Source organism: Lygodium microphyllum, chromosome 19 (genome assembly GCF_053477565.2).
Source record: "Lygodium microphyllum isolate KBCC chromosome 19, Lygodium_microphyllum_v1.1.10, whole genome shotgun sequence".
NCBI classification, from domain to species: Eukaryota; Viridiplantae; Streptophyta; class Polypodiopsida; order Schizaeales; family Lygodiaceae; genus Lygodium; species Lygodium microphyllum.
This window is the reverse complement of record NC_141153.1, coordinates 29,359,227-29,503,405: the sequence shown is the minus strand read 5'-3', so window position 1 is coordinate 29,503,405 and position 144,179 is coordinate 29,359,227. Positions and strand designations below refer to the sequence as shown.

General features: G+C 40.5%; 1 protein-coding gene across 2 annotated transcripts; it reads right to left on the bottom strand.

Moving 5' to 3' along the window:
* Positions 1-42,035: 42,035 nt before the first annotated feature.
* On the bottom strand, positions 42,036-123,007 carry LOC148019695 (Nucleotide-diphospho-sugar transferases superfamily protein). Of its 2 annotated transcripts, XM_087699832.1 has the most exons (11): positions 122,823-123,007; positions 122,649-122,719; positions 107,516-107,564; positions 107,306-107,412; positions 85,539-85,584; positions 67,603-67,737; positions 67,412-67,501; positions 67,188-67,328; positions 66,990-67,073; positions 66,813-66,877; positions 42,036-42,680 (listed from the first exon to the last, which is right to left on the bottom strand). In XM_087699832.1, exons 1-11 carry the CDS (start codon positions 122,871-122,873, stop codon positions 42,479-42,481), a joined length of 1,041 nt encoding a protein of 346 aa, XP_087555958.1. In that variant the 5' UTR covers positions 122,874-123,007; the 3' UTR covers positions 42,036-42,478. The 2 variants fall into 2 exon arrangements, with proteins under 2 accessions (XP_087555958.1, XP_087555959.1); XM_087699833.1 differs by lacking the exon at positions 66,813-66,877 and having other exon boundaries at positions 42,537-42,680.
* Positions 123,008-144,179: the final 21,172 nt, after the last annotated feature.

Sequence of the window (144,179 nt, the reverse complement as noted above, 5' to 3'; positions counted from 1 at the left end):
AAAGCCCAAGAGAAAAGGAATCTTTTGAAGCAAGTCAAACCTCCGAAATTTGACGAAAAAGGCGAGAATGTGAAAGGATGTAGAAATTTTGTTCGAATCCATGGAAGATTATTTTACTACTACTGGAACTATCCCAGCCAACCAAGCCATGATAGCTAAGCTAAAATTAATTGGCAAAGCTCACGACTCTAGTGGAAGCAGTGGTGCTGAGAAAGATGTAAGAGGAAGATATTTACCTCTAGCTTATCACACCCAGAAGATGAATGATTTCTCTAATTTGAAGAAAATGGGACTGAACCTGGAGGCATATTACTCCAAGTTTGTTTCACTTCTTAAATATGCACCCTCCATGGATACTGCTCAACAAGTGTCCACCAAGTTCTGCAATGGGCTAAATCTCCTTTGAACACTCGTTTGGAATCAATGTGCCCAATAGACCTCCAAGATGCTTTGATTCGAGTTGCTCCTATTGTGCATGAAGTGCAATCAAAGCCTAAAAATAATAAGTTCTGGATCTATAATAGCTAGAGCAAAGCAGGATTCAAAGGTCAAGCAAAAAGAGCCCAAGGCCAAATCTACCAAGGTCAGAAGAAAAAGGAAAAATCAAATGTAGTTGGAAATTTTGTTCCTACCCATGGAAACATGGATGGTATTAGGTACTTTCACTGTAATGAGCTAGGACATTTCAGGAGAGTGTGTCCAAAGGTTAGTGAAACCATTGCTAAGGCCAATTTCAAGGTCAAGGTAGAGCTGCCCATGGCCATGGTCAGGTAGCTATGGCAAGAGGAAGGACGCCAAAAATTACCCTAAAAGAGACTAATAGGGAGGAAGACCCTACTATGGAAGAAGATATTGAAGGACAACTGTTCATGCTGTATTCCACAGGAAAGGTCCAAATCGTCAATATTCAGTAATACAGATACTAGCTAGTCATCGAGGTAAATCATTTAAAGTTGTGATTGACTATGGAAATACACACTCATTTATTTCACCCAAGTGTGCTAAGACGTTAGAAATAGGTACAATAAATGCATCAAAATTCCTTGTGGAATTAGAAAATGGAAAGGAATTACTTTTCACATAGCAAACTGCCAAGGTAGAGTTTAACCTAGGAGAAAACCTTTCAAGTATGAGGTTCAAAGTAATGAATATAGGAGCTTATGAATGTTTATTGGGAATGGATTGGCTAATTCCCAATGATGCTCATATCCATTGTGGAAAAGGTCAAGTCACATTTCAAGATTTGAATGGTGAAATAGAAACTACACAAGGTGAAACATGGAAACCTAGAGTTCAATTAGCAAAAGCTTCTCGAATTGTGAAAGGCTTGAAGAAGGGATTACCTATTTATTTGATCAAGCTTAACAAGGTAAATCAAGATGGTTAGCCAGAAGAAGAACCATCTTGGTTAAAAGAATACGCTGACGTATTTCCTAAAGAGCTAATTGAGTTACCTCCGAAAAGAGAAGCCGAGATCAAACTTGTTCCAAGAGCCGCTCCAGCTGCAAATAGACCTTACAAAATGTCTATTCCTAAAGCTATCAAACTAAAAAAGTAACTCAAACAACTACTAGAATAAGGGTATATCCATCCAATTAGTTCACCATGGGGAGCCCCAGTATTATTCCAAAAGATGAAAGATGAAACTCTCCGTCTTTATATTGACTACCGAGGGCTAAACCAGGTAACAATCAAGAATAATATTAATCTACAAGGAGTAAGGATATTTTCTAAGATTGATCTTCGGTCAGGATATTATTAGATTAGATTCAAGAATGAAGATATTCCAAAGACCGCCTTCAACACAAGATACAGTCATTTCAAATTCATCGTGATGTCATTTGGGTTGACAAATGCCCTAGCTACCTTCAACATATTAATGTAGGACATTTTTAGAGCTCATCTCAATGATTTTGTTTTTATAGTCTTTGATGATGTCCTAACTTATTCTAAGGAGGAAGAAGATCATGAACCACATCTTAGGATGGTATAGGATATTCATCAGTTACTATGCCCAAATTGTAGCATCTCTTACATATCTACTCAAAAAGCAAGTTGCGATTAACTGGATGCCAATTGAACAGTCTAGCTTTGAGCAACTAAAAACATAGTTTGGTAACTGCTCCTACCTTAAGGCTACCTGTCTTAAGCAAGGCATTTGAAGTTGTCATAGATGTCACCTCTCTTGCATTGGGATGCGTACTAATGCAGGAAGGTCATCATGTAGCTTACTCCTCAAGAAAGTTGAAAGCCCATGAAAAGAGATATGCTACTCACAACTTGGAGTTGTTAGCTGTGATTCGACTCTCAAATTTGGAGTTGCCACTATAAAAAATGGAACATCGAGTGTGGCGAACACAAGTGCAAGCAAGCACGAAATTCTCAATGTCATCGTGCCAAACTAGGTTATCCATTACTAGGTTATTACTTCATCACATAAAATAATTACCTAAAATATTAGCTTCTATGTTTTACATTTACACAAATTGACAGTTTCATCTAGAAAGCATACTAGTACACACAAAAACAATTAATCACTATGATTTGTAGTTAGATTAATTGAGATTCTAAATCGTGAAATCATGATGGAAATAGTTGCAAGAGGTTATTGCACATATGACTTTATGCACACTTGAGATTAGTAAAATAGCTTGATATAACTATTGTCAAATGCGATAAGGTTAAGTGTTGACTAACACTTAAAAAGTGAAACTCTATTTAAAGGATCTATAAGTCATCTCATTAAGTTAATGGCACAATATATTTCTTTAATGAATTTTCCTTATGTTGGGTAAGATAGACCAAACAAGAAATTCATGCCTTGCTTAACATGTTGTAAAAGATGTATTCAACACTCCTTTATGGGGAGGAGAATCCTCATTAGAATGTAAGGTTACCTTGGCTATGGAAGATGTGAGCTGCACGATGATGTGATTGTCATTACATCATTTGATGTATGTTTGAAAGGACTGCTTGTGTTTGCTAGAATCTAGATCTCTGATTGAAAACATTGACAAACATGACAAAAGGAAAGATCACGCTAGGCTACCCCCAAACTAGCTACGATACCGTACTCCAAGGGGGTCATGATTATTGCTTCAAGAGGCTTAAACCGGCTCCATAGATAGCGAAAGATCTATCTCCGTAGGGATAGTCTTGGATAGTAGAAAATGTGGGTGTGCCAAGGGAGCTCTGGCCATAAATCCTGCATTGTTCTTGGAATCTGACAAGCCCTTTGTGACCCAAGATGGGATCCTGTAACCCTAAATACTAGTTACAAGGGTGGAATCTTTGTGGACAGAATACCCTCATGGAATTCTGTGTATTTTCTGTAGGGTCAAAAAGATGGAAATTGTAATAACTTTCAATATAATAAATAAGTTTTTTTTTCAAGGATTGTTTGAATTGTATGCGTGTCCACGAGATAAATTACGTGAAGGAACCTATGATTTAACAAACTAATTAAAGAAGCTGGTTGTATATGTTCCAAGAAATGTGCTATAGGGAATTAAAAAACTAAAGATGATTCCATCGCAAAGGAAAGCGGGTGGGTGTAACCCCTGACGGATCTGTCCAATGGTAGGGTGGTTTCAGTTAGCTAGGAGCTTTTCTAAATCGGCAATAGAAAACAGGAAGACGATAAACTAGTCATTAGGTAGAACCGACTTGCATAAGGAGTGGGGGCCACATCAATATTCTTCTTGTTCACTTCTTCTATAAGTAAAACACTCTCTATATATCACCGCATCTAAAACCATCTTCAAGAAGATTAACGCTCATGGTAGTACAAAATGTATCCTATGACTTTGGTAGTACGATAAGAAAGAAGGACTTTACGTTATCCTTAAACTAAATGCTCCACAAGATAAGTTGGGTGAAAATATAGTGAAACTTGTTCAAATTGGTAGGCATAGGAGTGCCCTCCTTAATACAAGGGTCTACGAGCTTCTTCAACCAATACAACTAAGATGCAAGACTTTGCTTGTCATAAAGATCCCACATATTTTTCCATAAATCATATGCACCATCATTAGTTGAAATAACATTAAAGTACACCTACTTAGACAATGATAGTATGATAATAGACTTGCATAACTCATCAAGCTCATCTCAATCATCTTTATCCCAATTTTTTGGCATTATGTCCTTGTCTTTCAATGGACTAACCTAATTTTTGTACCAATACATGCCATATTTGCATCTTTCAATACTAGAAATTGTTACGATCCAACTTCTTGATGTTGAAAATAACATGATCATTTGATGCATTGGAAGTATCTACCATTATATTTGCAAATGACTACAAAGTACAAGAGTATGGGATATTGTAATCACAGCAAAACAACCCCAAACTGAGCCAAAAGCAAGGGCAAGAAGTGGGGAACAAAATATTATATATTTATCTACAAACGATAAGCACTAGAGTGGTCAAACAAGACATCTGCTCTTAAAGAAATTGCTCATAAACTATTCAACATTACTATCCATAAAACTATAGGAAATGACCATACAACTATAGGAAAATGACCAAAGGAGTAAGCTCTCATTACTAAGAATATCCAGGTAGCAATCAAGTTATAAAAAATTGCAACTAGAAATGTAGCACCCAAATACTAAGAACTATCAAAACATATAGGTTGTTAGATACATAGATGCATACAACAATGCATATCAAGCATGTATCCACCATTGACAATCCATTGATAATGATAGGTACAAGGTATCCAAGCTCAAAAGTAAATCATCACATAAGAGTCATATCTACAAGAGCAGTGTATGGTAGATTAGCTAAGTATATACATAAGCAGGAGACTCTCACTATCTCTTATTATCCAAGCTTTGTAATGTAAATACAAATGGCTCCCACAAGAAGTGAATTTGGAATGTAAAATGAGCAAGCAAAGCTCAAGACATAAGTGTCACAGCATTTGAGAAGCCCAAGTACATCATAAATACATACGCCAACACCAAGTTTGCTCAAAGTTGATGCTCATTACATTCGTATAAATATTGACATTCAATTTTACCAATGTATTTTCTTTTGCTCTTTGAGTTGGTAGCGTCATCACTTGCCATTTTTTAGATAAACAAAAGAAAACTTAAGTGAATATAAATTTTAAAATATAATAAATAAATTTTATTTTATTCTATTTTTATTTCATAACTTTAGATTAAATTTGAAATTAATGTTTTAATTTTATGTGATCTAAAACATAAAGTTATAAGAAAAGTTATGTTTAAAACATTATCAACGCAAATTGTCTAAATGCATTAAAATGCATGTATTCTCTAACACATGCAAAAAAAAAAAGTTGAAATATTCATATACTAGCAATACTAAGTCCATGGAAATCTTTTGCTTGTATTGCGAGAATGAATGTAAGCCTCAAACATAATAGAAATACAAGTATCTTTTTTTTAAAATCCATTTTTAGAGTATGAGGCAAGGCTAGACATGGAATAACAAATGTTTTATTGCTTTTACTTACTATTGAAGTGTGAGTACGAGCCTCTAACACTGGCAATAGCAATCCAAGCAAATCTTTTGCTTCTCTTATGAGCATGAAATAAAAGCTCTAACACAATCGATTAATCATATTATCCTAGTTCTAGAATGTGAGGCAAGCCTCTAATACATAGAGAATGAGAGACTAAATTAGAAAATGTTTTTGTTTTGTGAGTCAAGTATGCATAAGTAGTTCGTACAAACATATTAGAAAATACTATAGGAAATACTCTTATCCTCAAATTCCACATTTGGAGTGAGGCAAGCTTCTCATACAGAATGGGAGACTAAATTAGAAAATATTTTTTCACTAGTATTCTAAATCTAGAGTATGAAGCAAGACTCTAACATACACAAATTGAAATATGAAATTTTTAAAAACATTATTTTCTACTAGTAGTTCAGATACGGAATATGAGGCAAGCCTCTAACATACACAAATCATATGACAAGAATCAAAAAATACTTTTATCTTAATATCTTGATCTTGAAGTATGAAGCAGGCCTCAAACACACATATAATGGAAGATGAAATTTAGAAATACTTTTATCTTAATATCCAAATCTCAGAGTGTAAGGCAAGCCTCGAACACACAAAATAGGTTATTAAATTAAAAAATACCAAATTGGAATAAGATATTTAATCATAACTAATCATATTTAAAAGAAAAAGAAAAATGGTGAGAATTACTACTACAAGGAAGGGCTGAGTATAAGGAGAGGCTTGGAAAGCAAGAGGAGAGCAAGAAAAACTTATTAAAAGACTTAGAAATGGATCAAAATGCTTTTAATTCTATTTATATTAAAAAATTAGATCATAAATACTTAAAAATGTATCAAAATCCTTTTTATTCTACCTATATTAAAAACTTTTCAATGAAAATATTTTTATAGAAAAAAATCATATCAAAAGCTATTCAATTGAAAGTCTTTCAATTGAAAAGCATCAAATATAAATATTTGATCATCATTAGAGAAAAGACCAAATAAAGCCATCAAGAATGTTTTAATTCCAATGGGTATGGTAAGTCACAAGTAACGAGAATTGCATTAAGTGAGATACAACTAAAGTGGGTTTATAGGGTCTTAACAACACATCACTGTGTTGTGTTGTTTATTAATCAACTATTGTTGCAGGCAATGTGGAGGCGATCAACATACTAGGTTTTGAGGAATGGACATTTAGATTCACATTTTTGTCATATCTCAACCACTTTAGTAGGATCATTAGATTTTAGTGATGACAAGGCCTAGTTGGTGAGACAAGTTGCATTGCTTTAGCACTCTTCTTCAAAGTTCTTTTCAAGATGTCTTCTTGAACAATCTCATTTTTATAAAAAAATGTACTGACTATCCTCCCACGTAATCTTGACAAGCTCACCCATGTGTTTGCTGGTAATTTCCAAATCAATCATCTCATAGGCTTAGGCAAGTGCTTTAAATATCATATCTGGTTGAGCCAAACAATCTATTGTTGGGATGTTAATCTTATTGGCCATTGCATCACCATTTGATAGATTGATCAGTGGGTGCTATTTGGCTTCGTCTAGCTAGTAGTTGTAGACTCATGATACTTGTTAAGGGCATGTTTACATTTAATGCAAGTTCAATTTTGTGTGTAGTCTCTATGTGATTTTCAAGCTATGTATCATGCATTGGGATTATGGTTTAACCACTCTCAACCATAGGCTTTGAAGTTGTTTCTTCATTGGATGTTGATGCATGAGGTACAACTTCCTCAAGTTTGGGTATATGTGAGACTTGCTCCTTCATGGACAAGCATGGAGTATTTTTGCATCTATATATCCAAATGGCTTGCTAAGGTTGATTTTAATTGATAGGGGACCTAGTTTGATGAGCCAAGGTGTTGCATTTGTGCATGGTTCTGTGTTGCATTCTATGGAGAATCAATTTGCCATTCTAGTTAGCTCTAGAGGCTCGTATGGGAATCCCTATGTGTTGATTGTCCTTGTAGTAACCTTGAGCTATCAATAAATCTCTTGGCACCCATGTGGATGTGGTATACTATCTTGGATTAGTTTGTCTATATTTTTTTTATGTGGCCAAGGAAGAGTTCTCATGATTTCTTTTTGTGTTTTGGCATGGTCTTGAGGATTGATGCAAGTTTTGTGTAAGCACTCACCTCTTGAATCACTCATAGGTAAGAGCTTCTTCTCTTGGGCCATTGCAACTTGTTGAGGGAGAGATTTTTTCTAATTTGTAGATGTGCATGGTTGGATGAATTAAGTCTTAGATGGTCATTTCTCAACTAACTCTTCCTTATTGAAGATAGAGATTAGCTCCAAGGAGGTTCAACTGAACATGTTGATCAATATAGTCAACTTGACACTTTGTTTTGAACTTGCTAGATTGTTCTAGTAGGATTTTATGTCCTTCATATTCTTGATTGGATAGAACATAAAACATCAATAATATTCTCTTAGTTTCTATGGTCACCATTAGTTTACACTTGCCCAATACTAAACAAGAGAGACCTCCATATGAATTTAGTCTAGCATCAAAGGGCATTAGTAAAGGTTGGCCACTTAATCTCAAAATTTGTATAGCAAGGTATTGAAATATAATCCTTCATTAACGAGAACATCTACTAGGATTTCCTTAGAGATAATAAGTTTGAGTCAAAGATAGGCTAGTGGTACAAACATTTTTTTGTCATTATCCAAGTTACTTATCATGACTACTCTTACCTAAAATTGTGTAGCAGGGTCATTTTGTGGTATTAATGCAAGGGATCCAATTGTATGAACTAGTCTTCAATTGCATAGGCTAGTTCTAAAGGCTATTCATGTTTAGAATGTGTGGAGAGATAATACTTTTTTATGTGGCTATTGCTAAAGTGGCCGATCCCTTCCCTATTGAGGGTTTCAAGCTCCACATTTCTAACCAACTAATATGTGAACATGATAGGTTCCTAGTCCTCTAAATTCTAACTTCTACATATTTCCCTTCACTTATATTAGATCTCCTCGGTCAAATGTTTGCTATTGTACATATTTGTCGAACCAAGCTTTCTTGTAGGCTTTGTGTATGAGTATCACATGGGTCTCAATCAACCATTCTAACTTAGTGAGTCAATCAATCTATGCCATTTTCCTTTCCAACATTCTTGTACTACAATGCTAGGCTCTGGATTTAAAAATATACTTGTATAGTACCATCAATACCATAGGTTATTTTGAAAGATATTGACTTGTGGCAATTTTATATGCAATCTGATACTTCCATATATGGAAGCTTCCAATAGTTTGTTATCATAGTCCGATCACAATCATGAGACTGTACTTGTCAACATACTAACTAGGGTCTTATTTGTTGGTTTTTCTTAGGCATTTACTTGCAAAATAATAGGGTTGTAACTTTTTGTGGATGATCGAGAATGTAGAGAGCAAGTGCTCTACCTTGTTATTTATAAAGTATATTCCTTAGTCATATATGATCTCTATTGGGTGCCCGAATCTAGATGTCAATTTCTCCAATAGGAACTCAATTGTTGTTCTATTATCTTCCTTCTATGTAGCTCATGCTTTAACTCATTTGGTCATGTACTTTGTAGTGTACTATGATGTATCATGTCTAGGAGTACAGTGATGCGAGGCTAATGGGTCCCATAAAGTCAATTTTCCATTATTTAGAAGATGGGCCAAAATTGGCACTAACTCCATTTTTTCCTTTGATGGACACTCTCATGCATTGTGCTACATCATTGAATAGCATCAACTACCAAATTTGAAATTGTTGAACCTTTTGTGCCATGGTGGTGGCATCAAAATGGCCTTTGGCTATTTTAACATGTGTCTCTTGCAATATGCCTTCGAATTGATGGCCGCATACGCACCTTCTCATTTTAATGAGTAGGCATGTAAGTCAAGATTTCTCTATTGGGTGTTTAGGCAATCTATTCTTCAATATGTCCACAATAGCATCAACCCATTAGGGTTTAGGTCAGCCTTGAAAAGTTAAGCCTCCTCATGTAGAATGAATAACTAGGAATCTAGAAGTTTGTCATTCATTCCCCTTGCTTTTTACCCACTTGTCACTCTCGACATGTGATTAGCATAGATCCGTCCATCTTGCGAGCAAAGAGTTTTGAGCGAATCACATACGAATAGGCCTTTCAAAAGAATCGACAAACATAGTTTCTCAAAGAAAACATCACGTGCTATTATCCACATAGTATAAAGAACTAATAGAATGACAATCAAGGACCATTGGAATGCCCAAGAATATTGGAGAGGACTCAATGTTGAAAGTTAATGACTACAAAATACGCGTGTGAGAATATTGGAGACCACTCAATATTGGAACTAAAGAATAGACACCCTTTCAATTTGTGCACCATTCACAAGCAATGATATAGGTTGCTACCACATCTTTCTCCACAATTCCAATAGTTCCAACATGATAGAGGTCACTATACATATTTGTCCACAATTTCAACATGACACACTACATGGTGCCATACACACAAGTAATGATATAGGTTGCTACTACATATTTCTCCACAATTCCAACATGACACACTACATGGCGCAAACTTTTTTCTAATATTGATATCAAAATAGGCTACCATTATATTAGAATCAAGGAAAAAGATATTCCAAGATAGCCTTCAATACACACTACGACTACCATCAATATTTGGTCATGCCATTGAGATCCACTAATGCACATGTAACTTTTCACTATAGCTAATGAATACATATTCTGAACTTACTTGAATGATGTCATGTTAGTATATTTGATGATGTTCTTGTATATTCAAGAATCATGTGCATGTAATGCACATGTAACTTTTTACTAGCTAATGCAATACATATTCCGAACTTACTTGAATGATGTAATGTTAGTATCTTTGATGATTTTCTTGTATATTCAAGAATCATGAAGTCAAGATAACCATAAGGTACAATGAAGAGCAAACATATCACAAAAATCTTTCTCCCCAATTCCAATAGTTCCAACATGATAGGAGAACAAGAACACACAACATTTCCTCATAACTCCATGGGCATATGCATGCAAAAAAGATAATGGAGTAAAAATTCCACCTCATTTCCACTATCATTACAAAAGAGAAAACAAAAAACTTATCACAAAAAGATACAATGCAACAAATATAATGCAACACTTTGCTTCCACTATCAATTGTGAAACATGAAATGAAATAGAAATAAAATATCATAACACTATGACCATGTTTATAAAAGATAGAAACTAAAGTGTCATCAAAATGTATAATTTTGCATGGGTAGTAATAATCATGAAGTCAACAAAACTCAATCCTCCACCATCGCACTATCATCAATGAAAATGCACATTTTCTTCTTCTTCCCTTTGGCCATGTCATATTCTGAAAAGCACTTGCCATGTGCCTGGCCATATCCTCTACATAACATGGAAATAGCTACAATGGGTATTTTTTTTGCTAAATAATAATATCAAGATACACCTCATAAAGTGGACTTGTTCACTTACTAGTCAAATAGGACATCACACACCAATGCTATAGTATCATCCTCATCCTCACTATCAATATCCATGGCTACAAGTGGATCTGGGTCATAGTATCCATTCACAAAAGGAAGTACTTATCACATATCTCATTGTCACTCTCAATTGCCATGTAGGCATGCCCATTATTCATAGTTGGCTTCATGCAAGGTGAAGTTCCACCTCCAAGTCAAGCGCATAGCCATTAGGAGGGTGAAATGCCTCCATGAACAACACCATATGTGAGGCACTTTTCTCTAATGGCCCATGCCAACCACCACTCTTGCTATCGCACCGTTCTTTCGGAGATGAGGGCAAGTAATGATGGATCACATCTTGCATTAGATCTTCCCACAATGCATTCTTGACCTGTGCCAGCATAAAATATGATTACCTTTTTTCGTAATCAAAGCTAGCATCAAAACTCATAAGCAAACAACATTATTGCTACACAATGATGTACTAATTACTATTCTCTACCTTTGAAGCAGCCTCTATGTTATATTTTGAACTCTTTTCGAGTCTATGGAAAGCCACTACATAAAGGACTCAACTCTATGCAAACATAAAAAATAGATAGATGCAATATCATTGTAAAAGTAAAGTTGATAAAAATCAAAAGAGAAATAGTCAAATCGCTTAGTCAATACCTTAAATGAGACCCTATATTTTGTTGTGGATGAATAAGGCTTTGAACACTCCATTGGCCATTGAAGGCATGTCTCCAATACTACACATGATGCCATTTTCTCTATGACTCCAAGACATGAGGATAGACAAATCAAGAGCACCCATCCCAACTCATCCATGACTGCACATGACATTGTCAATGTTGACTTGATGTTATCTCTTGAGAGACTATTCCATGAAGGAATGTCATCAAAACCTGCTATGTGGGAACTTGTGGGAAGATTGATGACATAGTATTCTATACTCCAAGAGTGGCTTTGATTCCTTAACTTTTTCCCACAATTCACCTCTAGATAGAACTTCCTCATCACCTCTAGCAATCAATTCTCTTCCCAACAAAATATAATCATATCACTAAATACTTGTGTGACCATGTGGGCTCTTATGTGCAAGCTCATGGAAATGATCAAGAGGCACATGATGCGATTCCATGTGACCCATCTTTTTGCAAGAAAGGATAGCACTAGTTAAATGCGTAGAGACTAGATAAGCAAAGTCATAATGATCTTAAAAATATAGTATGAAGACAAAGAAAATTAACAATATCCAAATTTAGAAGCATAACCTTCCCTTAGAGACTAGATAAGCAAAGTCATAATGATCTTAAATATATAGCATGAAGACAAAGAAAATTAACAATATCCAAATTTAGAAGCTTACCCTTCCCTTGATCCAATCTCTCGGGAGGACAACTGCCCTTGGTGCACTTCATCAATCTCTCTATCTCCTCTTTTTCTTTGATTTTTTTTAATTCCTCCTCCAATTTCTTACATTGTTGATCATCCAAATTGCCAAAGGAGCAAGGATTGGATTTGCATTCCCTCTTCAAGTGCCTAAGTTGCATATCCTTTTCTTCCCCCAAACACTCTTCATTTTTCATATCCAACCACCAAGGACAATGCTTATGCTCCCAATCAGATAATATGAAAGAACCATCTAGATTGTTATCCTCCCTAAAAATTGGAGAGTTATATATGCAATACGTGGGGGGGAGAGAATCGTCCACGCCTTACAAATATCAGAGTGGTCATAAACATTTCCTTTTGGATAGAAAGAAACATGATCCCTCTAGATCTGGCCACAATGTCAATGAAGTATTGATCCAATATTGGCTCTGATGGAAGCTCAATCCTCTCTTTAGCAACATTGGACTTGACCAATTGCTTTAGCAATCAAGAAGGCTCTTCTTGAAAGGTGAGAAGGATCGAAGCTTGCTTAGAAGAGCTATGGCGGGAGAGCAAGAGCAAGAAAGAGAGAGAGACCAAATGGGAACTCCAACCATCACAATGTGTGATCGGGCCTTCCTTTATTCAAACTGTCACTAAAAGACTAAAGAATAAAATGATGGTGACAGGAGCCCACCACCTGCAATGTGTAGTGGCGAGTACTGTCAATGTAGTAATACACTGGTGGGTAGGCAGAGGCGCCTTTACCCCCAACAACCTCCCTTTTAAAGGTGAATTTTCCCTAGTGAGGAGTGAAAAAGGATAAGAAAAGACAGTACAATGTACACATGTACAATAGGATGAGGAAAAACATCATCTCATCCAATGCCTATCAATCTCCTAAGGAAGGCAATATGCTCAATAGTGAGGCTTTTCGTGAGCAGATTGGCAAGATTTTTGTCAGTGGAGATCTTGACAAGGTCAAAAGGCTTGTCCTCCATGACCCCACGTATGAAGTGATACCTCACCTCAATGCGTTTCGCCTTTGCATGGAAGACCTAATTCTTGGCTAGCTGAATAGCACTCATAGAATCCGAATGCAGCATAGGTATAGAATCAATCCCAAGGTTATGAACCAAACGACCCAACCATATGGCCTCCTTGCAAGCCTCAGTGGTAGAGAGAGCCATGCACTTTCGAACCCTGGACATCCAAGAGATAGCACCTCGAGCAGCATAGGTGAATACATAGCTAGAAGTGGACTTCCTGCTATCTGCATGTCCCATATAATCGGAGTCTATGTATCCCATAACTCCTATATCCCAACTGCCATAGAAAATACACATATCTGATGTGCCCTTCAGGTATCTCATGATACCCTTCACAGCATCCCAATGTTTCTTGCCAGGTGTAGCCATATAGCGTGCCACAACACCAACTGCAAAGGCAATATCTAAACGAGGAGCTATCATGGCATACGTCAAACTGCCCATGACTGATGCATAAGGGATCTTGGCCATCTCGGCCCTCAACTCATCTATCTGCGGACAATCATCCTGTGAAACCTTCACATAAGAAGGTAATGGACAGCCAATAGGGTTAATGTCCTGCATGCAGAAATGCTCAAGGACTTTATGAATGTAATCCCTTGAGAGAGTTAGAGTAGTCCCTAATGCCTGTCATGCTTAATGTGCATAGCAAGAATGTGAGAGGTCTGTCCCAAATCCTTCATCTCAAAGCTCTTCTTTAACTGAGATTTAAGAGCATCTAGCTCATCATGAACTTTCCTTTCTATCCACATAAAGTACCAAAATAAGCAATGAGCCATCATAGGCTTTCTTCGTGTAAAGACATGAATCCATAGCCCTCCTCCTATAGCCCTGTGATTGCATAAAGGCATCAAACTTATGATACCACTCCCTAGGTGCCTACTTCAAGCCATAAAGACTTTTCTTCAACTTGCACACTAGGTGCTCCCTGCCAGGTTCTGCAAAGCCCTTAGGCTGCTCCATGTAAATCTCATCATGCAAATCCCCACGCAAGAATGTAGTCTTGACATCCATTTGATACATGTCCAAGTCAAGCTGCGCAACTAAGGCCAAAACCAAGTGTAGTGTGGTCATCTTGACCACAAGAGAAAAGACTTCATCAAAGTCAACTCCATGCTCCTATTTAAAGCCCTTAGCAATAAGTCTTGCCTTATAAGCTGGCTTGGGGTGTCCCCCCTTACTTTTCAGCTTACACACCCATTTGCATGGCAAAGTCTTCTTGCCATTAGGCAATGCAACCAAATCCCAAGTCATATTCTTATGTAGGGAGTCCATCTCGGACTGGATAGCCCTCTCCTATGAGTGACTATCACCCCTGCACATAGCCTCATCATAGGTGAGAGGCTCTCATGTATCTGTAACCAAGACATAATACATCGAGGGCTCAAATCGATTAGGTGGACATCAAGCTCAAGTAGACCATCTCACTACAGGCTCTGTTGCATGTCTAGCATCATGTCCAACACCCTGGCCATGTGTACCAACTGCTACTATAGGCTGTCCAACTGGTTGTGCAGGAGCACGTGGCTCCTCCTGGAATATAACCCTATGTATCTCTACCACCTTCTTAGGATGCCTATGCATCTTGTCTTCATGAAAGACTACATCATGGCTGCAGATGACTTTCCATGCCTGTGGATCCCAGAGGTGGTAACCCATCTTTCTTGCATCTCCATAGCCAAGGAAAATGCATTTGACACTCTTAATCACTTTATTCTTTGTTTTTTCAGTGACTATTGAATAAGGGAAGGCTAGTCACACATTATGACTGTTGGAGTTCTCAGAATATGGTGTCTTTGTCTCTTGCTCCATCCGCCATAGCTCTTGCTTTCCTTGTGTGCTTTCACTCAGATTTACCTTTCCACTAGTATTAGAGCCAACTATTTGAGGAGATTCTTCATCCTTTGCTTCAACTTAGATTCAAAGCTTTAGCTCAATGTTTCATTGCAGCCATTGTTTCTTCCTCTAGGCTTTCTCCCAATGTATGCATTGAGTCTTTCATTCTCCTGACTTGTTCAAGCTTGCTTTTGGCTTATTGAAGAGCTTTCCAAGGCTTATCCAAGCCTTTTTGAGTGCTTATTGATCTGAGAAGTAACCATTCTATCCATTTTGAGTGGATACAAAGTATACTTCAAAAGTCATGGACAATAATGGCAGCTTGACAACACTTTCATATTTTGGCCATAACTTTTGCATATGACATCGAATTCATGTGTTCTAAAGCTAGAAGCAAAGAGCATGATGAGAGCTATAGATTTGGGCACTCAAAAAGTTAATTTTATGTAGTTTTTAGTTCTTTCTTTCACATAGAACATGATAATTTTGGTTTGGATAACAAATAGTAAATTTCGAAATGCATATTTGATGCTTCGAGAATGCTATTTTGGTGTCCATATGGTATGGTTATACTTTGGGATTCTATTTGGAGCTTGATTAGCTTAATTTTGCAAAGGCTTATTGGTATCATGATAGTTTGGATAGTAAGCATACAATAATGAACCATAAATGAAGAGTATCCTATAATATCTACTCTTATTTTGAGAACAAAATATGTAGTTGGATTCATGGATCCCTAGTAAGATGTATAGCATTTACGAGATCTTGACAAGTTATGACAATATTCCTTTTTTGCAATGGAGGCACAGTTCACAATAAGCTTATGTTATTTCCATATACTGAATGTTCATATAGAAAACATGCAACTACACTATTATTTTGAGAAAAGTCACAAAGTGTAGTTTGAAATCCAAGTTTTGATCCCATACTTAAAATCTATACCAAATGTGTTGCATGTAGTGATAGATGCAATGTATGTTGCTCATACTTACCATAGATACATGGTGATTTACATTGTAGCAATTTGGTATTAGATTTTACATGAACACATAATGTTCATGTAGGTATAATTGACTAGGGTCAATCTATCCACCTTGGGGAAATGAAAGTATTATAAGCATTTTTGGAGAAAAACACAAATGAAATAGAATCAAAATGGTGTGCAAGGAAAGATAATGTAATCTCATCTATGAAACTTAAGACATGGCTTGCACCATAAATCTTAGATCCTTTGTGTAAGAATGTAATTACAAAAGCATCTGATGTTTATGCATTGGGATGGATGGTATTGCAAATATGCAAATTTTATACTTCCTTGTTTCATACAAATCCAGTGAATCATGAAGATCCAATATTGATGAAAAGGTTCAAGAAGCTAGTAGAAAATGAAATGTTTATTCTAGACATCAAACGAGAAAAAAAAGTGTGAAATTTGGGGAATCAAGCCACATCTTGTAATGTAACCAACATCTAAGATGGGTCCTTGTTCGCAAATTTTTTGATTTAGATACTTTATGTATATGAGATTTAAAAGTTGTAAATATGCTTGCGTACTTCATATACTTTCTATATAACAATTGTAAAAATTTTAATCATGATTCTTATTTTACTTATTTGTTGCAATGAAATTTAAATTTTAAAAATAATTTCAATAATGTAAGTTTATATATTTTAAAATTTTTATAGATATATAAAAATACTAAAATATATCATTGTATATACATACTTGTATTTTATACTATGATTAGTAAAAATGATAATTTATTTACTATTATTTTTTAAGAGTTATATATTTTTAAAAAATATGATTCTATATTAAATTTTTATTTAGTTAAAATATGAATGAATTCAAATACATATTGAATTTTCTTGGATAAATATGAAAATTATGAATGAATTCAAATGCATATTGAATTTTCTAGAATAAATATGAAAAATCAATCGTTCAAATATGTTAAAGTATTGATACAAGGATATTAAGATATACATGACATTTTAAGATTGTGATAAATGTTTGATTTTAATGTTTGAAATATAAAATATTGATGTAAAATATATTTTTAGGAACTTTTTTAATAAATAAAAATAGTCTAATGGGCCCTTTTAGTGGAAAATGTTTGCAAACCAAAAAACTACATGTTCTTGATTCTATTGATGAAAACAAATAGCAAGTGAGTCATACACCTAAACGTTTCATGAAAACAAAAAATATGTGTTTGAAATATCTTCAATAGAAATACAACCAACAATAAACGTTGATAGTGTTAACAAGTATACGACTTTTGATGATAATGAAATTACAATCACTGGCATTTCAAATAATAATATGTGAAACATGTGTGATAGAAGAGTCAAAATTCAAAATTGTTTCTTCTTGGGAAGAGTTCTAGCAAAATATGATGCATATGACATTTCAATCCTAGTTGATTATTCAAAACAACTTAAGTTTGATATTACAAATATACGTGGTGAGGGTTCAATCACATTTTAAAGTTTTTGAAGATACTATAAACTTAGATCATTATATAAAACTTATGATTTTGAAGTGTATCCTTTAAAAAATCAAAGAGATGGAATAACAAAATAATATAATTTATCTTTTAAACCATCAAAAAATAAAACATGTTGCAAAATTTAATAGTTTTCCATTGTTTTATCTTTCAAACAACATTAGAAACTACAAAAACATGGCATCATAATGTTTTCTTGACAATGAAAATAAAAAATGCCCTACAACCACACTTTTTGTCCTCATTTTATCTCTACAAAAAAAGTACTTATAGTTTGATTCGTGTCACCAATGGAGGTGAACTAAAAGATACTATAACAATAAATACATACACTAATATTTTTATTATGTTTGAATAATATTACATCTTAAATATATGTTTGAAATTTTGAAATATTTTTCATTTACAAGCCTATTTTTGGAAACCAAAAGAACATGATTGTCAAAAACTATGGGTGTGTTTCTCAAAGCTACATGAAGCATATTAGATATTTTGGAACATGGGGCCTTCAAATCTACATCATTAGACATTATAACTTTGAGTATCTGGGATGACACTAGTGTAACATTTGTTGTTAGTCCACAAACTTTGGCTCATTTAAAAAAAGTCAAGGCTGACATACGAAGCAATATCACCCCTGAAAAGGTTAACATTGTCTAGTTTGATTTCTTTTTAAAAAATTACTTCAATTTTTTGAATATATTTTTAATCATTGCTTTATACATTTTAAACTATGTAGATTATTTGACTTATGACATTCTTAAAGGTTGATTATATAATATACAAGAAAATTTGTTCTAATTATGAAAGTGATCAATACCTATAAGAATCACATTTTCCTATATGTTTACAATGTAATAAAAATATGTTATTAAGCTTACGAATGAAACTGAAGGAAATTATTGAAGATAAAAAAAAATAGCGCCAATGGTATAGTGATTAGAACATTAGTAGATGAACTATTTGGCCTAAAAGTTGTGGACTTAGTTAAAGCAAATCTTCTTCAAGCACAAGAAAAGCTATATGATTCTTAAACAACTGAATAGTGTATGCAATAATAAAATATGAATTTGTGCATATAGCAGCTTTTACGTTCGTATAAAGATACCATGTAAAAAAAAACCTTGAACATATACAAAAAAAAGTAATATAGTTTTGGGTTTCTTTTCTAGGAAACTACCAAAATACATGTAAAAAAGTGCATTAAATTTTTTGCTTATTAGTGTATATATATTATATTTTATTACTATAACATAATATTTAATTATATGTATTTGATTGCATATCATATGTATTAGAAAATCATATAGCTCAGTTTACTTTGAGAAAATCACTTGTTGTATATCTTTTAAATAGCTTGTTTCAAAATGATCAAATAAAAAATACATATCTTAAAGAAATAATATATTCATGTAAAGAAAGTGATAAGAAAAATTTATATTCTCAAATATTTATTTCCCATGGACTTCAATTATATTCCATAAAAATGTTTATTTTGTATTTAAAAATGTTTAGTTATACAAAAACCAAGGGGGTTTCCTTGACATAAATGAAATTTCATATCATGTTGTTTCATCCCTATGAACAGTAAAGCCGCCATACATCAATATAATGTAAATAGATTTTAATGTTAAATACTTATGAAATAATTTTGTATTATACTATTTATCAAAATTTTATACACTATATATAAAATTAACAAAACTTGAGGATTTTAAAAAAATATTCTAAATTATAAAAATTATTAAAATATAAAGTTATACTTAATATATTTTGTGCAAAATCATATAAAAATTTTAACAAATGACATCAAAGTTAAAATTTTAAAAGTAGTTTAAAAAAAATCTTAAAAATATTATTCATAAAATATTACAAGAACATCACATATGCACATATACAGATATATTGAATGTAATATTATTGCGTTAAATATGCATATATCTACATTAAATCAAGCAAGAGGACTATTAATAATTTCTTGAAAATTTAGAATTGTAATACTAAATAGAAAATATACAAGGCCTAATAAAATATCATCAAATCAACTTACAAGTATATATGAAGAACGATTTCTATATACAAATAATATGATAATTTATATTTAAAAAAAGTAATCAATATTCCTAATCTATGACGTATGAGTTGTGATTATATATAAAATTTCAAAAAATAAAGTAATTATAAGTATATATATTTAAGAAATTTTATAATATTACAATAAACAAATGAAAAATACACAAAATAATCCATATATAACATTGTGATTATGTAGTTGGGGAAAAAATACAAAAATTTCTAAGTTTACTAAAAATTAAATTAAATAGTATAGTGAACAAGTTCAAAACCTAAATCAAATTGATGAAAGGCCTATTATTCCATGAATAGAATTGATGAAAATTCATGAAGTTGGATATAATCAAGACTACTATATTCATCGCTCCGTAATGAATGTAATAGCAAATAAAAATAACATGTAATATATTTTACCAAGATTTTTAGATGAAGAATCAAGCTTATCAATAATAGTAAAAAGAAAAATGAAATATAAAAGTGTTAATATAATAGAAAAAGTTTTGCCTAAATAAAAATTATATTATTCTAAAAATATTTTTATGTAGTGCATCATATAAAAAATAAAATAAGCATCAATAATTATTGGATAAAATATTTTTCATATATTGAGAAAAATATAAATATAAATTAGAGAAATTTGAAATTGAATATTAGAAATAATAATGATATTAAAGAACATGAAAATATTAATAAATTAAAATCAACAATGTTTTACATGATATCTTAACATTTGAAAAAATCATGGATTAGGAAGTTAAATGTCGATTTGTAGTACCATGTGAAAACTATGACCTAGTAGATATAATAAAAGACTTAGATTATGATGGATTACTAATTTCAATATTATTTCTTGATGAATGAAGGTTTTAATATGAAATTTGATATTCGTATCATGAACTAGCTAAATTGAAAATTTTACATTATAAATAAGGATTTCCACAACATATACCAAATATTTTTCTCAAAGCATTAGAAATATTAACAAAACAAGTTATTCATTCAATATGGGTCATAATGCAGAAGAGTACATTAAATCCTAAACCATTAATTGCTAAATATGTTCATAATAACTTAAATATTAAAAGAATATTAAAATCAAACATTGGATTTAAAGAGTTTGAAATTTTTTAACATCATAATATTATAAAATATCATTTTAAAAAAAGTTTTCTCTATGATTAGGCAATCAGGACAACAAACATTTTCTCTTACTTTTTCATATGCAAAATGAATTTTGAAACAACAAAAATAATAACATCAACAAAGATGTAAATAATCTTATACAAACAAATCCATTAATATGTGCAAGATACCTTGATCATAAATTTATTTGCTTAAAATTCTTACTTCAAAAAGATAAATGTATAATTTGACTATTATAATTGCAGTGAGCAATAGCTATACACAACTTGAGATTGCCATATCGAGCTTCAAGTTTTAGATTGATTGAGGAACTCTCATTTAGTATGCCTTATTCTATTTTTTAGTGCAATAAGATTCTAAAGTCAAGTGGGTTTATCATTATTGAAATCATAATGCTACATGCATTCTGAATGAAAGATTGAGAGGAAACTTGATTACCGTTATGAAGATTTCTCTTTGTATGCATAGATCTCTTAAGCTCAACAAAGGAAAAGATTTAAGAGTCGAGATTGAAGAAGGAGCTCTACAAACGTGCTAAGTGTCAAACATCTTTTGCAAGCTTTAGCAACCACACTTCCAAGTTGCAACTCCATTGATTGAGGTAGGTACATATATGGCATCTATTTTTGAGATATTTTTCTATGTTTATGCATTTTATTTTTATTTTTTGTGAGAGAAAGAGAGAGAGAGAGAGAGAGAGAGAGAGAGAGAGAGAGAGAGAGAGAGAGAGAGAGAGAGAGAGAGAGAGAGTGTGTGTGTGTGTGTGTGTGTGTGTGTGTGTGTGTGTGTGTGTTCTAAGCCTTATACCATTATGTATTTTTATATATCGATTAACAATAGTATACAAGTTGTATGTCTTTCCACAGATTATGGGTCCCGGTCACCCAAAAAGAGATACTTTGCAATTGAGTATTTCTAGTGCATTCTCTCGAAAGAGAAATGTACAAAGGGACATGGTGGGATCATCATCAAATCCAAGTACTTCTCATGCGAGTCAAAATGATGTGATGGAATCATCATCAAGTCGTATGGGTTCTCATTCTATAGGTTCAATGGATGCTATGCATGGTGAATGGGACTACACTATAGATGCAGATGTGCACTTGGAAATGCCACACAATGCTATGTGTGAGGTTGTTCTAAATGCTACAGGAGGTAGTGATGTATGGAATGCAAACTCTTTACAAAATACTTGCAATGATGATATCATATGCAATGATGCATCTAATGCTAATATGTCAGAAAGCCTGGATCTAAATATGCCCTTGCAAAGTGTGGCTGATGATAGAGGTAATGTATTACCTCTAAGTCATGAGGCACTAGCTTCTTCCCCTCTTAAGGATGCATTAAAAAATCTTCATGAGATCCAAGCCCAATATGCTACCCACGGGCAAAAAGCATGAGAAACCCCCCAAAAAGCAAAAGGGTATTCGAACATATAAGGAGCATTGGAAGGTCCACTATGAATGGAGTTATTCATCTTATGATAGTGAAGGTCAACAGAGGGTACATTGTCTTTGGTGTACACACTTCAAAATGCAAAATCCTTTTGGCACAATTGGTAGCAAGAATGTACAAAGACCTGGTCTAGAGGGTCATCAACAATCCAAAGAGCATAAAAAGGCAAAGCAAAGGTGGTTTGAAAAGCAAAAAAGGACCACATTGCCCCTTGAAAAGCATGTGCAAGTTGGGCATGACAGCGAAGAGGAAAAAAAGGTGGGTTATATCAAATTACTTCTTCAAAAGATGCATGTGATTGCATTAAGAGAAAAGCCTATTTCTGAATTTGAGGTAGACATTGAGGAATTGGTTTTTTATAATGTGCCAAATGCACCTACATTGAATTCTTATGGTGCATACACATCTTCATATGCTACAAGGCTTTTTCTCACAGCTTGTCATAATGTGTATTACGCAAGATCAGTGTGGAAATTAAGGAAAGTCCATACTTTTCAATTATGGTTGATGAAAGCACAGATATATCATGTGATCATAGGATGATTGTATGCATCACCTATCTCACAAAAAAGGGAAATGGGCTAATTTGCAGTCGATTTATGAGACTACTAGAGACAATAGATGGTTCTGCAGATGCCTTGTATGCAAGTCTTACAGCATATCTCATGGAGCTTAAGTTGCCTAAGGTGAAACTGGTTGGATTTGCAAGTGATGGATGTACTGTAATGATTGGTTCTCAAAATGGCCTTGTGACTCAGTTTGCAAGGGAAGTTCCCCATTTGGTGGGTGTGCATTGCATTGCACATAGAGAGGCACTAGCTGCCAAGGATGCATTGGAGCAATTTCCTATTTTTAAAATTTTGAAAAAGATTATCAAAAAAGTATACAAGTAGGTTAGAAGCTCTTATAAATGCCATAAGGAGCTAAAAGAGCTTGCCAATGCCTTTGAGTTGTCTGTGCAAGAGGTTTTGAGAATGCATGATATTCATTGGCTCTCACAAGGTGATGTTGCACTAAGGTTTGTAAAACTTATGCCTGCCTTATTGCATCTTTTGAAGTTAGAAAGTCACTATTTGAATGACTTTCTTACATCTTTCAAGATACAATTCTTTCTACACATTGTTGCGAATGTATTTCATTATTTAAACATGCTTAATCTAAAATTCCAAAGCAAGAATGTTGATGTGACTTCCATTGGCACTGAGCTTGTAGTGTCAATGGAGACACCGGAGACAAGGTTTCTTGGGGATGTATTTGGCATTGGAGCACAACAATTCACATCCTTTGTTGAAAAAGCCAATGATGGACATCTCCGCTACATGTGATGCATATGGACAAGAAGTGCATGCTCTTCACACTCATTCATTGGGAGATAAGGATGCAAGTGGCAATCTAAACTCTTGGGAGAGTTGCATATCTATGGGTAGACAATTTGTTGGAAAATTTATATCATCATTGTGTCTACGATTCAAAGACATAAAACTCTTTGAAGCGACAAAAGTATTTAGTCCAAAAGACTATCCTATTGAGCACAAGGCAATGTTTGCAATGGGAAGGATTTGCATGCCTATTCTATTAGAAAAATTTGGAGACTTAGTTGATGTGAATGCATGTAACTTGCTGTATGAGGATTTCATGATCTAATTGAAAAGGATTTGTCCAGGCATGAGTATGCATGAGGCATGGGCAATATGTGGAATTGACGAGCATTGGGAGCAATTGTATGGAGAAATGAAGAAACTTTGGCAAGCTTGCCTAGTTATTGTTGCAAGTACATTGGATTGTGAGAGGGGGTTTTCTCAAATGAATAGAATTAAGTCTCTTGAGAGAAACCGCTTAACTTTGGAGAAATTAAATATGTTGATGTTTTTATCCTACAATGGTGAGAAAAATCCTCGTGCTGTGGATTGGGATGGCTTGAAAGAGCATCGAAATCCCAATGTGATGACAAAGTAGGAGAGTGGTTTTCTTCTTGTTGCTTTTGACAACATGTGTTGATCCATTAAGATTTTTTTCTCAATATAATAAAGAATTTCTAGGCTTGCATTTATGATAATTTTTGAAGCCTAACATTGTGGATTGTGCTTTTAATAGAGACTTGTAACTTTTAAATTTACGTAATAGATTATTTTACTTTATATGTTTAAAAACATATTTTAAGAATGGCATTTTTTTCATGGCTATGCTCTCGAAAGGCACTAGAAAAAAATTGCCCTTCCTAAAGAAAGGTAACCTCGAAGAATGCCCTTCTTGTGATAATAGGGTCCTCACTTGCAAAAATAAAGGCAGTGCACAAAATGAAGAGACAAGGGAGGAAAGGGGAGAGAGAGAGAGAGAGAGAGAGAGAGAGAGAGAGAGAGAGAGAGAGAGAGAGAGAGAGAGAGAGAGAGAGAGAGAGAGAGAGAGAGAGAGAGAGAGAGAGAGAGAGAATATAGAATGTTGAAGAGAGAATATATACATGCTAGGCGGGAAAGAGAGAGAGGGGGAAGGAGAGAGGGAGAGAAGAAGAATAGAGAAAAGAGAGAGAGGAGGGAGGGAAAGACAAGAAATCTGTGGAGAGAGAGAGAAAAAGAATAGAGAAAAAATAAAAGATAGGAGAGAGAAAACAAGAACAGAGAGAGAGAGAATAGAAAAGTGAGCAGAGAGAGAAAAGAGAAGAAATAAAATATAATGGGGAGGAGAGAGAGAGAGAGAGAGAGAGAGAAGGGAGGAGAGGGAGAGAAAACTAAAAAGATAGGAAAAAGGGGATACATATACATAGAGTTTAATTTTGAAGAGACAATAAATGTTTCGAGGAGAGAGAGAGAGAGAGAGAGGGAATAAACAAAAGAGAAAAGAATGAGAATGAGAGAGAACGTATTGCCTTTTACAAAAGAGAAAAGGGTGAGAATGAGAGAGAAGGTATTGCCTTTTACAAAAATCATTAGGGCTTATCATTTGGAGAGAGAGAGAGAGAGAGAGAGAGCTCTTATGCAAAAAATTAAGGTTATTAATGTGTAATGGAAAAGAGAGAAATTTCATTTGGGTGAGAGAGAGAGAGAGAGAGAGAGAGAGAGAGAGAGAGAGAGAAGAGAAAAGTAAGGCAAGAGAGAGAGAGAGAGAGAAAGAGAGAGATAAATGATTAATTGTTATGAAAATTATTAGGGTTTGATTTGGGGGGGAGAAAGAGAGAGAGAGAGAGAGAGAGAGAGAGAGAGATTAGTTGTTACAAAAAATTAGGCTCTTTCATTAAGAGAGAGAGAGAGAGGATATTACTTTTTATAAAATAATTAGAGGTTATCATTTGTGGAGAGAGAGAGAGGGGGGGGAGGGAGAGAGCATGCAAGAAGAAAAGAAAGAATACGGGAGAGAAATAAGAAACAGAGAGAGAGAGAGAGAGAGAGAGGAGAGAGAAGAAAAAAAGAGAAAAAAGGAATTGTGGAGAGAGAAAGAGTGAGAGAGGTGGGGGAAGGAAAAAGAAGAGAGAGAGGGGGAAGAGGAAAGAGAAGAAATGAGAGAGAAAATGAATAAACAAGAGAGAGAGAGAGAGAGAGAGAATAAAAAAGAAAAAAGAGGGGGAGAGAGGAAAAGGGGAGAGAGAAAATCAAAGAAAAAAGGGAGAGAAAAATAAAAAAGAGGGGGAAGAGAGAGGGAGAGAGAAAATTTTAATTGAAAAATAGATTTTTTTCATTTGTATAGAGATTTATTTGTTTATAAAATGTGTGTGTGTGTGTGTGTGAGGATTAATTGTTATGAAAATAATTAGGGTTTCATTGAGAGAGAGAGAGAGAGGATATTACTTTTTATGAAAATAATTAGGGCTTATTGTTTCACAGAGAGAGAGAGAGAGAGAGAGAGAGAGCGTGTGTGTATGTGTGTGTGTGTGTGATAGACAGATAGATTAATTTTCTAAAAAGTTTACGATTTCATTGGAGAGAGAGAGAGAGAGAGAGAGAGAGAGAGAGAGGAAGAGAGAGGAGAAAGAGAAAATTTAGAGGGGAGAGAGATAGCCAAAGAGAGCAAGAAAATAGAAGAGAAAAAAAGGAGGGGGGGAGAGTGTGTGGGTGGGTGGGTGGGTGAGACCAACTACACTATCTCACATATGCCTTTAAAAAGGTGGGAGAGAGTGTGTGCTGAGGGGAGAGAGACATACAAGGGAGAGTGTGAGAGAGATTAGGAGAGAAAGAGAGGGAGAGGGACATAGGTAGAGGCAAGGACACACACACACACACACACACGCACAAGGGAGGAGCTTGGAGAGAGAGAGAGAGAGTAGAAGAAGCAGAAAAGAAGAAGAAGAATAAGAGAAAAATGAAGGCGAGAGAGAGAGAGAGAGAGAGGATTAATTTTTATGAAAATAATTAGGGTTTCATTTGGGGGGAGAGAGAGGTTATTACCTTTTATGAAAATAATTAAGGGTTATCATTTGTGGGAGAGCGATTATTTTTATGAAAAGATTAGACTTTTTCATTAGAGAGAGAGAGAGAGGAGAAAGAAAAAAAGAGCCATGTAGAGAGAGAAAGATAGGGGAAGGAAAAAGAGGAGAGAGAGACACACACAGAGATAGGAGGAAGGAATAAAGAAGAGAGAAAGAAAACAAAAAAGAAAAAATTTGGGGAGAGAGGGGGAAAGAGGAGAGAGAAAATCAAAGAAAAACAAGGAGAGAGATTTTATTTTTAAAAGCCTAATGTTTTTATTTGGATGTGTGTGTGTGTGTGTGTGTGTGTGTGTGTGTGAATTGAGAGAGGAGGGAAGAGACAACGAGAGAGTTAAAAAATGGAAGAGAAAAAAACTAGGGGGAAAGAGTGTGTGTTGAGGGGAGAGAGGCGCCACCCGTGTATTCACTACATTGACAATACCCACACAACTATACACTATAGGTGGTGGGCACCCATCACTATCACTTCATTCTTTATTCTTTTAGTGACATTTGAATGAGGGGAAGGCCGGTCACACATTGTGACTGTTGGTGTTCCCACATCTTGAGTCTTTCTCTCTTGCTCTCTTACTCCATCTGCCATAGCTCACTTCTCCATTGCTTTTGCTTGCTCATGCTCTCACTCGGGCTTCTCCCTTTAGTCAATTCTTAGAAGCTTGTGCTTTGGAAGGGAGTTTAGTGTCCAAATGAGGATCAATTGCATGCCAATTATTTTTAGGATGAGTTGTTGGCTATGCTTAGGCTCCTCTACTAGGAAGGCACATAGGATAATCATCCTAAAAGCATATGGTTCATTTGGGATTAGTCACCAATTCAATATGGGACCTCCACAAGAGTCAGTCTTGGTGGAAGCAGGTTCTAATGGAAAGTTGAATTAATAAAAATCCATTTAAATGCAAGGTTTTTCTTTGGAGAATGTTGATTGTTGGGGGCTTGCCCCTCACTTTGAACCTTTCCAAGCATTGTGCTTCTAGTGGAACCCTTTTTCTAAATTACCATTATAGAGATTTCTTGGCACATATTTATTTCATGTCCATGGCAGAGAAGATTTGGTATCTTTTGCCCAATATTGGGTGCAAAGTAGTGGAACCTTCTCTTCATCCTATTGATTGTTTGGCTTCTACTCCAAGATAGACTCACATGAAGATTTTATTTCACTTTCTCAAATTCTAGGGATGATGGCATAATTGGGTTAGCCTAATCTAGTTCTAGTATTCAACGTCATGTGGCCAAATTGAAGGGTCTTCTTCAATTGCAGTTCAATCTTATTCATCATGCAAGCATTCTCCCCTGGTAAGTCCCTTGGCATCTAGTAGTTTTTCCTCAACACTTCTGCCATCTTCCTAGTTCTTTGTGACATTTGTACTCTTTTATTGCAATCAATATAAGTACTCTTCCCAAAAAAATAAGTTGCATTAACATCATTTTAATCAACTCAAAAGCGTATAGGAAAAATAAGTTGCATTAACATCATTTTAAAGTGGATTTCTAGTTACAATCCACTTTAAGGAGGCATTGGTATAAATAGGAACCCATGCCAAGGCACCATTGGCACCAAAAAGGAAACCAACTACTAAAACTATCAAGATTACTAATACATAATGACCCAAAAGTAACTTAGTGCTTGGACTTTTTAGACTCTTCTACAATGACTTAGCCACCTCAGTTATTATAGGAGCTCTCATATCAAATATACCCCTAGTTGGCATTTACATAGTTAGCTAAAAAGGGAGACACTCACCCCTAGTACACATGATTGAGTTTACATGGGAGGATAATGGATGCACTCCCACCATCTTGACTATAGCCTCAATTTTCTTGACCTTAGTCTCAACTGTCCAAAGGTAAACTAGTGATTAGGATGGATATTGTGCAATTAGCTATAGACGAACTTGGGTGAGCCTAACTAGTAGTTAGATACAAAGATTTCTCACACCTCTCACGGTGGACTTATCACATGCACCCAACATGCATCGACACACTCTCACACAATCTCAAAGTAGATACAAAGTTGGACTAAACGATATGACACAATGCATTGGGACACCACATCTTCCAACTCTGTGGAGCGAAGATAGAGCTAGAGGAGCATTGGGTGTCATTGTATTTGTATACTATGAGATTAGATGCCATTGCCCTTTTTTAGGGGGACTTGGGACCATTACACTGAGTCAAGGAGTATGAAGGCCAAATGTTTCTAGGGTTATTGTTGCTTGAGCTCAAACAACACGAAGAGACGCTCCTAACAAAGAGGATAGTAGCACCTCTAAACCCACTAAGATAGAGGATACTTGTAGACTTTCTCACCACATGCAACATTAGAGCTCCATTCCCTCCCTTGATGGTGGACTTAGGTAGATTATCCTTCTAATGAGTCACCTTGCAATGAACTATAGACCTATGCCATACAAGGCGCCCTTGACTCCCAACAAGACAACCCCACTACCCCCATTACGAATAGATTCAAGCCATTATGGCTCACCACAAGAGTTGTCCATCAAGACACTTCACCCTCCTTGTGTTGGAGAAGATGTTACAAGACCATATGAGAGAGAACTTGAAATCACCACACTCTACATCATGCCTATCTCAAACTCCACTTCTATAAAGAAACACTCGATCTCACCATAGGTTTTCAAGATTTGTTTTATCTTTTCATCCTTCCATCATAGTAAGTTTCTAGAATTTGTTTCACTTTTAGTCATACTATAATTACACTCTATGAAAGAAATGCCACTCAATTGTATTTTGTGATCAAGTCACATGATCCATCTTAGCCTTGTGTGTGTGTGTGTGTGTGTGTGTGTGTGTGTGTGTGTGTGTGTGTGTGTGTGTGTGTGTGTGTGTGTGTGTGTGTGTGTGTGTGTGTGTGTGTGTGTGTGTGTGTGTGTGTGTGTGTGTGTGTGTGTGTGTGTGTGTTATATACGAAAGCACAAAAGCACAAAACTCAAGAATGTGTCAATAGCCTTAGAAGTGCAAGAAATGGAAAATCAAGCTACACGAGTTCCAAGAAGTTAGGTTGTCCAAAAACCCACTCCTTTTGAGAGATTGATTTGCATACCACTCAAGACCCAATAGTGGATAGTAGAGACCAAAATTTCCTCACCACTAGACAAGGAAAAAACTAATGATGAGAAGCAAAAAATCACCATGCATTCAAGATACTACATCTTGAGAGTGTAGATGCAAGGGGTATAGCACCAACCAACATTTGCTCAAGAAAGACCTTGTATTTAAAGGGATGTGTGTGTGTGTGTGTGTGTGTGTGTGTGTGTGTGTGTGTTATATACGAAAGCACAAAACTCAAGAATGTGTCAATAGCCTCAGAAGTGCAAGAAATGGAAAATCAAGCTACACGAGTTCCAAGAAGTTAGGTTGTCCAAAAACCCACTCCTTTTGAGAGATTGATTTGCATACCACTCAAGACCCAATAGTGGACAGTAGAGACCAAAATTTCCTCACCACTAGACAAGGAAAAAACTAATGATGAGAAGCAAAAAATCACCATGCATTCAAGATACTACATCTTGAGAGTGTAGATGCAAGGGGTATAGCACCAACCAACATTTGCTCAAGAAAAACCTTGTATTTAAAGGGAGTTCTATTGAGCCAACCAACCATTAGCATAGATTTCCACCACATGTTGCTTTTATGAAGACCCCAAGCCTAGTTGCCCTTGTTAGCTAGTCAGTCCTTCTCTCATAAAATCAAGTGGTATACTTGATTTACCGATGCACTGCCCAAACATGGTAGACCATCAAGCATCCAATCTTCCTACAGGGAGATTGAAATTATTTCTCATAAATGACAATAGCTCTAAGAACATGATAAACTCATCGAACTGATCTAAAAGACATAACAACACCACTTGACAAAAGTGCATCAGCAACAATGATTAGTCCTAATTATGCCATTCTATTCAACATTTTGCCTATGTTGCTATCTAGTTTTCAATGAAAAAAGCTTCAAACCAGCTAGCAATTCAAATCCCAAAGAGTTTGCCTACTCATGATCTACAGGAGGATGCCAAGTAGATTTCGCAAGCACCAATCTCCAATAATGGATCAAATGATTCAAGAGCACGTAAGATCTAAGGCAAACTGGCTGTTCAACATTTACCACATGCTATCAACTACCATGAAGCAAGAATCCTAGTGTTCCCATGCATAATAGCATGGTCTTGAAGGAAAAATCTAACAATAAAATACAAGTCCGCTATGTCTAAAACATAGACTAATGAAGAGCAATCATAAGTGCTTGTAGGCCCAAAACAACTCCATTACCCATTTTTTAAAGAGTGAAAATTCTATCCCAGGAGATCCAAGAAATGCATAATCGTGTGGAATCCTTCTTCTAAAGCAAGAACTAGAGTGCCTAAGTGATTTCCCTCATATGAGACTTTGATTCAAGAAGCATTGGTAAATTATATGAAATCATGGGAAACATAATAGTCTAAGCTACTTTTAGGTATACATGAAAATCTTAGGCTTGCAATTTCCAATATATAAACTCATCGGTAATTCATCTGGAAATATAGTCAATAGCTAAAATGTTAATCCTCAAAGGATAGCCCAAATGTATATATAATAACCCCATTTGGACATTCAAGATATTACGAAAAATATTCCTTCCTTTGATAAATCCATATTATCTAGGATGCACAATGGCGGGAAGGTGATCATGCACTCTTTTAGCCAAAACTTTTGCAAAGATCTTGTACACACTACCCATCAAGGAAATTTGTCTCCAATGCTTTAGCAAAAGGAGATGACGCTTTGAGAATCAGTTGAATGACACCTTCCTTCCAAGTGGCCCTGGTCATCCAAACTTGCTAACAAAGGTCAATGAAAGGTGTAGCCAATTGAGTTGCATATGTCTCAAAGAGCTCATTGGTGAGACCATCCAACCAGGACTCTTATCTTTAGGCAAATGCGTATCCATCACCTCATATTTTGCAAAACTTGATCTTTAACCAAATCATAAAACAAGGAATGGGCCAACAGATGGTGCGTGAAACAAATGATTGTGACCCAAACAAGTTCACGAATAATCCCTATACATATGCACAATGGATTGAGAATCTATAACCATTTCACATGTAGAAATACGCAACCTAATCACATCTTCCCTTGCAAAGGAAGCATGTAAACCACAATAAAATATATGGGACTGGCAATTATTATCCTTCTGGCAAAGCAACAATCTTAGCTTGTTGGTAAGAATGCATATGAAAAGTATCAACGAGTTGTGCCAGTCTCATAGAGGAAGAAAGCAAGTGGCCTTGTGGTGAGTCCATCAAAAGAGAATGTACTAAGGCCAAGAGTTGCTCTGCAACTTGCAATCTTCGTCTACAAAGAGTAGCATGATACATACTATATTGCATAGCCACCATTTACACATTAGAGACCAATATATTGAGGAAGGTAGCTCCTTGAGATGGGAGATCCAATGTGAACCTTGCAAGAGTTGTTAAATATATCCATCAAATGTCACATTCTTGAGGAAAGAAGAATAAAAAAATGAACTGGCAACTTCTTTTTGAAGAAGTTGTAAAGGGAAACACATAGCATTGCAAAACCTAAATTTCCAAAACTTCTGGCAAAAAGAAATCATCATGCATGATATAGACATGATCCAACTGACTCCTAATTTTCAAGGATTGTGTGCTGAATGAAAGATATAACCATGGTCAAGTGGTGACAACCAAGACCATAAATGATGTTTGAACACCAATGGTGCAAATGCATTCCAATCTTAACATTCAGGCCCATCCACAAAGACATGTCTAGAGTAGCCTGAGGTGCATCCACACACATATATTAAAGTCCCCCATGATAAAACCAGACCTTCTAAGAGAAAGGTTTGCCATAATTCATGACCACTAGAGACATTATTGGAGGCATATACACCAACCAACCATAGCACTACTTGTGTGTGTGTTTCTCTCTTTCAATGTTATCATATTTCAAATGTACAATAACAATTACAAACAATCTATATGATTGACAAGGAGACCCAAGAAACCATTACAATCAATCTGTATGACTGATAAGGAGACCAAAGAAACTATTGTGTGCCAAGGAAGCAACTCATATCTAGGGAGAATATCGAATATCTAAATGATTTCAAGCTACCAGTGAAGAAGGCTTTTTAGATGGGTGTGCGCACACGCACACACGCACACACACACACACACACACACACAAGGACAATAATAAAAATTGAAGGCTTTTCGAGTCACCCATATGTGCCAACAACCCTAGTAACCTACAAAGTAGCAAACAACCTTCATGTATGGCTACGCAAAGGCTAGCAATTTGGGGTATCCAAAAGACCCAAGCCTTAGGAACATAGAGGATCCAACCACTTGAGACCAAATAATAGATTAAAAAGACCAAAATTTTCTCACCACTAGATAGGAAAGAAACAGATGACGAGAGGTTTCTATGCTTGCCACACAAAAGAAGCAACAATTTGAAATACAACATTCTGAGGGTGCAAAAGCAAGGGGAAGACATCAAACCATCATTCTCTAGATAAAGACTTACTTAAACTAAGTCTTATTGAGCCAACCCACCATAAAAATAGATTCCACCAAACCTTACCCTTATGGAGACCCCAAGCATGATTGCCCTTTAGAGCTAGCCAATTCTCGTCTCTTATAAGCAAGTGATATATTTGATTCATTGATGCATTGTCCAAACATAATCAACCATTGAGTATCCAATTCCTCCAAGGGTTATCTAGATTTAATAGTGGAAAAGGCTGCAAGACATGCAAAGAAGTTGAAATGGTTTCCCACAAGTGATGATAGCCCCTAGGAACGTGACAGAATCATTGAATGGACATAAAAGACATGACAATGGGTCACATGACCCTAATCAACCCTAGTTATGCTGTTTTGTTCAACATGGACCTCTATTGTTGTCTACCCTCCCATGAGATGAGTCTCAAATTGGCTAGCAATTCAACTCATAAAGTAGCATGTTTGTGATCTACAACAAGGGAAACCTAGAATACTTCACAAGCACCATTCTCTAGAAACGGACCAAATGAGTCAAGAGTACAAAAGATTTGAGGCAAGCATACTGCTCTACATTAATCGCATGCCACCATGAAGCTTGAATTCTAGTGTTTCTATGTAGGATGCTTTATTGTTCAAGGAAGAACCTAGCTATGGAAACCTAGGGCTACTATCCAACACATAAAGCCTAAAACAAAGACCACGGAAGGGTAATCATGTGTGTTTCCATGTCCCATTCTTTTCAGAGTATAAACATGATTCCAAGAGATCCTAGAGATTCCCAATCGGATGGAATCGTTCTTCCTGAGGATGAACCGAATAGGTTAAGTGATCTCCCGAATGCTAGACTTTGACCGAGGAAGTAATTGTAAGTAATATGAAGTCATTAGTACCATGATGGCTTGAGCAATTTTCAAGCACATATGGAAAGGCCATGCTTGTGATTTCCACAAATTGTGCCCTTAGTCACTACCTCCCCTTGCCAACCCAAGGCCTGAAGATTTGATTCTCTATAGCTGACAAGAGTAGACTTGGAGGCGCTATGACAATGTCATCAAAATAGGATGAGTGGCCAAAGGGAAGAATAAAGGGCTCAACGAGCAGCCTTATCTAATAGATCAAACGAAGAGCAAACGGCTCCATAACACCATTGTTAAGCAAAACCTAGAAGAAGAATCCAAGCTAATAGTATAAATCAAACAAGACACTCTAGGGCCAAATTGCATCTTTTGCATAAGTTATGGCAAAGATGAACATTCTAAATGGTCAAATGCCTTTTCCAAATCCAATTGAAACATCACCACTACCTGATTGGTGTACCATGCATAGTCTATCCTCATTTGGAAATTCAAGATGCTATGCAAAATATTTTTCTCAATGACATCATTGGAATTTTAGCACTGAAAAAACAAAATCACAGCTCTTCCATGAAAAGAGGAGAAAGATCATGACACCTTCTTTAACTGACTGGCAGCCTAGGCACATGACATTGATGGAGGCTATATAGTTGATGGTGTACTCGCCCCATTCATGGGAGCATCAACAACATGCTTTGTGCATTTCACTTGTGGCTCAGGATGTGCAGAGTCAGAACTTGGAGCCATGTCCTCTTCCAAATCAGGGCGCAAGGCCTCCACTGCCTGATCGATGAAATATATGTTCAGCTCTCTCTCTCTCTCTCTCTCTCTCTCTCTCTCTCTACTTGCGCGCAGTCTACAGAGCAGGACGTGCAGGGTCTATCCTGGACTGCGTCCCCCAACACCCAAGTTGTGATACTTTCTTCTAAGGTGGCTGTTACAGGTCAACCACCCTGCAAGTCTGCACATGTGCTCGTTCACGCTAGATGATCAGCTCGGCTCCCTGTGACCGTGTGGCATGCCTCCCCCACGGTCCAATGAGTTTTTTTTCCTCACACAAGGATAATAAAGTATATTAACACACCTCACAACAAAGTGTCCCAAGACAAAAAAACCCAAGTACAAAGCAGCCATGTAAGGAACTTCCATATCATGAATTATATAACAAGAGGAAGTCTATTACAAAGCTTGAGAGTGAATAGTGAGTTCCGAGGTTTATGCCGCCAAACCATGTGGGTCTAGAAGAAGAAAAGGGTGCCAAAATCCCATATCTTGAGAAAAGCATCTCTCCTCTTTCTCATGTAGTCTTTGAACTACCTTGTACTCTCTCCTATCTCACACAAAGAGTATGCAAAGTCTTTGCCCAAATCCTAGAGAGAGTCTCTGCAATAGGTATGTCCAAAAAATCAATAGCCTGGCTACATCTAGCTGTTATGTACCAAGCAATAATGCTAGCTATGAGCTCCCATCTAAGACACAAGCCTTGCGTCCATACTGTCTGTGAGAGCTCACACACATCCCTATACATCCCCAACTTATGTGAGCTGCCTAACACCCCTATACATCCTCATACCCATAAGTTGGGGGCCTTTGTTAGTGACCCATGCAACTGTCCCCCATGTAGCAATCATAGAATCTATAGTGCCATGAAACCCCATCCTAAGGGCTCCCCTCTAGACCTCCTGAGCCCCGTTGGCAATCCCACATGCAATGCCTCTAAGTCTCCTCATGCTCCCCACATCTAGCGCAAGGAATAAGGTCTCTACTGTAGCCAAGCTATATACCCAACGGTTAAACTCAACTAGTAACCAAAGAAAGAGTGAATTCTTTTTTTGTCTAAAGATATCCTCCAATCTCCTCCAGAAGTCAGTAAAAAAGTTATGATATACCCTAGATAATCCTATGCTCAACTACAACTAGCACCACTCTAATCTAGCTCATATGTATTCTCCTCCCAAACCTAGTGGTATAGCCAAAGAAGGACATATCCTAAGGCATCTTTGCAAATGGATCTCTCAATACCCACTTCCTAGGATCGCATTGAAGCCTTTGTAGCAAACTCCTTCTACATGTCCAACGTCTACATCCATCTTCCATACAAGTTTGAGGGTCTGGGTTTAAGTACCAAGTCCTATCACAATGAGCCACAACTCGAATTCTTTGTCAAGAGCATCTTGTGAACTCTTAACCGATCCAAATCCTCTCACTTAAGTATGCCATCCATCTATGTTGAAAAAATAAGCATTCTCTCTCCACTAGTGGCTACCACTACTAGAAGGATCTTTCCTCTAATAAAGAATCCTATCCTATCCATGACTCCCCAATGCTCTCCATTATGATTTCGCGCCCGCCCCCCCCCTCCCACCTCAAAATCTATGTCTTTGTATATGGGCCAGCAACTCCAAAAAAGCAAACTACTCCCCCACTATAGAAGTTACCTAACAAAGAACCTTCCCCAAGATAGGAAGTCCTCTCTCCAATGGTGTGGCTCTCCCTGTCTTAAGCAACTATTTAAAAAGAAGTGTGTGCCTCAACTTCTCTTCAACACTTGCTTGGTTAATCTAATAACGTCATGTAGATACTAATCTCCATGCCCATATAATAGATGCAGCAAATGTAACCTTAAAATTATTCCCAAGCCATGTAGCTTGGATATGTTGAAATAGCATGTGTCCTAAGTTGCCATGACCCTCCATGAGCAGGAGCAATGGTTTCTAATCTCCATAATAGTAGCTTCTTCCATGGCTCCTCACCCAGAAGAAGGCCCCTCACAATGAGCCTTACCATCAATGCTATAATTTGACTATTTGGGTTAATAACCCCTAAACCACCCTAGATCTAGGCTGGATGATAGCGTCCAAAGCTACCTTAGCCCTCGTAGGACTACTAACTCAATGCATGACCTAGAGAAGGCCCAACAAAAAGTTACATACCACATGGTGGCAAATAGAACCTGATTTGCAACTACCACCCTGCGCGCTAGTGATAGTCCTGTTTATGCTTCAATATAGTAGCTTTTCTCTTATGCTAAGTAATAAGGGTTTCCAATCTATCTGCATAGTATCACAAATTCAAAAATCATACGATTTGTGTCAGTTAATAAGAGCTCTTGAGGCTTTGAAGAAGACCTCCATTGCAACTACAAAGGCCCTAAAATCCTCCTCATCTCCATCTACATCCAGCAACTCCTCAAACTCTAGAATGGGAAGTTTGATGCCTCAAATACATGTATTCCTATCCCTCAAGAATGAGTTCATAGTCTTTGCAAAAACGAATAAGAAAAGAAGAGGTGCAAGAGGGCATTCGTGTTTCACTGACCTCTGAGTGCTAAATCTAGCAGCTTTGGTCCTGCCAATGAGAATCTAGCTAGGAGCTAATGAATATAGAGTTGAAACACCTCTAATCCATTGCTCTAGGAAACCCATCCTCAATGTGATTCCCTCTAGCAACTCCCAATCAACACTATCATAGGCCTTCTTGAAATAAAGAAGCGAAACAATGAGCTTTTTTCCCTTGGATCGTGCAAGAGTTATGGATTCCGAGAAGGTGAAAATATTGTTAAGGGTGTTGCACTCCCAAACGAAACTAGTCTGGGTAGGGTGAATGAGGTCTAGCATCAAGATTGATACTTTAAGGCTAATCATTTTGGCTAGGATTTAATACATTGTTCCAAGCAAAGTGATTGGTCTCCACTAGGTAATCTCCATCTATCTCTGCTGCCCTTTGAGATGAGGTGAATCAATCCCTCTGACATCCTTTCCAACATATCTCCAAATGCCATGATCTCTTGAAATGTTGCTAAAACACTTGTGTTGATCACGTCCCAATAGCTCAAGAAGACAACCCTATCCAATCCATCATCCCCTAGACACTTCCCTGATGGTAATGCTAGCAAGGCCTCAACAATCTCCTCCTCTGAGAATGGGCCATCAAATGTATCCTTGTGCTCTCTATGACCACTCTTCCGGTACTTTGCCACACAATCTCACTATCCCTTTCCAATCCTAGACGCCTCATCATCGTGCCCAACAAAGGAGTGCAATAATCCATTGCCACCTGACCAACATCTTATGGCCCTTGGGAAAGGAAACCATTAACTCTTCTAAGTCGCCTAACATCCTATCTAAAGTGTTTGGGATCTATGGTGCAAAAGAATTCTTTGTTCATCGTATCTCCTGCTTGTGTCCAGAAAGAGGCCCTCGCATGGTACTTATACTATGATCTAGCCTCCTTCATAACATCTATTTCCACTTTGGATGCATACATCCTCTCTGCCACCCACCTACATCTAGAGCGTCTTTCCCTCTCCCTTTGAAGTGCTACCAATGAGGCTTTAACAGCCCTCTCTTTCTCTAAGAGACCTTCCCTCTTCCTCCTAGCCTTCTTCTTAAGAAATAAGCTCGCCTCTTGCAAACTCTCATCCAAGTCTCAGTAGTAGCTGCCCTACATACTGAAGATGACTTGGCCCTCCAAATCCCAATAATATCCTCCCTCAATTCGTTGTCCTAATACAAATGTAAAGGAATTCTAATGCTAGTAATTGTTCCTATGGCTCCCTCTATAAGGACCAACTGTACCAATGCGTGATTTGATAAAATGGTTCCTAGAATAATACCAACTAAACCCCCCCTTGTCACAAGCCCAGTCGTCTATATAAAATCTGTCCAACTAGGAGAAGATATTGGCACCAATTGTCCTCTCTCTTCTAGAGAATTGCAAAGAACCACTAAATCTGCCAAACTCTGCCATGAACCAAGAGTCATGTTATCTAATGTGGAAGATAAAATCCTCCCAAGCTACCTAGTCTCCTCCTCTGGTAGTGTCTATGCATATGCGCCTTCTATCCTCTAAGGCCTCAACCACATTAAAATCCCGACCTACAATCTAGTGGTCAACATTAGGTAGAGACTGAGCAAGCATAGTCCAAAAAAGTCTTCTCTCCCTCTAGCTGTTAGGGGTGTATATGACCAGCAAGCCTATTAACGCCTCCTCCACTCTCACAGATACCAAGAGTGCTCTCTTGCTATAAGGATGCCCCAATCATGTACTACATGAAGCCAATACTCACCAACATAAAGGCACACTCCTGCCTATATATCTAAGGCTCCTACATCAAGTGCCAAGTACATGAAACTTTGTCTAGGCAACACTAGGAAATCCTCTCTTTCGAGAGGTGATGCTCCTGCAGCATATGAAAATCCAAACTAATCCTCCATTCAGTGCTTTATGGAGATCATGTCTCCTGAGGCTCCGTCCTTGGCAGAAAACTCTTCCACCAAAGCATTGAATGTTCCATGAGAGGGTTCTCATGGATCATCTAAGCCTCTCAAATCGATGTGGCTGCATGGACCGTGCCTATCTCTTCTATTGCCTAGTGTATATCATGTCTCATCACTCCAATTTTTGTAGCCTCACGAAGAGATGGGAACTCAATGGAGTCAAAATAATCATCTGAATATGTGCCAAAACTCGTCCTCCCTCCCTCCCTCTGATGAGTAATTGGATTGACCTTTGTCTCCATGATAATCTCTCCCTCCTACTGATGAGTATCAAGGACCTGAGAAACAAATTGCTCAATGGAGACCTCAACTACAAGATCCATTTCTAGTATTCTAAGTACATCCATCAATACCTTACAAGGCTGGGGGGGTATGAGCTAGTTGCTCCATCCCACATGGGGAAGTCACTACCACTCTAGATGTTGGTACTACTGTAGGGGGCTAAACCTCTCTCACTTGTGGCTTGGGAGAAGGAACCTCAGGTACAATCATCTCCATTGCCTCTGGTGGCACAATCAGATTCCTGTGTGTAGGAAGCACGTGATCCCTAACTACCCTTCGTCTCTTGGCTTTTTGCTCTTGCCCATGTCCCTCCTGTTTATGTCCCTGGCTCCTTTCTCTAGCGGCTCATCTCCTCTACTGCTCCCTTTCACTCTTGGGAGGCGAGGGCCCTTCCCCTTCATCCTAAAAGGAGTATGAACGAGGCATAGTACTTTGTCTCCTCTACTCCATCCTAGGGCAATTTGCTGCAAGGTGGCCTACCATCCTAGAAGTGAAGCACTGTCATGGGAGACCAACGTAATGTATCATCTGAATCATACACCCTTCGTACAACTGATGTAATCTTGATGACTCAAGAAAGAGAGCCCTATGCTGAAGTAGGGACCATGACTCTAATTGATGGGTGCTAAGATCATCCCATTGCGACCACATCTACTAAGGCCCTTTCTGAATGATATGCCCTAAAGCTCTGCCAATTTGGGCTATATGAGGCAAGAAATACTCATCGAGGCCAAGGAGGTATTCCATGATAGCAGTGCCATCTCTAAGTGTGGACTAATGCTTGTCCTCAATCAATCTATCAAAGAAGGCAACTACAGTTCGAACGTCTAATGGGCTATGGGCAAGCGCCGCTATAGATTACTCTGGTGTGCTAAAGCTGACCCTGCGGAACCCTTTCCTCAATGGGGTTAACTTTGTAACCCTCACTGGAGTGCGTGTGAGAGCTGCCGCATGTATCATGTTTTTCAATGTGTACATCAAGGGGTTACTAAAAGGCAATTTCAATTGACGCCTTTACTGACTGCACATTTCACGTAGCTATATGACTAGGCGAGCATTCTATTTTAGTTTCGAACCTGACAAGATCATCACATGACTTCAGTTCTCTCTATGAATGACACATGTCACCTTATTTTTTGTACATTCCAGATGACGCCTACATTTGCTTTATCCATGGGACGTTTTGAAATGCTGTATGAACCTCGACAGAAGCTACAGAGTAAAGATTACATAAAGCCCAAATACATGTCTACGGGTGCTAGGCCAAGCATCCTTGCAGGTGTTCATGGAACCATGCGTAAAGCGGAAATCAGTTTTATAGGATGTGCACACTGATGCTCCTTTTTGTTGCTCAAACGGTAGTCCAACAATCAATTGAAGAAAATTTACTCTACAGTGTGCGTACAGCTTGCTTCAACACATGAATATTCGTGTCTTTACGAGCAAACCCCATGATCCTTCCATTAAGCAAAGGCAAATTTGTGAGAGGGGTTTGCTCTCTCTACTGGGTAAATTTGTGTGAGATCATTTTGAAATCTGTTTTTGTCAAATTTTCTAGCATCCACTTAACTTGCTTCCCTCTCTCAATCTTCCTTCCAGCAACAATCATCCACATGCGGGAAAAGGTCCAGGTGCATATGGGGCTTGCACGTTCATCCAGCAGGCATTTTATGATAGGATGAATCTCTGTAATTTGGGGTCGGACTAGATGCCCATTGCGCTTTATCACATTGCAGAAGTACAAGTTACCTTTACAATAGTTTGGACAAGAACAAAAGAATACATTACAAGCCGCAGATGATCCAATGCTTGCATTTACAGGAATAAACTATTCTGGCCAAAGTGATTAGACAAACGAAAGAGCTCTTTATAATATGCTCTTTTTTGGTTTTTTAAGTGATTTAGTATTTTTCCTCAAAAGCCCTTCTGTGGGAAAAGAATCAATTTTCACACTAATTAAACAGACCCACCATTCCTAGTCAGGTCCATTTCCAAAACTTTCTGATCCTCTGGTCATGTGCACTAGTTTTATAAAAATGCTCTCCCAAAATGTTCAAAGAGGGTAGAACTTTTTTTGGAGGTTTAACCTGTTTTCAAATTTGTAACATAGCACCTTTCCTTACGTGCTGTTCCCTTCCAAAGATGAAATAATATATTCATGTTTAGCCTTCTAGGATCCTTCAACATTTAATCCCTCCTGGTCCAATCCTAAGTCAGTTATTCAGGTACTTACAGATTCAAAAAGAAAATATAAAAATGCTAACATTGACTGAAGATTTTGTTAACTCTGCCTGTTCCAGGCTTATAAATTGAGATATACAGAAAACCAAGGAGCACCCGACCACATGTTCTTTGCAGCACTGTGGAGTGCATTTGCTCAGCCCAGATGTAGCACTCATGAATCTCCCCCCTTATAAATCAACCAGTCTAACTGATGGCTTATGGCATCAATGCTCCAACTGTAGTACACTTCTAACACCATACTTCCCATCAGCAATATTGAACATTTGTTTTCTGCTCCTGTGTGAATATGAAACTGCATATGGGTCATTGCACTCGATGCAAAGAATGATCTGAACCTCTAACAGGGCAGACATGGTTTATACAGCCAGTGGCGTCTTGCAGCCGCCCATTTTCTGTGTAAAACGGTTGATTAAGATGGTCTGCTGGAGCCTCTCATCAATCAGTTATGAAGTCTCTCTGAATTTTCCAGATTCCCAGCCCATATCCAAGGCGGATCAAAATAAGCTCTAGAAGCATGTGAATAATACTTGTGAACTTCACCTTGGATCCAGGAATTTCTGCCCAAGTGACAGACACTTCCTTGATGGGAATATGAAGATGCTTGCAAAGATAAACCAGCTCAACATCAAAACACCACCTGTTTTTATCAAATGGAAAGCCGAGAAGAATAAGTTCTAGCAGAGATATGCACTTAAGCAAAACATATGTAGATGCTTGCCTATAAAAGTATAAAACACAATCAGTTAAGCAAGGGATCTTTAAAACAGGAGATTGAAAATGGTAAAACAGATCACCTTCTTGTCAAACAAGGACCTAATTCAAATCGCAAACCAAGGACTAAGATAGAACTCACTTCTTGGTATACAAACAAAAGCAAGCCAGTAAAAGGTGTGTAGCACAACATTGGTAATAGACTGTTAATTGTTACTCCGACTAGAATCACTATTACTTTCCTTCACTCTAGTTTCCATGTTATTGTCTTTAAAATTTCAGCTTAATAGACAATTATAACACAACATACAATAAATTCAGGTCACACTTAATCGATTGACTTCAGGAGACTTGTAACAGCAGTCTACTATAAGTGGCGACTTCTTGCCAAGTTGAAGTCTGCTAATATCTCTTTCCAGACAAAAAAGTAGTCAAATAAATAAACACAGAAAAGCTATCACAACAGTTCTCTCAGATTGGGTCACATATGACAAGTTTTCAGACATTTGCTAGCATTTGGTTAACCAATCATACGCTCCACATGTGCAAAGGTGCAAATAAGCATGAACAATCAGTGCACAATATCATGTAATTACACATCAATGTCTGTAGAAAACAAACTTGCAACAGGTTCACAATGTCCTGTTGAGATTATGTGCTCAGCTCCATGTCAGGGAAGGCCACTACATAAATTGATCATTATTCATTCATTCTCCATGGCAGATTTATGTTCCTCTCCACTCTCTGTGTTCCTCTCCACTTCTTTTTCGCACACACCTTTCCTTGTTTCAGAACTTTCTTTCATCACATCAGAGCACGAGCAGCAGAGCTGCTTGGAAAGGAGCATGAGGACAGCAGGGCACAGAGCACTATACAAGCATGCAGCAGCCCATAGGAGATCTCTGCTGGCAAAAAAGCCGGGTGAAGACAGTGACCAAGGTGAATTATGTGACTTATGAGACCCATGTGATTTTTGTGACTAATAAAGTTTTGAAGGCAATAAATTGGTTTCTTCGACATCCAGTTAGCCCAGTTTGCCATCTCCTCCCCCCCCCCCCCCCCCCCGGGGGGTTCTGGTGCCCCTACGCCACCAACCCAAAGTAAAAAATGTAAAATGTCCAGCTCATGCCAATGAGACTTCATTTGTAACAAGGTACCTACATAGGTTGCGAGAACTAGAAGTGCATCAACCAATTTATGGCCATTGTAGCCATATTTTTGTCCCAGTTTTCAAGGTTCTATAAATTGATCCCATTGTGTTTTTCTTGAAGCATGGATGTCTGCTTTCTTTCATAATCAGAGAAGTTCACACAAAACACACACTTCAGAGCAGTTGATATGTTAATGTATTCATGCGTTTGCAACTCTATGTTGAGTGCATTTGCTCAGGGCCCATCAATCACATGATATGTTTGTCTATTCATGTGTCTGCAACTCTATGACTTGAGAGCATTTACTCAAGCCCATCAATCACATGATTAGTGATGATGACATTATTTCTTTGGGGGCATCACATGCAAGTGGACACGAGTCCTTTTCAGGTTTTGTTCAAAACCCTACATGGTGGGCTTTGATCACCCATGACACTCTTCTATTTGGGGCTGGTGACCTTGAGTTTTCTTCATTTTCTGCAATTCCTTTTGTTAGTCAGATGATAGCAGCTGATTTTCATTACTCAAAAAATGTTATTGCGGTTTCTTAGCCATGCTGATGAGATTGCTTATCCAAGGGTTGATGATTGCTTGGAGTATTCATCTATTCGAAGTATTTTGTTTTCAACGGGGAGATTATATGTCCAGATGGCATTTCCTTTCCAGAAAGTTTTTTGAAGGATGTTGCAGGATTATCTCATTTATGGTCACTGCAGCCAAGATTGTGGTTGTTTTGGAGGATCTACAAATTGAGCCATGATAATCATGCCGGCTCTACACATTGAGCTCATAATGTTTTCCTTGAAGCAGACACACTCCTCCCTTTCACAGATGGAAGATTGCACTGCCTGCAAAACATGCAATATTAAGGAATTGATTTGTCTATCCATTCATATTTTTGCAACTCTATGACTTTGAGTCTGTTTATTCAAGACCTGGCCATCATATGATTATTGACAATGTTATTTCCTCTGGCAGCATCAACTGCAAGTGCACATGCAATTGAAAATGTGGATCCTACTATGGATTCCTTTTTAGCTTTTGTTAGGATTTATATATGGTCACTGAACATCCTAAGTTTGATTCTATTTCACATGTTCCACTGGTTTCTGTTGATCCTCCCTCCACATTTGGCAAAACCCTTCCATGGTGGACTTTAGTGTCCAATGGTGCTACTTTGTTTGAGACTGGCGATCTTGAGCGAGCTTCATTTGTTGCAGTTCCTCTTATTAGTCAAATGATAGCAGCTTATGTCTTAGAGGATGTTACTGCAAAGCTTCTAAGTCATTTTGACTAGGCTACTTATCCAGTGTTTGATGATTGTTTGGATGATTCATCCATTACAAGTATTTTGTTTTTAGAGGGGAAATTATACTCTCAAATGGTATTTCCTTTCCACAGGATTCTTCTTATGACATTGCAAGATTGTCTCATTTTGTTGAACAGAGGACACAACAGAGGGGATGCCTATTCCCAAGTCCATGATAGGGCCCACTAAGGGCTATTCCATTTCTAGAGATGACATATTTTGTCCCATTTTTTGAAGGTCACGGTGTTCTGAGGCAGCTGATTTTCCAGCCATTTTGAGGGCTCATAGTACTCCATCTTTCCAGAGGATTCACCAACTGTTCAAGGACCTTCCCATGATCAAGATTTATTACCTACTTGAGGTTTTGATAGGTCCAGAGTTCAAGAGCAAGTTACAGGATCAACAGCAAGTTTCTTCACTATCAGGTCAGCATCAGGACACACCAACCCATCTGTTGAGTGTGGTGTGCATACTCCTGCCTTCCATGCTCCAATTCTATTTTGTACCAAACAAGTTATTTTCTCATTGAGGGATCGATGTACTTATCCCTCTTTTTCCAGTTCAGCCCTCATCCACAATATCGAGACCATGTCAAGACTATTGGAATCCTCAATATGTCACTGAGAGGGGCAAGTCACCCATGTCTAGGGTGGAACACAATTTTCACAGTTTTAACTTTTTCCCAGATGGGCCATATTTTGCCCTACCAAGTTGCCTAGATCATTCACTTTATGCCTATTTATAGGTTTCCTCACTTGTACACGTTCACTTACTTAGTTGTACATATATTGATTTGTTAATCGTGCATGGTAGATTCATGTCTCTTTCCACTCTTTGTGTTCCTCTCTTTTGCTGCATGCACACTTTCAATTGTTCAAAGTCTGTTCCCAACTAGCTCCATGAGAGAGAGAGAGAGAGAGATAGTCTCTCAAGTTTAATCGGATGGCTCGGTTGGGGTTGAAGATAGCCCTTGACGGTGTAATTCCTGGGCAGCCCCATCTTTATTCTTTCAGGCGTATTCATCAGTACTTTAGGGTGCCTCATGGATGTAGTGACATTTCGTTGTCCATACATGACAATCTTCAAAGGTTCTCTCCTTTGCCTACATTACAGCCATTGTATCCATAGCGTGACTGGATGTTTGTGCTTCCTAATGATTTTGAGAAAAGGTCAGCTAATCGGGTATATCATAAGATGGTAGAAGCCAAGAGATGGGTCACTGGGAAAGTTAATAAATTATGGCATCTTCGGGATAGCAAAAAGAAGTGGTGGGAAAGATTTATCCAACTTTGGAAGTCTAAGGTTCCGTATCAAGGTAAAGTGTTCATGTGGAGGCTGCTCATTGGGGGTCTTCCAACAGGAGAGGTACTCTGTGCCCAAAAGATCTCTACAAGTCGTGTTTTCTGCACTACATGTGATGAGACACTGCTTCACCTCTTTGTCTCTTGCCCTGTTGCACGGCATATCTGGAGTTTCATTTCCCAAGTGTGGTCCTCAATGACTCAACACCGCATACCAGCTCATTTGTGGATTATGGGAAATATGTCCTCTATGTCTTCTTTGCATTCAGATTGTTCCTACCTTTTCCATTTCCTTAGATGGACAGCCCTGTGGCATATATGGTGTACTCAAAATGCCTTTATTTTTTATTCAACATCGGGCATCCATGGGCATGTGGCCCGTGTGTGTGGATTAGTGCTATGGCAAATCTCTTCTATGATGTCAGCTGACCTGGTTCTTCCGGATATTGCTGCTCCCTGGCTGGCTATTGTTCGCTCTACTCCAGTTGTTCTTTTTGTATGATTTATTAGTGCTACTCATGTAATAGGTTGTTCAAGTTGTTCTGATAGCCTATAGGCCTCATATAAATATCGAGAGAGAGAGAGAGAGAGAGAGAGAGTTTATGTCTGCTAGTTCTATGCTAACCTGATGGTCTGATGTAAATATTTACTACTTAATTCAATTATCTTCACGAAAAGAGAGAGAGACTCTATACAAAAGATCCCAAAACACACAATCTTACTTGAGTCAAATATTGACATGTGAAATTGACCAATTCTTGCTACACTTTATTTAAAACCCTAACCTCCCACATTCCTGGATTTTAAAAATCCCTACCTCCCAACTAAAAGCACTTTCAATTAACTACTTAAGATGTACATTTCTTGTACCACTTTTGTATGTTTTCACTCTCTTATTGAGTAAAATGCACTAAACCTAAAACCCCAAATTTTATTGGTATCAAAGCTTTCTTTCATGTTCAAAAAGCCCAATACTATGTCAACATATGTTCAACCATAGTTATATGCTCCAATTTAGAAGCCACATCCAAAATAAGTGAGAGATCCAATGCGGAAGAGGGCTAATGAAACCAGCCTTCCTTCTTTGAAAGGGTGGTAAATAACCCGATTTAATACTAATTGCAGTAAGTAAACAATTCACATAAACAGAAATGCACACTTTACCACTTAAATCTTGGACAATGAATAGCCTGTTGACCCCAAAATTGGTGCCCTTTGCAGTATTTCTTTAGCTTTTACTGCAAATAGATGGAGTATAACTAAGATTCTCTGATCTCCTCCACTAATCCAAGTATCTCTTATTGTCAAAAGTGACTAGCAAGACTTCAAACCAATTTGCCCCTTAGTTTACTTGGGGATTGGCCTTCACCCTACTCTTTGAAAGATAAATTAAGCCTTAACTCGGATTTGGACTAGGTAGCTTCTTGAATCTCCCTGAAATTCTTTATTTTCAGCTGTTAGAATTCAAGTCCTAGACCCTCAATTTTGAGAACACATCCCAAGGTAGTTATCAAACCCTAATTTCTACTCTCCACCTTTGATAACTCAAATGGTTGGATTTTGCTGAGAGAACTCGAGAGATGGATGTAGGATGAGAGAGAATGTTGTAGAGAGAAATTCGGAGTTTCATCATGAGAAATGCTAAAAAATTGGTGCTCCCTGCTCAAATAGCCATGGAAGTTGTCACCTACAGCTAAGGACCACTAGAAAGGCTATTGCCCCCCCATGTATACTGTCACCTACACCAAAAGGACCTTGGACTGTTGCCAACTAAACCTAGAGAGCTCCAAATAAATGTTGGCTACTGTAGGACTAGTCCCTGGTGGTTGCAAATCACATCAACACATCTTCGAGCTCTTTAACAATCTCATCTCTCACAATGTTTGGAATACACTTCCACTAGAACTCAAGAACGTTTTTCCCACTTACATAGGTAAGTTTTGCCAAGTGGCAGTTTTCTAATCCCATTTTCTAACATTATCCAGCTTATTAAATTAATTTTCAGAATTAATATTGTGAAAATTAATGTAATAATTATTTTAGTATCCAAAAATTTATAATTCCACCAACCAATTTGTCTTTCAAGTATCCTTGAGAAGTTATTAGCCGTTAGACTAGCATTAATTAATTAATTAATGCCTAGTCTCTAATGTTACCACCATTGACATTAGTGGCAAATAAATTGGACTAGGCCAAAATCTAACACTGAATACCACCTAGTATTTGTTAGGCATAACTTATTATAACTTTTGCCTCTCGCACTAATTGATATATCGGAACACTAGGTTCCACATCTAAAATAACTAACTTACACCTCACATGTGCAAGTCACATTTGAACATTTGATTTACAAATTTCACGTCCTCATGACAACTGATGTAGTTGAAACCTGCAAGATGAGGATGGATTAATGGTGGATAGCCTATCTATTTATAGATATAGTCCCAAATCAAGGTTTTGCTTCTAGGACACAAAAACTCTCTAGGACCACCCATCATTTAATGAAACTTTTGGTAATTTACATATTTTGATACTATATTAAAGAGCTAATGAGTTTGTAATGCAGTTTTAGCTAGACACCTCCTCTCACGCCCAAGATTAGAACCGAGAAGAGATTGGAAAAAAAAACTCAAGCAAGGCATCCCACTCCAAAGAGCCAGGGCATCAAACAAAGGGTACACATTGGCTACCCAGTGGCCTACCAAGACTACAGAGACAATAGTTATCTTACCAAGGAAGCATAAGTGATCACCCCAAAGAGGCCAAGATATCGGACAAAGGCTGTGAATGGGCTACCCAATGGCCTATTAGGACCTGCAAAGGTATATGAAACCACATTGAAACTTTTTTTTTTTTTGGAGAAGATATGCTTTGCGGCTTATCAAGTAACTATGCCTTGGGGGAAGAATGAAAAGGAATGGTTAGATCCACCACATCACAAAACAGACCAGCAATCCCAACCATCTGTGAATGTCAATAATGAAGAAAAAGGTGAAGAAGTATAAAAGGTGTGGTGGTAAGGTGGTAGAAAAACTACCAATGGAAACACCTCAAGATCCATTTAGGGATGCTCTGCACAATGAGATGCATAGAGTAATGCCACACAATAAAAATGTACATGCAACATGGTGCCACTTGGACAATGTTTCTCATGGGAAATTATTTACTTGCCCAGTGTCCTTTTACAAAGATGATGATCTTGCAATACAAAGGGAAGGTACAACACGGAAGGAGACCAATTTGAGGATAAATGTTGAAGCCTATGGAATGCCAAGAAAGAGTAGGAACCCCCTCTCAACTTTGGATGTCAATGCCAAAGGAGAAAGAGCAGCATGATGTTAGCCTTTGTGTGGTGCCAAGAACCATGATGGAGAAGCAAGACCTTACACTCCCCAACTAGAAGAGTGGAGACAAGTTTGCCACCAAGGCAGCCGAGATATGCCCATACTTGATTGCAAGAGATAGCTCTAGTACTGACCAAGTGTCATAGGCACGCTTGAAACTCAAGCTCAGGGGATGGCTCCTATATTAGTTAAGATGAGAAGACAACCAAAAAGTAAACTAGAAGTGTAAAAGATGATGATTAAATGACAAAAACACCTCAACTAGAAGGAAAGAAAGATGGATGCCAAGATAAGGAAAAAGGGTGCCTGACCTCTAGAGAGATGACAATATCTCCATCTTCATGCTGATGGAGTTAATACTTACCAAGGCACAAACCAAAAAACCTAAACTTCAATCCACGTATAGCAGGTAACATACCTGCAATGTTAATCCTAACTGAAATACAAAACCCAGTATGAAAGAATCAAAAAGGAAACTTGCATACTGGATGTTTCATATTGAAATGCTTTGGATATTTTGCTAGAGAAAGCTTAAGTGAGTGTAGAATGCAACGGAAGACTAGAAAAAATATGGCTAAGCCTGAAGAAAATGTAGCCTAACTAGCCTAAGGCGCCTAAGGTGTCTAAGTATAACCTAGGATTCCTAAGACACTAGCCTAGGGGAAGGTAAGTTTCAAACCAGTCACAAATACCACAAGGCACTAAGGGGGAGATCCAAGTTCCATTGCATCGGTAGCCAACCACTAATGAACGGGGATATCAAGGGGTGGAGAAATTGCACTACCTCTATGGGAAAGACCCTCTCTCAATCTCCTTGGAGTGGCACTACCACTGTCGAAAGGGGGTAAGGTTGGTTTAGGAATGGGTTTTGGAATTAGCTTTGGTGTGGGTAAAAGACTGTTAGTTGGGAATGGGATAATTTTGGGTGTGGATCTAAGAACCTTGGCCCTTGAGCCACAATTGTCAACTACATGACCCAATTTTTGGCAAAATGTACAAAACATTTTCTTTTTAGGCAAGAAGTGCTAAGAGAATCTTTGTAGGGTGTGAGTGTATCGCTCCCTTTGTCCTTCAAAGAAGAAAACTGACCATCAGCATTGGAATGTGGTTTGTGTATAGGGTCAATCGGCGAAGGTGAAATTGGGTCTAAAGGTGTAGATGATTCCTTTCCACTCCATGATTCCTTCAAAGAAGGTGACTCATCAACACTAGATGGGGATCCGTACATTTAAGCAACTGAGGACATATTGTGCAACCAAGGTTTGGTTCTGCTAGTGGGAGCTCACGCTCGTCACGTCGCGCTGCTGCCCCCCGCCCCGACTACTCACACCCGTCTGACTGCTCGCGCCCGTTCGACTGATCGCCTGCCCCAACTACTCGCGCCCGTCCGATTGATCGCCCCGGCCCCGATTGATTGCGCCTGCCGTCTGACTCTTCGCCCCCCCCCCCGGGCCCCGACTGCTCATGCCCAACCTATCTGCCCGTGGCTATCGTGCATCCCCCCCCCCCCCCCCCCCCCCCGCCTGTTGTCTAGGGACACACCACCCACACCCCCCCCCCCCCCCCCGCGGCTTGGCCGTTTCCCCCCCTGCTTGGCCATTTTCCCACGCCCTGACAGTTCGCAGCCCCCCGCCAAGCCTCCTTTCCACAGAAACCAGCAACAGTTTTCCCCCTCCCCCCCTTGCGATTGATCCCCCCACCCTCCAGTTGTTCCCTCTATCTGCAGCAACTCCCCCCCCCCCCCCACCAGGTAGCACCGCGACGTGATTGGTTGTTCTCGTAGAAAGGACGCGCAACGGAAACCTCTGGTCAGACGCCGACGCACTCAGCGAGTGCCCCCCAGTCAAACACCTTGCGCGTCGTCCTCTCTGAGAAGCAGCTCTTAGCCGTCCCGAGCTAAGGAACTGGAGCTAAAGGAAACAGTAATTTATAGTCAAGTAGTAGGACGTTTTCCAGCCAAGGCCCAGCTTCGGGACTGGCTTCACTCCACGCTGCGCATCGGCACAGCATAGATCGTGGAGGCAGTCCTACTAGGCCAAGGGATTTTCATGGTCCGGCTCAATTCAACAGACGCACCTCGCGAGTTACTTGCTAGTTCACCGTATGCGTCCATGAAGGGGGTCATATACATGGTCCCCTGGTACAGTGGCTTTACTGTGGAGGTGTTTGCGCTCCACAACAGGTTTCTCCGACACCCAGTCACCCTTCCTTTCCCCGGCCTGGCAATAGAGTATCGCCAATTGGTAGAAGACTTTGGTCGGCTCTTCGGCACTATCCTTCCCACGTCCTCTCGCGGATGCAGTGACAGCGACAGGAGTCCCAAAAGTACAGGTGGCAGTGAAAGAGGTCAAGAATATCCCACAGTTCCTAGAGCTTGAGGCAGGCGGGCACTCCTTTAGACAGCAGGTCATTGTGACAAGGCAGCCAGGGTAGCGTCTTCGCTGCCACGACGTTGGGCATCATGCAGCAGGTTGCACGCATTTCGGAGCCAAGGTGGCTCCGCTGACAGACCCGCAGGTGGACACTGATGGCTTTACACGGGTCCAGAGACGACAAAGAGGAAGACGGCAGGGAGGCGCAGCTAGCGTCTCAGACCCAGCCTCAGCAGGGAGTAGGAGGGCATGTGACGCCCCCTCAGCAGAGCACTCCATAGCCCCCCCTACCTGCCCCACCCGGCAGGACCATAGCCCCCCACATCCACCACCCGCGCCACAGACTACCTCTCGTAAGTCCCCACAGCCCCCACACCCACCGCCCTCCACATTCCGTGCCCCCCCCTCCCCAGCTAACCCTGGCCCACAGCCCCCCACTTCCAGGACCACCAACCCCCCCACACCCGCCATGTACTTCCGTCCATCCCACCATCCCTCGATCATCCTCTTCGCACCAGTAGTCCTCCCCCTTCTATACAGCCACCAGCTCATCCACCCCTGCCGCCCGTCACACTTTCCCGAGACAAGCACACCTGTTGCCACAAGAGTTCTTCTGCAATGGCCCATGGTCCTACTTGAGAGTTGCAAAGCACGGAGAGTTCCCACTACCTCTAGAGGTGGGGATCTTCGCGGTTCGTAAGTCAAGGAGGGGCAAGGTCCGTCTTCTAGCACCACCGGATGGACCAAACTACGCTTTTTCTTCAGCCCTCTCACTCAGGGGAGTGGACAACGACACAGATAGAGGAAGAGTTGAAGAGTTAGGTGGCGGACCACACCTCCCAGTGGATGGGAGAAGGACTAGCATTGTTTGCACAGCAGTGGCCTAGTTGCATGATGGACATTAACTGGTGGGCTGGTGCCGAGGTCCCTCACCTAAGCATTATCTTTCAAGCCTCTCCACAGTGGAGGGCTCCAAGGGATGTGATCGAGTGGCCCCTGGCACAAGCGGCCCGTTTCTACCAATGCACAGAGTCTCGATTCTCCGCATGGCTCATACATGCATTGATAGTACCACCTCGAACTTCTATCACCCCTATGGTCCGGCCGAGGGCCACCATGGGGGAATAGAGCTCGCCATCCAGACCGGCGGCAAAGCGCACCTGCATGCCTCATAGCTCCTCCTCGTCATCAGCAGCCTCCACACCGAACAAATGCATGTTCGAGCGGTCACAGGTTTCCCTATGAGCTTACACCTTGCATCCTGGAATATGAATAGCCTCCACTACAGTGGGGCACGTGGTTCCAAGAAATTGATTGTTCGATAGGAGCTGCAGCCTACCCTGGCCGAACGGATCGACATCTTACTGCTACAGGAGCACAAGCTCACCCTCACCCAAGCCCAGCGGGTAGGGAAGGTATTCCCAGGCAGCTCGCACACTTACCGAGAGCACGCCATAGGTGCCCACGGTAGGAGTGGAGGCGTATGCACCTCTATTGGTCCAAGTCTTACCGCTTGTGTTCGGGACCACGGGACAATAGTGGCAGGGAGGGTGCTATGGATCAGATTGGATATTGGGGACTCATGCCTTGGAATCCTTAATATCTATGCCCCTACGAAGGTTAGGACACGCAGCAGGTTCTGGGTGGAGATCGCGGAAGGACTCCCAGAGCTGGACTCCTGGATTGTTGGAGGAGAATTCAGCCTGGAGGCTTTGAAGGACCAGCAGGGAAGAGGGAGAAACTACCACGGCATGGCCGGGGAGGAGCAGGAGGCATGGGAGGTGTTTCTACTAGCAGTAGGAGCACGTGATGCTTGGAGAGACCCTGCCTTCCACAGGAGAGAGAGGTCGATGGACTTCTCTTGGGGATACAGACGGCTAGGTGGAGCCCTGCTGGAGCGGTTAGACAGGTTTTATGTGGAAGAGTAGGGAGGCTCTCGAGGAGGCCAGATTGGGCAATTGGCAGGCACCACATTGTTCGATCATTGCCCGGTTCTCCTGACACTAGATTCCCCAGCATCTGCCCTAGATTCACGATCTTGTCGGATCCCTGACTCGATCTACAGGAGGGAGGAGGTGACGAGACAAATAGATCAGATTTGGACGAGAGAGTGGGGCAGGAGGGGCCAGATCGCAGAGGAGGTTGCAGAGGCCTTAGCTGGGTCGAGCAGAATCTACCAAGAGGTAGCCATACAAGCCAAGCAGCAGAGCTGGGAGGAGAAGAGAGCACTCCGACGGGACCTTGCAACCACGCAAAGATTATTACATGTGGCACCAGGGGATCCCACTCTCCACGCACAGGAGGTGCGTGCACGAGCAGCCATTGCTAGCCTAGAGGACAGGCGCTCTGATGTTCTCTTTCCGCACCTCAGCAGCTTTCTGGGCGCGGAAGGGGGACACGATGTGTAGGGAGTTTTTTCAGGTGCACCAGCCTCGCACCTCAAGAGAGCAGATATGCAGCCTCCGAGATCAGTATGGGAGGATCCGTTCTTGCCCAGACGAGGTGATGGACATTGCCACCGACTACTATAGTCGCCTCTTCCAGCAGGAGACAGCCTCAGCTAGAGAACAGCGATGTAGACAGCAGGTCTGGGATAATATCCCATCCCTTGTCAGAGATGAGATGGGACGCTCCCTCCTAGGCCCCTTCACAGAGAAGGAACTAGAGGAGGCTTTCCATACACAGGACGGGCAGTGCCCGGGAGAGGATGGCCTCTCTAAGGCTTTCTTCACTACCTTTTGGAAAGTGGTGAAGGACCCCCTACTGTTGGCCTTCCAAGAGATTTTCACTTCAGGACAAATGCCAGGGAGTCTATCGGCAGGCCTTATCAATCTTCTCCCCAAAAGGGGAGACCGGTTGGAGCTTTCCCGGTGGAAACCGATCACCTTACTGTCAATGGCCTATAAGGCACTGGCAAAGATGATCGGTAGGCAACTACGCCCCTTGCTTCCAGACATCATCCATAACACACAAACAGGCTTTGTCCAGGATAGGAGCATCCTGGACAATGTATTCACCTTCTTTGAGGCGACAGAGTGGGCCTAGCACAGTGGGCAGAGACTAGCCGTACTACTCTTGGTTTTTGACAAAGCCTATGACAAGGTGGACTGGATTTCCTAGAGGGCACCATGGTGAGGTTGGGTTTCCCCCAGGCTTGGATTTCCAGGGTCTCCGCACTTTATAGATCGGCCACCAGCAGGGTTCTCATAGGAGGGAGGCAAGGTGAGGAGTTTCGGCTGGAGAGATCGGTCCGACAGGGCTGCCCCCTATCCCCATACCTGTTCCTTCTCTTTGTAGAGGCGATGTCTCACTTCCTCAGGTCACGTGTGAACGGTTTACATGGCCTCCGACTTCTAGTAGGAGAGGAGACCGAGTTGTTAGATTCAGAGTATGCAGATGATATAGCACTTTACATAGAGGACGACGAGTTGATGCTGGAAAGAGTAAGGTTGGCTCTTGAGGTGTTCTGTTCTGCAACGGGAGCGAAAATCAACTAGCAAAAGTCGGTTGGTTTCCTCACAAACCCGGACTCTAGCACGGAGTGGAGCGTCCACCTAGGATTTAGATGGGTGAGCAAAGGACAGACCGTCCGGTACCTAGGGTTCCAGGTGGGACTCCACATCACTCCCACCCACTTCCAGTCCTCGATTCTATTCGGAGAAAGCTGACCTACTGGAGCAGGGCTCGCCTCTCACTAGCGGGCCGAGCCCTAGTAGTTAGTTAGGTCCTAGCGACAGCCTGGTACATCGCCTCGTGATGGTGCTTCTCCTCCTCTTGCATAATGTAGCTTCACCGCCTAGTGCAGAATTTCCTTTTGTTCAGGTCAGACGACTCCAGGGATTCCAAAGCCAAGGTGGCGTGGGCGACCATTATACGACATCGGTCAGAGAGAGGGCTTGGGGTCATAGACCCAGAGTATCAGAGTATGGCCCTCCTGGGCAAGCTAATTGTCCGCCGCCTCACACTAGGAGGGCAAATCTGGAAGGTCCTGTTACAGGAGGGCCTTTAGGACTATAGACCGAGGCTTGGCGGTGAGTGAAGGCCGTCCCTGAGATGGATCTTCACGTCAGCCCAGATCACCCCCCCCCTCCCAGATCATCCTTCCTACACAGCTTGCTCTGTGTGTGGCAAAGCCTCCGTAAGGCCCTTATCCAGAGCCCCCCAGGCTGCCAGGAGGAGATTGACCATCAGCTGGTGATTTGGAACCCCCAGGTCACGGATCGGGAAGGGGCATAGATTGGCGAGCGTCCCCACATCCAGTGGGCTGGTTGGGAGGCTAGCCCGGATCTTACCATCACGACATGGCGGGAGGTGTACAGGATGCCGGATGAGGAGGCGCTAAAGGAAGCATCAAGCTGCCAGCGAGGAGTGGAGCTGAGGAGAAGGGAGATAGACGCAGCAATACCTCAGGAGTGGCTTGCTCCCCCGATTCAAGAGCCGATAGAGTCTCGGGAGGTATGAGCCACTAGGTTTTCACCAGCAGCCATCCCCCTACAGGTGGCAGGAAGAGTGGGTGGCGCTCCACCTGGGACCTTTTTCACAGTGCAGGAGGAGAGGCGTCTGGCTCTTGACAGAGGGCAGCAAGATGAGGGGTTAACTGTCCTTTCATGGAAGAGGATCCGGGTGGTTGGCCTTCAAGGGAAGACATGGCGGCTGGACCCGTTGGTCTTTTGGCACGAGCTCAGGGAGTGGCGCCTCTGGATCTGGGAAGGAAGGCCACTTGAGGAGCTGGAGTGGGATCTGAAAGAGTGGCTTTGGCCAGCCATTGCAGTCGCCAAGAAGCCACTGAGGTTCTTGGAGTACACCGTCAGGATTGGCAGACACGTATTGATGCAGGAGGACATGGATTGAATGCCTTCACGTAGCAGGCACTGGACAGAGCACAGCATCACGGAGCCATTCCGACGGACCTTCTGGCGCTGCCTATGGGACAGCTGGAGGCCGAGGAGGGTATCGTATTTTTTATGGCTGGCGGCACATGGGAGCTTAGCAGTGGGAAGCTGGCTTGCCTAGATGCAAAAGGAGGGAGTTTGTAAGTCCTGCACACAACAGTCGATGAAAACCCCAAAGCACTGCCTTTGGTCTTGTAAGGCGGCATAGCTCGTGTAGAGAGGAGTATGCCACATCTTGCGCCGCATAGCACCCAGCCTTAGATGTATCTCTTGGGGTGCTTTCCGTTGGCAGGCGATCAGCCAGGGCCGTCACCTTCTATATGAGGCCGGGATGCAGGACACGATATTCATGATCGAGGCAGGGTCATGCGCAGTGGTGGGTTTAGAGGCTCTACCCATCCGCCATGTACTGGAGCCCGCAGCAGACCGCTCTGAGGTATGGAAAATCATAGGGAGTCTTACAGGTTGGCATATCTGGAAGGCGCGGTGTCAAGTGGCTTTCAGCGGAGAGAGACTTTCAGTATAGGTGACCCTAGCGGAGCTCTGGACCTCCATCATCCACTCCCTTCGAGACCGATGGGATCGGGTGCAAGGCGACTCCAAGGCTCGTCAGGAGCTTCGAGGTCATTTCATGCGCACTTGGAGCGGCCAGGACCTGCTTTTTGTGATGCAGGCAGGCAGCCCCAGATGGCAATACACCCCCCCTCCATGGCTTCTTGACCCTATCCCCCCTCAAACCGCCTTGAGAGGCTTATATATATGATGTATCTATGACTTTCACCGGCTTCACCTTGGTCTGTTGAGCATGAGCACTTCTTTGTATTCCGGTTTTTTTCTGAAGTAATATAATTAGCCACACCTTATTTGCAAAAAAGAAAAAAGCAACTGAGGGTGCTACAGTGTGCAATAGAGGGATTCCCCACACAACAAAACCAAAGGATAGAGAGTAATGTACTAACAAGGGGGATTTGAAAGGCAAATTGTTGAAAGATGGCATCCCCGCAAACCATATACCAAGGTGCAAAGTGCATGGTTGCCTCTGTACGTCATACGGATGGATCCATACCATACAGATTGTGCCCTACATGCTCATATGGAATCGTATGAATCCGTATGTGATTTTAGGCACGTTTTGGCCACCCATCCTACAGATGAAAACAAGTTATCCGGAACAATTTTGGTGCATTTTTACAGGGCAGCATTTGGCAAAAAGGGATGAGTGTTGGACTTGGGGCTCATTTGCACTCTCTCTTAAGTCTCTCCCTCTCCTCAAGGCTCATCCCCCTCCCTCTTGTCTCCAAGCATCAACCTCCCATCCCCTCCCTCTTCAAGCATCATCTCCCCAACCCATCCCTCTTCAAGCCTCTAAAGCTCTCACTCTCTCCCATTCATCCCATCCCCTCCCTCTTCAAGCATCATCATGATCAGAGTGAGGAGTCTTAACTCTCTTCTCCCCATTGCACCTTGCCTTGACACCTCGATATCATGACATGCAAGAAGCATGAGGCCTTCAACTTGCATGCCATCCATATGGAGAAGGAACACAAAGAAGTCCAACTCCCACCTGTAATATTTCCGTTGAAAAATATTACTAGCCCGCGTGAGTCTCATGCAATGACAATTCCAGCATTGAATTACGAATGGTGCGATCTTTATGTTGTACACAACATGACCCTCCACTAGCCAAACGAGACCAAGGACTAAGATAACCGCATATCTACGTGTGAACCTCCTCTTGGGAGGAGGTCAAGAGGATAATGTTATATTTTTTGCAAAAAAAAAAAACAAAAAAAAAAACCTTCCCCCAGCCGAAGCGTGGTTGAGGGAAGGTGATGGACTGAAATGGAACTAGAGAGGTGGAGGGGAGGATAGGCATGCGGGGCACCACGTGGGAGGGAGCTCTTCCCGTCGCTTCAACTATATAAACCCCTCTAAGGGGTGAAGGAGAAGAAAGGAGCCGAGAGACTGACAGACATGAGAGAGGGAGGAGAGCTACGAGTTGCGCCGTGAGAGGGAGGTTGAAGTCTCGATGGCCCCTAAAAAGGCACAAGGCGCAATCACAGGAGGATCATCTCCTAACATTCATGTGGACATTTCACCGAACCCACAAGTCTAGGTTTTCTTCCTAATTTTGGTTTACGTCGAAATATTGCAATTGTGCATGGATAATTTATGGAATTAGGATGCACTTTGGCTATTTTAAAGGAAATAACTCTCAATTGAAGAATCGGTCATTTGTATTTTTCAAAGAAACGAACGAAAGAAGGACATAAGATGTCTATGCCTTCTTAGCAAGTTGTTTTTTATGCATTGCAAAGTAACGAATTTAGATCAACTAATGACCATCATTTCAAAATCGAATTTATTGTTGTACACTTCGATTATGCATTGAAAGATAAAATCGCATGTCGCATTGCTAGACATCTCTTTCTTCGCAATGATTCATTAAAGGAGATTGCTAACAACCGTAGGAATTTGCAAGGCATGGAAATGATTCTAGGGCTGCATGAAGTAGGTTAACTCTAGTCAATTGGCGTAAATTTCATTCAACTACGTTGTAACTAGGAAAGGTCGCATACGAATATTTCATTTAGAAATGAAGTTAGTAAAAGGCTACATGGTTCGTTTTAACATAAAACCCTAAAAGCTTAGTGGCATAAAGCGTAAATGCATGTCCTAGTAAGATCAATGGGAATTGTGTCATAACTTAACATGCACTTGGAGCTTAGCCAGAAAAGCTAGGGTTTGTAAATCTAATCATTCATAGCCAATGAATCAAATGCTTACGAGAATAGTATCGTAATGCAACTAGTTTTCCCCTCTTTGACCGAGACAATATCTTTAGGAATAGACAAGTACATTGTTTTACCCTAAACACCTAAACCACAAAGGACTCGCTTAGGAATGGTTAAATCGATGCAACATATCCCAAGTGCTAACTAGGATTTAGCACGTTGAGGACGTAACCTAGTCACACTTATTACCAAGTTGAAACTCTCATACCCTAAAGACTTTCCTACATTCACAGAATGCAGGGACAATGGGACATACTTGCAGGAAACAATCTAGGGTTTCTACCAAAAGGATCGCTCGTTAAAAGAACGAAACTCGGATTGAGTGGAATCCTAGGACCGACGATGTCGGCCTAGTGCAATCAGGAACGGATTGGATATGAAGACATCCTAACCCTGTTCTTATCTAATCATGATTCCGTGATTAGAAGACGTCGTTCGATGGGCAAAATAGTCCCACGGATTAGATGCGACACTTGTGCAACAAGTTGCAGAGTCGCATGATCTTGTGGTCTAATCACAAGATAATGGCCAATTCCTCGGAATGAGATTGGCAGATTCTTGCGCAAGTTTATCTTGCAAGAGGATGAGTAGTCGTCCTGATATAGTACCTTCTTGGGAAGAGTGACCAAGATAAGGGGATTAGATATTTGCTTGGAAGCAAAGGACCAACCAATAATTTGGAGCAACATATTTTATGTTAATAAAACTTAAGGTATTGATTAAGTTGGGTTAATAGGGTACGGCCCTAACCCAAGGACATACGGGTTATCAAACAATCCCTTGGGGATCTTGCCAAGTTGCAATTGATCCCGGATCGAATACTCGATGCATTCGGAGAGAAGGATTCACTCCTTAGCAGTTGGCCAAAATAACGACCACTGGAAATGATTGTGCTTGTAACAGTTTAAAGAGCACTGTTTGCTTTGTTTGCTCAAGGAATTAGAGGATGAAAAGATATCTAATGCTTCAGGTTAAAGGCCTAAAGGGAGAGGCAGCCTCAGTTACCCCCGACTGTCTACCTAACCCTAACCAAGGGGGTTGTTAACCGCGCCGGGAAGGTAGACCGAACCCGCCGCGAGAGGTCTCTCTGTTGAGCGCTACTTGAAGCAAGAGGACGCTTGGGTGCCAGGGGGGGCTCTGGCCGTAAATCCCTCGCCTTCCGGGCCCTGCACAAGAGGCCAACGTGACTCGGGATTGGATCTTGAGGCCTGTATACTAGTCTACGGGCGGAATCTTGGATTAGTAATCCCTGTGGATTGCTGGATAGCTTTCAGACGGATTATGGATAAGCCTGCGGGTTGGACTTTATAAATGTATTCCAAAGATAAATATGATGACCTGTTGAAAAAGAACTTGTTTGACACTGTTTTTCAATGTCAAGTGCTAAGATTACGCGAAGGAACCAGTGCCTAACGGGCTAATTAAGGAAGTTGTTTGATACATGTCCGACTAAAAAAGTGGTAGGTAATTAAACAACTAAAACAACTTGAGGAAAGTGCGGTGGATGTGGCCATGGGTCCGTCCTATGGATGGGTGGTCCCGGTTGGCCGAGAACTTTCCTCAATCATAATGGACAGCAAGAAGATCGTCTCAAAGGAAATGAATAGCAAAGGCGCTGACCTAGACTCTAGGATATAATAACCCCGGTTTACGCTGTTTTAGGGGAACGGAATGGGGCTATGCCTTATGGCAGAGAGGTCGAGCCTTGCATCCCTCTCGTTTCCCATTTTCCTTGAACCAAGTGCAGCATGAATCCGCTTCGGCCCTGGCATTTCTGCGTAAAGTAGTTCGCTTGGGGTTCGACGCTAGTTGCCGTTTAGGAAATGACCAGTAGGGGAAACCTTGATTCAGGTCGGTCCTAAGTGGGAACGGCCAGAATACTTCGACTACGTGGCAGACGAGGAAAGTCCTAGATTGCAAAACCCATGACATTCCATGGGAGTGCTGTGCTGGGCGGAGCTTTCTAGACCTCCTTTCCGATGGACTGCTAAGACGTGTCCTGAAGGGAATAGGTGGACACGTTACACCACCATTGGACATACAAGTATTGTGGAAAACGCTACACAAGTGGTGCAACCCGACTTCTTCAACATCTTTTCAAGACGGGCAAGTTGCCGCATACAAGGCGATCCCTCAACACATTGTGGACGAGATTCTTACCAAGATGAGAGGGGGATCCACTAGAGAAGAAGAAAGTGGCAAATCAATAACAACACCCGCATCTATGTCTACTCGTGATGAGAAAGCCTCAAATGTAGGAGTATCTTTAACTAATGCAGGTGAGGCCTCCACCATTGTGGTGCCGACTCCACATTTGCTTCCAGCTCCGGCATTGGCAAAAGGCAAAGATTAAAGGCTCAGGTGGCATTGGAGAAGCAATCCTCTCTCTCTCAAGCTTTCAGTCATATGCTTGGATCGGTTGCCAACGACAAGCGAGCATTGAGATTGCACGGTGATCAAATGCAATCTTGCATTCAATGTCCTAAAGCATGAGCAATGGAGAAAGATGGTGAGAACCATCGCCAATGTGGGCCTATGTAAAGGATGGAGCGGTGTTATATACAATGACATGAGGACAAAGAAGATTGATGAAGAGAGGATTGATAGAGCTCTTGATCCTATTTGGGCCGCATGGACAAATTATGGTTGCTCCATTCTCACCTACGAATGGAGAGACCATAGAAAAGAGGTCATCATCAACATACTCGTTGCATGTCCACTCGGCACATATTTTTTGCGGGCTATAAACACTGGTAAGAGGGGAAGCAAAGAAACCAGCACATTCATCTACCGCCACATTCGGCAAAGCTATCATTGAGGTATACATTGTCTTTTTAAAGTTGTTGCTTTCATTATTATAATTTTGAATTCATGTCCCCCTAAAGCTTTCCTTATCATAATTTTGAATTTGTGCCATGTATGATGTGGTTGTAGGTGGGTCCATCAAGTATGAGACAAAGAGGAGACGAAAGCCATGCAGCGCTAGTGCCTCAATGAGCAGTTCTGGCAGATAGTCTGTGGGATTGTTATTGCCATGACTCCCTTTTATAGGATGTTATGTATGAGTGATTGCAAGGGGTTCACCATGGGGCTTTTATAGGGTGCTACGTACACCGTCTGACATAGGTGTGGTCTATCCTACACCAAGTGGTGTCCACTCTATGGAATGAGTGGGATGAGCATGAGACAGAGGAGGTGAAAGCCATGTATTACTTGTGCCTCAATGAGCACTAGCACAGAGTCCATGGGATCGTGACTGCCGTGACTTCCTTTTATAGGGTGTTACATATGAGTGATCGCAAGGGGTCCACCATGGGCCTTCTCGTTCACTTCTTTAGAGCAGCATTGGTGGAGGCACGAGCTTGCACAATGATCACGAAGTCACAATATGCACACGTCACTGATATAGCAAAGAAGAGATGGACATGGATGCGTAAGCCCATCCATGGATTTACAACACTATTGCATCCGGCCTACAAGTTTCCAACAGTAATGGATAATAAAAAGCTACATTCTGACTAGCTTCCATATCTCACTTGTGTGGACCACAACACAATTCTGAAGGAGCTTGGATACTATGCAGATCAGAGAGGGCATGTGGCTTTTGCTTCTCCCACTTGTTGAAGAAGAGAGTCAATAATGACACCTCTCTTTCGGTGGCAGAATTTTGGATATGCACTACAAACTCTTCAACCCCTGGCCATGAGAGTCCTCTTCGAGTACATGTGAGAGAAATTGGAGTGCCTATTCTCTTATTCACAAAGATTCACAATCGTCTTAGTACATGACAGTTGGAGTGGCTAGTCTATTGCCGCGCTAACTTGTGCATAATGAAGACAATAATGACTATGGGTAGTCCAAAGCAAGCAAACACTTATCATTTTGGTTAAGTCAAGTTTAAATTTGTTGCTTTCAATTTTATACTTAACAATTCAGTATTTATAATCTTATGTGCATTGTGTAGATGAATGGTGATACATTCAAGTTGACACACGACACTCTTCGGAATGTACACCAACAAGTCGATAAGGAGGAAAAGCAGATCTTTGTGGAGCTCTATAGAGAGCTCATAGCAGAAAAGCAGATCTTTGTGGAGCTCTATAGAGAGCTCATAGCAGCAGACACTCACAGCCAACGCGTGCGTGGGTGAGGAGTTCGACCAATTCGAGGAGTTCGAGCTGCAGCAGTTGCTAGCAGGGGCATGGTCATTCAGCACCCTCTGAGATCGACAAGGGGTGGTTCGAGTGGTTTGCAAACATGTGAAGCAAGGCTCTAGTAGCTCTAATCCCATGCCTGATGATGGCATTTTCTCCTTGCACCACAGAGTTACATAGCATACCTAGGAAACCATCATTTGATGATGATAGTGACCTCATCAACGAGGATGAGTATGAGAGTGTCTCATCATCCAATGCCGAGGGGCCATCTTCATACTCTCTTAATGAGCTCTCAAATGATAATGATGATCTTGATGTACGATGTATGATGTATCATTGATAATTGTATCTAGATTGGTAGATTCCACTCCTGACTCTTGAGTCCGTAGTGAGTCGTAACTCATCCGACTCCTGACTCCTATGATAGTTGTATCATGTATGATCATTGATCCTATTTTGTAATGGCATTGCTATAGCCTATTTTCACTCTAAAAAACATGTATCTTATCACTTATAGTTTTTTTTAAATTAAGTTTTTTTCCCATACTAATATCATACTGTACCTTATAAAATCATAAGGTACCATTTAGTACCTCATGTTATCATACCGTACCGTATTGTACCTGACAACCACTGTAGAGTGGTATTTATTTGAGTGTCAAGTGATGACCTAACACCTTGATGCGTATCAAAGAAAATATACACTAAGACTAGATAACCTATTTTAGGTCTAAAGTAATAATCCAAGCTAAAAGAAACAGAATCTAAATGTGAAGTGAATGTAGAAGGAAAGGGCAAGAAATGTAAAGGTGAATGGGAAGCACTAAACTCATACTCAAATGAAATAGAGAATGAAAGATCACCTTGTGGAATATCTTTGAACATAAGAGTTTTCTTCAAAACCATAGCGATACCAATTTGGGTCTCCATGATGACTTACAATTACTTGTTGCATGATGAGCAATATAGACAAAATCAAACTTGCACAAAAATGGATTGTATGAGCCTACCACATAGCTGAATTGTGAAGAGTTTGAACTTTCGGTTGTGTCCTAAGTAGATAGTCTTTCCTCAACTAAGAAGTGATCAATCTCGTCAACAAAGTGCTCCGACTGAGATTCACCTTGTGAAGGAGTATTAAGATAAAAAAGAGTTGTGCCATTGTGAATAATCCCTAGAAGAAAAGTTAGTAGATAAAGCATTGTCCTCTAAATCAAGACCATAATGTCTCCTCAAGGCCTCCATTGGAGTAGTTGGAGAAAGCATCAAAAGATCCAAAGATGGAGCCATTTGAGCCGTCATGAATCAATGACATGTCGTTCATGTATCTCGCACAAAACCAAGCTCTCCACAATAACCACAGGATACTCATTAAAAGAGCATCGCCTCTGATACCATGTGAAGATATGTTAGGATTTGCACAAAGAAATATTGAACATGCAAACATGGCCAAAACACAATAACTTAGACGCAATAAACGCGAAACACAGAAGAGAACTTTGAAGTGAATGAATCAATGCTATAAATGAATGAGAAAAAGTACAAAATGCTCAAGGGAGAGCTGTCCAACAGCCAACAGCTCTCACAGGAGAGCATTGAGGGAGGTGTCGATGTCTATCATCTACCAAAGACAAATCCCGAGTGCAATAACTACCAGTCAGAGCAGAGCTTGATAAAGAAAAGTACTGAATACACAAAAAAGACCTGCTGTATGCAAATCGGGCTGATATTGGAAATGAAAGGGCAGCATGCTGCTGGAAACCAGAACCCAACAATCCCTGGGGCTGGAACTGGTAAATGCAGCGATATAACTACCTGAAGGTGATGGCAACTAATCACCACCAGCAGTGGGAGGCTGGCCGACACTTGTAGACCACGTACCAGCAATCGTTGGGGGCTGAACAGCTAGTGGAAGAGGGCTGATGGCTGAAACCTACAAGACAAGGATGGATTGAATGGTGGGCAGCCTGTCTATTTGTAAATTCAAAAGGATCCTCCCAAATTAGGGTTTTGCTTATGGGACACAAAAACGCTCTAGCACCGCGCACTGTTTAATGAAATTTTGGTAATTTACATGTTTTGGGGCTGTTTTAAAGAGCTAATCAGTTTGTAATGCATTTTTAGCTCACCAATTACCAAGTGGAGGGTGAGGGCAAGGCTGATGAAACTGGTCACCACACTCAAGGAAGAGGGGTGCCAGGCTGGGACAGCACTTGAAGAGGACCAATTTGGTGAAGAATGAAGAGAGCTAGCAATAGAATGCCCACATATGCCCTATTTACAAGCGATTTTGGAGCATTTGTCCTAGCATGTGCAATAAATGCTAAATAATACCGATAAAGCCTTCTTGGGGCTCTTAATGGAGACCAAAATTTGGAATCAAAGCACTACAATGAAAGGTCATTGCATCTAATGACTTTGATTCATATGTTAGAAGCTTGCCTACACAATGTAATCTTAAGATATCTTTACTTTGAGGAAACCTTACTAATTTCATTGTGATGTCTAACCATTTTGCCATGTTAGTCATTGTGGTGTCCAACCATTTTGCCAAGTTAGGAAAAGCATTGACCTCTGCAATCTACAAGGAACTATACATAAGATGGACATCTTTCTCCCCCAAAGACTTAGCTAGTCAATCCAACTCATGTAGCAGAAAATGACAGGACCAAACAAAGCAGTTGCACGTTTCTTTTTGGGACAGAACATTAGAAATCTAAATGGCAGAACAATGCACCTTTTTAGTCGCATATTAACAAAGAGGGAGCGAGCCGCAGCTCTGGTGAAAAGTTTGAAACCACACTGTGAAAAACAGCATGACATTTTAAGTCTGTAACATGCAGCTAAAAGACTCAAGTAAAGATTGTAAAAGATGAATTGCAGGAAAAGAAAGCTCAAGTCTAAATTGAATTACTTGTGTGTCACGGACTCCTGTGCCAGCAACCAGGAGCACACAACAGTGAAAGCCCTTCATAAGAAAATTTCTGTACCATTTCCTCTGATTCACAAGCACAGCAGCAACAAATTGCCCATATGAAACAACTATAAGAACAATCATTTCACAAAAATCTTAACTGTCAAAAACTTCCTAGAGATCAAGTTGAGAGTTTACTGTTGCCAAGGCCTGTTTCTCAAGATGAGCACGAGAACCAAAAGCAACTGCAGATGTGTCCCTCAAAGCTTTAGATATTTTGCTGTCAGATGATGTGTTAATGCTTCTTTTCTCCATTTGCTGCTTGGCCATCCTTTTTATCTGCAAACCAGAAAGGTTTTATTGAACTCAAATCAAATCCAAGTATGACTCAGAATGACTTTCAAGCCAGATGGGTAACAGACCTCCGCTTCAAGCTTCTCAACGTCTGTCACTTTGGTGGCACCATCAGCATCGAGCATAAGAAGTAATTCACCTCTTGCACAAAGCATTCCCTTTAGAAACACAACAATAACATTCATTAGGTTCATCTTCCAAATTAAGAACTGTTTAGTCACAAGACTCTGTCATTTGTAACAAGTAAGACATGCACAACCTTTTTAACTGCTGCACCTTTGCCTGAGTTTTTCCCTTGTTTGATAACCCGAACATTTTCTAAAGAGTGCCTTCTGACGTAATCAAATGCAACTTTTACCGTATTGTCAGTGCTTCCATCATCTATGATAATAACCTGAGCCACATTCCAAAATAATTATAATCAGTCTTTAGCCACTGGATAAACAAGAGTTCTAAATCAAAAATCCTGATGTCTTCAAGAATTCCAAGGTTGAGGTTCTGTCAATGTCAAAAACTTCAAGAAAAAATCTGCAGCTCAAACAAAAGTAAACAAACAAATATAATCCAGAACTGCCGTGTTTCCAAAACAGAGCACTAAAACTATTGCAATTTATTATTTTTGTATTTTTTGGAGCCTATGTTGGTTACACTAAGCAGCCCAAAGGGTTATCCATTAAATACACTGCACAAAGAACCTGCCAAATTGCAATGCCTTCAAATAAAAGTCTGTTTCTCAACCAAAAGCAAACAAATAAATATACACAATGAGGTGGACATTATTGCAGGATGCCGAATCGTATGCTTGTGAACTTGCCTACATAAGAGGCATGCATAAAAATTGAACTCCTCTTTTGCTGTCACTGTTGTGCTTATTCTCTTGTCCTCTCAACTCCATTTACAGTGCTTCTAAAATGGAACTCTTATTACACAATTAGCTATCTTTGCATTCTTCAGAACTAACTGTCCATGTCAAAAATTTCAAGATAAAATATTGTGCTTGAACGAAAGTGAACCAACAAATATAATCCCAAACCACAGTGTTTCCATAATAGAGCACATAAAGCAGTTGCAAGTTATTATGCTTGCATAAATTTGAAGCTACAATTGGTCACATTCCCAAGCAGCCCAAAGGGTTATGACAGTAAAATACATTACATGGTTAACCTGCAAAATTGCAATGCCTTCACTGTTGCTCAAACCAAAGCAAACAAGTAATATCCACAGAGGTGGAGATTATGTGGATGCATATGCTTGTAAACTTGCCTATAAAAGAGGGACCCATAAAAATGGATCTCTTCTTTGGCTCTCTCTCTCTTACACTCATTCTCTTGTCCTCTCACTCAACTTCATTGACAGTGGTTTAAAAGTGGAAATCATAATAAACAGTTAACTCTCTTTGCATTCTTCAGAGCTAACTAGGGAGCCCATGCTTGCTACAGAACTTGCTTGCCATCTTGTTCAAGCCCTATTAACATGTACCTGAACTTCAATGCACTAGATATTTACAAGCTGCCTAAGATCCCTTGGTTTTCGAATCACACTCATTCTAATTCTTCGGAGCTAACTAGGGAGCTATGAAGATATGCTCAGGTTTGCATGGGGAAAACATCGAATGTATGAACACGCCTAAAACACACTAACTCGAACAAAACACAAAAACACAACCAGAAAGAAGGATAACTCTGAAATAAATGAATGAATGTTGTAAATGAAAGAAAGTGTGTACAAGATGCTCAAAGGCAGAGTTGTCCAACAGCCACTAACTCTCATGGAAGTTAGCTAAGGGAGTAGTCAAAGAGTGACATCCACTAGAGATGGATCTCAAGGGCTGTAACCACCAATTGGAGCTAAGATGTGTAGGCTATCTCATGAGCTACGTGTTGAGGCCCTTTGATCCATAATCTGGGATCCCTAGGCATTTGAATTGTCATTAAATGCAGTTGTTGCCCCTAGTGTCCTAGGCGCTAAGTGACAAGGTTAGGGTTTCCTCCAACAGTTAAGTCGTTAGGGTTTTTAGTTATTATAAAAGAACACTTTATGACTCATTAGCAAATAAGTGTGGCATTATTCTTTTTGATTGCCTACGGCATTGTATTCTCTCTCACTCATCACCTCTCATTTTGTGATTGAGAAATTGTGCATTGATTAATTGATTGATTATCTTTCATTCTCTTTCAATTAATCGCGCAATTTCTTCACACCTAGGCCAACAATGTCATCGTTGTCGCCATCTCTCGCGATCATCTCCAGACTCCAACACAGCCATTGCCATTGAGCGCCACACCTCGGCCAACTACTACTCAAAGCCATTGCCATCGCACGAGCTTTCTTTGCCCTAACGAATGCTTGTCACAGTTGGACCCCATTTCAACCATTGTTGCCACCACTTGGTCTTGTCTTCAACACACTAGCAACTGGTCTTTATCTCTGACTCCATCACCAAAAAGATTCTTTGTTTTGCTATTGGTGTTGTGTCTACCACCTCTAGTGCCTTTCCTTGTAGCACTTCCATGTCTTGAAACTCAAACCCGACAATGCTCGTGCAGAATCATCACGCAGCTGCAGTCTAAATTGTCACTGATCAATCATCATGCAACCACAGTCTAAAAAATGCCAACCAATAGACATGGTGATCTCACTGATCTGCCATACACGCCACCTATCTCCCGGTAGGATTGCTAATCACCGCGTCAATCACGACTGCTTGCTCGCGCTCCTTCACCCTATCTGCCATGCCACTGCTTGATGGGCTGCCTACACCCTGATCGCCACGTTGCCTGCTAGTCACCACCCCTTCACCTCATCATTGACCTACCACGTCTCTCTGACAAACAATCCACGTCAACAAGTCAAACGACAAGCTTTTTTTTATGCCACGTCAGTCAACAACCTACCATCCTGCTCTTTGACAAGCTCTACATATCAAAATCATTTTTTAATTTAAAAATTTATTCCACTCCCTCATTTTTTTTAAAACCAACAAGCCCTTGTTCTTGTGTGCAGCCCTACCCAAGCACATATTTGGGTAAATTTGGACCATTTCATCAAAATCACAAAATCTGGTCCATACTTATTAGAACTTTGGAAATTGTCATCAATTTCCCCAAATTTTTCCTCGAATTGAAGAAATTCAACACTAGTCACCAACAAGTTTGTGGCTTTTTGCTGAATTGACCAAATTTTACCCAATTTTCATTTTTAAAAATTAGGTTTTTCAAAAATTTGGCATTCTTCATCAACATTGAGACTCAATTCATCAAAAAGCATGACATTCAGCATCATTCGAGTAAAAAATTCACAAAATTCTTCGAATTTCTCTTCAATTTCTCAATAAATTTGGGCCTTTTCGTCATTCGAGCTTAATTTCACCCTAATTTCTTTCAAAACTTGGGAAATTCATCAAATTTCTCTATAATCGAAGCTCGATTCACCTTGTGACATGGTATTTGACACCAACTAAATAATAATTTCATCCAATTTCTTTAATTTCTCTTCAATTTTCGGGTAAATTTGGGGCTTTTGCCCAACTCCATCTCTAAGGCACTCGAAATTTGGTTTTTTGCTTCAATACATTTTCTTTGGCCTTAACATGCTCCAAAAACATATTACTTGGCTGCTGGCCCTGTTTTTTCCTGACATTGAAGGCAAATTTTATTATTTCGATGCATTTATCATGTGAATTTTCATCATACTCTGCTACTACTGTTTGCATTATTGGAGCACTTTCGGCCATTAATCTCCGATTTCAGCATATTGTTGATTGGCATCTTGATCAAGTGATATTTTATTCCTCAAAATAATTATTTTTTGTGTATTTTTCTCTCTCCTCAGCAAGAAAAAGTTATTATTCTTCATATTATCCGACTTCATTGAGGCAAGCAGCATCTCTTCTATCAACAATGTATTATCATTTGGGCCTCTCTTCACTTGGAAATAATTATTTATTGCTAATCATCACTAATGGCCAGCAATAATAATTATTTGCAGGGCATGCTTGGCAGCAACTACAAGCTCAACAGTACCAATTACCCAATGTGGGCTTACAGAATACGACATGTTATTATCACGAAGAATTTATGGCATATTGTCAACAGCACCAAGTAAAGGCCAACTTCTCCAACACCAGCACCACCTCCTGCCCCCACGTCACAAGGTGACTCTTAGGAATGTTGGGTCATCTTCTTCTTCCACAACATCTCCCGCTCAAGACCAGATTCGATGGCATGGTCATGACGCCCAAGCACATGCTCTAATTTCTTTATCTGTGAAAAGAGGTATCATTCCACACATCCGATCATGCAAGACAGCCAAGAAAGCATGGGATAAGCTTGCATCATTATATCAAGTACACAATGAAGCACAAGCAATTGGAAGATGTTCACAAGGAAGAAGAAGGTATATGGATGCTTATCTCACTAGCATCAAAGATCTTATTAAACAATTATTAAATATTAATGAAGAGGTCCCATATAATCAGCTTGTTTCTATCACTCTTAATGGCCTACCAGATTCATATTAAGGCTTTGCTACCACCTTGTGGTTGGTAACTATGGGTAACAAAGTTACCTACAGTTTCGATCAGCTTGTGTCTCTTTTGTTGCAGGAAGAACAAAGCCGACTCAACCGCAATGCTACCACGGCGATCGAACAGGCCTTTTCCACCCATCATCATCTAAACTAAAGGTAAAAAACAAGGTTCTTGGTCAAAAATCAGCAAACTCTCATGTTGTTCATCCTTCTACTTCCATTCCTTTTCCATCCAAGACAACCTTCCATGCTGTTCCATCCTCCTCCAACCCTTCAAAGGGTAGAGTCAACAAAACTAAGAGGTATAATTATTATCAAAAGATGGGGCATGACATCACCAAATGTTGTAAGCGCATTGCATCGGAGAAGAAAAAGGAGTTTGATCTTGCTCTCACACGAGACCATGAAATATTATTAGTTCAAGGATTACACTTTTTTCATTCAATGTTAGTATAACCCTTCTATTCATGATGCTTGTTTTCTATTACTGATGTAGCTTCTACTTGGCATTTCGATAGAGGTGCATCTAAGCACATCACCTCTTGCCGAGCATTATTTCAATCTCTCTCACATACCCAAGGGGGGCATAGTCATGTGCAAAAAATGCCTCTTATGCAATTAAAGACATTGGTATTGTGCAAGTTAATACTATTTGTGGCAGTTCCATGACGTTACAAAATGTCCTCTATGTATCAGCATTAAGAAGAACCTTCTTTCCATCTCAGCCATTGCTACTTTGGGCTTTCCTATCCTCTTTGATGGCCCTCAGTGTGTGATTTATGATGATCGAGTACCTTCTTCTATCGATTGACCAACACTCTCACATGAAGAGTTTATTATCTTGATACTTATAATCAATAGCATGCTGAATTTCTCTTCATCATGCTTTGGCAAGTGATCTTGTAACGTGTCCCCTAGTATCATCCAGGACACGTCTTAGCAGTCCATCGAAAAGGATGTCTAGAAAACTCCGCCCGGCACTCCCATGGAATGTTACGGGTTTTGCAATCTAAGTCTTCCCGCGTCTGCCACGTAGCGGAAGTATCCTGGCCGTTCCCACTTAGGATCGACCGGAATTAGGGTTTTCATGATTGGTCATTAGCTAACAGCAACTAGCGTCAGACCCGAGCGAACTACTTTACGCAGAAACGCCAGGTCTGAAGCGGATTCACGCTGCACTTGGTTCAAGGAGAATGGGAAACGAGAGGGATGCAAGGCTCAACCTCTCTGCCATAAGGCATAGTCCCATTCCGTTCCCCTAAAACAGCGTAAATCGAGTAAGACGTAACTCTAGGTCATCGCTCTCGTTATTCGTTTTGATGATCATCCCGCTGTTCTTCAAGATTTTTGAGAAAAGTTCCCGGCTAACCGGGACCACCCAACCGTAGGACGGACCCATGGCCCATCCTCCGCACTTTCCTCGGTTTGGTTTTAGTTATGTAATTATCTAACACATTAATTTGACATATAACAATCAGCTTCATTAATTAATCCTGTTAAGCACTGGTTCCTTCACGTAATCTTATCACGTGACATAGAAAAACAATATCAAGCAAGTTCTTTTTTTAACATTTCATCATTTTATCATTGAAATACAAGAAGTTCCGCCCGTAGGCTTGTCCATAATCCGCCCGAGGGCTATCCAGTAATCCCTAGGGATTACTATTCCAAGCTTCTGCCCGTAGACTAGTATGCGGGCCTCGAGATCCAATCCCGAGTCACGTTAGCCTCTTGTGCAGGACCCGGAAGGCGAGGGATTTACGGCCAGAGCCCCCCCTGACACCCAAGCGTCCTCCTACTCCAAGTAGAGCTCAACGGAAAGACCTCTCGCGGCGGGTTCGGTCCACGTTCCCGGCGCGGTGAACAACCCCCTTGGCTAGGGTTAGGCAGGTAGTCGGGGGTAACTGAAACTGCCTCTTCCTTCAGGCCTTTAACCTGAAGTATAGGTACTCATTTAATTTGTAATTCATAATTCAAACAGAGCCCTAAAATCTCTAGTAAGCACAAACATTTCCATTAATCAACCGTGTTGTTTGGCATACTGCTAAGGAAGTGTTCTTTCCTTTTGAGTGTATCAGCACTCGTTCCCAAGGTGTCTTGAAAATTGGTAAGATCCTTTACATTCCGGTGTAGGGCGTACCTTATTAACCCAACTTGGTCAACCCTAAAGTTCCTTAGATATGCTAGTTTCCGGTTTACAACTTTCCTTATTTAGAAGGATATCCAAAAATACGTCCTTTTGCAAGATAACTTGCGTAGGGATCTGCTATCCTTATTGAGGATTTTTACCCTTTCTCCTTGTGAATCAATCACAAGACTAAATGATTTCGTACTTGCTGCGCAAGTCCTGCAATGGAATAATCCATTTTAGATTCTTTAAGCTGACGTATGTCGGGCCTAGGGTTTCTTTTTAAGGATCTCGGGGACAGCCCTAGTTCTTTATCTTTACGGATTTTTTTGACCCTACAATAAGGAAAATAGTCAAGTGCTTAGGATATGAATATTTCTATGTTTAGATTGGTTTGGATATCTTTTGGAAGGTAATATTAATCGTCTTGTCAAAGTTTTGCTATTCTTGTGACAATTTACTTTTCAGTCAATACAGTTCAATTTAAACTTCCCTTTTCCTTGCAGATGAACTTATGCCAAATAACAAACATTTTCCTTGCTAAGATGTGCAATTAGCAATGATAACTTCCTAGTAATTTGAGCAACGAAAGAAGCCTTTCATGAATTTAATCATTTACAATGATTCGTTGTGAAAGGAATAAGACTAATGGTGCAAGATATAATTTCTATACCTTTAGGATTTAACTAAAACATACTACTATAGTAAATGGATAATCTTGCTCGTAATTTATAATGCTTGATGCAATTCAAAGGAAACTAAGTTCTATACATTATCATTCATTCAAGTAAGCTAAACTCCTTCATTACAAATAACTCGAACAAATATATCCTATCCCTAACAATTTCTCTTTGCATGATCGACTTAAAACCGAATTAAAGCCAAGAAGAAAAACCTGGTTTTGGGGTGAGATATCCACATGGATACCGGGAGATGACCCTCCCGCGGGTACGCCTTGGACTTTCTTAGGAGGCATCGCAATTGTAGTTTTTCGAACGTAGAAGCAGCTCTACAACTCCTCCTAGGAATTCCACCGTCGCTTCCTTGCACCGCTTGTCGATAGTAGTTTTTGGAAGGCTCCCTCCTTGAAGTAGGGAATTCGAAAAGGGGTGTTTCAAAATCTTTCACGACTAAGACCCATTAAAGCCATGGGGGAAGGCTTAATGGCCTTTGTAAAGACTCGCATGAAAAAGGTGTGGAATCCATTACGAGGGCTTTTGATTGGGAAAGGAAAGTGTCAAACGACCCTCAACATTCTCCTTTCCTTTACGTGTGGAAAAAAAACAGGGTATGGGAGAGCTAGATGGGTTATTTTTGCATGGCCTAAGGGGGCTCTTAAAGGGATTTAAGATCCGGGGAGGAAGAGACTTTAAGGTAACATCCTTTTGGTGGAAAAAGGGCTTATAGATTCAAGGGGAAATTTGAGGGGGGGGGGGGGGAAGTATCCTTTAAAGGCTATACCTTTTGGAAGGAGGGAAAAGGCCTAAGGCCCTTAAAAGCAAACTTGGAGGAAAAAGGGGCTTATGGGGGTTTACACATAGGGAAGGGTGAAAGGTTTTGAAGCCAAGGAAAAGGCTTTAGGGATAATCACGGGAGAAGTGGTTTTAAGAGGCCACAGGAAGGGGGTGATTCCCAAGCCAGGGAAATAGGTCTCTTAGGGATTATACACGGGGGAAAAAGTAATAAGACCCCTAAGGCCTTCGTGCTCTAGGGGGGAGTGACTCCAAAGTGAAAGGAAATGGGTTTTAGCATGAGGGTGAAAGGGGGGGGGGGGGGGAAGGATTTGATGAGGCAACAACAAGGGTGTGAAAGGGAGCTTAGCTAGCCCCTTAGAAGCTTCTCTTGCTTCATACGTGGCAGGAGGGAAATTCAACGTTGGCGGCACTTTTGTGAGGCGGCGAGGCCTGTGGCTGCAGGCCGTGGTGCTGGGAGGACTGGCAGCGGCGGGTATCGCACCCTCACGAGTCGAGGGGAGAGGCTCACTCTCTCCCTTTCTGCAACGATGGCGTACGACGTCTCTTCAAAGTCTCTGGCCCTCCATCCGTTAACGTAGTGTTCAGTCGTCCGCCCTCTCACAGCAGCAGCCTACTCCCCTCGTCCTCACGTATCAGCTTCTTCTCTCCCTCACGGCTACTATCCCTCAGCCGTGGGGTAATAACCTCTCTCTCTCTCTCTTATGACTGGCGGCAGCGTCGTCTTCTTGATCTCCGGCGGCCACCCCCTTCAACCTGCGCCCCCTTGATTTAAATAGGGGAGGGGAGGGGGATCCTCCCTCCCCTGCGTGGCATCACGCATGCCTCTCCCTCACTCCAAGCTCCACCAAGGAACTTAATCACTCCTCCTATTCCCCTCCCCCTCCAGCTCGTCAGTCGGCTGGGGGGATAAGGGGAATTTTTTTAAAAAAAATCATTTATCCAATTTCATTTTTATTGAGGCAGTTCACGCGTGCCTTCGGGATATTATAGATCTTTTTATGACACGCGTTCCTTCAATGCCACATGTTTCAAATTTACTGATTTTATTCCATATATTAATGATTTGCTTTTTATTGGGATCAATGTTGTCCAAATTGCAGCGATACAACATCATTCTCAGCAACAACTTGCTATCATTTATGTTGGTATTCTTTGCCCACCTATGGCTTCTCAATTTGTCACCATTGAGGGGAGCATAATTCCATCACCAACAAAGTATTCAACTGCCCAATTAAGTATCATAACTAACAGCCTCTTATAAATCGTTGGCAATCATTGGCAAATAGTGAGCAGTATCTTCATTTACCTCAAGGACACCAAGGATTTGAGCCTTTTCTTCAAGGCTGATTCTTCACTTATGCATGGATTCGACAATTCATGGATTGTGATCGGGCTGGTTATTCAGAATACATTTTGGCATATCTTTTTATGAAGGCTATTGCTCCATCAAAGTTTCGAGCTATTTAGCTATTTCTACTCATGATACCTTTTAAAACATGATTGGTCATTCATTGTATTGTCATAGGTTGCTATGCCCACTAGGATAAACATGTGCAACCATGACTACATATGTCCTTTTTTTCTAGGATTTTATCATTGTTTCAAGATCAATCTGTCCATTTCATGGAGGGGCTTTGTACGTCATCTCCTGGGCTACATGTTAAGGCCCTTTGATCCATGATCTGAGCTCCCTAGACATTTAAACTGTCATTAAATGCAGCTATTTTCCCTAGTGTTATGGGCACTAAGTGACACTAGGTTTAGGGTTTCCTATGACGGTTAAGCCATTAGGGTTCTTATTTATTATAAAGAAACACTTTGTACCTCATTAGCACATAAGTGTGGCATTATTCTTTTTTATTGCCTTCAACGTCGTATTCTCTCTCACTCATTAATAGTGATTGAGTTATTGTGCATCAAGTAATTCATTGATTATCTTTCATTCTCTTTCAATTAATCACACAATTTCTTCACACCTAGGCCAACAAGATGATGCTGAAAATAGACGAGCAGCAAGCTAGAAACCAAAACACAACTGTCTAGAAGGCTGAAATTGGTAAATACAGCAACGTACTATCTAAAGAGGAGTGCAGCAATGTATTGCCTGAAGAGGAACGCATCAAGAAGATAACACAAGGTTTATTTGCAAACAAGTTATAGATTGCATGTATTATTGAGCAATGAGTGAAAAAAGCTACTTGGTTTATTACTATGCACATCCTGTGAAAGGTGATAAAAGATTTGCTGCTTGTTTGGTACTTAGTTTTTTCATAATGGACTAAAAATAAGGAAATTCCTATTATTTAGAAGCTAGACAAGAACAACTACCCATCATGGAAGTTCATCCCTATTGGAAAAGACATCTATGAGTTTGTTTCGAGTGAAGAAAATGAACTAGAGCTAAGTGATCTTGCTACACTTGCAATAGAATTAAAAACATAGAAAGAATGGAATACAAAAGGCAAAAGTAATATATTGGTTATCTGCAGTCATTGATAATACTATGCTAGGATATACAAAAAATGCAAAGATTTTGTATGCATCCTCAACAACCTTCGAAATATGCTTTCAATAAATACAAAGGCGCGGAAGATTCAGCTTTAAACACTTTGAAGAAAAGAGAGATATTGTCGTGGTTTCATCTACTTTGGGTGGCCTTAATAATAAAAAGGCCTAGAAACCCTTTATTACTTCTTTGTATGTACAAAGCTGTTTTCAGATTTTAATGAGTTGGTCTCTATCATAATTACTAAAGAAATCAACATGCAAGGTGAATCCTCAAAAAGAAATGGTAAACAAGTCAAACCATTTTATTAGAGTTCATAAAGAGAACATGGTAGATTTTCTTCAAGAGGACATGGTAGATTTTCTTCAAGAAGCATGGTATGGGTCATGCTAGCAATAACCAACAAAATAAGTTAAATCAATAGTTTGGTAACATACACATTTCAAGAGGCGTGGTAATTCTAGAGACAAGGAAAGCTCTAGAGAAATAGATAGATGGCAAAACAGAGAGTCTAGCAATTTTGGTATTGTTTGTCATTACTATAGAAAAATAGGTCATATTGTAGCCCTTTGTTATGATAAAAAGGATAACATTCGCAATGATAAATTACAACAAGGGAATAATATATCGTCTTCAAGACAGAATGATAATAAAAATGAGTGTTTTTTTATCATGCAGCATATCGTGAATGCTAGTATAGAAAAGGAACATGTAATAATATATGATATATCGATTCAAGTGCATCTAATCATATGACCAACCATGCTCAATGGCTCGGAGATATTCAAGATTTACAAAGTCCAAGGTAGCTAGAGACAGGTGATGATTCATATCATCTAATTTTACACATTGGAAAAGTTTCCTTGTTCTCGTGCCAAAGTCAAACAAAGTATTTATCAAATGTATTATATGTACTACCTATCACAAAGATTTTAGTATCCATTAGTCAAATGGTAGAGCAAGGACTGCATGTTAGATTTAATGTAAAGGTTTGTTTTGTTGCAAACTTTTTATTTAATAAGTATTGGTTGATTGCAAAGGAAAGTAGAGTTTGCCACATGTTTACTATTTACTTTGAATGCTAGAATTCATACTATAAATGTTGCTATGTATACTAAAGATAAAGGTGAGGTTGCAAATGTTGAAATATGGCGCTAACATATTGAACATACAAAAGTGCAAAGGTTGAAAGTAATGCAATCCAAGGGGTTGATTACAGGTTTACCTACATTTAGAGTTATAGAATTATGTAAGGTCTGTAAGCATGTTAGTTTGGTAGGCAAGACGACCTTTTTCGCATGGCAAAGATATAAGTAGAAATATACTTATTGTTGTGTATACAGATATTTGGGAGCCTACGCAAAATGTATATCTTGGTGGTAGCGAGTATTTTGTTACATTTATTAATGATTGCTCTAGAAAGCACTAGGTATATTTCATAAAGGAAAAGAATAAAGTGTTCAAGCACTTCAAAACTTGCAAGGTGGTTGTTGAAACAAAAATAGGTTTGAAGGTTAAGTGCTTAACATCAATTGGATAGAGCAAATACCTCTCCAATGAGTTCAGTGATTTTGTGAGGTCTCACGGGATAAAGTGACCGTCTGCACACAAGTACATCCCACAACTTGTTTTTTGTCTTATACTATTCACACTACTATCTATATTATCAACACATCTCCCACAACCACCCTAAAGAACATTTTGCAGGTGAGAAACTTGATATGTCACACTTAAAAAGTATTTGGTTATATTGCATATATTCATGTGCCTGATGAGTTGAGAAAGAAATTGAACCCAAAGGCTGAAAATTGTATCTTCATTGGATACTCTACTGAGCAAAAAGGGTATCAATGTTATAACCATATTAGTAGTGAGTTTAGAGTAAGCAAGGATGTTAGTTTTTATGAGATGAGTAGTTGGTACACATCTAGTGGAGATATAGTGAATGATGTTGATAATCATAATAGTCCTGTGCAAACAGAAAAGCAAAAATCACAGACTCTTAGTGGACTAGAGATATCATTTAGTAGTAGATCTATAGTCATTCCTTGTTTTGAGTGACTTAAGGAGCAACCCCACATCTTCAAGTGAATCTACTAGTGTTCCAAGTAATGACAAAAGGAAGAAGAAAGTGTCGAATGGTAATGATGCAAGAGTGCACAACAGAAGAGAAACACGAACACAAAGAGAAGCTGAGAGAGAGAGAGACAAAGAGAGGAAGCACAGGATGAAGGAAGAATACTACACCGACTAAAGAAAAATGCTCATACAATGACAATGGACTGATCAATCCTTGCATGCAGTCCAAAGCATCAGTGAGGGTACCAGATCAAGCTGATGATGATAGCAACACCAAGCACACAGGGTCTGAGTGTCGAAGTGTGCACCTGCAAAGAAAAGACTAAAGACTGAAGAGTATGTATATGTGTGCCAAGTAGGGGGGCTGGCTATAAATAGCCAAAGATGCCCAAATATGGCCGAGAAGGCCATAAATGCTGATCGACCAACATATAATGCTGGTCACTGAAGGGAAAATGCCAAAAAAATAGGGGTGACCACAGAAAAATCCCAGATGACAATGACAGAGTCTGATGAGTATAGGTAGACTGTGAAAAGCAGTAACTAGCCTAAGAATACACACAAGAAGCCAACAAATAAAGAAAATGCACCTAAACTGCCACTGCTCCTATGTCTCCGTATCAGACTCTGACAAGAGCTCACAATCAGGAAATGACAAACTGATATGGCTAACATAGGTAGGCTAACACCCCCTCTCAGATCCTAGGAATGTTTGAAGACCCAACAACCTCATGTAATGAAGCATAGAAGCCTTGGGCAAAGGCTTCATGAAGAGATCTCCCACATTGTCTAGATCTCGATACACTGGACAATGTCTTTCATGTTTCCTAACTTGGGGTAAACTTATTATGTATTCAATAGCTCTATCAATTGGGACGAGCAATCTTCTTTACAACAACCATAATCGAGGCCATTTATTACAATTGAAAATGGAGAAAGAGAAAGTGAGTGAATACAAGACAATGAGCAAGAGTGGGCAACAATTCCACACTCAAAAGATGCAAGTGGGCAACAATTCCACACTCAAAAGATGCAAGTGGTAGAACGATAGAATGAAAGAACAATAGGTCTTAAGTAAGTTAGACCTATCTCTAACTCACTAGAGTTCATTTAACTCTAGAACTAACTCTAGAAGTGGTGACAGAACTTATTAATGTAGTTATGTTCACACTACAAACCAACTAACTAAAACATTGGGCACTGCCCATAAGCAATAATTCCACACTCCAAAGATGCAAGTGCTAGAATAATAGAATGAAAGTTTAATAGATCTTAAGTAAGTTAGACCTATCCCTAGCTCAACTAGAGTTCATTTAGCTCTAGAACTAACTCTAGAATTGGTTAAACAACTTATTGATATAGTTGTGTTCACACTACAAACCAACTAACTGAAACATTGGGCACTGCCCATAAAATTGGCAAATTCTAACACCCCCTTGCAATGCCAATGTGGTAGAAGTACAAGAAGATCAATCACCAAACACTAGCAAATTCAAGAACTTTCGAAAAGTCTCAAACTTTCTCACAAAGAACTGCTTTGGTGAACATGTCTGCAACATTATCTTGTGTAGGAATATACATCAAACTAATCTCTCCTACATGGCATCTCTCTGACATAATGGTAATGTACCTCAATGTGTTTCATGCGAGCATGAAACACAAGATTCTGTGCCATTGCAATAGCACTCTAACTATCAAAAAGAATGGGTGTATAACCCTTCAAAGAAATCTGTAGATCAGCCAACAATCTACACAACTATACACATTCCACTGTTGCAGTGAAGGCTCAGCCTCATAAGACAAGATAGCCATTGTAGGTTGTTTCTTACTTAGCCATGAAATGCACTAAGAAATAATAATGCATGTGACAAAGTACGTTGCAAATATCTAAAGATCTGCTTAACAGCTTGCCAATGTATGGTATGTGCACTATGCATATACTTACTCACTTGAGATACTATATGCAGAATGTTAAAGCATGTGTTGTAAAGATAAATAAGACAACCAACAGCTTGGCTGTAAATTGCAACATCAAACATCTCTTCACCATCATGCATAGACAACTTTAAGCCTGGCTCCATAGAAGTGCACATAGGTTTGCAATCTTGCATATTAAACCTATGTAACAACTTATCCACATACTTTGACTATGACATGATGATATCATATTGATTTTGAGTAAACTAAATCCCCAAATAATAGTGTAGACTACCCATATCTGACATAGCAAATGCATGTTTTAATTCAACCTTAAAATCTGCAATTTTTTCCTCTATAAGTCCAGTGAGCAAGATGTGATCTACATAAAGAATGATAATCAGCAAGTCCCCCCCTTCATTTCTTAATGTATAGAATGGGAGCAATTGGGAACCCTTGGCTGGCCAAATAAGCATCAATTTTAGAGTGTACCATGCGTGAGGAGTCTATTCAAGACCATAAATAGCCTTATGCAACTTACATAGCATGTGCTCTTTTCCTTTAACCACAAACCCCGAAGGTCGTGACACAAAAACATCCTCGTGCAAATCCCCATTCAAGAATGATGACTTAATGTCCAACTAATATACTTTCCAACCATAATTTGCAGCCATAGCAATCACACGTCTCACCATACTCATGGAGATGTGGGAGAAAAGGTTTCCTCATAATCTATGCCCTTATTCTATACATAGCCTTCTGCTACCAACCGTGCTCTGTACCTGTCATAGTGCCATCAGCCTTGCGTTTGAGTTTAAAAACCCATTTTGTGCCTATGCCCTTCTTACTAGGAATAAGTCCACAAGATTCCATGTAGAGTTAGTGGCAATGGAGTCTAACTCCTCTTGCACGGCCTGCATTCAATGTACATCTTGCTAAGCTTCAACCAAGGAAGAAGGCTCATCATCATCCAATAGTGAGTTCATAAACACATACTCATCACAATTATCTACTTCCATTATATTAGCCAAATGTGTCCCCTCCATCATGTGTTGTATGCTTGGCAAGCCTTCTAGTGTGCTGAGGTAATGGGGTATCCACTTTACTCTCCTAGAGAGTTCGTAACAACCATCTCAAGACTACTTTTGCTGCATTTACAGCACCCCTTTCATGCTGAACTGCTGCCTCCACTGCACGTGGCAAACCCCTCATCAATACCCTACTATTTTGGAGCATCTGCAGCAGCAATAGCTTCCTGTAATAGGTCTGTCCTGCAATTTACAGTAGACACAGACTTCAAAAAAGGCGATAAAAGGTCATGTGTGACTAGGATTTGAAATTGGTCATGAGAAAATGCTGCATTTTAAGTAAATATGACATTCCTACTCACAAACACCTTCTTTGTGCGTGGGCCATACAGGCGATAGTCTTTGCTTCCGAACTAGAGCCAATAAAAATGCACTTTACAGCCTTATCATCAAGCTTCCTACAAAGCTCTTCTGGGACGTGTGTAGGCTTTGCAACCAAACACCCGAAAGTGGTCGACTTTGGATTTCTTTCCATGCTAAGTCTCAAACGAAGTGATTGTCTTCAAATCCTTTGTGGACGCCCTATTCAATACACGATTGGCACACTCAAGCCCTTCTAACCAAAATTTATGCGGCAACCCTTTGCTTTGTGACATACAACGAGTCATTTCCATGAGAGAGTGATTCTTCCAAAGGATAGATGAGTTCCTTAGGACTCACAGATACCATTCTACCCCTTATGACCTAAACTTATATATATCTATATCACTTCAAAGGGGGTCAGCTATAGCCTGCTATATGTTGATGATTTACTTCTCATTGGCTTTCTCATTGGCTCAGATTTTGCTACCATGGCAAAAATAAAGGCCCAAGCCCAACTTAGTTTCACATTTGAGATGATGGACCTTAGTCACTTGTCTTACATTTTGGGAATGGAGATTGCTCATTCCAAGGATCATATTTTTGTGTCACAACAAAAGTACGCTCTTCAGTTGTAATGGAACAGTATTGCATTGATGAGACACAACCTATGGCCATGCCTGTTGATTCCATTGTTCACTTATCTAAGGATACTCTTGATCAGCCCTTTAATGAGCATACTTATCGGTCTGTAGTAGCAAAGCTTCATTGGTTGATTCACTTTAGGCTAGATTTAGCTAGCTTAGTCCATTTGCTTGGTCAGTACTTCACTGCACCTAGGACGTCACATTGAACTGCATGTTTGTGTGTTTTGAGATATTTTCGGTGTACCTATCCTTATGACTTGACTTTTTGTCATGATTTATACTTTCCACTGCACATTCTCACAGGCTACTGGTCTGCAAACACAGACATAAAGTTTTACATTACTGGCTGCTCCATGTGCTGGAACTGCTTCTACAACTGCTGCAAAATGCTCTAAACAAAGACACCAGAGTTACTGATCCCATGATGAGGAAGACTTCTTTTTTTTTTCTTACAAATTCATCATCTGCTGCTGCTACCATGCAAACACATATTTCAGGGCCAGTTCTGGCTACTGCTGTGCAAACACACACAGAGTCTTGTTTTGGTGGCTACTCCCAAACTGCAGATTTCTGGGAGGGCTTTATTGGCTGAAAATGTGGAATGGCTATAAGCTGAACTGGAGTGGTTGTCATTGCAAAATACTACACTCCCTTCAACAAATTAATGAGAGGCAGTAGTTTATGCATACACCTAAAATTCTAAACTTGTCCTGCAATAGGAACCAAATGAAAGTATTGGGCTGAAAACTAGCCAGAAAAATGCCTGGGAGAGAGAATGACGCAACATTTGCCACATTGCATGTTTACCAGAACCATATCAACAAGGAGTATTTCAAGGTCTGGTATTCAAAGGACCCCAAAAGTGTTGATAGATCAATTGAAGTTTTTCAACTTCAATGTATTGTTTACTGGAAATGTAGAAAGCTATCTGAGGCAAAGTACTAAGAAAGTATGGTAAAATAAAAGAACTATACAGCAATGGATGTAAATGAATGGGGGGGGAGAGAATGTAAGGGGCATTCTGTAGTTTTACAACCACACTTGGATACCTTGCAGTTAAAATCAACTCTGATTTCAAAAAGACAGAGAAGCGGGTGGGTGTTTATCATTAACTTGGATTACAAAACCTTAATGATGTAATTGATGTTTTCATGTGTAGTCGTTGGACTGCAATCTAAACTCCATGATAATGGAAGCTATTTGATGGCAAATCTCTTTGTAGAATTTTGACCAACTCTTGGTAATTGACTGGCTGGCATTCTTATCTGTATTTCACCATTTTGCAATTACATGGACTAAGTGGTTAAAGAACCATTCAAATCACTTGCCCTTGTCTGTAATTTAACCCATTAGAACACTTGCATCACATGGACTAAGTGATTAGTTGAGGAGAAAATGTTTTAACTTAGGAATCAATCTTCCGCAAATAAGCAACCAAGACCAGAGTCAATTCAGACATTGCAGTTGACAAACCACCACTAAGGAATCCCAACAAAATAAGTTTGCTCTATCTACCTTCAGAACCTACCTCATACGTAAAAGACTGATCATCTCTGGCTCTACGTTGCAAATATCTGCAAGGGGAAAAAAGGGTAAAAGAATTAGATTAACTAACCATTTCTTTTATCATTCATTTTCTTCCAAAAAACAAAAAATATAACAGTTCAATTCTGTGAATCTTATAGACCAGTACAAGCAAAACTCAGCAAAAGGCTGGACACTAGTCAAATGTTTACAACATAGCATGTGGTGTAGGAATCCAATTGTATTGAGACAGTCTTTATTCCACATTTGAAAAGTGTCTAGACTTATCATTATGGTTTCTCATTCAAGAGAGGAAGTTGAGCACTTTGTCGAAGTACTTCCCTGCTGAAAATTCGTGTATAAAAGATAAGGTCTAATATTCTTGTCAAACTGAACGTCTCTTCATATATAGATACTTATCTCTTAGGATCTCACAGACAATGTGCAAACTTGTAATAATTAGAGTTTTCAAGCAATATAACATTAGGATTAAAAAGGCCCTCTTTATTAACTTTCAGTAGGAATGATAAATTCTTCCAGTCTGTGAAGAGAAGCCATGTGTGTACAAATATGACACTTTTTAACAGCCTAAAAACTCCTAACTTTGCCCTGGGTTACTAGCTACCCTTCTCATTATAGCAAACCCAAAACCCTTGCCACTTCCCACTCCCCCATTGGCAAGGGGCACTCAAAAGTTGCTGATCTTTGCATCTGGTGTTGAATTGGAACTTGGTTGGATTGCACAATTAAGTGTATTGCATGTCATTGTTTGTTCATTCGGTAATCTCATAATTTGGCATTGAGTGTTGATTTTGGACTTGTTTCTGGATGGCACAATAAAGTGCATTGCCTATCAGCATTTGTTTGTTCAGTATCTTGGGTGATTGCTTAGTGTTTACATATTGATATTTGGTTACCTAGAACATCAGCATTGAAGTCCCATGTAACAATTTGTAGACTTTATCTAGTTGCTAAAATCACACCTAGAATTAACAAAATTTCTAAAACAGGCAACCTTTACTGAACTGAGATGTTTGCCTTCTGTAAAATCGTGGGTCCTTTCATACAATGAGGCAATTTGAATGAGTACAACGTCCAATGAATGTACCATTATTTTATGACTATATGCATTGCATGCATGAACATGCACATGCGCGCACACACATCTATGTACGTACATATGCATGTAGTATATGTATATAAGCATGCATGTATGTATATCAAGGATAATCTCACACCAGCTCAAGTAGTGTATGAGGGAATGCATGCCATGGATCATACAGGCATACAAGACTAGCAAGGGGGCAACTTATCCAGATCATCGGATCATCGCAAAGAGGTGCCCATGATGGAAGTGGCCAATGAGACGCATCTAAAACTCACAATGTGGAACTGTAATGGAGTGATAAGGACAATATGCGGATGTTTGAGGAGCCCACATCATCAAGTGCCTTTCTATGAGAGTGAGGAGCCTGTGTACAAGGATCTAGTGCCAAAAGAGTTGAGACTTGACAAGATCTCCCAAGACAAGAAGTCATCAAGAGTATGGACTCTGGAGACCATCTGTTGGATTTAGGAGGGGCACAGGAATTTGCCATTTTCAATGGCCTCTCTAGATGGCAAAGATTAAGACATTTCTTGCTTTTCAAATAAGCATGCATACAGTACGAGACGTAAAGTGCAGTCTACAACAAATAGACCTGGTGCAAGTACATTAAACGGCCTGATGGGGCCATTGTATCTTGTATCAGACATACAGACTCTTACAGTTTCACCATGTCTTATTGATGTAGCTATTGAGCATGCATACCTCTCCTTCAACATCGCATCCCACTTTGATCAAGCACCACCATTGATCATCCCCTAAAGACACCCCTAATACCACTGACCAGGGAGATCACCCCCACCTATGCAGAATGTGAACCCCCATGTGCCACTAGAGAACTTTGCAACACAATTCACTAGAACACTCCATTCATCTACTACCACGCACAGCCCACAACAAATCGTTGATCATTCCAAGCAAGAATGTCCCACATAAATGGGATCCATATGCATTCGCAATCATGTATGGCCCTTCATCACCTTGTGCGAAGCAAGAAGCAAGCCCACTTGGCGAAGCTTTTCTCTAAACAGAACAGCAACGAGACCTAGTAGATTTTAAACCTCCCTCAAGCTCAAACACCTATAACATCACCAAAGATGTGGTATAGACATGCCCAGAGTTGTCCACATCTGATGGACGGGTCAACTCATCTGACCCGTCCAGTCCCATCCGGACCCGTCCCATCCCATCCGGACCCGTCCGGTTTGATCCCCACACGACTGCGCCCTGTCCTCCCATGAGCCAACAGCCAAACGGTCACTTTTTCTGACCATTTTCCTCCTTTTTTTTCTGCGCTTTCTTTACTTCTTTTTTTCCTTCTTTCTCTCTTGAATCTTCTTTATTCATTCTCTCTTCTCTATTCATTTCTTTCTTTCTTTTCTTTCTCTCACACAAAGACTCAAGAGAAAAGTTTAGATTAAACTAACAAGTTTAAAAAACTCTCTCCTTCCCTCTCCCTCTCTCATGATTCATCCATCTCTCTGTCTCTCCTATGCACACAATGGCACAATGCAACCATCCTCTCCCATGGATGATGGGCCACCATTCACATTTCAGAATTTAAATCTCTCTCTCTCTCCCCAACCCTAAACCCCAAAGCACTCTCCCTTTCTATAAAAATCCTCCCCGCCCTCCATCTCATTCATCCTTTCAAGTTCTCCACCCCTCAAGCTCTCTACTCCTTCGAGCTCTCTACCCTTTCCACTCCTTTCTTCAATCATCTCACCCTCCACCCATGACCCTCTAGGCTCTCTCTATACATAATCAATGGCACCCCCTCTCCACAAGGCCTTTCGTTTGCATTGTGCCTACTCTGAACCAGTAAAGGAGAAATCCAACACTTGCAAGTGACAATGCAAGTATTGCCCAAAGCTCCAAATCTCATCCGTCACTCGCCTTCTCATCCACCTTTGCAAATTAGGAGGGCATGCCACACCATGCCCCGGTATTCTCGACAATGTCTATGAAGATTGTTGTCAAAAATACTTGCCATTGAAGCGACACAAATGCCTTTCAAGGGGAAGTGAGGAAATGATCTCTCCCAATCACGAGGTCTCGAATGCAAAAAAAGATCCCTCTCCAACTGTCTCGGTTTCCTCTATTGGAGGGGCCTCTTCTATCCCATCTAGAAAAGCCCATTTGAGTTGTGCACCTATGCCCAAGAGACAAGCCACTCTTGCCCAAGCAACAGGGCAAGTTTCCAATCCTCTCTCCTTTCTTAAGGACAGCCAAAGGCAAGCCGAAATAGAGATTGCACGCACCATAATTGAGTGCAATCTCTCTTTCCATATTCTCAAAGTGGATCGATGGAAGTGGATGGTGAAAGCCATTGCCGCCGTTCGTCCATGTGAGGGATGGCACAGTGTCACATACAATGAAATGCATACCAAGAAACTCGATGAAGAGAGAGAGAGGATTGACAAGTCCCTTGAGCCCCTGCGTGCCCGTTGGATGAAGTATGGATGCTCTATCCTATCCAATGGATGGAGTGACCACATTAAAAGGGGGATCATCAACATCCTCATCTCTTACCCACTTGACACATACTTCCTAGGAGTTGTGGATGCGGGCACAAGAGAAGGGAGAACTACATGCTCGTTCATGTATCGGCACATACGGCAAGCCATCATTGAGGTAATGCTTCTAGATCCATTATTTTGCAATCTCTATTTTCTTTTAACCTCCCAAATTTATTCTAAATTCATCATGTATAATCTTGTAGATTGGGCCGCAAAATGTGGTGCAAGTTGTCACAGATAACGCCTCGAATTGTACATGTATGGGGCGGAAACTTGAGGCCGAGTTTCCAACCATAGTATGGATGCCATATGCTACACATTCTCTAGAACTTCTTATGGAAGATATAGGCAAGTTGGAATGGGTGGCAAGGATTGTCAACAATGCTTGCACAATCGTTGGCTTTGTCAACTCCAAGGTCCGAGTTCTTACAATTTATCGCTTATACTCAATTTGTGGTCATGTGGCTTCTCCTTGAGAGTCTCTATGACATTCACAATAAGCTACAAAAAACGGTCGTGTTAGATGAGTTCAAGAAGTGGCTTCAAGGAGAGTCCACATCAAGCCAAGTAGAAGCAAAGGTCGTTCAAGGGCTTTGCTTAAAGGAGGAATTTTGGATGGATGTGAGAAGCATTCTCATTGCCGTCACTCCCATCTACAAGGTGCTTCGCATGACGGACATGGAGAGGGCTACCATTGGCCTCCTCTATCATCTTATGGTGGATGCAATGGAGGAGATATAATCATCAACCATCCTAGATAGAGAGGCCTTTTCTTTATGGTATTCGTTTTATTTTCTTCTTGCTTCAAATACCCTTGAAAAAATGTGCTAAGAATTCAACAATATGGACATAGTCCTTGATGAATTTTTATTAAAAAACCCATAAAAACTTAAAAATTTTTACTTGTCTTATGGTCCCCAAAATAGAATAATCGAGTACTACTCATACATTTTCAAGATCAATCTGAACGCCATCAATCGAGATGACATGGCCAAGGTATAACAACTCCATGCAAAAGAATTGGCACTTGGATAGTTTAGCAAACAATTACTCTCGCCTTAAGAAACATAAGACGATACGCAAGTGTTTGGCATGCTCCTCCAACGAATTACTATAAATTAGGATATCATCGACGAAAACAACTATCCATTTTCCTAGATACGAACAAAATAAAGCATGGATTATTTGTTGAAAACTTGCGAGAGCATTGATCAATCCAAAAGGTAGAGCCAAAAAGTGATAATGTCAAATATAAGCAATAACAGTTGAATTGGAAGAACATTGAGCAAACTCCATTGTTGAATCATATGCATATTATTTTCTATGATCCTAGAGGATAAACAAACATATGCGATGGATCAACATTTTATCCATGTTTCACTTTTAGATAGTGTGCATGGAGGGTAAAAAGAATAGCGTGGCCGATGCACTGTCTAGGAAACCATAGTTTTAGTAGTATCTATAGCATATCATCATGAGTTAGATGAGATAAAGACACAATATCTAGAGGATGAGAACTTTGCTAGAGTCTATGATATGTTATCAAAATGGTCAACACTATAAGTACTATACTCTTAGAGAGGGTTTTCTTATGATGTATGGTCAAGTGTTACAAAGCAATTAAGGGCCAAGGTTATGGTTGAAAGTCATGCACCTCTGTATACAGGGCATCATGGCATTGATGCTACAATGAAAGCAATTGAGACTTTTTTTTATTGGCCAGCTTTGAGACGTGATGTAGATCACTTTGTGTGCATATACATTGTCTATCAAAAGGTCAAGTTTGACTGACAAAAGGCATCGGGTTTGCTGCAGCCCTTGCCTATTCTTGATAGACCGTGGGACAGTATAGCCATGAATTTTATCTTTGATCTTTCTAGGACACCTACAAGGAATGATGGATATGGACCATTATTTGCAAGTTTAGCAAGCAAGCTCATTCCATTCCGGTGAGGAAGAAGATAACTTTAGATCACGTAGCAAGATTGTTCATGCTTAAAATTTTTAAATATTATGGCATGCCACAATCTATTGTGAGTGACATGGATCCTTGCGTGATGAGTCCCTTTTGAAGAGGCACTTTTGAGAATATAGATACCACCCTAAAGTCCCACCCATTTTGCATACAAAAGATAAAATCTTTGAGGCCAACAAGTATGTCGAGATATTAGATGAAGCTTATGCTAAAGTAAAGATAGCTCTCCAAAAGACTCGAGCACAACAAAAGAAAGCAATTGATCATCACCACAAAGCTTTCGCATTCGCAAAGGGTGATTGGGTCTTGTTACACTTTGAAAAGGCCAGGTTAAAGAAAATGAAGGGTAAAGAGCTGTTAACGGTAGAGTCATCCCCTGGACAGGCTGGTTTAGGGTTTCTCTATGGACAGCAGTACGACAGAGCAGAGGACATGTCAGCAGCATACGGACAGAGCAAGATGCCACATCAGCACTGTACGGATGTCAGCAGCCTGCAGTCAAACAGTTTTTTATTGTTTTTGCTGCAGTCGGCTGCATTTATTGCAGCCGACCTGGTGCAAGGCATTCTTTATTTTTTGGCTATAAATAGCCAATTGGTGGCACACTAAATCATTCATTCAGATTCTGGTCTTGAGATCTGTTGGCTGAGACAGACTATGCTCGGGCTGACGGAGATTGAGGTCATCAAGTTGGAGACACACGCAAATATTTCCTCTGCCCCCCTGTATATTTCTGCACTCTTATACAACATATTACACTGCAGATTTTATGCGTTTTCACTACTATCTTCTTCTTCTTCTTCTTCTTCTTCTCTCTCTCTCTCTCTCTCTCTCTCTCTCTCTCTCTCTCTCTCTCTCTCTCTCTCTCTCTCTCTCTCTCTCTCTCTCTCTCTCTCTCTCTCTGTGTTCACTCTCTCTCAGTCTTTGTCCTACGCTTTTGCATCGCTGCACTCTGATATGGTATTAGAGGGGTGAAGACGGACTGACTTTTGAGTGCTGAACCTATCTGAAGAGGAGATTTCAGTGCGATACAAGGCTGCGTTTCCAGGATTCGAGGGAGGGCGGGAGGGCTGCGCATTAGATCAAGGCTGAAGCGAGCATGGGCGTGCGGGAAAGGAGTCCAATCGGTGAATTTGTTGTAGGTTATTGCTGTTTGAAGGGGAGGAAAGCTGTGTTTGAGGCCTTCCATTGCAGATTTTACTTTTTCATCGCCTCCGGCGGGTGAAGAAGGTTTGGGCAGCGGAGGAACCAGCCCTAGAAGGCTGCGTTTACACAGTCAAAGGGGGATGACTTTGCATTTGTGTAGGCGTTGCAGGTGAACATATCTACAAAGACTGATTTGGAGTTCTAGGCGATCATGGACAAGAAGGTGCCTGTTCTCATGAGGACATGTATTTTTGAAATCTCACTTGACATGTGGATTAATTCTTTATCACATGATTAAGTAAATGTTGCACATGTGAGGTGCAACTAGGGTTAAAGTAAATTTACAAGCCCGGAACCCAAAGAAATCACAGGATGTCAAAGACAAAAGTTGCTATAAGTTATGCCGCACAGGTACTTGGTGGTATCTGGTGTCAGTTGTTGGCCTAGGTCATCCATTTGGCCATAAGTGTCAGTTGGTGACACTAGTGAAGCGACGTTTAATGGTACCTAACGCCAATCTGAGGGTCAAAGATGGCGCAAAGACACTCGGGAATGGAAGTTGCCTAGCCAATTTAATTATTGGCCAATCAGATTATTTTTCAAGGCACCGAAATAATTATTATATTGATTTTCAGTATTTTAAGGCCAAAATTTAATATTTAATTATGAAAAATGCTGAAAAAACCATTTGGGAAGGCTGCCACTTGTGAAAAATGCCCATGCAAGACTGAAAAACGTCTTTAGAGGCTGAAGAGAGGCATTTCTATAAATTCAGGCTGCGAGAGGGAGGGAGGGGAGGCTGCTAGTCTGATTTGCAGCCATTGGAGGACTTTCTAAGGCAATCAGGGGCAAAAGAAGACCAATCAACAGCAGGACACAGCATTCACAGGCTGTTGAGGTAGGGCAGCAGCAGTAAATGACTGATTTTCTTCAATTCTTTGCATCTACATGCTGTTGTGGCAGGGCAGCAACTACACTTCACTGATTTTCTGTCATTCTTTGAAACAAAACTCTGAATTTTCTCTCTCTACAGCTTTCCCTCTCATCTCCCAGCCATTTCACAGCCTTGCTCCGAAAATCTCAGCATTTGGACCCTTGGAGGCTGAGAAATTGCAAATTTCTCTACTGTAAACCCTAATAGGTTTATCAGTAGCCTTGGGAAGCGTGCCAAAAATTGGAAGCTCCAAGACTTGGATTCAACAAGGCTGAAGGTGAATTTCAGTTGAATTCAAGTGGAGGACTAGCCAGCCATTGAATTTGGGGCAATTCCATCGTCTATGAAGTGGGTGAAGGCCAATTGAGTACCCGAATCAAGGGGTAAAATAGATTGGAGACTTGCTGGTCACTTTGGACAGCAAGGGGAGTTGAAATACCGAGAGGGATTGGGAGAATACCATTGTAAGTCAACTTTTTCTTCAATAAAGCTAAAGAAATACCGAAAGGGGTGCCAATTTTGAGGCAAATCGGGTGTGCATTGTCCAAGATCAGTAGGTAAATTTGTATTTTCAGATTTGCATTTATTGTTTGCTATTGTAATTAAGTTGTAATCAAGGATTTACCACCCTATCTGAGGAGGAAGGCTGGTTTCGCGGTTCCATTGCCGGGATACTACTCAATCCCTTGATTTGGTGGGCCCAAGGCGCCTGATTGCAAGTTAAAGCTTTGTACTAGTGCTGATTTTTACTCTCAGCTGAGAAATTACAGCAATATATCTTCATACAGTGAGATGGACTCAACAGTGATGATGCCTCTCAATATAAACATTCACATGGGAATGAAGGAAATGCAATGCCTGGCCTTGACCAAGGCTCGGGCCATGGACAACAAGCTGAAAATGTTGCTGTTCGGCAAGATGCACGGTCTTCCGGGCATAAGGAGGCTGATGACCAGCAAAATGAAGAGGAATTTGATTACCAATTCAAAAATCAGATGAGGATGGCAGCAAATCTCTTTGCTGAATTGACAAACAATCCTCAATTTACCCGATTTTTTAATGCTCCTAAGGACAGCAAAGGCAAGAAGAATAAGACGTCTTCTACATCTTCGGGACAGCAAGATGCACCGAAGATAATGCCAAACCCTTCATTTGAAGCTCCCAAAGATGCTAAATGGATGGAAGAGGATAACTTGGCAGACCATCTTCAATTGTTGCAGCTTTACCTAGATGCCTTTCAGTTAGAGCCAACTTTAGTTCGGGCTCCGTCAGGTTCAACAGAGCAAGGGTTTGGAGTATTAGCTGATGCTCAAGGGGGAGGTAGCACTTCCCCTCCTCCAGTTAGGGACAGCTCTCGTATGTAGTGGATCTCGAGTGTATTCAGCATGCATCCAAGGTATTGCGCTGACAGTATATTTGTCATGAGATCACTACTTAGTGTACTAGTCACTGTGAGATGTATGCAGATGAGTATGAGTTTCACCCGAGCAAAGAAACTATACTTTTCCATCGGCTTATGAACAATTTAGCATGAACTTTGCCTCAATTTTGAGACAAAATTCTGATCATTTTCAGCTCAGTTTTTGATCAGCTTGAGAACCGTTTATGGTCACTTTTTGGATCAGTTATGCATCAGTTTTGGCACTGATGGTCAGTTTTTGCAATGAGTTTGTGATCAGTTTGGGGTCACATTTGCAACAGTTTGTGATCAATCCTCAAATCAGCAAAAGTGATCAATTTATGATCAGATTATGCTCAGTTTTCAATGGTTTACATCTAGTTCCATGGACAACAGAACATGTTATGATGCCATTGATGTTTTAGCGATGGTTTATGCTTGGTTATGCTATGCTATGGTTTGGTTTTACCAGATGAGTTCATGAGAAATAGACATGTCACATGATAATCTGGCAATGTTTTTGAGATTCTTTGTGAGTCTTATGTTACGTAATGTTGGCTGGTAATTTTCAGCATATGTTGGGCATATGAAATGGTTGAACAGCAATGGGCAATGTTGTGTTGACTATGATGCCCTATGGAAATTCCAGTGTAGTACTTTGCTTTTGATGCATTTGGCAGTGCAATCAAGGACAATTGCAAGGATTTCAAGGGGGAGGGCTGTCATGAGGACGTGTATTTTTGAAACCTCACTTAACATGTCGATTAATTCTTTATCACATGATCAAGTAAATGTTGCACATGTGAGGTGCAACTAGGGTTTAAGTAAATTTACGAGCCTAGGACCCAAAGAAATCACAGGATATCAAAGGCAAAAGTTGCTATAAGTTATGCCACACACGTACTTAGTGGTATCTGGTGCCAATTGTCGGCCTAGGTCATTCATTTGGCCATAAGTGTCAATTGGTGACACTAGAGAAGCGGCGTTTAATAGTACCTAATGCCAATCTGATGGTCAAAGATAGCGCAGAGGCAAGTTGCCTAGCCAATTTAATTATTGGCCAGTCATATTATTTTTCAAGGCACCAAAATAATTATTATATTGATTTTCAGTATTTTAAGGCCAAAAATTAATATTTAATTATGAAAATGCTAAAAAAACCATTTGGAAAGGCTACCACTTGTGAAAAATGCCCATGCAAGACTGAAAAACGTCTTTACAGGCTGAAGAGAGGCATTTCTATAAATTCAGGCTGCAAAAGAGAGGGAGAGGAGGCTACTGGTCTGATTTGCAACCATTGGAGGACCTTCTGAGGCAACCAGGGGCAAAAGAAGACCAATCAACAGCAGGAGACAGCATCCACAGGCTATTGAGGTAGGGCAGCAGCAGTAAATGACTGATTTTCTTCAATTCTTTGCATCTACATGCTGTTGTGGCAGGGCAGCAGCTGCAGTTCACTGATTTTCTGTCATTCTTCGCAACAAAACTCTGAATTTTCTCTCTCTACAGCTTTCCCTCTCATCTCCCAATCATTTCACAGCCTTGCTCCGAAGATCTCAACATTTGGACCCTTAGAGACTGAGAAATTACAAATTTCTCTGCTGTAAACCCTAATTTACAGCAGAAATTAGGGTTTACCAGCAGCCTTGGGAAGCATGCTAGAAATTGGAAGCTCTAAGACTTGGATTCAACAGGACTGAAGGTGAATTTCAGCTGAATTCAAGTGGAGGACTAGCCAGCCATTGAATTTGGGGCATTTCCATCGTCTATGAAGTGGGTGAAGGCCAATTGAGTGCTCGAATCAAGGGGGAAAATAGATTGGAGACTTGCTGGTCCTTTTGACAGTAAGGGAAGTTGAAATACTAAAAGGGATTGGGAGAATCCCATTGTAAGTCAACTTTTTCTTCAATAAAGCTAAAGAAATACCGAAAGGGGCGCCAATTTTGGGGCCAATCGGGTGTGCATTATCCAAGATCAGTAGGTAAATTTTTATTTTCAGATTTGTATTTATTGTTTGTTGCTGTAATTAAGTTGTAATCAAGGACTTACCACCCTATCCGAGGAGGAAGGCTGGTTTCACCTGTCCTACCGGCTCTTCCATCTGATCAAAAGCTTGATGGTGACAATTACCACATCTAGCGAGTGATGATGTTGGCCATTTTGGAGTCTTATGATTTGGCGGAACTCGTGATGGAGGAGATTAACAGGCCCTCGGTGAGGAATGAGTCCAAACTCTCTTCCAATGCTCATGCGGAGTTGACCAAGGCCCAGTCTCATTGGGACAAACTGAATGCCAAGATTCGATCTTTTCTGTTTCTGTCTTGCACTACAGCCGTGATAGCTCACATCGAGCACTTGACGGTGACTCGAGAAATATGGCTGGAGCTCGATCAGATGTACAACCGGATGACCCTGATGAAGAGGGTTTCTTTGGAGGTGCAGATGCGGACCTTGTCCGTGAATAAGTCTTCTTCACTTCGAGAACACATCAACAAGCTTCGGCAGCTTCAGATACAGGTTCAAAATGCGGGGAAGCCTATTTCCTCTGAAGACATGGTGATCACTTTGTTGTCTCGGTTACCGCCACGATTCAGAACTTTCTATTCCGCTCTTATTGCATCAGGGCGGAAGTCAACTCTTCAGTGGAAAGAGTTGGTTCCTATGGTCTTGGATCAAGAGGAACAGTTGAAGGGATAGAATGCTTCCAAATCGAAGGCTTTGGTCAAGCCTCTCAGAAGAAGGGAAAGGATCAAAAGAAGAAGAAGGAGAACAACAAATCCAAAAAGGATAAGGAGAAGGAATCAACTTGTTATATTTGTGGTAAGACCAGTCATTGGAAGAAGGATTGCCCCGACAAAGACAAGAGGGACACCAAGAAGAAGGACACGAAGGATTCCAGAGCGATGGCTGCACCCTCATCAGCTGCTTTTCTACATTTAGTAGTCATTGAGGACTCTATACCAAAAACTTCTGATGCTGCGATGACAACTCCCCAAGCTCGAGAGTGAATTGTGGACAGTGGTGCCTCACAGCATATGACTCCTTCCGTTGGTGTTGCCCATATGCGACCTTCGCGTAGGCAGATTCTCATTGGAGACAACTCTTCGGTGTCTATTGCTGCATGGGGTGGGATGCAGCTTATTCCAGATGGATGTGGTGGTACCCATACTTCCGAGGTGTTGCATGTGCCAGACTTGGGGTATCACTTACTTTTCGTTCATAAGATTTGTGCTCTTGGCCTCTTGGTAGAGTTTGACAGTGATACTGTTCGAGTCCTTGATCGTGGATCGAGGCAGGTTCTCTCTACAGGGTGTGAGGAGGATGGCATCTACAAATTGAAGTCTTCTACAGCTCTTACTTCTCTTCTTCTTACTTCTCAGACACAGTCCGAGCTATGGCATGCTCGGTTTGGCCACTTGAACTATGAGTACCTTCAGAAGGCATCGCGAGGATCGTTTGTCCAAGGTTTGCCCGATATAGTGGTGAACCATCAACCATGTGTCTCCTGCATTCGTGGAAAATTGCATCAAGATGCAGTTCCCAACAAAGCTTCGAGGTGGTCTATTGCACCCATGGAGCTTGTATCTACGGATCTTTGTGGCCCGATGAGGACCGAGTCCCTAAAGGGGAGCTTGTACTTCATGTTGATCGTAGATGACTACAACAGGATGACATGGGCCTATTTCTTGACTTTGAAGTAGGAGGCTTTCTCTCACTTCAAGGATTGGCTTCTCTTTGAGGAGAACCAATCTGGCCAGCGACTGAAGACCTTGCGTTCAGACAAGGAAGATGAATTTATGTCTAATGAGTTTGCTCGTTTTTGTGCAGATAGGGGCATTCACCAGGAGTTTGCTAACATCAACACTCCTCAAGAGAATGGCATTTTGGAGTGGAAGAACTGAAGTGTGATCGAGATGGCGCATACCATGATGGAGCACCAACAGACACCTCACTTTCTGTGGGCTGAGGCAATGGCTACCGCAGTTCACATCCTCAATCGATCTTCCACTTCAGCCGTTGACAGGCTGACACCTTTTGAGGCTTACTTTGGGACGAAGCCTGACGTCTCTTATTTCAGGATCTTTGGGTGTGACGCTTATGTGCACATCCCGAAGACACTGTGTGACAAGTTCGAGGCGGCTTTCTGACGATAGGTTTTTGTTGGCTACAGCTCCCAGTCCCAAGGTTATCGTCTGTTTGATCCCGTTAAGCGGGATGTCTACACGAGCTGCGATGTCCGGTTCGTGAAAGTTCCGACCACTGAGGGGAATGAGGAGCACCCCGTCCTTGGAGATCCAAGGGAGAGTTGGGCTCCCGAGACAGTTCCTTTGGAGCCAACGCCTCTTGATGGAGATTCTTCTTCTAATTCAGAGTCTTTATTTCCACCGGCCACCGTCGAGAAACTTCCATCGGTGGATATTCCCGAGTCTTCAGCAGATGAAGAGACGGAGAGAGGTTTATCCTCCTCCTCATTGGGCCTGTGACACAATCCGAGATTCAGGGATCGAGGGGGTCCCTGAGCAGTGGGAACTGCAGGATGGACTGCAGAGGTCACGAAGGAACCAGGCACATTCTACGAAGCTTGTTTGCTCTAACTATTGTTTGATGACCCGTATTATACAGGATCGTGAACCCACTTCTGTGAAGGATGCTTTGCAGTCTGATCATTGGTGGAAGGCTATTGAAACTGAGTTGGAGGCTATTGAGAGGAATGGCACTTGGTCTCTTGTGCCTCGTCCCTCTCATAAAAAGGTGATTGGCGTCAAGTGGGTCTTCAAGACCAAGTACCTTAGCGATGGTTCCTTGGACAAGCACAAGGCTCGCCTTGTTGCTAAAGGTTTTGCTCAATGCCCATGCATTGATTTCCATGATGCTTTTGCCCCCACTGCTCGTATGGCGACTATTAGAGTTGTTCTTGCTTTGGCTGGCCATAGGAGATGGCCTGTCTATCAGTTGGATGTGAAGTCGGCATTTCTCAGTGGTAACTTGCATAAGGAGATCTATGTTGAGCAGTCTCCTAGCTTTGGATCCTCGGATGGAAAAGTTTACAAGTTGAAGAAGGCCTTGTATGGCCTCAAGCAGACTCCGCATGCATGGAACGAGAAGATCAACTCATTTCTTCAATCGAAGTTGGGATATGGGCGCTCCAAGGCCGATCCGCAACTTTATGTGCACACTTCCGAGGTTGGTCGTATGTTGTTTGTGTTGTATGTTGACGATTTGATTCTAATAGGGGATCATGCACAGAAGGTCCACAAGACCAAGACAGCTTTACATCAGACGTTCAAGATGACAGATTTGGGCCTTCTTCATTTCTTCTTGGGTCATGAGATTTATCAATCTCAAAGCGGGCTTTTCATCTCTCAGCATAGATACATTCAGGAGCTCTTGGTGACTTTTGAGATGGAGACTTGTCACACCATTACTACTCCTATGAATCTGAACTGGAAGGCTAGTTCACACTCCGATTCTTCCTTGATAAATGCTTCCCGCTACCGTCAGTTGCTTGGATCCTTGATTTGGCTTCTAAACACTCGTATTGATCTTTGTTTTGCTGTGGGTCTTTTGGCACGGTTCATGAGTGAACCCAAACATGTGCATTGGCAGGCTGCCCTGAGGATTTTTCCGTATTTGAGGGGGACCTTTGACTTAGGGATTTCTTATCCAGCAGGTACAGATGCTTTAGATCTTGTTCTTGCAGATTGGAGTGACTCGGATTGGGCTAGCGATGTGGACCGACAATGGTCTACTACATGCTATTGTTTTACCTTGGGTATAGGTGTTAAGTGGTCTACTACATGCTATTGTTTTACCTTGGGTATAGGTGTTATCTCTTGGAGTAGCAAGAAGCAACTCACAGTAGCCCTTTCTTCTACTGAGGCAGAGTATTGGGCAGCATCTTCCACCACATGTGAGGTAGTGTGGCTTCGGAGATTGTTGGAGGAGCTTGCCTGCCCCCAGACTCGTCCTACTCTTCTGCAGTGTGACAATGAGAGTCGCATTGCCTTGGTACGGAATCTTGTATTCCATGCTCGGATGAAGTACATTGAGATCCAGTATCACTTCCTTTGGGAGAAGCTTCTAGATGGGACCATTAATGTGGAGTACTACAAGACAAAGGATAATCTTCCCGATTTGTTCACGAAGGCGCTTCCCCAAGCTTTACTTCGTCAGCATTCCAAATCCCTTAGTCTGATGCCTCGTCCAAGATCTGAGAGGGGGTGTTAGCGGTAGAGTCATCCCCTAGACAGGCTGGCTTAGGGTTTCTCTGTGGACAGCAGTACGACAAAGTGCAAAGGACACGTCAGCAACGTACGGACAAAGCAGGATACCACGTTAGCACAGCACGGATATCAACAGCCTGCAGTCGGACAGTGCAGGCTGCAGTCGAACAGTTTTTTATTGTTTTTGATGCAGTCAACTGTAATTATTGCAGCCAACCTGCTGTAGGGCATTCTTTATTTTCTGGCTATAAATAGCCAGTTGGTGGCACACTCAGTCATTCATTCAGATTCTGGTCTTGAGATCTGTTGGCTGAGACATACTGTGCTCGAGTTGACGGAGATCAGGGTCATCAAGTCGGAGACACACGCAAATATTTCCTCTGTCCCCATGTATATTTCTGCACTCTTATACAACATACTACACTGCAGATTTTATGTGCTTACACTCTCTCTCTCTCTCTCTCTCTCTCTCTCTCTCTCTCTCTCTCTCTATTCACTCTCTATCAATCTTTGTCCTATGCTTCCGCATCGCTGCACTCAAGAGCATCTTTTCCCTAAACTCAACATGAGGTATTATGGTCCTTTCCAAGTGTTGCAAAGGATCAATGAGGTGGCTTACACGTTGAAGCTACCTAATCATTGGAAGATTCACAATACTTTTCATGTGAGCCTTCTTAGGCCTTTCTATGGTGATGAGCTTGACGATATCAATGATGAGATGTAGCCAAAGGTTGAGGAACTTGATGAAATCTTGGTTCGTAGATAGATATTGGCACATAAGAAAAGGAAGGTCAATGATAAAATCTTCCATCGCTATTTGGTGAAGTTTCAAAATTATACACCTCTTGATGCAAAATGGATGGAGGAGGATGATTTCATAGAATCACCTCATTTGTTACAACTTTACCTTGATGCTTTTCATTTGGAGCCAACTTCAATCCGAGCTCAGTCAGGCTCAGCAAAGCGTACATTTGGAGCATTGCATGATGCTCAAGAGAGAGTGGTGCTTCTACTTTCTTAGTACAAATATGCTCACATATCCAGAGGCTGTTTGGAGATCTTGCAGATTCCATACACGTACTTCTATGATCAGCCTACTAGACACTTGTGTTTCTACAGTTATGTTGGGTTATTGACTAGTGCAGTGAGTACAATTTTCATAGCTGAGGATTTGTACAATTCTGATTGATTGTATACTAGTGCAGTAACTACCATCTTTTTTTAAAAAACGTGCATTGCCAGAACATGGTGTAATAGCAACGTGCTTGGTTACATCAAAACATATATAGATAATTGTGCATTGGCAGTACATGGAGTAACAACGGCATACTTGGTTACTTGGAAACATATATAAACAATTGTGTATTGACAATACATGCAGTAATGGCAATATGCTTGGTTGTTGAAAAACATGTATTGGTCATTTAGTATGATGTATTGGATCTTAAATTTTGCAATCAAGGTCACTTGCAATGCTTCAAGGGATAGGTATGTCATTAGAATGAGAAATGAACTTATAAACTTAATGATTTAATTAAACATCCCAATGATTTTTAATTAAAATGAACTTTAATTTTGGTACCCCTAGCTCTTGGCATGGTAACCATTGCACTGGTGGTGAAAGATTTAACACTCGAACATGTGATGAAAAGTATACAGGCCATGTAGTACATGGCCAAGGCAAAAGAAGGGATTCCATTAGGATGAAGCATGAACAACAACCAATTTTTCTCCTCTTGGCATGGGGATTCCATTAGGTAGCCTCATAACTCCATATACAACAAGGTATGATACTGTTTTTTAGCTAAATATCAAAAAAACAGGTTATGGTAGTACTATGGATTGAGATCCTTTCCTCTTCTTTGAGATCTCAAGCCCAGTGCACTTTCTAGGCAATTTTGTTGCGAAGGAAGTGACACTCACAATTTCATCACAAGAAGCCCCCCTTGTTTGTAAGAGAAATATAATGGAACTACACAGAGATTATGCAAGAGAGCTATCTTAGCAAATGCTCCGTAAAATTGAGTTCACATGCTTGCTATCATTTTTAGGGTTTGGCAAGCTAAAGTATTCATTCGCAATTTTGAACACTCTATAGCTGGTTGGAGGCCAACAATGAAGGTGTCAAGGCCATTGTGCACCCATGGATCAGTTATCTCACGAGAAATCACTAAAATACAACCATTTGTAACCAATTTCGAGCATATTTCAGTAATCTCATAAAATACCCAAAGGCAAGCCAAGCTTTAGAGCCAACAAGTATCAATGTATGGTGCAAGAGCACTCTAGCTTGAGTTGTGTTTGGAGTTTTCTTGCTGAATTTACTGTTAAGTTGAATTAAGTGTTTGCTAAAATGTTGTTTTCTACCCTTCAGCTTCCAAAGGCCGGTTTCACAAATGCTACTAGCACCCATGCGGATGTCTAGGGACATAACATTAGGGCAGCTGTCCAAGACAGCAAATGCAGCTCTTGATGTGCAACTGACAAGGCGCAGCACCAAACACAAATACCAACAAAAGAGAAAATATAGCCTCCAAGCAAATGTAAACAACAAGGTCGTGTTGTGCTAAAAAATGCATTAACTAGGAGCAGCCTATCCACTCAGCCCATCTTGTATTTTCAGGCCCTCCAATAGCTGGTGCCCACTTCTCCACTATTGTCTATACCCCTCCATGGTGGATACCTCAGTTTGTGGTGGTAACCAGCCTTCCATCAGCACCTAGCAGTCAGTCTTCAGCCTGGTGACATTGCATTTGCTGCAAGCCACAGCTTTCGAGCCTGTCCACACTATTTCCAGCCATATTCACTAGTCAAGAGTCTCCAGATCTTTGTGTTTGCATTCTCCAACAATCACCTACTCCTCTTGGGGCAGCTGACAGCTGTGTTTTGCAGCCAGCTACTATCGCCATCATTATCCTAACTTTTCCTGGCTTGCTGCCCACAATACCAAGCTCCCACTATCATGTTCAGCCGATCAAGACACAGGATCTGCATTTGCAGCTGCTAATCACATTCGGGAGCTGCCTTCTACATTTACCCCCATCCTTTAGAGGCATGAGAGTTCAAGGTTTTGTATTCACTTTGCATAGTGTGTTTACTGCATTGAGCATTGTATCTACTCATTATTCATTCTTCAGTGTTCACAATCTCTAAGCTACTCTTCACTTTTGAGTTTTGTTGTTACACTTTGTGTTTGGTGTTCACTTGTGTTTATTTTTGGTACTCGAGTATTTCTTTACATGGTATTAGAGCTAGGAACTCTCTAAAAAACCTAGGCCTTGATCTAAAAGCTCGACATCTAAGTTAAAGAACTTTGAAGGGAAGATGGCCTCAAACTCATCCTCACCACTTCAGTCTCCCAAACAACCTTTGCTGAGAACCGAGTAGAAGTGGGCCTCTCGGCTTACCCTGCCATATTCTAACAAAGGAAAAGAAACATTTGACTACTATGGTGCTTACGGACCATATGAGATTTCACGAGCCGAGTACAATTTGATCCTCATGCATTGAACCCAACAACTCAAAGGTAGCATTAATTATTCACCCTTAGATTCAAGACACAAGTCTAATGATTTTGCAAGAAGAATGGAACCTTCATATGGGACTGGCCATCCTATTGGAGAAGCACATATGAAGTACAAATTTTCATATTCTCCCCTCCTTCCACTCTAGTGTCAAGTACACAAGTGTTTGCTTCTATTTCCGCTCCTTATGTTTCTGCTTTCATGCAAGATTTTGGTAATTGAGTTTGAATGTCAACTCTTCCATTTCGCAAGGTTGTTTGATCAATTTCATAATCAAGCCCGATTTTCATATTCACAGGACGCCTTGACTTCCCAAAAGGTGAAGCAAGGTGGTGGAAAGAATAACACCAAGACTGAGTCAAGTAGTGAGGAGCAAAGTAACTCCCGTCCCCAATTGAAACCGCGTTGCCAAAATATCCCCAAAAGGAATAAGTACTATCAGCATTGCCAAAAGTCTGGTGGATACCTTAGTTTGTGGTGATGATCAGCCTTCCATCAGCACCTGTTCAGACTCCTAACATTGCCTTTGCTACACATAGAACCATTCCAACCTGTCCACACTAGTTCCAACCATTGTCATCAATCAAAGAGTCTCCATTTCCTTGTGTTTTTTGCTGCAAGCTCATCTAGTCTACATTTATAGTCTACTGTAGTTGCCCACTTTTCCACGGGTGTTTTGCAGCCAATTGCTGTCACCATCATTCTCTTGACTTTTCCCAGCCTGCTGTCCATGGTTTCGAGCTGTCACTACCACGTTCAGCCTGATCCAAACACAGACCTATGTTTGCCGCTGTTGATCAGATTCAGAAGCTGCCTATTGCATTTTGAGATCCATACGAAGTATGACACACTCTCCAACTCATCTCTCTGCCCTAGTCCTTCAGAGACACAGGAGTTTGAGGTTTTGTATGCACTCTACATAGTGTATTTACTGCATTGAGCACTGTACCTATTCATTATTCATTCTACAATGTTCATCGTTTTTGAATTATTCTTCACCTCTGAGTTCTGTTATTACACTGTGTATTTTGTCATACACTTGTGTTTATCTGTAGTGGTCAACTATTTCTTTACAAGTGGCACTGCCAACAAGCCAAACAGACTCATTTTAATTGAATAAATGCTCTTTGGGGACTGTTTTAAGAGCTAGAAAATATGATATTTTAAATGGAAAGTTAAGGTAGCTTAACAACCCCCCCTCAGGCTCAAAAAGTGGGATCAAAGAGAGTAAAAACAAGGCTCTAGTCACAACCCAAAAGGTCCCACACTAAAGAGACCAAGCTGTCGAGCAAAGGATGTAACTCACAACTACCCAAGGAGCTAACAAGATCATAAAGGCAATGGATACCTTCTTTTGACTCACCTAAGAGGCCACCCCAGTGACATCAAGATCTTGGACAAGAGTGTCACAATGGACTATCCAAAAGCCTGCAATGATCACAAAAGCAGTGAAAACTCCAATGGGACTTAGATGTTTTTCTTTTTTCAAATGTTTGGCCTTGCTTAAAAGTTCAAAACCAAAACCCAGAGTACAAATGTCAAAACCACAATCACAGGTGTTGATGAGAGAGAGAGAGAGAGAGAGAGAGAGATTACATGCACCCTGAAGAGCTATGGTGGGACCTTTGTTGTGTCCCTCCGATTGGTCTTTGGCAAGACAAAATATCCCACTCCTACATGGCCATGTATGAAGATATTGTTCCATTTTCCTAGATTCCGAGGCTGTTGGCACAACTGGCCCACCCAAAATGCCTTCATCTTCGATTCTACCTCCCAAAGGTCGTGTTGTTAGGCTCAAGGGTCTTCTCCACTGGCAGCTAGATCTTGTTCAGCACATTGGCCTTCTCCCTCCAGAGGATTTAGTTTCTTGGCCATTACGAAAAGAAAAAGAAATACTACAAGACGAGAAGACAAGTGGAAATGACTATATAAGTTTCTTGTTTGTGTCCAGAGGGAAATGTTAGAGCATCACACCTACCAATAAGGTCTTGTTGGGTAAGCCAAAAAGGTAGCAATGCCAAAGACAATTTTGCCTACCCAGTTTTCTCACTGCCCAAATTCAACAACTGCTTTCCCAACAAAACATTTGATACAATCGAACACGCTAATAGAGAGATATCCAATAACTCGAGTAGGTGGACCAGCTATAGATTATCAATAGAAGCATATGCCAATATAGGTACCAATCACACCATTGATATGAATGCAAAAACGTTCATCAAGGTACGTGAGTATCAGCTTGTGTTGAGCTTTGACATCCCAACATGTGAACCATGGGTGGGCAATTGTGAGTTCTTTTATAAAGACCAAGCATACGCAGGGGCCATTATTGCTTGCTAAAGAGAGTCTGTGTGTTTTCTCCATTCATTAACATGTCTACCACATGAAATTCCCTCGTGGTTTTAGGAGTGCTACATTCTTCATTGAATAGCTTGTAAGTTGGACTCGTCCTTATACACCAACTCCTCCAGTTTATGGTCAAATATTACCTTCTTACTAAGCTATGAGGGACTTATGTATTCTTGTATCAGTTCATGCTTATATGATTTTGTGAGCTTCCCCTCATATATCTCATGGAGGTGTTTCAGTGGTCTTGCATAGTTGATTTGTTTATTTTGTATAGATCATCACAAGATTAGAGGCAAGCAATCATTTTTCCTAATGTCTCTCTTCAAGAATCTCTCAAGAATTGGGCTTCACGCTAGGGCTAAGCATGTCCTATTTCCTCGTTGTTCCCTATATGATTGATTTTGGGCAACTGCTACACATGTAGCCTTCATCACTGTGAATACTATTCGTAATTTTCTGCAGCACGGGTAAACCCCAGCTAAACTAGTATTTAAAAGAACAAAAAGATTCTGCATAAACCTTTGCAAAACAAATTAAGCTGATAGGTGGGAAAAACTGGTTCAGAAAAATAAATAGCACCAGTAATTATTGTATACCGTAGCAACTCCTCCATGTGAACAGATAGTCTTGCCTCTTCATTAAATGCAGGCATGATGAAGGACAAGTACTTTCCTGCAGGTTCAAACAAGGAAGGGCAAGGGACCTGCAGACCAAACAAAGTCATTCAAATAGTACAAACAGTGGCATGTTAAACTGCAACTTTGAACCAACTGAGTCATATGGAGGAATATAGCAATCCTACCCACCTTTTCTAGTGAGGTAGGATTCTCTAAAAACATGTTTGACTGGGTGCTTCTGTAAATTTCAACAGCAACAGAAGCATATCAGATATCGAAAGCACAGCATTCTAAAGGGCTATACATCATACATACGTATTTGAAACAAAGACATGATTGCAAGGGGAGTAAGAGGGGGAAGAATTTTCAGAAAAATGACGCTTCAGATACGACTGGCCCAGCAAGAGGTGCAAGCTAGACAACGTCAAAGCTGGTGATCCTAATCATCCAAACTGTCAACATAATTCAACTAAGACATAAGGACATTTGTCAGTTTTCTAAGTTTTAGCATTTTTTAGGCCGAAAAACCATGTTGGCCCATTGAGGACATTTGGAAATAGGGGACATGTTTGAGTGGGCTTTTTACAGCAATTTCGGGCTGCCTTGAAATTGTACAGTTCAATCAGTTTCCAAGCTCATTCAAAAACAAAATCCTAAAATTATATCTTCCCTGTTCTTTCACTCTTCCCACTTTCATGGGTTCATCTTCAAGTCAGCCAGTGTTTTTGTACAAAGATGTGGCATATTCTATCAAGGCAGAGTGTCATCAGTAGAGTTCGACTTTTCTAAACACTAAACAGTCCGAACAGCTCACTTTTTCTTTGCACAGTTGCATTTTTGGTTTCAAAATCAAAGCAGCTTGTCTGGCTTTGAAGAGATGTGGTTTCAAGAAGATCTCACAGAAATTCAAGATTGCCTTTAAAAACTGTTTTGCAGGTCAAAAATGGCAGCTTATTCTGCCCAATATCTGTATTACTACCCATCAGCCCTCAAGAGCTTCATATTTCCAGCAAGATGATGATGTGATTGCTTGATGGCATGCATAATGATGTAACATTGATGTGCCACCGATGATAAAGAAGGCTGATCACAAGTTGCTAAAATGTGGATGCCCAAAATTTGGGTAGCAATTAGTATTTTTGGGTCCCAAACAATTTCCCAAGTTCTAAGCTCTAAAATTAAATTTTGAGAGAGAAATTATAATGGAGTTTTGGGCCAAAAAGTTGCTCTTCTTATTTGGTGAATTTGCAACTCCCTGCGATAGGCAAGAACTAGCTAGGAAACATCACAATGTGGCAAGCAAAACTCTAGCGCAAAACATTATTAGAAGAGAAAAACAAGCACTCGAATAAACAAACACACAAGATCAATGAAATAGACAATGCACAACATCTAACCGTGACAAGGAATCCACTATGCAAATCAAAAGTACAATGTTTGAGCGCTAGCTCACACACTCCACAAGCTCCCTCCCTCCATACCAAGAATTTGCAAATACAAGTATTAATGGACTGTGGCCACACTCCCTCCTTTCATAGACAAAAATAAAGGAGTTGTCCTACCACAAAATAGTTTGGCCAATTACCGAATACGGAATAAAGAGAGTGCCCATAAATTAGATCGTGGGCACCTATGAACCTGTGATATGACCACCTTTAACACCCTGTCTCAAAGAACAAGGGAAAGTAAATAACAAGAACACCCGAGATGCACCATGGATACTCCAACTGCTAGCAATGTGCACTTTGTTGGATGCACCTTCATGAGAAAGCACCTTGAAGAAGAAGTCCAAATGCCATAATCCCCTTTGAAAGCAAAGTTGTCAAGCTAGCCACCTTGCACCTCCTATGGTCACACAAGCTCCATGGATAGCTTGCCGTGACACCAAGATTCCTCCACTAGAGCATATGCATGTCAAAATGGCTGAGCAACCAGAGAGACAGTAGGGTTTGTGAGGGGAAACACACAGTGTGTACAGCAAACATTGAGAGAGAAGAAACTCAGAAAGATAGTGAAAGATGAATCATGCTAGTGAAGTGAATCCGATACAAGGGTGCCATAGCACAAAGGATGCCCTCGAGTGCAGGAAGACTACCAAAGAAGCCTCTGAGTCTACAAATGTAAGATGAGGAGGTGTCATGTGGAGTAGGGAGACTACCGTCAAAGATTGACGAATCTGCAAATGCAAGGATGAAGACACGTACCTAGGAGCAAGGAGACAGTCGATGAAGCCTCTGTCTGCAAACACAAGCCTGATGAGTTGATGCTAGGTGGTGTAGGAGCAGCCAGGAACCAAAACGTAGGGCCGGATGAGAAGCTGATGTCAAGCTGCCAGATTAGCAACCGCAGGATGTGGAGTGCCGCCAACAACTGGATGATGGTCGCCAAGTGAAGAGGAGCAAGAATGCCAACTGTTTGATGACACCAGCAAGTGGAAAGACGACGCCAAGCTATGGGAATGATGCCAAGAAGAGAGGAGTTGACGTCAGGTGGAGAGAGCACCAAGCACGGGAAGGACGGGCTCAAAGGAGATGCCACCAACTCTAGAGGAGCACCAACTGGAAGAGGAAGAGGGCAGCCACCAAAACGCAGCTCCAAAGATGGTGCAGTTTGGCACATGATGGTAGGAGGTGAAGGTGATGGAAGGAGAGAGAGTCAGAAGACTGACGGAGAGAGAGTGGGAGTGACGGACTAAAGGATCAGCCATGTCGAACCAGTGACAAAGGTAGCCTATAAATAGGCAAGAGACTATCTAGGGTGGTGCCCCACTGTAGGCGCCCAGCCCCTTTTTGGGGTTGTCCCCCGTGCAAAATGTAAAACACAAACTATGTGTGAAGGGTCTCTCAACATGTTGAGCTAAAACACACTTTTCAGCTAATTAGCATTCTTAAACAGCCCCAAAACACACTTAATGAAAAACCCTAAAAAGGGGAGCAATCCGAGAGAATTTCAATGGTCCCCCAAAAACCCTAATTCTTTGGGGCACCCTTCAATAACTATAAATAGACAAGCTGCCCTCATTCAGCCTCACCCTGTCGGTGCAAGTTTCTCACCCTTAAGTGCAGACTTCAGTCATTAGTCCACACACACGTGGCTATCCAATCACAGTGACTGCTACCACACCTTCCCTCTGCTACATTTGCACCTCCAGTGTGTAGGCAACAGTTGGCAGCCCATCTCCCTCATCAGCCGGCCTTCTGCTGCTGCGTTTGGACCTCTTCATCACCTAGCAGCAACTGGCGACTACATCTACAGCTTGCATTTGGTGTCTTCTCTCCAAGCAACAGCTTCCTCCATCAAGCAACAGCTCCTCATTAGGCGACAGCTGCCAGCCCTCTTCCACACCTATCCAGCTTGCGTTTGTTGGTGCTCCAAGTCCTGACACTTGTATTCGTTGCATCCTCTCCATCCTACACTCCAATTGGTGGTCACAGACTTGGGATCCATCTCTGGTGGACGTCACTCTCCGACACTTTGCTTTGCCCTTCAGTATCTGTACACTCCTACATTCATTTACAGTATTCATTCACTTCAAAGTTTCGTTCTTCTCTCCCTTCTTCTATTTGTGTTTGAGTTTTGAGTTTTGCTTTCTATGTTTGTGTCTATCTCTTTGTGTTTCTGTTGTGGTTGCACACTCTATGTTTCCTCAGTACAAACCCTAGCAGTTTTCTTCACATGGTATCAAAGCCAATGCTCTTGTAAAGAGTATCTTGCAGATATTGTGGGGAGCTTGGTTTTGCACAAGGCACACAATCCGACTCGTAGCCGAATCACAAAGTCACAGACACCTTCTCTAGTTCCTATGATATCCTATCATGCTTCTCCATCACTAGAGGCCCTGAGACGGTTTATGGACTCAATGAGGAGGACAACACTCCACCTTCACCGTCACCTTCTTTTTCTACTCCTATTCCAAATTTCACCCACATGACATAGGAGGACTTTGAGGAGTACTATTGCAACAAGTATGGTGATTTTTACACCCCTCCTACCAGTTTTAATACCAAATTCGGACCAGTTGGTGAGGCTTGCCATCTTTTCGATCATGGAGGATATACAACATTTGGAACATCTGGCAATCCATCTATGCAAACTTCAATAGAGAGGTTTCTCAAAGCAGACGTAATTTAAGTACATCTACAACTGATGTTTCATTTGAGCATGTAACACACACTTCTCAATTCCCTCCCATCCCACCCTCTTCTACATCACACCTTGATCACCTCTCATCATCTTTCCAAAACCTTGAATTACACTCCATATCCGCATCCCCCATCCTACCCACATTACACTTTCCCCCATTATCCATCACCTAGCACTACCATTTATGCATAACACCATGTGTCTCTCCATCACACCACTCCTAAGGAGCATGGAGGAATGAATGAAGTGACGGTCTATTTATAGGCCTCAACTATCCAGAGTGCCACACCACTGAGTAGGCGCTCACTGACGAAAATGACCAAAATGTGGACACCAATCCTTTTTGGGGTTATCTGTGCAAAACCCTAACTGAAGTGGAGCAACTAAAGAAGTGTTTTTCCAACAACCATGTCAAGAGATGACTGCTCTGAAAGCAAACCAAAGAGACAGTAGGGTTTGCGGGGAGCAAAACAAAGTATGTACAGCAAACACTAAGAGAGAAGAAAAACTCAAAAAGCACAAAAGAAGGAAGATAATGAATCATGCTAAGTGAACAAAGTTGATACAATAGAACCGAAACTCTAAAAGTGATTGCACTGTCCTATTCGATCGGGTGGCAGAACTTGCAAGGAATCTACACAGTGAAGGGAGCAAAACGCACTCCTTTGGGCAATGGAATATTAAAGGTAATCCGAAGATGAAGGACAACTATCGAGGGAGCGAAACGCAGCCCTCTAATGCATCAGAGTCAACGAAGAAGATCACCAGCTATGAACATGTACTCTCGAAAATGAAGATCAATAGGATGGCCTGCCAAATGAATCAATCCAACCCCTAATGGAGCAAGAATTGCAAAAACGCAAGTATCTAAGGTAGCAAGTGCCTATCAAAGAGGTCACCAATGCTAGGGAGGTATCACACTACGAAACACAACCTGAGAAGCTAACACCAGATATAGAGCACTATCACTAGGTAGGGAGAGATGATCTGATAGCAAAAATGCGTGCCTGCAGACACCAAATGGAGGTGATGATCACCAAGTGAAGGAAGAGAAACTGCAACCAAAAATGCAGGTACAATCTCACGCTAGATGATGGAGATGATCGCAGGTTTGGAGAAAGAGAATCTACAGCCCAAAACGTAGCCTAGAAGGTGTGGAAGATAGGGCGCCTGGTGTAGGAAAAGATGTAGACCACGAACTACAATGTCCTCTAGTTCGGATGTGAGTAGCAATGAAGAGATGGAAGAGGGTGCCAGAAGGTTAGAAAGAATGAGTGGGGGATCAATGTGTATGAATGAGTGGAGTCAATGGTGTATCTATAGACATAGACTGTCTAGAGTGTCACCCACTAAAGTCTCTCGAGTGGCACCCCAACTCTCTCGGAAAGCACCCAAAAAGCCTTTTTGGGGTTGTAAATGGAAACCAAAAATAGAGATGGAGGAGGGAAACTATACTGAATGATGTGGTTTCTCAACAAGGGTTATCTAATTGGTCTACAACACTACTACTTTGGACTTTCGTCCTCAGATACTCCTTATCTCCCTTAAGGATAGACTTAATGAGTCCCCTTCTCATCTTGAGTTATCATCTCCATCCACTGTGCAGCCAAAAGCAGTTGAGTCCACTTTTCTTAGAGGCTCTCCGGTCTAATGAATTATGGAGCCTTCCTAAGGTTCAAATGTTAGTAACATTGGCTGTAGTTCTATTACCTCCCACCTGCATATCAATTGATTCTTGTAGGGCACGCTCTAGCTTGTATTCTCTTTTCCACTCCACTTTCCTACTCTTACTTTCCTAGATCTTCAATATGCCTATCTTTTTTCCTTTTTGGAGAAAGGCTTGAAATTTGTTAGGTGCCTCTGAGAAGTACCCAAGGTTTGAACTAGTATGGCCGCATACACACCCACACACTCAAACCACTTGAGTTACAGCCCTGTTGGCAGCATGCTATCTTTTGGCAGTAGAAACCTCTAAAAACCCAACAAGTCACACCCACAAGCACTTTTCATTGAAGTTGAGATAGGCATTTTTTAGTCTTATGTGGTATTTTTGCATGTTTTTTTAGGTTGCCACTAATCCCTCACAAGGATCTACCAGTTCAATCAAAGTGGAGACTTGGATCATTCAACACTTTGGTTGCCCTTCTTTGATGGGGCTTCACACTTTGGACCAACATGGAGTCTTCTCTTGAGACCGAGTTTTGGCCTTTCTTGAGGCGACTTGGAGGTCACTCATTTCACACGTTTTCTACTGGATATGTTGTTGAGCTAAAAATGAATTAGCCTAACTTAAACAACCCCAAAGCATGCTTAATTAATGAAAAAAACCTCTTATTTTAAAAAGAAACGAGAGCATAGAGTGTTACTGTGTCCCACATGCAAAACCCTAATTTGGGTGCCCCAAACTTTTTATAAATAGGCATGCAATCCACCACTCTCTCTCAATCTCGTTTTTGTAGGTTTCAAGAGCCGTATCTCTGATGCCCACACCCTGTTTGTGGAGTACCTTGATCCCAGAGATACGAGAGTTCGAGTTTCGGTATTTAGTACATAGTGTGTTTGCTACTAAGCACTGTATATTCATTATTTTATTCACTTTATTATTCATTGTGTTTACTATCTCTGAGCTACCCTAACCCTAACCCTACCTGTGTTCTGAGTTTATCAATTTGTCCTTTGTCGTACGATTGGTTTCATGCTTTTTGCAGTTAGAGCATTTCTTCACATGGTATCAGAGCTAGATACTCTCTAAAAAACCTTGGCCTTTGATTGGAAAGCTCATTCACCAAAGCAAGAATAACGAAGTGTCAGATGACTTTGAACACATTCACAACACCACTCTAGTCTCCATAGCCAAAAATGGACAGAAACGATCAGGAATGGGCCTCCCAGCTTGCTACTGCCCGATTCTGACATGGGCAGAGAACCATTGGGCTACCATGAAGTCCATAGACCATATCAAATTTCTACCCCACTGAGTATGATCTCATCCTTATGCATAGGGCTCAACAGGAGATTGAAGGTAAACCTGAGTTTTCTCCTTTAGATTCGGTGCACAGAACTAATGATCTTGCAAGACCTTTGAAATCTCCACTGCGGACCGCCGGCCATCCACAAGTGGAACCTGGCTCAGATTACACTTCACTTTCCCAATACGTCTTTTCTCCAACGCCAAGTACAAGCCTTACTATTTCAAATTCTATGCCAACTGATTCTATAATTTTTGTTAGATTGAGAGATCCTCATCAAGAAGGGACTCCTCAAAACAAGCTTTGGTTTGTGAGTAATGAGAAAGACAAGTATTTCTTCATGAACTCAAAACTAGGTAAGAAGCTAAAATAAGAATTTGTAAGTATTCCTACCCTTTCTTTTCCTTCAAATGATTTTATTTCTCGTGGTTAATATAGAGTAGGTGCATCCTCATTTGGTGCATTTAATGGACAAAAAAAACTTATGATGTTTCCCACAACAACATCTATCACAAATCCATTTGTGCTCCCACCCATCCCTCTCTCATCTTCCACTACACATTCCTTTTAGTCTCCATTTAGTGCACCACATTATCCTCCACACCCACACCGGGGGGTTCTGCACATTTAGGCACAACCTTTAGGACCTCTACATACCCATTTTCGGGTGGTGTATCTGTGACGAAGACTCAACCTCCCACACACACTTTCGAGTTTTCCCTCTCCAAGGCATTCTTCGAGTGTGGATCGTTTGATACAGCATTTTGCCTCTATGGCATTACCTAGTGGACAGTTCGATCATTTTGTAGTACCCCAGCCAACATTCGAACAAGGCGATCATGTCCCAACGCCTCCACCTATACTTATGGTATCATATGAACCTATGTCCGTTTCAATACCTCCACAGCAATCGGCACTCATTGGACATAAGCAACCTATTTCTACCTATCCACCTTTACCCCCTCCTACTTCTTATCCAACACCGTCATCTTATCCTCCATCTTATCCCATCTATCCATCTTCCCAGACACCTCATGGTTCTAGTTTCTCATCCGTCAAGCATGCATTTAATGACAAGACTTGTTTCAACGAGTCAAACTATACCACTTGGTCAAATTTGATTAGGCATGTCTTAGACTCTCAAAACCTATGGAATTTAGTATAAGGATTGGAACCCCAACCTGATCCCGCCCTTATTCCATACGAGGTCATCCGCTCATGAAGGCTTGTAATGCCTCCGCTATTGTCGAGCTTATACAAGGCTTGTTGCCTGACTTTCACTCTCAGCTTCAACATTTCGACTTAGCATTCGAGTGTTGGGCACACTTGACTGACTGCTATGTGGCTCCGGATAAGACCCATCACATCAATTTGGATCATGAGCTCCAAAAATTTTAATCCACAAACAAGGATGACTTGAAAGTCAAGTTGGCTTGAGTATCGACGTCTCCTCACCAAGTTCTTAACCACTGGGCTCCTAAGTCCTCTGATGATCAAGTTACCTTGTTCTCTTAACAAGCTACCAAGAAAATATTTCCATTTTGTGCAGTAGGTGATTTCATAGCCTCAGATGCCCACATTTTATGAGTTTGAGTGTCAACTGTTGCATTACGCACAGTTGTTTGATCAATTTCTTAACACGTCCTTGATAGAGAGGGCTCTAGTTGCATCTTCTCAGAGGGGGCAACAGGGCAACGGCACACAACTCAAATCAAAATAGGGCCAGTGAATCCCAAGGGAACAATCAATCCACACTTAAACCAGGATGGTCGAATGTACCTAAAAAGAATCGATATTGTCAACATAGTCAAAAGACTCATCATTATGACAACGAGTATCGATCTACGGTAAGAGGCACACAGTCCAAATCCAAGATTCAGACCCTCGCACCCCAATTAGGTAACCCCAACAAGGGAAGCAAGGTAGTGGCAACCCTTAGCAAGGGCAATGGCGAGGACAAACCCACACAACCACCAGTTCGTCATCACAATCGCCGAACTACTCAACTCCAAAGGGTTTGTCTAATTGGTCTGCAAAGGTCCACATTGTCTCCTTAAAGTCTCGTTCACATCTACGAGTTGTCTCCTGATGAGGTACCTACAAAAGCCCATTCATCACACCTGAGCATGTCAATACCTATATGGCTTGTGGACAATGGAGCTACCCATCACATGACTCCTAGAGCGGACATCTTCATTTCCCGAGCGCTTACAGCCACGAGTTCCGCGTAGAAAATAACTCCTCGGTCACGATTCAGGCCTAGGGTCATGTCAGTTTTCCCACTGACCTGGGTCCAGATCTCGCTTCATTGGATAATGTCTATCATGTCCCCCAGCTTGGGGTGAACTTATTGTCCATTCAGCAACTTTGCCAATTAGGGAGAGTAGTTTTCTTCACGGCGACTACAATCGAGGTTCTAGACTCTCAAATTGGTTTAGTGATTGCTTGCAGCAAGGCACAGCCTCATGGCCTTTACCACATGACCACTTTCTTACCGAGCCGACTGCAGATAATTCGGAGTTCCATTGTTTTCAAGCTTTGGGCACTATACGAGAACCCATGGACTTTGAGCATCTTTGGTATTTTTGCTTAGGACATCTTGGCTACAACTCTCTCTATGAGCTATCATATCACGGGATGGTTGAGAGCCTTTCACGCCTAAAACTATCTGGAGAGGTCTGTAAAGCATGTCAACTAGGTATGCAGCATCATACACCATTTCCTTGACAATCAATCACTCGTGCAACTGAACCCCTTAGGCTTATTCAAATAGATTTTTGTGATCCCACATCCACTGCCGTCTTAAATGGCGCATTGTACTTCTTTTTTATAGTGGACGATTTCTCCAGATACATGTGGGTGTACTTCCTCAAGCACAAGTCCAATGCCTTTACTTATTTTAGTGCTTGGGTGCTAATGGTTCATAACCAAACTAGACATCATGTGGGTACTATGAGGAGTGCTTCTGGTGGAGAATTTACCTCCCATGAGTTTTTTGAGTTTCTATAGGAGCAAGGCATTGCTCGCCAACTCACTTCTACCAACTCTCCAGCACAGAATGAAGTTGTAAAGCATAGAAACCGGACTATCCTAAATATGGTTTGCTCTATGCTATTCGCAATAGAGCTCCCCGAGCACCTTTGGGTCAAGGCTGTTAACACTTCAGTGTACATCCTCATCCGATGCCCAACTGCAGCAGTCCCTAGAAAGACTCCATACAAGGCATTCTTTGGCTCTCGGCCTATTATTTCTCACTTCAAAGTTTTCGGTGGTCGTGCTTATAAACACACTCCTAATGACAAGATAGTAAAGCTTACCCCTAGAGCTGATATCTTGATTTTTGTGGGCTATTCTCTAGATCGTATTGTCCATCTGCGCAAGGATATCTTGAATCCACCTTTTGATACTCATACCTATCATTCTGTTTTAGGGAAATTACTTTGGTTGATTCATACTAGGCCAGATCTTACATTCTAAGTTAGTTTGCTTAGTCAATATTTTAATGTACCTAGAATGTCTCATTGAGTTGCTTGTCTTCGTGTGTTAAGATATTTACGATATACCTATAATTTTGAACTAACTTATGGTCATGGTTTATATTTGCAAGGAATCACTGATTTTGACTAGGCAGGAGATCCTAACACCCGACATTCTCATGGAATGCTACCTCTACACCTTGGGCATGGCAACCATCTCTTAGGCTAGTCGTAAGCAAGAGACGGTGGTGGCTTCCATAGTTGAGGCAAAGTATCAAGCTCTCTTCAACGGCACTAGGAAGGCCATCTATCTCAGGAACTTGCTGGCTGCGCTTCAGTTCCCTTGCCAGTTGCTTACAATTGTTTCTACTGTGACAACCAGAGTGCTCCTATCTACTCCCCTAGAACACGGCACGTGGTAGTTTACTACCATTTCACCAAAAAGCAGGCTGAGCTAGGCACCATTCATCTAGAGTTTGTGCTATCAAGTGAGAATTTTGTAGATGTTTTGACTAGGCGGTCAACCAGCCGATTCTCCAGTCTCTTCTACCGCGGATCAGCTTGGGTACACCTTCCTCTAGTTCTTCACATTAACGGTGAGAGGGTGTTTCCCTCTTACTTCTCCTTTCAATTTGAAAGGGGGCAGTTTTCTTCTCTTGATAGTGACAGTGATGATATTTACAACTTTCTACTTTTAAACATTTATTTATTATGTATTGTATATTTTGAACATTTATAACTTCATTCACACTATCAAGAAGACAGAATTGTAAAAGAGCACTTGGACAAGTAAACCATTCCCATGCGAGAGCACTATCCAAGTGGCACTGTTGCATCGCATTTTGCATGAGCATGAATATTTGCATCCTCCTTTTGTATTATCCCATGCATCGGCATTCTATTCATGTAAACATGCATCAATGCACATTTATCCCTTTTCGGTTATCCTTGGAGTGGTCAACTCTGGATCCACCATAATTGTGGCATTGCGCACATGGCGTTCTCCCAAGGCACTATTTTTTTTACTATGCTTGAATGTTGGCTTTGCTTATCTTGCTTGCTTTCCCATCTTGCCTTTTTTTCCATATACTCTCCATATGATTGGCACACACACACACTTAGGAACCCCTAGGCACTTATCCTAGTAGTATGGAATTGTTTTGCTTATTGTATGAACATGCTTAATTAATGAAGAAAATCTCTTATCTTAAAAAGAAACACGATCCTAGAGAGTTATCGTGTCCCATATGCAAAACCCTAATTTGGGTGTTCCAAACTTTCTATAAATAGGCATGCAGCCCATCACTCTCCCTCTATCTCGTTTTTACAGGTTTCAGAAGCCATATCTCTATTGCCCACATCCCTTCATGGAGGACATCGCGGTTAGAGCTTCCACCAACCACCTGCTACTATCTAGCACCTAATTCCAGCCTTCCTCACATGTTTGCAACTATTGCCAAGTCCCAGGAGCTATAACCTACAATTGGTTGCTATCACCATCAGCTGGCAGCAGTTGCCAATATCTTTTCTCTCCTTTGAATGCTGTGTTTGCAATTTCTGGCTACCACCCTGACATTCTCTTACCTCTGTCTGCTGCATTTGCATCTAACAACTATTGTACAAAGTTTCTCTCTCTTCAAGTACCTGCATTTTTTGTCTTTCTCTCTCCTGCACTACTATCTACATCAAATCCAACCTTCCTTGGCTGCATTTGTTAGTGTTAGACACTTAGAGACTGCCTTTGATGCAATCTGAGATCCATTCCCGAGATCCATTAGGAGTACCACACACTCTACAGGTCATAGCCTTTGCCTTGATCCCAGAGATACGAGAGTTCGAGATTCGGTATTCACTGCAAAGTGTGTTTGTTGCATGAGCATTATATATTCATTATTTCATTCACTTTATCATTCATTGGGTTCACTGTCTCTGAGTTACCCTAACTATGTTCTGAGTTTATCAATCTATGCTTTGTCATACGATTGGTTTTTTGCTTTTTGCGTTTAGAGCATTCCTTCATATATGCATCTCAGTCTTCTTCTTTAGGTGCCTCTCCTTTCCCCCATCAACATTGGCATCTTGGAGAGAGAATGAGTACTCGCGTCTCCTTCAACCATCTATTGAAAATGGAGAAAGAGAGTAAGTGACTGAGCAGTAGATAATGTGAGCTGAAAACGATTGAGTATACTTGCTGAACTGAAAGTGATAGAATGAAGGCACAACCTTAGGTCTAAGGTAAACCTAACCCCTAACTCAACTAAAGTCAACTAACTCTAAATTTGGTGGCAACTTATTAACTTAGTTGTGTTAAGAGTGGTCAACTTGGATCCAATATATTCATAGCAATCACATGGCAATTCCTATGGCGGTGTTCTCACTATGGAAGCTTAAAAATGAATTACAAACTAATTAGCTCTTTAACACAGCCCCAAAACATGATTATTACCAAACTTTCCTAGAGATTGTCTATGTCCCATAAGCCAAACCCTATTTCGGGGTGATCCACATCTATAAATAGGAGGCTGCCTTTCCACGGAGTCTATCTCCTTCATTCATTGCAAGTCCTCCATCAGCTGGCACCCACTTCTCCATCGTTGTCTATACCCCTCCATGGCGGACACCTCAGTTCATGGTGGTGAACAACCTTCTGCAGCCCTTGGCAATCAGTCTATAACCATCAAGGCCTTGCGTTTGCAGCTGGCAGCAGCTTCCAGCCTGTCTACACATTCAACCAGCCATCTCCATCAGCTTTGTGTCCTACTTCTTGCATTTGGTGCAGCCAGCCCATCTAAAAGCTGTGTTTGCAGCATTCAGCTGATGCCAGCCCTTCCTGGAGCAATTTGACAACTCCATTTGCTGTCTACAGCAGTCACCTTCATCTTTCTGACATTTCCCAGCTTGCTGCCCACTGTTCTAAGTTGCCATTGCCAAGTTCAAGTTAATCCAGACACATAGATTTGTGTTTGTAGCTGCTAATCACATTCGGAAGCTGCCTCCTATGTTTTGTGATCCGTACAGAGTACAACACACTCTCCAGCTCCTCTCTGCCCCAATCCTTCAGAGACATAGAAGTTCAATATTTTGTGCCTAAAGTATTTACATTGTTGAGCATTGTATCTATTCATTATTCATTCTTTGGTGTTCACTGTCTTTGAGTTACTTTTCACATGTTTTCTTCCATTATCACTTTGTGTTTTGTTGTACACTTGTGTTCATCTCTAGTCTCTAGTGCTCGAGTATTTCTTTACACCTTGAAAATCCGAGGACTCGGCGCTCGCCCCTTTCAAGAAGTTGGCAATGTCCTAGCAACAGAAGCATGAAACCAGTCCTTTGGTTGGGGGGGGAATCATCGGGCGGTGAATCTTAACTTTGCAAGCACATAATCTCAAACACAAAAATTCAGCAATACATAAACAATGGAGCTACAATGCTCCTATACTAGAACATGAAGACAAATTGGCCCCAAAGCTTGGCACCCCTTGCCATATTTTTTTATCACCAGCGAAATATCACTACAACTATCCATGGATCTACATGCTTTGAACCTGATCTGTCCAAATCTGTCATGACAAATCTATTACAAAATATTGAACCTCAGTAAAAATGCTAGAAATATTCCTAGAGCTACTCAAAAAGTTCCCAAACAGCTTCACCTAGCTGTAGACAGATCCTCCTAGACTGGTTTCAGCTTCACTAAGCCCTAGAGATCCACCCAGGTTGATATCAGCATCACCAAGCCATGGAACTATGCTATTGGCTGATAAACTACCACACCCAATCAAAAAAGAAGCTCTGTCCTGAATGGACAGCCTTCACCCAGCTGCCTCTGCCATTGTCCAACATAGCATAGCCATCATCCAGTTTCTCTCAAACTTTGCCCACCACAAGACAGCTCTGCCCAGCCTTTGATTAAATAGATCCACTTTTTTAAAAAAATTTAAAGGCAAACCTTTGCCTAAATTCTTTTTTTACATCTTCATTAATTCCATTTTTCAATAACGTCTTATATACTAATGGACCTACACATGTCTAAAACAACTTATGCAATTTACTGGACCTACCATTAGAGAGTACCAATGTAAACCACATCCAGTGTGACAGATACATACCATGTGGACCAAGTTGATCCTTTGGAACATCGTGGTCATATCACGTAAACATGTCAAAACATTGGGAGTAGTAGCAATAGTAGTGGTTGTACTAGCCAGCCTACTTGTTTGTCAAAAGCCTGAAACTTGACACATACATAAGCACACATGACCCCACTTGTCAAACATAGTTACTCAAGTCCCCAGAGTGGTGAACGTACCGACCTTGCCTGGTTCAAATGAGGATACGATGGAGCCTCTGTCCTAACATTCCCTATGCACATAGATTCCCCGGCTTTGTTTAAGCCTAGATGCAACTCTAGTGCCAATCTTCTTAGTTTTGCAGTTCAAATTGTATTTCCTTTTGTCAGTCATGGTGCCTAACATCTATAGTACCAATGTAGCCCTTACACGGTATAATAGACCCCGGGTGTTTGCAAAAACTAGCTATGGGTGGCAATTTCCTTTTTAGTAACATCTCCTTCCTTCAGTGTCTTAGTACTGACCAATTATGGTTCTAGATTTGGTCTTCTGATAATCTCAATCTCTCATATGCCTTTGGCCTTTGGAAGACGTTAACAAAACTACTCTCTCTCCCTCTCTCAGAACACAAAAGTGAAAAGATCAAAGCAAGCAGATGTCATACCGTGTGCCATGTTCCAGCTCCCGCAGCCATTCGAGGACATAAGTTAAAATCCATAGAAGAATGAAAGATCCCTGCGTCAAAATTTGATCGGAGCACAATTGAGAGGTTGAATGCACAGAATACCCGACAGATGGCGAACGCCGAACTCGATGAGGAAGAAGAAGCCTGACGTACCAGCGACACGATAATCAGGATAGGCGACAAATTGAAGAACGAGGAGCTCATGATCTGCAAGCGATCGATTGGGTGCCTATTAGATCCTTATTGCGGGCGTGCTCGTTTGTTTGTGAGAAGAGAGTGAAGCAGCCATTGCCTCCGCCATTTTTCATCAATTCTCTTTTCCTAACGAGTCGGACCAAATTTGGTGGGCTTACAAAAGCTTAAGCTCAAGTGCTTGTTTTTATCTACATTTTTTTCATTATTCTTTATTTCTTAATAGTTTCATTAGCATTTTCTATAATGCCCAATATATTAGAGTGAGGGCAAGTTCAGATACAATGAGCAAATGAGTGCTTAAAGCTAGCTTCTCGTTCTCCTCTTTGGTTCACAGAGGAAGGAGATATCCACAATAATACATCTAGAATTGTGAGATGGTTGTGGACCAAGATCAAGGTTCACGCAACGCACGTTGCTTCTTGTCCACCCTCATAAGCTTTGACAATTGCTTTGTCCATTTACCTCTGTTTTATGAACACTAGTTACCATGATTACACACAATCGTGTATCCCGACATCTATTCATAAACACAATGTAAGGTAAAGTGAATGCAAAATCATGACACATGATTCTATACAAGCGATTAGTGTTTTGCTTCAGCTCTTCCAAGAGCTTTTACAAGGATTTTATAGGCCTAAGCCGATTTCCTAGCATCTCTAAAAGCATTATAAATTGCAAATGTCCATCCCATGAAAGTCTCATTGTGCACCAAAGAGGTTAAAGCTTTCTTAAAAAGCTTGGCATTCTTGAAAACCCGTGTGAGCATATCACCACCAATCTAATTAGGTTCCAAGCTCTGGCAATTTCTTCATCTAAATTGGCCCCTTCACCAAAAGAATGAGTCTCATGTTTACCTTCTCATTGAAGTTTGTATTTTTTCACCCATCTTCTAACCTCGCTCCATAGCACTCATAATTCCACACAGTCCTAAGCTATACATTCAACAAACTCTTCACCTCTCTTGCATAAAGACAAGTTGGGAGAATTTTTAGCCTTTTTGAATAGCCTATCTCTAGTAGAAAAGCTCTTTGTGACTAACCTCCAAAGCACAAAGTTTCGCCTAGCTAGAGGAGAGGTAGTCCAAATACTTGAGACCTTCCTTTTCCATGTAAATATATTTGCAAGAGGGTTTTTTTCTTCCGTCACCAAGTGAAAGACTCTACAATCTTGTTTTCTAAGTGTGCTCCATTCATCACCAAAGTCTTTCACTAATACTATGTTATGGAAAATTGGTGACATGATCATCAATTCTTATCCCTTCTCAAGTTGTATTGCGCCTTGACTTGCCTAGCACTACAATCAAATACGTCAAACCACCTATTGATGCCCCTTCTAGTTTTAGAGTTGCACAGATCTTGGCCTTCAAGAATGCAAGTGCAATTGCCAAGGTGTATTATAGAGAATCATATATTCCTCAAGGGTGAAGAATCCTCACACCTATTCTTGGGCCTTGCCCATTCAATCTCATCAATATATGCTTTTCTAGACTTAACTATATAATTTCATTCTCAAACATGACTTTGAATTCCAAGAAAAATAGAGAGGACTTCAAATTTTTGTTCTAGGAAATATATCCAAGTATATCTTGAGTAACCATTAATGAAGGTAACCACAAATAGATTGAACCATTCAATAAAGGGGTCTAAGAAAAGGACTCCATTCATCAATATGAATGATACACAAGACTCCAAAAGCTTTGTGGAGAAAGCTTTGTGGAGCTTCTATTGAATCTTTTCTTGCTTGCTTACCCTAGCAACAAGCTTTACATACATCTGTTTCCTTCAAATTCAACTTTATAATCCCTTTCAACCATAGCATTAATTGATAACAAGCTCTTTATCAATGGAGAAACAAGTAAAACATCATTTACCTTAATCTTCTTACCCTTAAATATCATGTGGATATCTTTGTTTCATGCAGTTGCATCTGGAGTACTATCGATCAAGACATCATTGGACTAGTATTTGTAAATAGAGAGTTGGAAGTATTCTTTGTAAGAGGTTATGTGGGAGCTTGCCCCAATACTATCAGTCCACCAAGGTTCTTAAGAATATATTGGTTTTCAACCTACACATTGTGAACAACATCATATTTAGAAATAGGAACCTAGTTTTATTTCTCAAAATGAGATGTTCCTTCTTTCATGAAGTTTCCATGCATTTCCTCCTTTTCTTTCAACCGATAGTCTCTTTCATAATGTCATCTTTTATGACAATAATTGCATTTTATGTTTGGTCTCTAAAAGAGTCTCTTTCTCTTCCACAAGCATGTTCACCTCTAGCATTGCAATTTCCTCTTCCATAGGAGGGACGAGAGTATTCAACATGATTTTGATTAATGTTCATGTTGTCATTGTTGTAGCCACCTCTGCCTCTACCTCTAGTTGCAGTTCATCTTCCTCTCCCTCTTTCAATGAAGAGAGCTTCATCAAGAGAACCTTCATGTTTTAGTTGTCATGGTCGCCTCTACATTGCCCTCTAGTTGCATTCAATCTTCCTCTCCCTCTTTCAATGAAGAGAGCTACGTGAAGAGAACCTTCACTTCTTCCTTTTCTACTCTTAATGGATTCTTTACTTTGATCCTCATCAATGACAATTTGTTGAAGCTCATATGAAGAAGGCCTTTATTTTAAAATGATCATGCCTTGCACAAGGCTATCGTATTCTTCACCCACTCTTTTTGTGATCAATGTGGTGATCTCACTATTTAACATCTTGTCTTCAATTGCCACTAGCTTGTCATGGAGCTCTTCAACATTCAAAATATATGAGGTAGCACTTTCTCCTTTGCTAAAATGGCTACTTGTGATCACAGGGGATTCACTAGTAGTAATAAGGAGACATCACCTGCATGCAAGAAATATATGAAAATACCCCTTATCTACCCCCTATTTATGGGACCTTACCTTATAAAATGTACCTTCCTTCCCTTAAATAACCCCCTTCCCTTACACTCATGTGGTACCATACGGTAAACTCTAGTGGACCCCCCGTGCTTGTGATCCCATTTTTTATCATCAATTGCCTTAAGGTCCTTTTGGCTTCAAATAAGTTCCTTAACTTCTCTCATGCATCCTCAGGAGTCTTCACAAATCAATACAATAAACATGACCAGGAATAAGGTAAAGAGAGAACACACGCTTATTTGATGCATGACTAACTATCAAGTACAATGATAGCGATCCTAATCAAATTGTTGATTAGGCTAAGGGAGAATCACTCAATCCACTCACACTAAGCTGAATTGAATCTTTAAGCTATGATGTGCTCCAATTCTACATTTAGTTATCTCTATTCTATATATTTTGGTTATTACTTGACATGAGCATTATATAGTGGCCTACATACAATATCACTATGTAGTAAGACTATGTTCCAAAGATTGCATTGTTAATGCTATGTTAGAGTTCATCTCATTAAATCTTTGGTAGATATGTTCTCATGATGCGGAAAACAACTCTCCTTCACACCTCATGTTAATATTGGTTGTAGCTTTAATTATTCAGCTCACTAGGTAAGCAAGTAGGTATAATCCAAATATTTTGCAATTTCCAACCTACCACAATATAGCCTTGATATCAAGAGATCTAAGATCTACGTTGAATTAGGTCAATCCCAATAGTCAAGTTGTAGATCACTTTTAGAGAAATATGTTATCTTTTTACATCAAATAATTTCAACAGTTAAATCTTGAGATATCAGATCTACAAGACCGCCTTCTACAAAGGTTAGTACTTGTAAATTTTGCTCAAATGTAGGAACGTTTCTCCAAGTTCACTAATGTTTAATTTTGACTTTTACCATTAAGTATTCTTAATTTTTATTATCCTACCTTTATGCCTTGGAAATAAGGTATCCCATTGTGAGCTAATTAACAATGATCGTGTGCTAATTATATGTTGTCTACCTGTATGCTAATTAGCGATTGTCTATCTATGTGCTAATTAGTGATTGCATATTTGTGTGCTAATTAATAATTGCATGTATATTGAATTTGCATACCACAACAAGTACCAATCACATCACTTTAGTGAATTGTAATACACTAATGGCTATGAGGCTCTTATGAGGCTGCAGGCATTAAGGCCTAGCGAGAGACATAGAACCAAATTCATGCAAACTTTTGGATCCTAATAGGTGGTGCATTTATTGAATCTACCACATTAAATTTATATTATTTCCAAAGTAAGCATATTTGCAAAGTCAATTGCTATATCTCACCAAAACTTGTACATAATATTGTGAATGGTTTCATCTTCGCAGACATTATTAAATTGAATGTTTTATATATGTTATGTATACTTTTGGTCATGTACTAGATGTATGCCTAGAAGGATTATCCAATCAATGTATTTATAAAGAAAATGCAATTTTTTTTCCAAAACCCTAAAAAGGACACCTATTATCCTACATCATTATCAAATAGTTGTTAATTCCTATCATAGCCCACCAACCTTTAAGAAGTTTATCGTATTATCTTGATCTACATCGACAAGAGTCAATAATTTTAGCTCTTAAAATTTTCACTATGTTTCTTTGTCATTAAGATCTATTGTAAATTTGCAATGGCTTATCGACAAGTTTGCACATGTAAAAGTCATTTGCAAAAGTATGTGCATCTCTTCAATTGGAAAACTTTAATGTATTTTCCTTCTTGCATGCTTCTTTCTCTCTCTCTTTGCAAGACATAACTCTTGCATCTCATCTCCCTTGTGCTTCTTGAATTTTCTCTTTGAAATTGAGTGTGAGTGAGGATGGAGATGAGATAGGTTTTTGGTGTGCGAATGGTCTATGTGGGCTTGAACTTGTAGGCTTCAAGGGCACAAACATTGTAGATGCCATCCCAAGGCCTAATCTCTTGGAGTTTTTGGTGCTTCTCTTGGGCTATTCATTTTCAATGATTTTGCCAAGGGGTCTGCTAGGGCATGTTTGTGAGACAATGAGACAAGTTCCACCAAAAGTAGACGAAGAGAAGAGACATTACCCAAAATTTAAGGACATAAATAGATATAAATCCAATTCATTCCAGATTACACGTGAATATTTGCAAGGAGTAGATGTTGCAAATAATTGCCATCTCATGAAAGTAAAGCTTGCCTATTATGCTAGCTTGGGGTCATATTAAAAAGGCTCATGGCTAGAAACTTTGTGTGTGAAAAACATGGAGGCTAGCAAGCTACCAGAGTGTGAAAATAGCAATAGAATAATAAAAACTTATTCTCATATAAGGGATATTAATCATGTCTCTATGAGTTTCCTAAAATCTAAGGAAAGAGTCAAAGCCTAGCACGCTTGCCATTCTCACACGCAATAAAAAGAGAAGAAGAATAATGAGTAAAAAGAACTCATCAATGGTGGCCCATACTCTAAATAGAGAAGAAGAAAGTTGAAATCAACATGCTAGAAAGAATACAAGTAATTGGCAATTGGAAATTCCTTCCATACATTCTTGCAAAAAATGACATAGTTATTGCCTCTTCCATCTCTACTTATCACGAGAAATATCCCATCTTATCAAATCTCTAGCTCTACAATACCTAAGGTCCACTTTTTGTGCGTAAAACTACCTCTATCTTACCCTTTCTAAATCAATCACCTTAAAGCTCAAAGATTATTAGAAATAGGACGCAACTAATGAAAAAATGTATATTTTTCATGGTAGAGCGCTTTAAAAGTAATATGATAAGTCACGGTACAATTCAAGGACCAAATTTTGTCAAGGAAAATTTCCATGGTCTTCTGCATGGATAAGTCGATAACGTGCTTCATGGTGCTAGTTCTCATTACCTTCTTTGCAAGGTTACATGCTTGTGTTCCTTTCAAGTGTGTTTTTTCTTGATCCTTTTAAAGTCAAAGTGGAAGAGTTTTACAAAGTGGTGGTATGAAGAAGGAGCTGAGTTGAGAAGTGGAAGTGTTAAGAAGTATCTTAGTTTTGGATAAGTTAATTAATTTGATTAGTTTGAAGATTAGTTAATATAAATTCAAATTTATACTAGATTACTTAACCCAATAAGTTAGTATAAATTAGATTAAATAGCAAATTAGATTACTTTCATATAAAGTGTTAGTTAATTAGTTTGATTAATATAAAATAGTTTAAATAAAATTTTATTAGTTATTGATTAATATAAATTAGTTCAATCTGATTACTAGCTTAAGTATTAGTTAATTCACTTTATTAGTTTTGACTAATATAGATTACTTTTATTTGAATTTAAGTAGTTAGTGTTATAATTTGGTTTTTATAGTTCAATTAATTAGTATAGCATAGTTAATTAGTATATTTGATTAGATACCAAATGATAAGATCCATTAGGAGAAATATGGACTCTCTTTTTTGCCCCTTAAGGAGTGAATAAACAAATATAGGCCTAACCAATGAGAGAGCTTGGATTCCAAATTCATGTAACATGAATCTTCTAGCCATACCTTGGCCCAAATCTTCCCTCAATAATAAAATAAGGGGAAATGTGGGGAATACAATGGTGAGACTTCTTGGAAGTTTGCGACTCTGATTTTCATTTTCTTATTTTTATGTTTGACTTTTCATTTCCCCCCTTTTTAGTTTACCCCTTTTTCTTAGGCGAAACTCAAATTTATCATATCTCTTTCTCCACTTCTTCTTTCTTGACAAAATCTTATAGCCTCATTGTTACTTGCCCTATCTATAACCCTGTGAAATTTAATTTCCTCTACACAAATACAGAGTGAGTTTCACATGTTTTATGAGAGCAGAGCTTGTTCTACCAAAGCCCTAAGATTTTCTTTACAAAACTTTACAAGTATATTGTTCTCTTCCATGGATGTTCTATGGTAAAGTTTTATCTCGTTTGGACAAAACCTGTGCAAGTTATGTGCATTCTCTGACATGTAATTTCTTTTGTTTTGGTACTCTAGTAGTCTCTTACAGTTAAGAACAACAATCTTTTAAACACTCAACTTCTTCTTCAACATCTTACGATTTCTTTGTAAACAAAGTTACATGTATGTTGTCTTGTTTTTTTTGCTGCTCCATAGTTACATTTTATCTCATTTGGACAAAATCTATGCAAGCTGTATGCATACTAAGCTTTTCTTTATTTTTTTACTCTAAGAGTCTCCGAGGGTGGAGAACAATGATTTTTTAAAAATTCAACTTCTTCAACATCTTTGGGCTTCTTTGCAAAGAGAGCCACATGTATATTGTCACTTTTTATGTTGCTCCATGGTTAAGTTTCAACTCATTTGGACAAAGCCTATGTAATGCTTTGACCCGACATTTCTTTTGTTTTTGTACTCTAGGAATTTGTTAGTGAAGGAACAATGGTCTTGTTATAAGTCAACTTCTTGTTCAACATCTTTGGGCTTCTTTGTGAAAAGAATTACAAGTATAAAGTTTTTTTTTTTTAAATTGCTCAATTTACATTTCATTTCATTTGGAGAGAACATTTGTAAATTATACACATGCTGATAGGTAACTTTTCTATTTGGTTATTATAGATGTCTTCATGGAGGAAAAACATCAGTAACATACTTGTAGTGGAGGTCTTCAATAGGAAAGATAGTGGCAGTAATTGGATTTGTGATAAGTACCATAAGTTGGATTGGATTTTGATGCACCCAAGTACTCAAGGGAGTTTCAAGGTCAGGCGTAAGGATGTTGCAAATCCTAGCAAAGATTGGAAAGGTAGAATTTTAGAGTTCAGAAAAGTGTTTAATTGAACAAGTGCAGTAACATAAGTGTTGATCCAACATGTTTATACACACAAACAAATCTCTATACACGATAAGAACTACATTGTAAATTATAAATAAAACATTAAGTTTTTAAATTTTATCATTGTTTATTCTTTTGCATCAAAGTTGTTATTAAAAATCTTTGCAGTGTTCTAATTCAATCTTGTTTTATTGACAGCTCTATATCCATCAACTTTGCATGAATGGCAAAATGTGGAATGTTTGAGCGGCAAGATACATGTTTGGCATGAAGACATAGGTTCTTTGATCTATGATAATAACTTTGCACGTCAACTTGTAACTCAAAATATATATTTTTATAATTCATTGTATGTAGTAAAAAGCCAGAGATTGCAGCATGTCCCATTGCCGCCACTATCTAGTGGTGGTGAATGGTTGATTGGTAGCTTGAAGTTGTCAGGAGCATGTAATTCCAAGATAAAATTTGACATCAATAGTGCTATGAAACCCACCACAGGCTCCAAAGATGTGCATCGTAGTTGGTTTATTCCGTTCTCATCATTTGCACATTTGTTTGGTTCATGTGATGTTCTGAAGAAAATGAAAATTACTTATCAATGCAAGTGTCCATCCAAGGAATAGATGAATCAGCTATTGCATGAGTCTTGGCAAGTCAAAAGAACACATTTTGATGAGAGGATTGAGTGCAGGTTCAACCAATCCGATCTCACATTCAGGTAAATCTTTTTTTATTACTTTGAATGCCTTGATTTAATTGATATATGTCTTGCTTAGATGAATTGTTGTGTTAGTTGTATTTACTTACCATTATTTTTGTTTTTATTATAGGTATTTTATCGCTAGACAAACTTTGTGCATTTGCTTTTGATATAGAAGATGGCGACTTTTACGAAGGGAGCGGATCACCTTGGATCAAGATACCCGAGGTGAGACACATACACCTCTCATAGATGTGGTTATCTCGTGAAATGGTCATAATTCTTTTGTGGTCAGCGTAGAGAGCCATTGGCCCATTTCTTTTTTGAGATAAGAAATCCAATTAATGTCCAATGAGGCCCTTTGCTACTTCTATCTCAAGTTAGATAATAGAAAAGTTAGGATTTGTAGTCAGCAATCCATGACATGTAAACAATGTGCTTCTCCACATATCCTTGAGATAGTGGAATCCTTGTAAATTTTTTTAATATAGAACAAATATAAACTTTTTTAAAACTTTTGAGTACTTTCAATTTAGATAATCTTAGTTTATTGTGATCCAAGCGTGCGATAATACATATTGTAATTAGTTAATCGTACTGGTTAAAATCATAATTAAAATGCAAGCTAGAGTTCTATAATCTATGCAATATTGTCTTTGCATAATGATATATTGTAGCTCATCTCTTCTACTCATTTGTTAAATTTAAATATTAAATTGGATCCAAGGGATTTTCAAGGTCTTATATTTTTTTTCTTAAATTTTTTAAATATCTTCTCTAGTTGGACTTGAATATACTCACCAATCCAAGTATATTCAAGGATATAATAATGTAGAATGAAGTGTTTATCTATACAAGTAATTTTAACAGTCATTTTATGATGCGGCAAACCCTCTCACCTGCTCTATTCGAGACTCTACTCTCAGATGGGTCCCCATAGATTTCTTATATAGTTTACGTGATGGATTGATCCATGTAAATGTGATTAATTGAGCCCTCGCGCATGTGGGGCAGCATCTCCGTGCCAGAGCAGTGCCCACCTCATCCTAGGACCACACCATGATGAATCCCATCGAGCACGATGCATCATTTGCCATATATGTTTTGTGCACCGAGGTGCAAGAGGACAGTGATGAAGTGATCAACGCACCCTCTTGGCCACAACTAGAGTATTTCAAGAGGAAGCCCAAAGAGATCACACTTGATCAGAGCATATATGCACCACAAAGCTTAGCCATTGTGTACCCACCTCCTTGCCCTGATGAGATGTCAACAAGCGAGGAGCCATCCCTCACTTCTCTCCATGATGCTATCATAATCGAGGGGATGGAATATCGACTCATGCAGGATGTACTAGAAATTTTGGAGTTAAGAGAAGAAGAACTATATTGTATCATGGTGTGTGATGCACTTGATGATTTTATAGATTTTGATATTCAAGATGCCCTAGCACATATTGATGAGGTGGCTCAATATGATGGCATGAGTGTCGATGACATCTTTGCCATTGTGAGCATCCAAGAGCAAATTGAGGATGTGACCCCATAGTATGATATCTCAGCTGAGGAGTTCAAGAGGCTGCAAGAAAGCATTTTTGGACCTCGACCCGCCAACTACACAGTACCTTCCCAAGAGAGAGACCAGGGTGGCCTAGTTATAGGAGCAGACCTGGATGCTCCATTATAGTAGCAAATAGATTGTGCAAAGAAGGTAATGTTATCGGATTCATGCACAAATTTACCAGTAGGGCCTCTAGGGCATCGGGACCATTGGGATTAATTTTTGTTAGGATCGGGTCCCCAAAGAAACCCTGGCTGAAGGCTCATGTTTGGGGGACTTGAATCTACAGATTCAGGTCCCCAAACGTGAGCCTCCAGCTAGGGCTTCTTTGGGGGCCTGATCTCAACAAAAATTAGTCCCAATGGTCCCAATGCCCTAGAGGCCCTACTAGTAAATTTGCATGTGAATCTGATGTATATATCTTTAGCACACTCCATGCATAGTGAGTCTGACACAATGAGTTTAACATTGAACTCGTGTGATGCAGGACATTGTCTATATAGATGAATTTTCAGCTAGACAAGGTGGGCAATCTAGTAACCAAGGAAGGGTGCAGGACTTGGCATTGAAGGAGTATATTGGCCAGCTTGTGAGCGGCATTATTGTATTTTCATACGATATGCTTTCTGGCTTTTACTAAGAACTTCCTGAAGTTGAGGGCACTAACAAAGACTGGGCCCTTCAAGACCATCCCAACAAACTCTAGCTTGGAGAAGTAGTGTTGCTTTGATGTTTGAAGCTCCTCTACTTATTCTCTAGTACTAGGTCTGGGCCACTTTTTTCCATGGTGGCCCGTGGCATCATTGCTGGTGTTCAAGTCCCCAATGTCATTAGACAGGAACTACTAGTGTGTTGCTTCCTATAATCAAGAATAGCTTTGACCATGGGAAGTGTAGCTCGAAGAAGCCTATGAGAGAGTAGATGTACTTATTGCCAAATGTATTGCTTCCTATGATTAAGAATAGCTTTAACCACGAGGAGTGTAGCTCGAAGAAGCCTAGGAGAGAGTAGATGTACTTATTGCCAAATGATATCTCATCACCGATGTATTGCACTTCGTAATTTTCTCTTGAAGTAATAGAAACCAATATTTGTTGGATTTGCATGCAATGTAGTTTATTATACGTATCATTTATTGTTGTTTTTTACTTGAATGTTACATTTATTTATCGGATTTATACTCAACATGATTTGTACCCTAAATTTAATACATAGTGCTTTATCGAGTTTGTGGGCAACATGTATTCATTTGAATACATGTAATGATAACTCAAAGACATAAATAAAACAAATAGCAAGCGAATAAACAAAAATAAGATATGCCAAAAAATCTGTATCCATATTCATAACATTTTATGAAAGGAGAGAAGGATTGAAGCTTGTTTGGAAGAGCTATGGCAGGAGAGCAAGAGCAAGAAAGAGAGAGAGACCAAATGGGAACTCCAACAGTCACAATGTGTGACTAGGCCTTCCTTATTCAAATTGCCACTAAAATAATAAAAAATAAAGTGACGGTGACAGACGCCCACCACCACCTATAGTGTGCAGTGGTGAGTATTGTCAGTGTAGTAATACATGGGCGGCTAGGCAGAGGCACCTTTATCCCCAACAACCTCCCACTTACAGGCGAATCTGCCCCAATGAGGAGTGAAAAAGAAAAAGAAAAGACAGTACAATGTACACATGTACAACATGATGAGGAAAAATATCATCTCATCCAATGCCCATCAATCTCCCGAGGAAGGCAAAGCGCTCAGTAGTGAGGCTTTTCGTGAGCAAATCAGTAGGATTTTCATTAGTGGAGATCTTAACAAGGTCAACAGACTTGTCTACCACGACCCCACATATGAAGTGATACCTCACCTCAATGTGTTTTTTCTTCGCATGGAAGACCGAATTCTTGGCTAGCTGAATAGCACTCATAGAATCCGAATACAACGTAGGTATAAAATCAATCTCAAGGTCATGAACCAAACGACCCAACCATATGGCCTCCTTGCAAGTCTCAGTGGCTGCAACATACTTGACCTTAGTGGTAGAGAGAGCTATATACTTTTGAAACCTGGATATCCAAGAGATAACACCTCCAACATAAGTGAATACATAGCAAGAAGTGGACTTTCTACTGTCTGCATGTCCTGCATAATCAGAGTTTGTGTACCCCACAACTCCTGTATCCTTGCTGCCATAGCAAATACACATATCTGCGCCTTTCAGGTATCTCATGATACCCTTCACGACATCCTAATGTTTCTTGCCGGGTGTAGCCATATAGCGTGCCACAACACCAATTGCAAAGGCAATATCTGGTCAAGTGGCTATCATGGCATACATCAAACTGCCCATAGCTGATACATAAGGGATCTTGGCCATCTCGGCCCTCTGCTTGTCTGTCTGCGGACAATCGATCTATGAAACCTTCATATAAGAAGGTAATGGATAGCCAATAGGCTTCACATCCTTCATGCGAAAATGCTAACGGACTTTATGAATGTACTCCCTCTATGAGAGGTAGAGTAGTCCCTGATGCCTATTGTGCTTAATGCACATACCAAGAATGTGAGAGGCTTGTCCCGAATCCTTCATCTCAAAGCTCTTCTTCAGTTGATATTTAAGAGGATCCAGCTCATCATGAGCTTTCCTTGCTATCAATCTATCATCTACATAAAAACCAAAATAAGCAATGAGCCATCACGAGCTATCTTAGTGTAAAGACATAGATCCATAGCGCTCTTGCTGTAGCCTTGTGATTGCATATTGTCTTCATGGAAAACTACATCATGGCTACGGATGACATTCCGCGCTTGTAGATCCCATAGGTGGTAACCCATCTCGCCTACATCTCCATAGCCAAGGAAAATGCATTTGACACTCTTAGGATGATCCAACTTAGTCTGCTTGTCCTTGGGCACATGACAGAATGCCTCACATCCAAAGATATGTAGATGTGCGTAAGACGAAGGTTTCCCAGTCCATACCTCCTCTGCAACCTGAAAATCCAAACCACTAGAAGGTGATCTATTGATGACATGCATGGCTGTACTGACTGCCTCAGTCCAAAAGCTATGTGGTAGGCCTACATAGCTAAGCATACTATGTACACACTCCTGGATGGTTCTATTCATTTGCTTAGCCAAACCATTCTGGGGTGGGGTATAGGGGGCGATCAACTGACACTTAATACCCCTCTCGTCACATAGTTGCTCAAAGGCACGTGGCACATATTCTCCCCCATTGTCAATCCTAAGGCATTTCAGCCTATGCCTAGTTTGGTTCTCAACCAATGTAAGTCATCTCTAAAACACAGCCAAGACATCTGACTTAAGCTCAATGGGGTAAGCCCAAACTTTACGAGAAAAATTGTCAATGAATGTCACAAAATACTTTGCACCACCCATAGACTGATAGGGCATGGGTCCACAGACATCCGAATGTAACAATGCTAGGGGCTTTGTAAGAGAGGGGGACTTAATAATGGGGAAATACTAGCTATAATGGCTTGGTATATAAGGTGAGAGAGACTTAATTTTTGATCACCAGATAATTAATAAAAGTCTTCTTTCTCCTTCACCTTGCTCTCCAAGCTTCCATGTCTTCTCTCCCTCTCTTCCTATCTTTCTCTCTCCATTTCTAGTCTTTCTCTCTCCTCGTACCTGTCTTTTTCTCTCTTCTGCTCTTCTTCTTCTTCTTCTCTGCAGTCTTCTCTCTCTTCTTTCTCTCTCCCAGTCCCTCTCCTTGACAATTGGTATGAGAGCATAAGTTCTTGGTCCCAGTTAGTCCTCCATTTTACCCAGTTACAACTTTCTAGTTACATGGATCTTTGAGTCACAGGTACGCAGGTACACAGGTACAGGGAGCAGTAGGGGAGTTCCCAAAGATCTCTGGACCACAAGGATTGCAGGCAGGAGCATTAATGGCGGCTTGGACCAAGTTTGGAGGAAGGAAGACCGGAGTTGGCAGCTCATTGGTCATTTTTGGCCCATTTTGAAGGTAAACTCTTAGTAACTGTGGTCATAGGAGTTAGAAGAAAGTCTAGTCGGGATTACTTTTCAGGGAGGGTCTTCTCTCTCCTCATTTCTCAAGCTTCTTGCAAGCTTCCATGGAGGTAATCAGCCCCAAATATTGCTCCCTTCTCTTCCATGGAGTGTCAGCCTTCTTCCTTGCATTTTTGGAGTTCAAGAGCAACCAACCAAGCAATGTATAGGCTGTACTGATCATCCCCAACCCTCCAGGAGCAGCTCGTAAAATCTGATGCAAATTTCGGACTGAAAACTATGAGCAATGATCATCATATTGAGCTTCTTCCTCATCTTGGCTCTCATTTCTAGCTTCTAGCAGGTCATTTGGACAAGGTTGAAGCCTTCTTCTCCACCTTCTTGGCCATTCTTGGCTTCCCAAAACCCTAGTCACAGGCAATCCATGGCAGCCATGAAAGCTTGGCATCAAGCTTAAGAATCTTGAAGATTTTGGTATTTTCTTGGTCCCAGGGGTTCACCCTTCAAGCCTAGCTCAAGATTTGGCCACCAAGAAGCACGTGAAAAGATTAGAAGCAAGTTTTGAAGACATGCATTTGTGGGCAGCCATGATGGCTATGGAAGTAGAGCTTCAATTTCAGCAAGAGCTCTTCATGGGAAGGTCCTGAGCCATCCTATCTCCAAGCTACATCCACATTGGAGCTCATTCTCAAGATTTGAAGGCTTCTTGGAAGCAAGAAGGCATTATGGAGTGCCCATTTGGAAGGAATCCTTCTCTTGATCAGTCTATGCAAGCAATGCCCTTCCCCCATTGAAGAATCCTTCTCCCCCAAGCTTGAATTCATCTCTTCTTGACAGAGCACAACCATTTTGGAGCTATGGAGCATACAAGATCAAATTGGAGCTCTCATGAAGGATTGAAGTGGCATTAGTGGCTGCAATCTTCATCAAACAACACAAGGTAACCAATTCTTGGCTCTCATTCTCTCCCATTAAGCCTCTTGTTGAATCCTATCCACTTGTTTGAGAGGATGCATGAGTCCAAGTAGGTAATAGGAGTCCCAAACATTGTATGCATGCTGAATATTAATCTTAGTCATTCTCATTTGATATTGTGGCATTGGAATGGATTTTATTCATGATGAAGCTTCATTGAGATTATATTTTTGCTTACCCATAACCTGTTTGGCTTATTGTGAATTGGCTAAGCTAAGAATTGATTAATAAATCCATTGTATAAGGGTGAGTTGGCAGTGAGTCACTGCCGATAAGCTCTCTATCCCTATTCCCAATTCCAATTCCATGCACTTCATGAGAAGCCCAAAATTTCCATTCCTAAAATGCATCTCATGCTGGGTGTTTAATTAATAAATGTCTACCATGTATATTCTGGGTGAGGAAAAGCCCGATGCCAGGCGAGGTGGCAAGACAAAAGAGGGGTGACCCCCCCTTGCCATCAAAGACCCTGAAGGGGTGCACAACCCGGCCCGGGGGGAACTTTGCCCACCTCTCGGTGATCCGGTGTCCAAAACTCGTTTGCAGGTGCAAGTATTTCTTGGGAAATTGAGAAATTGACTTGGCATGATGGAATTTTTGATGACTATGGCATGACACACTCTTGTGTGCATGGGATGTATGGATGTACCTTAGCAAATGTATCAAAAAATGTATCTTTAGATACACATGGAGCTATGTATGCAGTGATGTATAGGAATGCATTGCTTTACTTGGGTTGAAGATGGATGTATGTATCATTGGATACACCTATGCAGTCATATATGCAGTAATGGCAGTGATTATGCATGTATGAGAGCCTATCTTGTTTGATATGGTAATGGGAATGCTTATTCTTATGCTCAGTAATGCTGAAGTGATTCCAAACATGCTAAGGGATGCTCAAGTGATGCATGATGCCAAGCAAACAGTGAATCCCACAGTGCAATAGAAGGGGAACCCAATTTCAGCCCTCTTGTGACTGTTTTAGGGTGCTATAGAGAAATTGCTTGCATTTTCAGAGGTGCTTCCATTCCCAAGAATTGAGGTGCTGACCTTGGAGAGTACCTTTAGGACTTACCAAGAACCCCACTCAGTTTTGGATACCCACTTGGAGCATACCAAATACCTACAGCCCAAAACAGGCCTTTCCTAGGTGTGGACAGGGTGTTGGACTGCACAGAATAGTCCCACATTTTTTATTATAGAAATTTTTGTATAAAACTTGGAAATCCGTGCCTATGATCTCGAAGAGGGCATCGGTGCCTCCGTTTTGAACAAAAAAGTAGGTCAATCGGAGTTGTCTAGCTCTAGTGATAGCCAAAATAGTGACAGGTGGTCTCACGGGACTGCACCTAGACATGGCGGGTAATAGGGGGAAAAACAAAGCAAATGAAGATGTTCAGCAACAAATAAGGGATGCACGCACCCCGAAGGATAACAGCAACTTTGAGGTTGAAGAGGAAGACCTCTCTCACTCCATGGGAAGTCTTAGTGCACTCAATCATACCCTCAGTTCACACGAGACTAGATATGCGGAGAGGCATAGGGAAGTAATGGAAGGTCAAGCTCAAATGGTGATGGAGATGCGCCAAATGACCTCTACCATGGAAGAACTTGTAGCCAAGTTCTCAATGTGGATGGATTCCCAAATGAAAGGCAAGGAAAAAGAGGATAGACCAAGCATGCAAGCTGAAAGAGTGACCATCCCATCCGTGAATGCAGCCTATGCAAGTACCCAAGGTATTTTGGGAAGAATGGGCATTCCCAACATCAGCTTTGAGCAAGGAGAGCCCTCACAAAGGCATGAGGAGCCCATAAAAAATGGGATGAGGAGTAACTCTCAGCCACCACCCGCGCCCATGCCACCTATGCGTGCTCAGCCGTCTTTTGGAAGGAATCACTCAAACAATGGGTCATTTCTTGGCAGCCCAATGGATCAGCCCCACTTTGGGTATATGGGACAGCCCCCCAACCATGAAAGGGAGTTGAGGGAAAAAATCATCTTCTCAAAGTTCAATGGCCAGTTGTCCTCCCTGGCTGAAATAGAAGAATGGCTCTCGAAGCTTGAAGACTACTTTGACATAATGCCAAGAAATGACGATCAAAAGATACACTTTGCCACGATACACTTAGAGGGCTTTGCCCACACGTGGTGGCGGTACATAAAGAGGAAAAATTAGTAGCTTGTTGACACGGGATGCATTCAAAGCTCTTATGATTCAAGTCTTTATATCTCTGGTTGAGAAGGAGAAGCTTGCAAGGCAATGGTATAGCTTAGAGCAACGTGGGATGACGGTGCATGGCTATACAAACCAATTCCTCAATCTCACAATGTATGTTGAGCCCATTAGTGACGATGCAAAGCTTCACAAGTACATTTATGGTTTGGATCCCCAACTCTCGGTTGATGTTTCAGCCCAAAGTCCATCAGATTTGTTCAAAGCTATTGAGTTGGCTGAGAGGTACTCTCGTAAGTACCGCCGAGATGCTTCATTTCAGCATGGATAGCAAAGAGGGGCATCTCAGCCACGGTTTGGGCAGCAAAGAGGACCTATGTAGTCACATTTTGGGCAGTAAAGAAGTGTTGTAAGGCTCGGGCAGTTTGGGGCAGGTTATGGTGGTGGGAATATGCCATTCACAACCCCGAAGATCCCCACATACCCCACCTTTAATGCCTCTAGGCAAAACAATAATTTCAGGACTGCAAATCAAGGAAGAGCTGAAAATAGACAAGGGGGTAGCATGGGTAAAAATGCTTCAGCTTTTGGTGGTCAACGCTCTATCTCGATGGACCTCTACAAAGAGAGGAAAGAAAAAGGACTTTGCTTTAAATGCGGGGAAAAGTATACAGCCAAGCATGCATCTAAATGTGCTTTTAGGAATGAAAAAGCAAGGGTACATAGCATGTTAGTCTTTGATGAATCTGATGAGGATCATGAGGATGCAAGTGCCTTTGCAATCACTGCCGAAAATGATGAGGTTGAAGAGGAATGTGGGCAAGAAGAATTCTTTGACCCAGTTGACACCTTTCCATTTGACCCCGGTGGTCATGTAGATGTAAATATGGGTGATAAGAATGGTTCACATGCTGCTGCTACTGTTTGTACTATCTCCCTAGATGCTTGGACATGATCTAAGAGCCCCAACACTCTTCGTCTTCAAGGCAAGATTCACGGGAAAGATGTATTTGTCTTGGTAGATAGTGGTAGCACACACAATTTCATAAATAGAACAGTCATGGACAGGCTGAAATGTTTTGTCTTTGATTTAGAGCAACCAATGAGGGTGCAAGTGGCCAATGGGAGTGAGAAAATTAGTACTCATGTATGCCCAGTTGTACCTATTAAGCTTGCTAAAAATTATGAGCAGAAAGTGGATTTGATTGCACTCAATATGGGGTCGATAGACATTGTGTTGGGCTGCGATTGGCTGAAAACTTTGGGCACCATTTCCATGGATTTTTCATTGTTGTATATGCAGTTTTTCAGTGCTGGACAGCTTGTTTACCTACAGGGAATTAAAAACAACGGTGAATTTTAGCTTATTACAGCCAAACAGCTCAAGAAAGAGTTCAAGAAATGCTCTCAGATTTTTGCGTTGCAATTAAACAAGGAAAATGCAGATCAATCTCGAAAAATGCAGATCAGTCCCGAAAAATGCATGATAATTCAGTCGTTAAGGCTCTACTTGCGGAGTATGGTGACTTGTTTCTGTTACCTACAGCATTACCTCCCAAGAGAGTGGTTGATCATCCCATTGATTTGGAGCCCCACTCCAAGCTGGTCAATAAACCCCCTTATAGGTTGTCCAAATGTGAAAGAGAAGAAGTGGCCAAGCAAGTCAAGGATTTAGTAGATATGGGATTCATTGAGCCTAGCTCATCCCCTTTTGCATCACCTGTCTTGCTGGTCAAAAAGAAAGATGGCACTTTCAGGATGTGCATAGATTATAGAGATCTGAATAAGATCACTATCAAGAATAGATACCCTATTCCTAGGGTGGACAACCTGTTAGATGAGTTGAAGGGAGCTAAGTATTTCACAAAGATTGATTTGAGATTTGGTTACCATCAGATATGCATGCATGAAGGGGATGAGATAAAGACTACATTCAAGACCGATCGTGGGCTCTATCAGTTCTTGGTCATGCCCTTTGGCTTGACTAATGCACCAACCATGTTTCAGAGCCTCATGAACAAAATACTTCAGCCTTACTTATTCAAATTTGTATTGGTATTTTTTGATGACATCCTCATTTATAGTCGCTCAAAGGAAGCTCACCTTATGCACATGAGGCATATATTTGATATACTTAGACAGCATAGGCTCTTTGCTAAGGAGACAAAGTGTTCATTCATGCAGACTGAGGTTGAGTACTTGGGACACATTGTTAGTGAGGCAGGCATTAGAACTGACCCAAAGAAAGTGCAGTGTGTTAGAGATTGGCCCACACCTGCAAATACTACATCTTTGAGAGGATTCTTGGGTCTCTCCTCATTTTACTGCACATTCATTCGGCACTATGCCACTATTGCAGCCCCTCTCACTGATAGGCTGAAGAAAGAAGCATTTTTCTGGGATGCATTGGCAGATAGAAGCTTTAATCAGCTGAAAGATTTGCTTACTTCAGCCCCTATCTTGGTATGCCCTGATTTTTCTAGGGAATTCATCATTCAGTGTGATGCCAGTGGGAGAGGAATTGGTGCAGTCTTGTTGCAAGAACATGGGGTCATAGCTTTTGAGATTCGAAAGCTGGCTAAAAATGAGAGGGTTATGAATGTCTATGATCAGGAAATGCTGGCCATCCTTCATGCCATCAAGAAATGGCATCATTATTTGTATGGCAGCCGGTTTAGAGTGAAAAGCGACCATAGAGTACTCAAGTACTTTTTGTCTCAATCAAATTTGACTCCAAAGCAGAGGAGATGTGTAGCCACCTTACAGAACTATGACTTCTCTGCTATCATGGAGTTACACAATGATTGGATACATGAGCTTCAGGAGGCTTACCTGTTAGACGTTGATTTCAGCAATGTATTTTAGAAATTACAGCAGGTCAATGTGCGGAAAACTCTTCGTATCAGTTGAAAAATGGGCTTTTATGGTATAATGGCCGAATTGCCATCCCTCATGCTTCCCCGTTCAAGCAGAAAATCATGTAGGAGATGCATTCAGCCCTATAGCTGGTTATTTCGGAGTCTTTAAAACCTATGACAAAATTGCTAAAAGCTTTTACTGGATGGGCCTTTGGAGAGATGTGAAAGACTTTGTCTTGGGCTGCATACCTTGTTAGCAAAACAAGGACAACACCTTAAAACCAGCTGGTTCACTTCAGCCTTTGCCTATGCCTGAAGGCAAGTGGACACACATCACTATGGACTTCATTACCGGCCTACCGGTGACCAAGAAAGGTTGGGACAACATCTATGTAGTTGTGGACAGACTCACACAGGCAGCCCATTTCATTCCCATAAAGACTCAGTATAATGCTTCTCAAGTAGCCAGCCAATTCATGAAATATGTTTTCAAATTACATGGCTTACCATGGGTCATTGTGCATGACCGAGATGCTAAGTTTATGAGTAACTTTTGGTGGGCATTTTTCAGCTCTATGGGCACTCAGTTAGCCCCTTCCACTGCTTACCATCCACATACAGATGGTCAAACAGAAAGGGTTAACAAATGGCTGGAAACTTACTTGAGGCATTTCTGTCATGATGTGCAGCATGCTTGGGACTCATGGTTGCATTTGGTTGATTTTTCCTATAATAACTCCACACATGCTAGCATTGGAGTTTCACCTTTTGAGGCCCTGTATGGCTATAAGGTGCCCCTTCCTGTGGTGGTTATCTTCAATGATAAAATGAATCCACAAAGCAAGGAAGAATTGGATAGAATACAGGCTTTATTTCAGTAGTGTAAAGCTAACTTGAAGAGAGCTCAAGATCAAATGAAGCTTTATGCTAATGACAAAAGACGGGACGTGGAGTTCCAAGAAGGGGATTTGGTGCTCTTGAAAGTGCCTAAGTCTAGATATGCCTCCCTTAAAGACCGGTCCAGCAATAAGTTGGCACACAGGTTCTATGGGCCATACCGGATTATCAAGAGAGTGAGAGACTTGGCATATCAATTGGCATTACCCCCATCTACGAAGATCCATAATGTCTTCCATGTGAGTCAGTTGAAGCTCTTCATTGGCTCAGCAGTGGACTATGTTGAGGAACTCCCACCGATAGACGAAGAAGGCATCATTCAATACATACCCAAAAAAGTCATAGGACAAAGGGAAAAGAGGCTTTGCTCTCACTTGATCATGGAATACTTGATTAAGTGGCAAGGTTTACCACTCGAGGAAGCTTCTTGGAGGCTAGCTTCAGTTTTGGAAGAGTTT

Bases quoted from the DNA above. Each gene is read 5' to 3' on its own strand.
- LOC148019695 (XM_087699832.1), bottom strand. From the start codon at position 122,873: ATGAGCTCCTCGTTCTTCAATTTGTCGCCTATCCTGATTATCGTGTCG. The intron at 122,720-122,822 runs GTACGTCAGGCT...ATTTTGACGCAG, and splicing joins TCCTGATTATCGTGTCGCTG to GGATCTTTCATTCTTCTATG. The intron at 107,565-122,648 runs GTATGACATCTG...TGAAATTTACAG, and splicing joins GAGCTGGAACATGGCACACG to AAGCACCCAGTCAAACATGT.